This window comes from Gouania willdenowi, chromosome 14 (assembly GCF_900634775.1).
Source record: "Gouania willdenowi chromosome 14, fGouWil2.1, whole genome shotgun sequence".
Lineage (NCBI taxonomy): Eukaryota > Metazoa > Chordata > Actinopteri > Blenniiformes > Gobiesocidae > Gouania > Gouania willdenowi.
In genome coordinates this window covers 10,031,186-10,151,736 of record NC_041057.1, presented here as the reverse complement: position 1 = coordinate 10,151,736, position 120,551 = coordinate 10,031,186, and the positions used below count along the sequence as shown (strand labels likewise).

At 37.7% G+C, this 120,551-nt stretch overlaps 4 protein-coding genes across 5 annotated transcripts; 2 read left to right on the top strand and 2 right to left on the bottom strand.

Annotated features, from left to right (window-relative positions):
• The first annotated feature begins 6,825 nt into the window (after positions 1-6,825).
• On the top strand, positions 6,826-46,493 carry shroom1 (shroom family member 1). The gene is given in 15 exon segments (XM_028466808.1): positions 6,826-7,028; positions 20,152-20,216; positions 32,971-33,519; positions 33,521-33,652; positions 33,654-33,696; positions 33,699-34,160; positions 34,163-35,831; positions 35,955-36,072; positions 36,074-36,142; positions 36,242-36,294; positions 36,672-37,286; positions 37,365-37,949; positions 39,238-39,343; positions 39,578-39,850; positions 43,747-46,493. Coding segments are annotated over 13 exon segments (4,725 nt in total). The 5' UTR covers positions 6,826-7,028; positions 20,152-20,216; positions 32,971-33,174; the 3' UTR covers positions 44,002-46,493.
• A 4,237-nt stretch (positions 46,494-50,730) lies between these two features.
• sowahaa (sosondowah ankyrin repeat domain family member Aa) lies at positions 50,731-54,542 on the bottom strand. Its single transcript, XM_028466990.1, has 2 exons — positions 54,106-54,542; positions 50,731-53,101 (listed from the first exon to the last, which is right to left on the bottom strand). The coding sequence occupies exons 1-2, from the start codon at positions 54,386-54,388 to the stop codon at positions 52,128-52,130; spliced, it is 1,257 nt and encodes a 418-aa protein (XP_028322791.1). The 5' UTR covers positions 54,389-54,542; the 3' UTR covers positions 50,731-52,127.
• Positions 54,543-56,116: 1,574 nt separating this feature from the next.
• septin8a (septin 8a) lies at positions 56,117-97,610 on the top strand. 2 transcript variants are annotated; one of them, XM_028466032.1, is made up of 10 exons: positions 56,117-56,267; positions 69,927-70,041; positions 70,135-70,330; positions 73,734-73,920; positions 79,117-79,278; positions 80,942-81,038; positions 85,621-85,789; positions 85,878-86,010; positions 86,839-87,008; positions 96,994-97,610. In XM_028466032.1, exons 1-10 carry the CDS (start codon positions 56,238-56,240, stop codon positions 97,160-97,162), a joined length of 1,428 nt encoding a protein of 475 aa, XP_028321833.1. In that variant the 5' UTR covers positions 56,117-56,237; the 3' UTR covers positions 97,163-97,610. The 2 variants fall into 2 exon arrangements, with proteins under 2 accessions (XP_028321833.1, XP_028321834.1); XM_028466033.1 differs by lacking the exon at positions 96,994-97,610 and adding an exon at positions 89,324-90,464.
• A 4,288-nt stretch (positions 97,611-101,898) lies between these two features.
• On the bottom strand, positions 101,899-105,347 carry ccni2 (cyclin I family, member 2). The gene is made up of 5 exons (XM_028466034.1): positions 105,034-105,347; positions 103,243-103,399; positions 102,606-102,740; positions 102,437-102,511; positions 101,899-102,342 (listed from the first exon to the last, which is right to left on the bottom strand). Exons 2-5 carry the CDS (start codon positions 103,354-103,356, stop codon positions 102,193-102,195), a joined length of 474 nt encoding a protein of 157 aa, XP_028321835.1. The 5' UTR covers positions 103,357-103,399; positions 105,034-105,347; the 3' UTR covers positions 101,899-102,192.
• Positions 105,348-120,551: the final 15,204 nt, after the last annotated feature.

Sequence of the window (120,551 nt, the reverse complement as noted above, 5' to 3'; positions counted from 1 at the left end):
TAATGACCGATACAGATTTAATTTATATACCAAGCAGTTGTTTTTTTTGTTTTGTTTTGTTTTTTCTTCTTTGAAACAGGGTTACAACAAGGGGAAGTGTTTGTATATCTAATCATTTCTATTTAAATGAGTAATTCTTGTATTCCAAGAGAGTAGCTGGTTGGACAGGTAGAGTAGAGTAAGGCTGGAAGAACATTTTGTGAATTAGATTGACTTCCACGTGAACATTGCACCAAGATTTTAGTTTGCATTTAACACGATAAGCTCCTTTTTTTAAGATGAGATGTTTGAAGCCACTTCTAATGATGACATGCTGGAATCACCTAAGCCTGAGCCAAATAGTATTAAACATTTAACTGCTGCAAACTGAAGATAAATCAATACTTAGGTTCACTTTAAGTTTTTTTTTTTTAAATTTGATTTTAAAACTTCAAATTTGTGCAACTGAACATCCAACTCGTGACTATTTGGCCCAGGTTTCCCTTTCTGGCTCCCTGACCTTTCATGTAAGAGGGGAACACTGTTACTTTCTCTCACACTTGAAGCCAACGCGGTCAGAGGAGAACTTGTTTTAATCTATGCAGGACTTTTGCAGGAAAACTGATCCACGTCTCTGGATTTTTTTCGCCCCACTTTGTTTGTTTTGCACCTCAGTGAGAAACCTGTTCAACTCCAGTGTCCAATGCCTTTAGCTTTTTTTGCTAACTCTTGTGTACAGCTTTTGTATACACGTGTAAATAGATGGCCTTTGTTTGTTTGTTTGTTTTACAACCAAACATGATGGCTTTAAGTCCTTTTTTTTGGAACCTAAAGTCGACAGTCACTTTCCATAAACCAATTCCTCTGTGGATGTCTTCATACACTGGGACACTTTCTAAGTACAGGTTTCTCTCTTGTCTTCTCACTATGTTGTAGTCAAATTTAAGAAATTTAGCATTAGAGCAATTTTTAACGGTTTGTTACTCACACTTATTTATTTTTCTGTCCCTTTGCTTTATTTTTATTTTATTACCCTAAGTAGTAATTAATATTAATTCTAACTGAACGAATGCAGGGTAAGATGAGGTTTTTTTTTTTTTGGACATTCAGTAGGAAAATGTTAACAAGTGCATGTTTTTTTATTTAATTACAAATGTATAAATTGTAAATATAACATTTCTTTAAGGGTAGATTTCTACTACAAGTTGACATTTCTATTAAAATTAAAATGGCTGTATATAGACCTGTGAGATACTTTATGCACACTTCTCCACTGTAGGTTTTTTATTTTATTTTTTTTGGTGTCACTCTTCCAGATCGTTTGCAGATGACGCCAATTCATTTTTTTAGAAAAAAGAAAAACTGCACCCTCACTTTTTAATACTCTCTTTTGTTCCTTTGGTCAGAATCACGGTCGCCACATCTTCATTGTTTCCAGATCAAAGTGTGAACATTTGTTCCCTCTCTCCGTATTTGATATGGAGCTGTGCTCTGTGGATGGATGGATGGATGGATGGATGGCTACTACAGTCTGTTTATGTAAATCCAAAATGTGTTACTTCCTAACAGAGAGGCATAATTGCGATGTGTCCCTTTTGAACAATTGGTCAAACACATCTTTTGAAACAGAGGTATTTCTCTACACGCTGAAACAGTTGTAGCAGTTTATACAGTATGTTGTATAACATCCTTTTTTTTTCTAAAAGTCGTCTCGAGTGAGACCAGCAGCATACAGTATGTACAATAATCAGAATTGGATTAGTTTTAAGAGAACTGATGATAGAGATGATATATATGATGGATGCAATATGATTAAAGGTACTCAATGAGTTTGATCTTCAAACTTCGGTCATGTAATTTAAAAAGCATTCTTGTGAAGTGAGTATTAATTGTGACTAATGGGAGTCTGTCTTCGATATTCTTTGCATTTTGCCGTATTGAGAATAAAATATTATATATGGACTTGTTTAATGTGGTGTTTCATTTTAGAGCTGGTAAAGTAAAATGGTATATTGGTATGAATCTAATAAATTAGCCATTTTTTTTTTCTTTTGCACTTTTAAGGATGGATATACGTTATACAATTTTTTTTTTCCTTTTGTCCTATTAGAAGATAAGATAAAACTTTATTGATCTCCCAATGGGGGAAATTTAGATGTTGCAGCAGCTCCAAAAAACTGGGAAACAGGAAATATAACGGCATCAAACAAAACAATAAGTAAATAAAGGAAGAAAAAAGACAATAGAATTGAATAATAATACAATAAGTACCATTAACCCAGACTTTTTATTTTTTAAAGCTTGCCTGAGGGCTTGATTTAAAAATAATCATAACTAGGTGCCCTAAAAAGTGTATTCCATGTATGAAAGATGACAGGAAACTTGAGCATTTCATTAAAAAATTCTTACAATTATAATGATAACGTGTTTGTCAGGTCAACCAGCTCATTACATTCCTTCCTTTTGAATATACAATAAAGAACAAATAGTTTTAAATTGCCATAATGTATCTTTATCATTACTATGATTATTATTTACCTTTATATTACCAGGTAAGTCATCAAGAACAAGTTCTCATTTACAATGACGACCTAAAAGCAGTTATTAAGAGACTTGCTTAATGTTCCATAGTGGGACAATAATTATAAGATGGGACATTAATACCTGGTTATTAGTGACAGATTAATTAAAGTGACTCATTGTAGTGGAAAAATCTGTTTTAGCTCAAATAAATAAGCTCTCAAATGGTTTTATTGTCACACACGTGCTATCAACTGTCCTCAAAGAGCCTCAGTGTTCAGTGGTTCAATTGCCACCAAGTGGTCATGACGTGTTATTGTCATTGTGAGAGCAACAGTTCCAGCTTTGTTTACATGCCCTATGTCTATGGAGATGAATGGGAGGGGCTGTTTCAGTGTGTGGCCTACACATTGTTTTACAACAGATGACATCAGTGATATGAATAATCTAATCAAATGATTACTAATCATGATCAGAAAACATATATGACCCATGTAAGATGTTTTTAACCCTTGCTTTTCGATGTTTGGGTATAGTAGTGATGAAACATTTAGATTTCCGAGATCATTGGTTGAAAATAGAAAAACAATGAAAACCTAAGTATGCATTATAATAGGTAGATAAATCATCTATAATGGTAATGATAGCATTTTGGTTTGCATATTGTGCTACACATAACATTGTCTAGTACACGGGTGTCAAACTCATTTTTGTTCAAAGGCCACATATGACCCAGTTTGACCTCAAGTGGGACGGACCAGAATAATCTATGTTTTTGTGAAGGAAAAAAAAGCACAAATTGATACAAAATCCACAACGTTAAGCAATTGATCAAAAAAAAAAAAAATCCTTGACTTTGCTACTAATTTTCTCAAAATTTGCCAGAATTCTGTGGTATAATTTGTGAGAATTTTCTAGCTTTTCAAAAATAATATTATTGTAAATAATGTAGTATAGCATCCCCATATTTTATCTACAACTTATTTTACAAAAAGTCTTGTTTTTGCTGTCATTTCCAAACAAGACCCGCGGTCTTTGAGTTTGGCATATGTGGTCTCGTGCAGTGATTCTCAACTGGTGGGTCGGGACCCAAAAGTGGGTCGCGGACAGGTCAAAAAAAAAATTAATACTTAATGTTTCAAAACTTTTTTTGAGAGACATTAAGCATTCTGTGAAATGCATGTTGCGCTTGAAAATATATAGATTTATGTTTAAAAAAAAAAGATTCTGTGTGTGATTTCAACAGCTATTTTTGAAAAATTTAATTTTGTCTGAAGAATTCTAAAAAATAATAAAAAAAAGTGGGTCGCGAATTAATGACCGTGGCAAAATGTGGGTCCCAGGGTGAAACCAGTTGAGAACCCTTGGTCTAGTGCATTGTTGCATACAATTTAGGAATCAATGATATATACAGTATATACAGTGGACATAAAACATCTATACACCCCTGTTCAAATGCCAAGTTAAAAAAATGACACCAAGATACATAATTTCACAACTTTTTTCCAACTTTAATGTGACCTATAACCTGTACAATGCAATTAAAAAACAAACGTGAGGTGAAGTAAAAATATTATAATGAATTATATATATAAAAATATATATAATGAGGTTGCAAAAGTGTGCACACCCTCTTATAACTGGGGACGGGGCTGTGTTCGAATTTAACCAATCACATTCAAACTCATGTTAAATTGGAGTCAGCACACACCTGTCACCATTTAAAGTGTCTCTGATTAACCCCAAATAAAGTTCAGCTGTTCTCGGAGGCTTTTCCTCACATTTTTGTAGCCGCAGCTTCCAAAGCTTCAGAAGGATCTCATTGTTCAAAGATTTCAGTCAGGTGAAGGGTACAAAAGAATTTCCAAGGAATTAAATTTACCGTGGCACACAGTGAAGACTGTCATCATCAAGTGGAGAAAATATGGCACAATAGTGACTTTACCAAGAGAAGGGCGTCCGTCCAAAATTGATGACAAGACGAGAAGAAAACTGGTCAGGGAGGCTGCCAAGAGGCCGACAGCAACAGTGAAGGATCTGCAGGCGGAGCTTCTGGCAAGCACTGGCTGTGTAGGGTTGGTGTAGGGTGGCAAGACGGAAGCCTTATCTTACAAAGAAAAACATCCAAGCCCGGCTTCATTTTGCAAAAACACATTTGAAGTCTCTTAAACACGTGGGAAAATGTGTTATGGTCCATTGAAACCAAGGTTGAACTTTATAACCATAATTCCAAAAGGTATATTTGGCACAAAAACAACACTGCTCATCACCAAAAAAACATCATACCTACAGTGAAGCATGGTGGTGGAAGCATCATGGTTTGGGGTGGTTTTTCTTCAGCTGGAACTGGGGCCTTAGTCAGGGTGGAGGGAATTATGAACAGTTCCAAATACCAGGCAGTGTTGGCACAAAACCTTTGGACTTTTGTTAGAAAGCTGAAGATGAAGAGGAACTGTATCCTTCAACACAACAATGACCCTAAGCACAGCCACATCAACAAAAGAATGGCTTCATCAGAATAAGATCGAGGTTTTGGAATAACCCAGCCAGAGTCCAGACCTGAATCTGATTGAACATCTGTGGGGTGATCTGAAGAGGGCTGTGCACAGGAGACACCCTCGCAATCTGTCAGATTTGGAGCGGTTTTGTAAAGAAGAGTGGGCAAATATTGCCTCATCAAGATGTCCCACACCGATAGATTCTTCCCCAAAACGACTGAGTGCTGTAATAAAAGCCAAAGGTGCTGCAACAAAGTATTAGTTACAGGGTGTGCATATTTATGCCACCATCTTAAGTTTTTTATTTTTCCCATTTTAAAGGTTTCAGTTTGTTTTTCAATTGCATTGTGCAGGTTATAGGTCACATTAAAGGTAGAAAAAGTTGTGAAATTATTTATCTTGGTGTCATTTTTTTACATCATAACAACCTGACGTTTGAACAGGGGTGTGTAGACGTTTTATATCCACTGTCTTTGAACCTTTATACTGTAGTGGTAGTTCTCATCTGGTCCACTTTGGGAGCCACCATGTCATTAGTCTTTTGAAGGAGAAAATAATTACAAATCTGCAATGAAAATGGAGGAAAATGGTCTAATTCTCCAACATTTCAATGTAAAAATGATGTGGTTAAAACACAATAACTGTTTTCAGATTCTAGCTTTAAAACTAAAATTCAGACCTAAAACTGCTTCTCAGAATCCAAAGTGGGCCACTGTTTTAATTTGAATATTAGTATGTGAAAATAAAAGAAGAAGAAAAGAAATAAACAGAAAAAATGAAAGGAAAATCCAATTTCCAATTGGTTAATTTATCAGGAACTAAATCATGCAATTACACTTTGTACCAATATGTAGCCTCCTGTTGTTAGCTGGTAAACTACTTCAAAATAAAATATTCTAATAAATTATTCAAAGTGGGACTATTGATACGGAAACGGCGCCGCACTCAAGGATCCTTCCTTCTGCTAACGTGGGTTTGAATCCCACTTTTGTCATATATATTTTTTTAACATATTTAACACTGCAAATTCCTCCTTTAAAACTAAACATTTTAGCTTACTTCCTGGGTTAGGGTTAGGGTTAAAAATGCATATAGGAAAAAAAATAAACATTTTAGGCTATTTCCTGGGTTGGGGATATGATTATGGTTTGGGCTAAAAAAAAAGGGTTAGCGAGGTAGCTAAAAAAAAAAAAAAAAAGAGCTGAAATAAAACTGACGGAACTTTAGGTCACGTGGTGCACCTATCACGTGACCTAAACTGGCCAATGAGGGGCGCTCCGTATGAATAGCCACAGCCTAAATCATTTTGTTTACACATACCATATGGATTATTATGATCATTTTTATTTGTGGTGTATACTTTATGTAACCAAAAGTTTCAGAGTGTATAACTGTAAGTTATGCTTGGTTAATATTCGTGTGCATGAAACAAAGGAATCCAAAGCAGTTTATATAGCATTGCAGAGCCTCTTAAAAATGATAAGTCCTTTTCAATCTCCATTGTACCGCACAGAGAACATTAACCTCTTTATGCTGTCACAATGCTTGTGTATTACCTCTCTGCTTTGTTAGTTAGAGATTAAAAGTTGGCATCTTTTAGAGAAAATCATATTTTGGACATTCGAGACATAATTGTCAACCTTTTGTTTCCGCTTTTACATCATTATTCCAAGTGGAAAAATCATCAAAACAGCCCAGTGGGAAATCACGTTCTGAACCCATTGACCAATAGGATGTCGTGTAATCCAAAAGCACCCGCCTCCTCTTGCGTCTCATTGGTCAGCCGGGTCCTCAGTTACACTTCATCCGCTTCTCTCCGGGGAACAAGGTGAAGCAGCCAGTGGCGAAAAGGAAAAGCTCATTACAGGGCGCTGCGAAACAAGCAGTCAGATGACAAAAAAACACTGTCATTTGTTATTAGTTTTTATATATTGTGGGATCCCTGACTTTCATCGAAGAGGAGAGTGAAGAACGTTCAGGAAAGAAGACACAAAAAGCCGAGAAAACTACGAAATGAACGGGAGGCAGCAGGTACGTGAAGGCGACAACAGGTGCATCCAGTATCGCTGTGGCTGCCCAGTTTCGGTGGCTGTCGGCTATTAACCTGCTGCTTATCGCTTTTCTAAGGCAAAACTGTAGTGTTTGCTGCACTGAAATCGACTTTAACATATGTACAAAACTTGGTTTTACGGTCGTAGTTGGTTAAAGTTGTCCTACGTGTCAGTGGGAAATTGCACCGTCCTTGAAATATGCTGTGTAATGACATAACGGCCGGTTTTATTATGTATTTTCACAAATCTTTGCTGTATCTTTATCATTCACATTATGTGTATTGACACTTGAAAGGTACAATAAATGTTTTTTTTGTGCTTACTATTTCTATTATTTAAATATATAATTTTTCGACTTCTATATGCTTTTTTTTTTTTTTTTTTTTTTTCGTCTAATAGTTTAGTAAAAAATGTCAAGTTTGGAATTAAAGTTGTCAAATTATACAATTATGTGAAAATGTAAACGCATATTAGCCTACAAAATACAACATACTGGAAAATGAATGGTCTCAACAAACTTCAAGAACTAAGTTTAAAAAAAAAAAACAACTATGACATTTGGACCCAAAGTGCATTATATAGTCATAGGAATGGAGACTGACGTCACCTTTTACCCCTTTAATCTATGTAGTGCATTATATATGTATATGAGTATTTTTTGACTTTCAAAGGCAACAATGAAACCCCTTAAAATTCAGATCTTTAACTAAAAGATGGGGAGTATTTCAGTCTTAGAATTAGAATTACAATCTTTTTATTGTCGTTGTGCATATGCTTCAATACACACAACTAAATTGTGGTTGGAGGTCTCAACTTACAGCGAAAAGGAAAAAGGCATAAATGTGTCAAAAAATAAATAAAAAGAGAATACATACATAGTCATAAATAGTCGAAAAGAAACTCAGTATAAACAAAATATTATTCAACGCACAAGTGCAGACTCCAGATGAAACAGCTTGTGTTGGACGCTGCTTTTTGCATATAAATGGAAAAAAAAGGAAAGGGCTGAGGCGTTGATTTACATGAAACCTCAAACCTGCTGCACCATATATTTTACTGGTGGACAATTCTGCCTCATGGCAAACAGCCTGCACGAGGTTGGTTTTCTGTCCACAGTTTGCATGTTCTACATACATACTGTACATACTGTATGTCAGTTGTGTATTTCCTTACTTTGCTTCACATTGTAGTCCCATTGGGATTCTACGAGTTGCTGAGTTTTATCATTTGAATAATTTTTTAACAATTTTGATACCTCAACCTTTAAACTATTGCACATTAAAGTATTTTCACTTTTGCAGTTCCTGTGCGCATGCGTCTGCAGTAAACCGAATGGCGGTGTTGCGTACTGACTCTACCTCCGTACTGAGATTATAACCCTAACCCTAACATAATTCAATAAACAAATAAAACACGTGTCCGTTCACTTTGATAACAAAAATGAATCTTTTTTTTTGCTTTTTTTTAGCAAAAATGCATTTTCCGGTAGTGTGCATGCGCTCATGCATATATATGCGCATATACAATCTCTGTACATGACACCGGTAGTTCCGTCAATGCCAGACCCGTGTCCGTCTAGCTATAGTTCCGTCAGTTTTAATTTAGCTCTAACCCTAACCTTATCCCTAACTCTAACCTAGGAAATACCCTAAAATGTTTCTTTTTTTGTATAGGTATTTTTAAAAGTGGAATTTGCCGTGTTAAATATATTAAAATGAAAAAAAAAAAACGTCAGAAGTGGCATTCAAACCCACATCAGCGGAAGGAAAAATCCTTGAGTGAAGCGCCTTAGACCACTTGACCATCCTAACACGTCTGAGGTCCGGGATTGGAACTATAGACACTTCGTATTTATAATGGAACAGATTAGCTTTTTTATTTATTGTTGAGCTAACCTGTCCATAGCTGGGGTTCAGTACAGATTTTCGCAAAAAAAAAAACAATATTTCTACATGTCGACAAAGTATAATTGCGCTTTGAACGTGTTTCCATAGAAGGTTGTTTTAGGCAGGAGCCTCGTAACTTCCGTGAAATCTCATCTCGTGAGACTTTGCTGTAGGAAGACGGACGCTCCAAACCTCCTTATGAAACTTCGTATTGCTTTGTGGTTTCACGTCTAATGTGGCAGTAATCATTTTAAAGTATAATGCTAAGAAAATCCCGGTCTCCTCTTCTGTTTACATGTACCTCACCATGAGAAGTGGGCATGTGACCAGGTCCGTCACGCCATGTGACCAGGTGCGTCACCACGTTCTGTGACGTGTATTTGCGGAAAAACTGTTTCCATGGCACTTTTGCGACACATTTCAATATCAAAACTAGGGACGTCACGATGCAACTTTTTCAATTCTGATACTGTACCGATATTGCAGCCTTGAGTATTGGTCGATATCGATATTGATCCGATGCAATATCAGCACGACTCATACATACTTTTATTACTTATTTTGTAGTGTGGAATGTTATAAAAGGCTTGATCAAGTGATGTTACTCAAACCGAGAACAATAGTCAGCAACTGTAGTTATGAGAAAAACTGAGCCATTTATTATTAACCAATTGGTTACATACATTTTAACCTTCAACATTCAACTTAATATCTACAGTATTCTACAATTGAATAAATATAATATATATACAGTATATCGGAGATTTTAGATGCAGTCAGATAAAATCCGATATTTGTTTTCTGGCTGATATCAAACCGATATCAATATCGGATCGGGACACCCTTAATCGAAACGTTTGAAATTCCTCCTCATGAATGCGTAATACATATTTTGTGATATTTGAGTGTTTTTTTTTTTTTCAAAATTCATGTGTTTCCATTACCAATTTTTTTTGCGCTACTTAGATTTTGCACTTTCCCAAGGGTAATGGAAACACCGCTAATGATAGTGCATCGTTGCAGTGCACAAATGTTTATTGCAAATCTAGACTTTTTTTCCCCTGCAATTATGAGCAGCTCAGCTACTTTACAATAGTAATAAACTACTGTAGCTTAATCTATCAGACAGTATGACACTCATTTTCATGTGTCTGTGTCTCACAAAGATGCCACAGTTACTGTTTATGGGCAAACTCAGCTTTGCCTGAAAATGCTTGTGTGCCAAGAAGCACGTATGAGTCTTAGTCCAAGAGATCAGTTAATTATAAGCGAGCATCAACAAAACAATTCAGTTTGCTATTCTGTTTTCATGTAACATATTAGGCATTTTTTTGTTTGCCAGCCTCTTGGGAAATAAATCATTTCTTACACCTCAGTATCTTCTATAATGAACAGTTCTGCTGCAAAAACTACATGAAATTAATCACCGTACCAGAAGGTTATTAGTATACATTATGTGTACAGGACTATTTAAAGCAGACACACACACCTGTTATTATTTTGTGTCCAATTTACCCTACCATGCCCTTTCTTAACCTCAACTCCTTACCTAATTGATACCTGTGTCCTGAATTATGCACAGGAGGGCCTTCTAGCTAATGAGCACGATATGTTTTATTTAAAGTGGGAACAAAAGGTGCCCTCAGATGCAGAGTGATAGCTGTAGGGGGAGGTAACCAGACACTGGGGCTGAAACTGAAGCGCCAGTGCAGCACGTTGGTCAGATGGTGGGACGAGGAGGAGCACAGTGGCCTCTCTGTGTGCTAATGATAGAGGCCAGGCTGGTTCAACCTGCAGCCTACACACCCACACACACACAACACACACACACATATTACACACACAATTGTCAGTGCAGAATAGATGTTTCTGGAAGTGCAATGCATGTGCACGCTTATGGAAAGTAACGTGTTTGTTTTATGGATACTGATATGGAAATACCTACCCATGATAACACAGTGTGGTCGCGACACACGGCTTGGAGCTTAAGGGATCATGTGTATGAGGCAGAGGAGGCCACAAAAAATGTGATTTTCTGATCCGAGGGGCACAATATCAACATTAACGTCAGTATTTATAATAATGACCAATCTGAGCATTAACACAGGATGAGAGCAAAATGGTTTTTTGTTGTCTTTTTGTGTCTATTGTTGTTTTGTGTTTTTGGAGTCCTTTTGTATATTTGTGTTGACATTTTGTATAATTTATTATTTATTTGTGTAATTCTGTGTACTCTTGTTGTTTTTTATTCACGTCTTTTTCTTCATTTTGTGTATTTTTGGAGTCATCTTGTGTATCTTTTGTTGACATTTTGCATAATTTGTTTGTGTGTTGCTGTTCTCATTTTGTGTATTCTTGTTGTTTTGCATATTTTGATTATTTTAGTTGTCAATTTGTGTATTTTTCTGTAATTTTGTATGCTATTGGAGTCATTTTGTGTACTTCTTTGTTGACATTTTGTATAATTTATTCTTTATTTGTGTATCGCTGTTCTCATTTTGTGTATTCTTGTTGTTTTGCATATTCTTATCGTATTTTTGTAGACATCTTGTGTACCATGTGTCATTTTCATTATTATAGTGGTCATTTTGTGTATTTTTCTGGAATAAAATTTTGTATGTTTTCATAGTCATTTTGTATATTTTTGGGATCACTTTGTGCACTTTTTGTTTACATTTTGCACAAAATATTGTTTATTTGTGTATTTCTGTTCTTTTCTCATTCTTTGTATTCTTGTTGTTTTGCATAGCGTTATCTTAGTTTTGGTTATTTTTGTGGTCATTTTGATTATTTTATTTGTCATATTGTGTATTTTTCTGTAATTTTGTATGTGTTTTGTGCAATTTAGCACACATATAGTTTGTAGGCCACATGTGGCCCCTGGGCTGTCAGTTGCCCATGTCGCAGGAAGAAAAAAAAAAGAACAAATAAAGAGTTTTAATGCAGTAAACATTGTCTCTGTGTAGGAATAAAAGATGTCAAACAAGGGTTTAAAAGGAAAACAATTCATTAGTGTTCAGCTATTGAAATATTCAGCTTTAAACCTTGGATTTGAGTGAATGGGAATGCTTTTTTGGGCTTCTAGGCAGTGGAAAATGACTCATAATGGGGTTTTGAGTCGGATGTTTACATTCCTTCACTGACTTTTCACACAACCTGTCTGGGCAAGAATGAACAAACAGATATGGCAGTGAGGTTAAGGATGGTTTAAGAAGTTAAAAATGAAAAACACATTAAAACAAAAACAGTTTCCTATCGTATCATTTATACCTTTAGAAGGTAGAAGAAATCTAGCAACAAAAATAGCAAAACTCTAAAATCAAAATAAATAAAAAAAAACTTCCAAACCAGGTACTTTACCACTATTCTCTCATCTTTTAGATTTTTTCAGTTTCTATTGACATTTCCCTGTTTGCTCATGACTGGTTGTAAAACTTTCTCGGAAGTTTTTTGTTGGAAAAAAAAAAAAAAGCTTTTCAAAGTGACAAACTCATGCAAAGGTGATACATCATTTGTAAAATGATTGAATCCATCTGTGTTCTGGTATATATTATATCAATGGACCTTTTTATAAAATTTTATCCAAAACAATTTCAAATAAATTAGTTTTTTTCACCCAATGCTTGTTTTGTTAGATTACATCTTTCATAATATCCGGATTTTTGAGATGGATGTCTTTGTCATGACTCAGTAATTCGTAATAAATCAACATTACCTTCATTGTATGTTGCTTTAGAAATAGCCTTTGGAAGATCAATAAGATGACTAATGCTCGTGTTTCCCTGAATGACGAGATGTGCAGGTGTGCTCAGGTTATACACCATTGTTTCAGTAACTGCCAGTAACTTCAACTGATAAAGAAAGAGGGCAGATTTTTTTTTATATATCACAAACCAAATCACAGACCAAGTAGTGAAGAAGAAATAGACATTTTTTTTAAAATTTATATAAGGAAAGGAAAATCTCTCTTTATATCAATAGATTTCTTTGGAAATGTAGACAGCAGAAAGTAAGTGTGTGTGTGTGTGTGTGTGTGTGTGTGTGTGTGTGTGTGTGTGTGTGTGTGTGTGTGTGTGTGTGTGTGTGTGTGTGTGTGTGTGTGTGTGTGTGTGTGTGTGTGTGTGTGTGTGTGTGTGTGTGTGTCTTCCTTCTTTGCAGACATTCCAGACATAACAGGGGGTGAAAATCCAAAGCCAAAACTCTTAAATCATTCAGGAAAATTTAGACATCTAAATCTTTTTTTTCATCTTGTGTCTCGCCTTAGTATACTATTAATACTTCCAACTCTTTGTTGATTTGTGGATTGTTTTTGTTTTTTGTGACCTGGGTTGGACCATTCACTTGTCTGTGGTTGTGAATTATTGTCAGATCCCTTTCCTCTTGTCAAGCTTGCAGAAAGGAACCTTAAAAGTTCCCATATAACAGAGGAGAGGCTGGCTGCAATAGGTTATTATCACTGTTTAACATGAGACCTCCTGAGGATAGGCTGGAAACTATGTATGGTTATGTATGTCCGTCTGGACCACACCTAATCTATTGTATGTACTATAAGACCCCTATTGTGGAACAGCAGTGTCAAGTGTCACTGCACGTATCAGTGCACGCGTGGTGAAGTAACTGCCTCTCATCAGCAGACGTAACAATAAATGTTGCTCATTTTCCTTTATTTTCTGGAGGGTACATGTACAACAACAACAGCACACTGAGATAGTAATGCTGAAAGACTATTTTTATACCTATTCATTAAAGTTTCTTACAAAAAAATAGCTAGCATCACCTGCTAGGATTCACCTTTTGTACCATTCATTTAGGTATGCAAGTACATGTGTACATTTATTACATTTTGAGCTATATTTTGTAGAATTCTCTCAAATAGCAGCACACATTATTTGGCCGGTTCTTGTATTTATGCAACACTACTGTCCTATCATTCTGTTGTTAACAGAGTAAGACAAGCCACATTGATTTGTGTAGTGCACTTCATACACAACGCATTTCAATGTGCTTTACATGATTAAAAGTAAAGAAGTGAAAATTAGTGCTTTTTCTGCCAAAAGAGATAGTTAATGTATACACTATGTTACCCAACAGAAGTAAAAAGATACCAAATCAAAGTCAAATATTTACCCAAATTGACTTGATGGATGTATGAACAGGTAATACTGCCAAAAACAGTTGTTTATTTACACATTTATCAATGTTTGTAGTTGTCAGCATAAATAATAGAAAACCGCCATGGAATTATTAACTTCCTGGCATATCATTGTTGTTTCATGCAAATGCTAGCTTTATCTTACCCACTGTCCTCAGGTCCTGCTCATGAAATAAAACCAAGAGGGGTTATGAGGGGAACAGAGCAAGGTTTGAAAGCTACAAAATATTTTTTTCAAGTTTGGGAAATAAGCTCTGACATGCAAATATGCAAAAAAATTTAATTGTTTTCTATTTAAAAAAACAGAGATATTGTCATTGTTTTAAACTGTGATATTTTACAATATGTAAAAAAAAAAAAAAAAAACACTGATAGGCGATATGGACAGGATAATCTGAATTTAACTACTGTATATCCATAATTTTCAATGTTTTAACTATTATTGTGAATAATGTATACCTTTCTAAATAAAAAGAAAGGTCAGTAGAAGGCAAACTTCAGGTGGCAACACAATTTCTAGATAACAAGGTTACAAGCTAGAAAAGAAGAGTTTTGAAGAACTGAATGGATCAGAATCAGAAATGTACAGTTTTAAGGACAGTACAAGTACATTTGTCTTGGTAGTTGGTGCACAAAACAAACAACAACAAAAATAATAATAAAAAAACAAAGAACAACCCAGCAACAATAATACTAATAATAATGATAAATATAAAGGATGAGGGATAAATAAAGGATAGATAGAGAATAAAGGATAAATGGATGGAAGGATGGATGGATGGTGATTTCCGACTACATTACATCTGTTTGTTGCATGTTTTGTTCAGATAATTATTAGAGAACCAGAGGTGATCTCTTAGCTGAGTACGTCCATTATACAATGAGTCAGCAGGCCAGCTCCAGGGCTTTCTAACGTTTCTAACCTGATGAAAAGGTGCAGGTGAGGAGTTGTTACTGTCACTGTATCATAACTGGTCACAGACATATAAACATGTCTGTGATGTTGTCATGTTGACCCAAAAAAGAGGCTTTTACAGCTGTCTGGCTTGCCTCGAAATGATAAGCTTTTCTGTTGTTACGTTGCAGTCATACCTGTCTGGAAAGTAGTTGATAGATACGTTTTTTATGTTAGTGTGTAATCAGTGCATGATTTGAGTCAATGTGTCCAATGTTTAAATGTGACCCAATTCATTATATATATTTGGGAAAGTATTACTGACCCTACATATTCATTTTTTCTATGTTTGATCTTTAACAAAACAAGTATTTAAAAAATACATGATATTATGATTAATATGCTTTTGTAACTTCAGGCACATTTTTAACTTTTAGCCTGTCATTTTATTTTTCATTTCATTTTATTATTTATTTCATTAATTAAAAAAAAAAAAAATGCAACAACAGCATTTACACGAATGAAAAGGAGCAGAAAGAAGTAAAAACTTATAATGTCTGCCCCCTATCAACACAAAATTATTTACAGTTCCACTTCCTTTGAGCCGTCTCATGCAGCCGTCTCATCAATTACAAGACATCAGAGCACAAAATAAAGTTGATCTGCTACTCTGCAGTGTCACTAACAGTTTGATTTCCTCGCAGAGTCCTTTGTACCTTTAGAAAACATTAACCCACCAAATGACTAGAATGAGCCAACCCATGTAGTTAACAAATGTTACATAAATTCAGCAAAGCCTGCCTGCTCCCAATTTATTTATTTTTTGCTCTTTATAGTGAAGTAAAAGTTTAAATGTGACCCTGAACTTAACCACAAAGCAGCATTTGGCAAATTATTAGGGAAGTCAGTTTAAAATCTGCCTTTTTCCCTCACCTCTCCTCCTGTTGTTTTCCCACTTTTCATCTAAATATGGGGCACCACCCTTGTGGCGACCCACAGTTCTCCCACCCCTGTCCTCCCATGTTATTCAATTCAAGTTTATTTATATAGCGAAAATTACAACAAAGTCATCTCAAAGCGCTATCAAAATATAAAATTCATAATAAGAGGGAAATAACCCAACAAGATCCATGTGAACAAGCATTTAGCGACTGTGGGAAGAAACTAGTCCCTTTTAACAGGAAGAAATCTTCAGCAGAACCAGGTTCAGAGGTGGCAATCATATGTTTTGATTGGTTGGGGTTAGTGGACAGAAGGAAGAACAGAACAGGAGGGAGAGATAGAACATCAGTGTCCCAGACTAGTTGAGCCATGAATCACAGATCAGGAACTGTCAACTCCAGCTTCTAGACACCTGAAACAGAGAAAGGCGAGGAGAAGGCACTGACTGCAGAGAAACATGATGCAGGAATACAGTGGAATGAGAATGAATATGGGGTGGACATCAGTGTAACGGGTGTGTAAGCAGTGTGAGCCTGGTAGCTGAATGTACTGCCTCCTGTTCTACTTCTAGACACTTTAGGAACTTCCAGAAGAGCAGTCAACTGAGAACGAAGTGTTCTGCCTGGACGATAGGGCACTGACAGGTCTTTAAATTATACAGGTTCTTGATCATGTAGAGCTTTGTAGGCTAACAGGAGGATTTTCAACTCTTTTCTAGATTTTACAGGATGCCAATGAAGGGAAGCCAATATTGTAGAAATGTGCTCTTTCCTTAGTTAGTATTCTAGCTGCAGCATTCTGAATTAACTGGAGACTGTTTAGTGAGTTACTGGGACATCCTGACAGTAGAGAGTTACAATAATCTAATCTAGATGTAACAAATGCATGTATTACTTTTTCAGCATCACTCTGGGTCAAGATATTCCTGAATTTAGAAATGTAAAGAGTATTGGTCCTAAAACTAAACCTTGTGGAACTCCATGTTTAACTCTGGCATGAGCTGAGGAGAGATTATTAACATGAACAAGGTGGGTTCTGTCTGATAAGTAGCATTTAAACCAACCAGCGCTGTTTCTTTAATCCCAAAAACACTTTCCAGTCACTGCAACATTAAATGATGATCCACTGTATCAAAAGCTGCACTGAGCTCTAAGAGCACCAGAACTGAGAACAACCCTCTGTCTGAGGCTAAAAGGAAATCATTGGCAGTCTCTGTGCTGTGATTGTTTTTTTGGATGGGATGAAACCAAAATTAAATTTCTTTGCTCTGTTGCTCTGTCACATGTGCAATGACAAATAAAGCTGATTCTGATTCTGACCAGTTTTTTGACACTCCATTTTTTTTTCAAGTTTCAATGTCCACAGTGTGTTTTCTATTGAAGCTCAATCTTAAACCATTCCTTTCACCAACTCAGCCCTTCCTCCTTCTTCTCTGAACTGTTATGAAGTTGTCACTGCTACATGGTCGAATGTGCCCTTTAATCACCTCATCAAATTAAAAACAGTAACAAACCGGATTATGGGAAACACAGTGTACTGTACGCAGATCAAATGTGGTTTGATGCGTGAAGATCAGTGCTATTAGGTTCATGTAAAAGTTTCAAATGTTGTACAATTAAAAGTTAAGCTTCTGTGATTCATCTTGGGAGAGGCAGCCGCACAAAGGCCAATCATCATCTGCTGCCAAGGATGTGGGTGGGACTCCAATTATTGGCATATTAGACACATTTGCACTTTAAATGGAGATTTAACTCCTCTCCTGCCATCTTAGTTCATGAGATACAATATGATGTGAGATATTCTGCTTAAAAACTGAAAAAAAGTGCTGCAAAACTCTGTAGAAGATGAATGCAACTTTGTAACATAAAAATACAGACTCAGGATGCCTTCATTTTTTATCTATTCACGTCAACTTACACAAGGATTCTTTGTTGGACTTTATGTCGGCTAATAATAGATCAAAGGTATTAGTCAGGTTAAATGTGTTGTCATTGCTGTATGGGACTGTGTTTTTATATAGGCATGAATGAATCCTCTCATCGTCAGATTTATTTCATTATAACATGGTAATTGGTAATTTTATCTTTGAATGATGAGTGTGATTGATTTAATGTCAAACCAAGTCACATAGCTGGTTACTTACAAAATGTGTCGGCTGATTGCAAGGTCCATAAACCATCTCAACCTAATTTCAAAGATTAAATGGGAAAGAGGCCGGGCTTGTTGGCTTTGAACCAAGTGTGGAATGCTAACTGCTTATGAGCCAATTTAGGTAAGAAGCAAAGTTTTCCACTGATAGGTTTGCTGGATGGTAGTTTAGATCAAACTTGGGGGGTTTCACTTGGCCAATTTTTTTTATTACTTCAAAATCAATCAAAGAAAGCCAAATTTCACAGTTTTTGTTAATTCAGCCAATCACAAAATGTAAATCATATCTACCAGGAGAAAGGTTTTCTATTTTAACCTGAATGTTGGACATGAACATGGTCTCTGACCTTGTTCCTGGGGTAGCAGGGTGTTTATTTACCCTAGTTTTTGTTTAAAACTTTTTTTACAGTGATGTTTCCTAAGTAAATGCACAGTATGGCTGTGTTCAAAATAGCACGCTCCATATTATACACTACATACGCAATGAGTATATACTGTCTACTATATGCTATAAGTGTGATTAGGTTGAGGACCGATGACGACCATCCCACTGAAGTATACTGTGCTTCCAAGTTTCCCAAGATGCATTTCAAACCCACAATGACAGAAACGTGAAATACACTGAGGCTAAGTATCTCCATTGATTCGCAACTTTTGAAAGTTCTGAAAGCATTTAATCAAGAAAGTGACCAAGTAGAATATCAACATGTGGTCATTTAATCCATAAAACTCGCGTATACACAGTTCATATCGACATTTCAAAGATTTTCAGAGAACCGCCTCTCTGCTGCAGACAAAACTTCCGGTTAAATTCAAAACAAGAGTCCTATTTACAAAAGTATTCAAAAACTAATTAAAGACAAGAAGAGATACTTTTGTTAAAAAGGGAATGTTTGATTTTTGGCTTGAAGCCGGTCCCAGGATGATTTACATTCCGCTCGCAACGCAAGCGGTTGAGTATGACTAGTGTGCCCATCGTGCATATTTAAAAAAATGTCCTGATATACAGTAGTATACATCTGGGTATTTCTCGCGTACTCAATCTTTTCATACTATCTACTGTAAATGAACTACATAATCATTTTGACGTCAAACTTAGTAAGAGTAGTACGTCAGTAGGCCATTTCGAACACAGCCTGAGTGTCTCTTTTGCGTATTTATCTCTATTAGTGGCTAGAGCAGATGATTAAAAGTCATCCGTCCTGTCTTTTGATACAACACATCTGGGCCTAATGAGAAATTTGTCAGTACTCCTAATTTTTTACTGGATTAGTTTGTGTCTCTGGAATGAGTGGGAGATGATGAAGTCGAGGGCAAGCCTGTCTGAGCTCAAGGGCAGTTCGGAAGTGTAGGCCTGATGTAAGATCTAAACCAGTAACCTGCCTTTTCTCTGAATTTAACCTAAGGTTTAATGTAGTCCCCTTTCTTCCAACTGAAATACTGTCTAAAAATCATGAATGAGACATTCTGATCAGTTGTGGAGCTTCACAGTTAATGGTTTGCTAATCTTGCCTGATCGTTCAGGGTCGGTGCTTTTCATAATTGCTCGATAAATACAAAAATGTGCAGAATGTTGGTCTTTTTTAGTTTGCTTTAGTTCACTAGACATTCAAAGATTGTGTTTAGCTGATGAGCCAGATATCACAGCTGCTAAAAAGATCAAATATCCAAGTATACTTTCTGAAAAAACGTCTCCTGGTTCTGGCTTTACATTGTGCTATTAGTGTTATTAATATTATTGGTACTTTGTCGTTGTCAGGGTTGAGTTAACCTTTCATTCTTCACATCGTGCCTTTGTCTGCCTGGCAGGATCTTTTGCTATTCAAATGTGCTGAGCTAAACTAAGCTCGTTACCTGCTTATCCTGAAGCTGCCACGGCGTAGGGCAGCGTATTGTAAAAGTGGACTTTGCTTTTCAAGCCTCTTAAAGCATCCTGGCAGCTATGAATGGAGAGATTAAAAAGCATGACTCTCACTTTTCTCGCGGCGTGTTAAACAGTGGACAATGACCCAGTTTCTTCCACGTTTACCTTTTTATCCTCATGTTTCTCTTTGTTTCGTGGTCTCTCCTTCCTATGCAGACATGATGTCACTCACAGGCCCGGGTAACGAGAACTCCATGCCTGAGTGAATACTGCCGCTCCCAGTAAGCCTTTTTCGCTCTCTCTCTCTGACCTCACTTACTGTGCGTGTACGTGTGCATGTGTTGTATTCTGTGAAACCAATTTATAGGTTTGCTCTGTTTGTTGGATTTTGTTTTCATGACCAGACTGGGAATTTTACGACTATATAATGTTACAAAAGTATGTCTGCTAGAAAAACTTTATGATACTCGAGGTCAACAAAGTCAGGGAACCGATAAAAACTAAACGGCAAAGTAAAGAATCCTCCCAGACAAAGATAAATACCAGACCTTATAGGTTAGCCATCCTAAAAATTAGTAACATTTTTATATCTTGAATACTAACTAAGTTACAGGCTTTTAAACATAAAATGTTTAATTTTAAACAGTGTAGTGAATGTACTGTAGCAATCACCTTTGAAAATGGAATACAGCCTGAATACCAGGCAAAGTCTCAATGTAACACATGACACATGACCACCCGGCTTTATGAGGGCTTTATGAGAGTTTCCTTGGAATTAGAGGGGAAATAGTATTAAGTAAGGCAGCAAAACTAATTCTATTAGTGCCACTTGGGTTGTTTTCTAGTATGCAAGCTATGTATCTAAAAACCATATAAATTACACAGTAAACATATGTTTACTTTTGTACAACATTTTATTGTGGATTTTTACTTTATTTAATAAACTTTCAGTTTAGTTTTTGTTTACCTTACCTAGACATAGGCTGTGTTCAAAATTGCATACTAATGTGCTACTCGTACTAAGTTTGATGTCATAATTAGTATGTAGTGTGTTCACATTACATAGTATGGAAAGATTGAGTCCGCGAGAATACCTGGATGTATACTATATCGGGAGATTTTTTTAAGTGTGCACGTTGGGCACACTAGTCATACTCAAACCGCCCCATGATGCATTGCGAGAGGAACGTAAAATCGTCCTGGGACTGGCTTTATGATCAAAATCAAGCATCCTTTTTTCAAAACAAAAGCATCTCTTCTTGTCTTCCAATAGTCGTGGGGCAGTAGACAGTATATACTCATTGAGTTTGTAGTGTATAGTACGGAGTGTGCCATTTTGAACACAGCTGAGTGACATATTCATTAAGTTCAGGTGTGTCGGTTAGGATTTTCTAAATAGTCTGCTAATTGTGAAGACATTTTGTTCCAAGCTCTTGTTTGGAAGCCAAGTACGGTCGTCAAAATAATTCCTCTTTCTGTCATGTAGGGAAGTTTGTTTTTCAGAAGACAGCTTTGGTTTTGGACAAGTAGTATACATTTTTTTATGTATTTATATACATAAGTAATGATTTTGTTACTGTTGACTGAAGAAAATAATTAAGCCTACAGGTTTATTTACTAAATTTGTCTGAAACTGGCAACCCTGCTATGGATTTACCCGCATTGCACCCAGAGCATAGGTGGGATAAAGGTTTGACTTTAGATCACCTTCTCTTCTTGATTTTTCCCCACCTTTGGAATCAGTACAAACAAACACACATTAACAATTTCACTTCTTAGCTCCAAGCAGCATATGGTACTTTAAGCAGGTCAAACCAGAGAATTGTTTTTACTGGCAGCCTTTGGAATGTGGGTTTTCCCTCTCAACTAGTCCCTGTTTGGCTTGTATTACTTTCTGTTCACCAAAAGACTCTATTCACTGCCATACAATTGTCTCGTATTAGATGGGTTCACAGGAGCAGTAGCGCTGAAGTGAAGAATGCAGTTGTGTCGGAAATCCAAAGAATATTTGGTCCTGTAACCTGACTTTAGCCACCACAGGAGGTCAGACAATGGCGAGATGGGGGGAAAACACCCTCCTCTGATCACTGAGTTTGAGTTTCTCAAAGGGAACAGGATAGTTTGTTGACTGAGAGATTTAAATAGAGATGAAATGATGCATTTTCCCATGAAGTCTCAGTGTGTGTTCTGTTCAACAAACCCAGGAAAATTAGCCTCAGTAAAGCTGGCATATGCTGCAAAAATAAAGAAATGGATTTTTGAAAGGACTGGCCTACTTCACTTTCTAACATTGTTACACTATTAATTAGGCACATTTTCCCTTTCCTAACCCCATAACCCTGGGGTTGGATATTTAATGCCCAATGTAAAAGTAAAACAATTGTAAAATGTTTTTGTTTTGTTTGGGTTCATTTTTTTATGGATAAAAGTAGCTTTTCAAGAATTTGTCACATTTCCCGGCAGAAGGTAACCCCTGGTTTATTGTTCCTTGATCTTCCTGTGTGCTTTCTTTGTTCCACCAGGAAGTGTCCTGCAGAATGTCCTCTTATTGTTATATTCACTCACTTCTACACATGGCATTTTGCTGACTTGTTTTACAGCAACTGATTACGGTAATACAGTTTCTTAAAATTTTAAGTAGACATCCGATCAGGAAATAAAAAGCCATGGGATTGCTGTTTTTAATGACCCTGAGTGACCCAAAGTGTTGTTGTGCTTTTAATGAGTTGTGAAATCCTGACCATTCAGTTATGTTTTTTTTTTTTTACCAGACAAACTGAGGGTCTTGTTTTTTCATTTAAAACTTGTTTGCTGTACCTGCCCACTAAGTCTGCTTAAAAAGCACATTACATTGCATGTGGCTGTGCCAAGCACCCAAAGCATTAAAGCTGTCACTGATAAGAGTCCAGGTATCACTGTGTCACCATAAAGTGTCAGCTGTGTGTCCTTCTTATCTACATATCCTCAATCATCATTTCACAGAGGTTTAAACCCATGTGGGCTGACTTAGCATCATACAGTGTTCCCAATGGTTTAAAAGAATTGACTTCCCATTGTTCTCGCTCATGATGTATTAGCTGAACTGGTGATGAGTTTACTTGGTGACACGTCACGGCAGAAATGATGCACCTCTAACCATTTGACTGCATAACATTTCGTGCAAAAAGTGAGAGTAATTAAGCGGTTGGTTGTAATGAAAGGTTTTTTAATAACCTTTTAGGACAACGTGACGTAATCTGGCGTGATTTATTTCAGCATAACTATCCAGTTTTTGTAAATTTTATAAAGCATAAGAAATTGTAAATGAATAACTGTAATTGACTCTATTAACCCTATTTGGCATGTTTGGTACAATTTTGAAAAGTTGAATAGCCAATAAAGTCATCTAAACAGGGAAAGATGATGAAACAAAATGTAAACATTTTACATCTCTTGTTTTGTAAACTCAAAAGTAACAATTCAATGTAAGGTATCACTGAATTGTCCGCGTTTGTGCTACAAAAGCTACAATTAATGATTTCAGTAGATAACAAGGTATAGTTCATGTTCTTTGTAGACTTCTCTTTGTTTCTCACTCCTGTGCTCCTGGGGAAATCATGCATCGGTAGCTGCGCTGCTTCAGGGGCCACTGTAGGTGGAATCACCTCGGTGGTCTGTGATAAGCTGGTGACCCCACATGTCATTCTGTGATAGAGCAGAGCAGAGATGGTCTCTGCTAGAGCAGCATGACAGAGCTAAGAGGAAGAGGTCAGCTGTTAAAAACGCTGCACAAGGGATGAATCAAAAATTTAAAAAGGCCTTCTTTTAAGTAAAAAAAAAACAAGCTATTCTAACTGAAATAATTATGATGGCTCATCTTACCTTGGTAATTTGCAAACCTGTGTTTTCTGATTAAAATGTACATCTTAATTAAGCTGGATAACCTTCGAACACCACTTGAAGAAGTTTTCCCCGGAGGAGTTTTCACCAAATGGCTGAACATCCTCAATTGGCTCCTCTCGACTTGGAGGAGCGGAGGCTCTACTCTGAGCATCTCACTTTATTTCCTGAGCCCGTGCAGAGTAAACATATTTTAGCTGCTGATACTCACAATCTTATGCTTTTGGTTTATCCAGAGCTCATAAGTTAGCATAGGTGAGGATTAGATTATGTTTGCTTGTTGATCTCCTGCTCCGTCCTAAGGAGATCTCAAGATACTTGACCTCCTCCACTTGAGACCAGACCGCTGCCCTGATCTGGAACAACCAATTCACCCTTTTTCCTACTAAGAACCATGGCCTCAGAATTGGAGGTGCTGATCTTCTTCCCAATTGCTTTAATTATGACCAATCTGATTAATAATACAGGATTGAACTTAGAGAATTGTGTTTTTGATGTGTTTTTGTTGACGCTTTGTACATTTGTTGGTTATATTGTGTATATTTGTTGTCATTTTGTGTGTTTTTGTTGACCTTTTGTAAATGTTTGTTATTTTGTGTATATTTGTGGTCATTTTGTGTGTTTTTGTTGACCTTTTGTGTGTTTTTGTTGACCTTTTGTACATTTTTCTGTTATTTTGTGTATATTTGTTGTTCTTTTGTATAATTTTGTTGCTGTTTTGTGTATTTTTTGTTTATACTTGTCATTTAGTCAAATTCTTTTGTACTTTTGATGTCCTTTGCTGCATTTTTCTTTAAATTTGTATTTTTAATTGAGTCATTTTGTGTATTTTTGCTTTTTTGTTTATTTTTCCATGATTTTGTGCGTTTACTTGCTGCACAACTGATGATAGATTTTATGTAGATTATGTTTGGAACATCCTTAATGCAACACAGAGAGTGTTATCTGACCCAGTCTTGACAGCGATCCTCCAGGGACTTCAAAAAGATGAAGGCTGAGCTAAAGAAGCCCAGTTAGACCACAGAAGAACAATAGGCTTCTTTTCTGTCAGGACAGCGTGTTTCTGTAATGATGGCGTAATTGAGACTTTTCCCACCTTCAAACAGGAAGTGGGTCATCTGTTTTGTGTGTGTGTGTGTTTTGTTTTCTTCCTGTGATGTTTGTCAGTGTCTTCCTGTAGGGCTGGGACTTTTTGTTTCATTCATGTTACGTGTGAGCATATTGGTGCGTGTTTCTTTCATAAATATTTTAACTCTGGAGCACGAGAGGTTAAGTATGTTGTATGTTCGAGAACTGTCAATGACAAGGAAACATATTTACATCCTGTTCATTTGTTTTTCCCATTTTACTAGATGCTCTGTTTGTTACATAACATGTCTTTTTTATAACTGTTGGGTTTCTGAAATCCAAGCAAGACAGGTATGTTCTCAAACAAGATTTTACATAGAACACTATAATGAGCAAACTGCAGAAAATAATATACTTTTTGTTCCATTTTGTTTGAGACACCTAAGTAGAAATAAACTTCAATAGCCTGCAGCCATGGACTATTTCAGTACAGAGGAATTCCTACGATATCCGGTTTAAGTCCCCATGACTAGATCATATTGCATCCCTGAGGTGGTCTCTAATACAAAAGTAATTGTCTTTTCAGAGGCCAGCTAAGTGTACAAGATATTCAACATTGCTATAAACTTTTTTTTAGCCTCATGCTTTAAGGCACAAATCAGTTCCTGGTTAATAATAAGACCAGGAGGAAACATAGGAGCCATTTTATAGCAGGCAAACTTATTTATTGCTGCATGTTTATTTTGCCTTTGTATGAGAAGCTTGTTGAATTAGAGTTTGGTTTTAAAAAAAAGTTCAATTCCAGTCATATAAACCCCAAAAAACTCCAACTAGCTGAATGATTTTAATCTGTGTCTGTTTAAATCGTCATCATCATAATTATTATTTTCGACATAGGGCAGACAGATGATGAGACGGTCAAATTTTTAGGCAGGAATGCAGACCTTATTAGAGTGTAGCAGCTTGTGTTGGTCAAAGAGGGATTTGCAACGCTGATGTGAGCCCAACCTAGCAACACGCAGCCACAGTGTGTTTCTCCTGTGCACCCAATCAGTGAAATTTCTTTTTTTTTTCTGTCTGTCTGACACACACACACTTAACCAGAATGGCTCTGCAGGTGTGGGAGATTGCTCTCAATGGCGACACTACTTCTTACCTCTCCTTCCGTCTCCCTCCGTCTACTAGACATTTTGCTGCCGTCAGTGCCCAACATAGGACCACTTCCACCTTTTTAAAACCTTTTGACATCTATAAAGGTTTGTAATAAGGGTGAAAGAAAAAATTGATTTGGGGATATATTGTGATATTTCACATAGGGCTGGGCGATTTTGCCTGAAAAATAAATCTCCAATTTTTTTAAAGAAAAATTTGAGTTTTGATTTGATTTTCAATTTTTTTTTTCCAACGCACTTAAAAATGACTGCAGACGTCATATATTGTCAAAAGTGCAACTTTATTGCTGTGATTGTCCTCAAGAGTTAAAATGCATAGAACAATCCTAAAATAAAAAGTAAATGAGGTTCTGTTATTCAACAATTTCAAGCTTTAAACCAGGTTTAAGCAAAAGTGCAACATCAACTTCACAGTAGCTTCAATTATTTTTTTTTTTTTTATTCAGTTTATTTCCGACATGGTTACAGTCACTTTTTTTAAAAATTTTTTTGTACATGCCGAAAAAGGAGACGAGAGAAGCAGTTTGCTTATCTGGGTCCCGTCCCCTGTTTTACCATCGCAAATTTACATGGGATTTTTTTTTTATTCCTCCTCCTCTCTATCGTTGTTCGTGTTGGCCTTGTTCCCTGCCAGACGTTGTTAGCATTCCTCCAGTGCAAGAATAGTTCCTCTTTCGAAAGTGTTTGGAAGTTTTTTTCCCTTTTCATCCATAGTGTCACCACTCGGGAATGTCTCTTTTGGACACACAAGTTTGCAGCTTGTTTTGTCTCTACATCAAGGTTAATCCAGCTGTTGTTAGTTCTATTGGCAGTGTTGTATTTTCCACTGTTAGATTTAACTTGTATAAACACATTATTATATCTTAGTTCATAAGCAAGGTAGTAATTTCATTGTACAGGAAAACGTGTTTCTAACTGCACATATGACAATAAACACTTTGAATTTAAATTTAATGTAATCCTTAATCACCCCACCACCTAGCAATTGAAATGAATAAATGACAGACCTTTTTTACTCTTGGTTTCCACATTTAATTCAGTCTCCGTAAAATAATCACAGTCTGAGTTTTGTTTCCAGTGTTTATATAGATCTGGGTCCATATCCATGATTACCATCAGTAATGTTGTTTAGGTGGATCCTTCCTATTTTCCCAAGTCTTCCATCGTTTTGATGAGGATTGGTTTTCCGTTCTCTTCTCCCAGTGGTGTGATGTAAATCCTGCAGTTCCTTGTCCACGTCTTTAAAATCTTTCCTCCTTTTTTTATTTGGCGTGCCTTCCATGGGATGCTTGCATTTTTTTTGTCAGGCTTTCATTAATAAAAACCTTAATTTCCTTCAGCTTTCTTCCTTGCTTCAGTAGTTCTCCTTTGAATTTCATATTCGTGAAGGTTATTTTTACAGCTCTGTTATCATTTTTCTTTGGCAGGAGATGGCAGGAGTTGATGTTGTCAGGGTTCAGGACAATGTCCTTCGACTCCAGGTAGTCAATGACCTGTTGTTCAATCGATTTTGTTTCTTCGTCACTCGCGTAACTCCTGGGTTTTATCTTTAGGCCTGTGATGATGACATCTTTCTCTCTTTCCTTTTGTTCCAGCTGTTCAACCCTGGCGTTCAACAATTTTATCTCTTCAGCATTTCTTTCATTCTTTTCTTTCAGTACCTTTGCTTCGCTTTGTAGGTTTTCCAGTGAGTTTTCCAGCGTCTTTTCCAACGACTTTATCTCGGCAGATAGGTTTCGTAGACCCTCGCGTATCATCTCCTTGACCTCTTCCAAACCCGAATTGGGTTCTGAAGGGCCTCCCTGCGGTTTTTTCACCATTTTCCTTCAGTCTTGGGCCCAATTTTTCAGGCTGTTCAGCTGTAGCCAAGGTCGTGTTATTGGAGCGAATGAAAACATGTCTGCTCTCTCCAAAGACCAGAGATACTCATTACAATTTAAAAAAAAAATTTAACTCTTCCCTCAGCATCTCAACTAAAGAATTAAACAAAAACTTGTGGCACACATATAACCTACTCAAAGGCTAAACGCATGTAAACAAAGAGGGCTGTCTCGCATTGCGCTACAGTAACCCACAAGGACTGAACGTGAAAAAGTCTGAAAAAACTGTGGTGGAAAAACTCTATAATTTCCAAAACAAAAATCGTTTTTATCTACAAATCCGATAAATCGATTTTTTTTTTTGCCCAGCCCTAATTTCCCAGCACAATTATTGTATCGATCCAAAAAATGTTCAAATAATTTTTTTTAATCGTGTTTTTTTAACAAAAAACACACATTGGATTCCACTAACCTATGCATAGCACGTTATCGCCCAGTCACTCATTGTCAGTTAACCACATAAGACCTTGTTAAAATACCTCACTCCTGAATGTATTTCGTTAAGAACTTAACATGTTCAATACTTTTTCCCCACTCTGTTTTGTTTTGCATACGTCCTGCACAGGGCTGATTTAAAATCCCATTCATAAAATTCTTGTCTAAATAAGGTTTGTGCTTTAAAATGTGAGAAAGGTTCACACTCGAGCCCCAAAACCACATTTTAGATGAATTGTTTGTAATTGGGGACATTTTTCTTTAAAAACTATTATTGCTTACTAAACTGGAGCCGCCAGCAAAAAATGAGAGCTTGCTAATTTTCTTTCCTAACTCGCATTCATCATCCCTTCTTTTAAACTTCCACTATTTTAGTGCATCTCTTCACTCTTGCCCTCCCCATCTCTCTCTTATCTTAGCTTATGTTCACAAATCAAAGACTAAAATTGAAAGCAATTATTGCTCCCCTCCAGCCCTGGATTCCTCTTGTGTTCATTTGTTTTTCTTTCTAATGAGAGGGCCTGAATCGACCTAGTCCACAGACATGTTTTACTGCACACTCTCCATCCCCCCATGATGTAGTGCTTAACTCTGTCAGTGGGCGGAAAGTGATCATGGGCTTATCCTTGTTTACACATCACCTCAACACATTGGAGTTAAACTTCTTAGGAAGTTCACTTGTGATCACGTGTGGAAATTGTTCTGAGCTAAAAATCCTATTGGCTGCTCTACTCATGGATCAGCTATCGGCCTCTGGAATGGTTGAGAGCTTCACTCCTGCCCTCGAATCCTCTGTGTCTATGTTTTTAATTCCAATGTTTAATGAAGTGAGAAACTTTTTTTTTTTTTTTTAAATCTGACACTTATCTGAGGCATTAGAGCACTCAACTTTGTCAGTGCCAAATGTAGAACATCTTCACATGTGGAATGAATGTTAAATATTATTTTCTAAAGATTTTATTTCTTTTAGATTGAAGTTGTTTTTGTATATTTTAGTTTTTTTTTTCTTCTAATTATCTACATCAGGGGTGTCAAACTCATTTTAGTTCAGGGGCCAAATACAGACCAGTTTGATCTCAAGTGGGCCGCAGATTACAGGTGGGAATACAAGGAATTTCAACATTAATATGCCCTACTTTGCACTTCCGTCTTTAATAGACAAGTAAAGTATGTAAGGCACCGACAAAATCTGAGCAAGAGGTGACAGATACTGCATCAGTCCCTGCAGGATCGTCACCTAAATGTAATTGATTTTGCGATAAATTTTTATTTAATTTGGGGAAATCTTGTGGAATAATTTGAGTAAAATTGCAGCCATCATGTGATATAAAACATGGGAAAACCAATGAATTTATGTATTTTGAGGGACTGCAAAATTTACAGTCAAATTAGTTGGTAATTTTCACATTGATTCTGTTTTTAAACATTATTTTTATTTTCTTCTGCGGGCCGAATTGGCCCCCGGGCCTTGGGTTTGACACACGATCTACGTTCAAGGTTTTTGGGTTTTTTTTTTTTTTTACAATATATGACTCACATGGCAGACACTTGGGTTTACTTTGAGTGTTAAGGGACTCTCTCGGTAACAAACAAAGGTTCAGGTATAGTTTTAACTAAAAGTTTGCTTAAAGAAATTGGTAATATTTGTTGATTGAAAATGATAGCAAGTTATTGTGACAGTTTTTAGGGTAGACGGTGAGTCTCAGAAGTTCAGCCATAACATTCACCCACCCCTACCACCACTGTTGCCCCCTCCCTTCCTCCACCCTGCCTCCTGCCTTGGCTAGTCTCCATGTGCCGGACTCGGAGCCTTGGGAATGAATGGCGCCCGGGCTGTGCTCCGTCTTTGAAGCCAACCAGGAATGCGAGGCCTCTTTTTTTTTTTTTTTTTTTTTTTTCCTTTGCTTTCTCTGTTCAAGCGGCCGGCAGCACTAGCAGCTATCTGCAGCAGTGAAATATTCCCTCCACTGCGCTCATTGTGCACCAGAGAGCCGGACGTCATCCACCGTCCAATCAGTGGCTCCTGCTAGGCAGCCCAGGCTCTTTAGCAGGGGGGAGAGTGGGAACCAGCTAGAAGTCTTCCCTCTAATATCTGGCTCTCCTGGTTACTTGCTTGAGTCTTTCTGTAGTAAAAGAACAATGTTCTGAATGGAAAACCAGGACGGAGGACTTTTTCTTCTTTAAATGAGGAAGTTGTGTTTTTTAAAATGGACTTAAGGAAGTCTAACTTTTGGTGAGTTTGTTCATCCTACTCATTGTTGTCTACTAGTCCTTCAAAACACTGAGGTAGAAGTTGATTTCCATGCAGTTTTCACACCTGAGTTTCTGTTGTGACTGCTGAATAATGATTTTAAGTCATATTGAACTATTCCCACAGGTCCTCGTCCTGTTCTCTCGTCTGTTGTTGTGATTTGCGTGTGAGGGTATTTGTCTGGGCCGGTCACCCTCGCTCTGCCTTACCCTCCATCCCCCCTCTTTGCTCTCCCCTCTCTGTACATTCTGTCACTGCCTGTCCCCTCCATCACTTCCACTCCAACGCTCCCGTGTTTCGGAGCCCCACTCTTCCTCTCACTGTGTGTTTGCAGAGGAAAGAGAAAGCAACACACTGACGCACATACACTCACCTATGCATTGCAGATAAGATGGCCCTTTATACACACATAAACCCACTTTAGTACTGTTGTTAGAATGGCTCCTACAACCATCTAGAATCACCTTTGAAGATGCTCCCTTAAAACCGGGTGGCGCTGGGAAAAAATTGCATGCTAGATTTAGTTACAATATTTTAAGTAGCAACACTTAATGCACACTTGGGTGTAAACACACGTTGTATCAAAGTTCCCACTGTGAGGGAGTGATCCTACACTGCCATTGGTGATCGCATGGTTGGAATGTCTTTGTTTAATTAGCAACACTTGTCTTTGTATGTGCATGACAGGTATGCGGCTTCAAACTTGTTGACAAAGCCAAGTAAAGGCATGCAGGTCATGAGAGAGCCCTGTCATTAGAGTCCACTGTGAAGCTATCATTAACTCATGCACAACAGGTTTTTAAATAGTCAGCGATGAAGGAGGCTTGTGCTGATGACATTGAAAAAATCACATTTTCTTTATTATTTACCAAAAAAATTAAATATTGAGTTGAAAACATGCTATGAGCAAAAACTATTTTGTTGCAATTAATGATTAAATCTAGTGTAAATTTGGTTTAACAGAACCAAACATTGGAAATTACATTTAAATTCCAGTATTTACTATGCCCTTCTTTCCTGTTAACTCCTGAGCCATAAAGAGCCCCATTGAATAACTTGACAATCTTAACACATTGCAAATGGTGCATTATATTTATGGCGAATTGTTGGCTTTATTCCAGAGATTTATAGGCCTCTAAAGAGAAGTAAATAGATAACTAAGTAAGTAAATAACTTGGCAATCACAAACAATACATTACAATTATAGAGGTTATTTGGCTTTATTCCAGACATTTAGAGGCTAATAAAGTAAAAAAAAAATATATATATATATAAAGTGTGTCCAGGAAATTAACAGGTGTTGGTTGATTTGTTTTATCTTTACTAATGAAGTATTGAAACATTTTACGAGTCACAAGTCATTAAAAACTGCCGATTAAACTTACAAACTCGAAAGTCTCCCACAATAAAACCTTACCCATAAGTCCCACAAATGTTAAAGGTCGCCTATTATTTGCCAGGCCACACTGTTTTCTACATCCCTCACATGACTTACCCTCTGACATTGCTTACCTTCCACATGGGATTCCTGACATTTTTTCATTTGTGAGCTGCAACGTGCACTGCCAACCTCAGGGCCTTTAATTAGAGTACGTATTACTCCACAGCAGCAGGCAAAACTCCTTCAAACAGGTGGCTTACTGTACAAACCCAGTACTGAACAAGCTGTTGTGAAACAAAGAACAGTGAAAATCTTCCATATGGTCAATTTTTTCACTTTATGATGTTGGAGGATTCTTTAAACTAATCAGTCGAAGCTTGCGTACAGTACATTCTAGAGGTTTTGAATTCCTCATACACAGCATTAAATACCAACAATTATCTCATGTGCTCAGCTGGAACATCTTTCATTCCAAACTGTTGCGTGTTGGTAGGTATGAGTGAAAGTTATAGACCTGGATAAGGTCACTCTCTTGGCAAAGGATGAGTATAAATTGAGTGATGAGTGATATAAGCTTAGTAACTATTATCTTTATCTCTAATGATTTACAGACCTCTTACATGGAAGACTGTCGAGGCTTCACATTTTCAACCTTTGCTCAATTGTCTCTGGTGAAAAAAGAAAAAAAAAAAAAAAAATGAAACTTTGTCTTTTATACAAAGTCGTTTTTCATATTCATAACCTCAACCACCTCAATAGACTTATTAATGTTTTCAAGCATACACAGATGACTTAAATATAAAAATGTCATGATGTTTTCTGTTGATTTTTTTCTTTTTTATATTTGAGTATGTTTCATTATAGCCTGGGTTAATGCTCTATTAGTAGCATAAATGCTCATTTCAATATTTATTTTTACTGAGTCATTCAAGATTTATGCTGATAAACAGTCTGACTTTTCTTTTTTAGGATCAAACCAGCTCAAGAGGCTTTGAATAAACAAAAAGAAGGCAGAAAAATTGCTGAATCCTTAACCAACCTGAAAGACAACTTGTTGCTAACGTGCTAATGACCACCTCCTCATCTGCTCTCACAAAGAAGACACATGCATCAGCGCATCATCACTACACATGATTCCTATCCATCCCATTCTTCCCTTCGCTCAAGTCCTCCATGGATTCTTACAACTTCCACTTTGAGAGAATGAGCAACGTGGACTTGCAGCCTCTGAGCCTGCCTGTCAGCCGGCTTTCCCCAGCCAAGTCTAACAGCAGTATCGTCGAGCAACTTTCACACCACCAACACGGCAAAGGAGACTCTGCTTACAGCTCTTTTTCTGGGGGCTCCACTGCCCCGGACTATCCCTCTCCTTTCCCAGAAGACATGCAATCCAGCACCTTCTGCCACTATTCTGATAATAAATATGTAAAGTCCATTTACCAGCCCACCCAAGTTTTGCAGTCTGATTCAAAAACCATGGACCAACTCTATCGCTCTGTTGAGGCCATTTCACAACAAATATCGAAACAACACAAACTCAACTGTAAACCCTCCAAGGTATAATGATGATAATCTTTCTCAACCCAACAGCACCAATCTCCTTAAACCAGCAGTGCTTTTAGGGACTGCATCCCAAAGTGCTTACCCAGCTTATCCGTCCTCCTCCAGTTCCAGCTCGCCAAGACAGTTTCATAGCGACAAAAACTTGGAGAACAGCAGAGGCTTCCAATATAATACTGAGATTAATTCCCAACAACTACAGCCTCAGCAACAGACAGGATTTATCAACCGTGTCAATCCACAGCCTCATACTCTGAATGCTTCAAGAATAGAGACGGCGAACCCAACTAAAAGCAACCTGATCTTTAATTCAGACCCAGTGTACTCGGTTTGGAAAGGCCCTCAGCAACCTCAACAACAAACCCGTCAGCCATCGACTTACAAGCCCCACCTCAAGCCTCGAGATCAGAGCAGAGTATCGATGAACCCGGAATACCTTTCTATCGCGGATAACAAAGTGGCTGCTGAACAGCAGAAGTCAGCAAACACCCTAAGCCGGTCACCTCCCGAGGCACACAGCCAGACAGAGCACCTGACGAATAAACAGCTTTCAACTGGTAGTGAGTGCATTAGAGACAATTCAAAACAAACAAGTAACAGTAGCATTTTGAAAGTCAACGCAAAAGATCAAACTCAGTGAATGATTGGCTTGGATCAGAGCCAACGCGCTCTACCAGTCCCTGGAATGCAAGGCAGAGTTTTATCAATAGCAGCATTCAGCATAAGGGTCAGTTCTATTTTGTCACAGGAGTGTGTAAGCAACCTGATTCGAGTATGAGGACACACTCTCTGTCAGTATGTGGGTCCGAGTCTTGCGCAGAGATCTCCACACTGCTGGAGACGCATCGATTAAGTGAAAAAGAAAGATGTTACAGCACAATGGATGAGTTGTTTCAACCTCTCCAAGACAGTTCTCGCTCCTCCAGTTGTACAATTACCGATGAGAGAGAGAATTACACTTCTTTGTCCCTGGAAGACGACCTGATATCCAAGGATCAGGAGAATTACCAACCACCCCTCAGATTGACGCAGTCTTCTCCAAGCTTCAATACCTTTGAAGAAAGTGAAAATCGAGAGATTGGTCGCCACACGGCTAACAACCCGATCTTCTACTGTGGACCTGACAGAAACTCCTCAGCACATACACCAACTCAAATGATGGAAGTAACCTCCCTGATCAATAATGAACAGAACAATATTCACAAAAAAGAAGATTTCACAAAAAGAGGGAAACGACAACCTTTGGGAGATGTTGCATGTGACAGGATAAACAAAGAAACAACTCCTCTTTTGTACCACCTGACTGGAGCCAACAGGGCACCATTAAAGCCTAGGAAGGAACCGGGCCAAGAAAATGGCACAATAAATGATGCCAGAATGCCACCAGATGAAATGAAAAGGAACAATAGGGGAGAAGTAGCCTGTAACACACTTGATGACTCATTTAAGAAGTATTACAAAGAAAAACTGAAGGATGCCCAGTCAAAAGTCCTAAGGGAAACATCTTTTAAAAGAAGAGACCTGCAATTGTCCTGGCCACACCGTGTCAGACAAAATCCAGAGCCGAGGTACTCAGCCATTCACTCTGTCTTTTCATCACTGGACTCTGAGTTTTCCATAGATACACTCATACCTGCTGTGACCCCTGAGGAGACAGAGAGCCTAAAAGAGGATGTTAATGAGTATGAAGAAAAGACTTCGCACAAAATGGTGAAGGAAATGGGAAGATCTGCAAATGAGGCTCAGCCTCAGGTAGTACGCATCCGAGGGAGAAAAAGGCTAACTGCAGAGCAGAAAAAGATGTGTTACTCTGAACCAGAAAAGCTCAACCAGCTGGGGAGTGGCCCTGACCAACTAATGTGTCGTTCCTTCAGCAATGGAAGTGAAACCATGCTTGCAGGTGAATCTGAAGGAGATGAGCAGTTGCAGAATGAAGCCCAGGGACTCGTCGCAGCACGGAGGAAAGTGTTTGAGACACGAGGTCGAACACTGTCTGCATCCAATGTCTCAAAGACAAACCTAAAGCATTTGCAACATAAGGCCCTGGTCGAGTATATGGAGAGAAAAACGGGCCAGAAGGTGGCAGAGCCTCAGCAGCCAGCTCCACAGACTCCGCTTCCACCGAGACAGAGGCATTCTCTGGGGGAGAAACCATTTGACTGGGGTCCACGGCCATTGTCAGGGAATATGGAAAGTAAATTGATAAAGAAAAAGCTTCACAGACCCCACTCAGCAGGTCGAATACTGGATTCCTCTACCAGCTCTATGAGGTAAGAAAAAGTGCTAAAAGTGTGATTGGTTGAAGTTGATAGTTTTTCAAATACATAAATAAAAAACTTTTTTTTAATCTGCTTTTTTGTGCATAAACAATTTGTGTGCATTTGTTGTAACAGGTATGCCCAGTTCTTCTCAGCGCTGTCTTGTTCAGGCCAGTTTGCTGGCCAGCAGAATCAAACCAGACGAAGGGAGAGCCAGGGTCCAGCTCAGGTAAAATCCGCCTCAGCAGAGACCTCTACTTGACCAACCAGAACCACCCAGTTTCCTCAGGAACCGTTCCACATCCACCCCACATACATTTGAGGTAAATCACATTTACACCTGAAGAAGCATTTGTTTTATGTACTGTTGTTTTTACGTCAGCATCACATTGTATACTTTTCTCTCTCCTTTGGCTCTGCAGCCACATGCGTATAAAGAGGATCCATTACCGGTTAATGCTATGGAAACCCAGAGGTATGTGCTAGTGCCGCAGACAAATTGGGACACTTTCATTTGTTTTAGGTCAGTAGAGTTTTTAGGTCAGTGATGTGTGTGCTGCCTTTGGCACAGACTGTAAATCCCAACAGGAGTCATTATTGAAAGTCACCACCCACCTGCTTAAGCAAAGCAACATTGTTTCAAGAGATTTATTGGCTAGCCTTTATAAAGAAAAAGCTGCTGCGCTGTTTTTAAAGAAAGCAGGGTATTTTTCGAAATCTGGGTCTTAAATGTGTTCTATGAGTGTTACAATGAACTACTATTAACTGTTATTTGTAATTATCTAACATTTATTAAAGCAAAAGTACCTTTAAAGTTGGTTCAATACATTTTCTTTTTTTTTGAATTTTCAGCACCTCTAAGAGAACGACTGAGGAACCAGCAATAACATCAGTGCCTGAAGGCCAGCAGCCTGTCCGAGTGATTGGCCTGAGAGGGAAGTCTATGGAAGAACTCGGGACCTCAAAGGTTGCAAAAATTTCCGCCTTAAGTAGAAGCTCAGAGCAGCTGGATCAGCTGTGGAGATATTCAACAGAACCTGGACATACTGACAGAGAGAAGAAGAGAGATTTATTCTCTGATGAAGTGGGAGAAGCCAAGAAACTGGACAAGATCAGGAAGAACCAGTATGAAACCCATAGAATGGCAAAAGAAACAGAGATGGCTACTCAGAATAACCCTCAGGGACAGACACAAAACCAAACCCTGAAGAAGAGTTGTGAACCAGAGGCTGATACAACAGCAGAAAAGGCTAACTTAAGTCGATCCACCTCGCCGATCTCCAGCTCTTCTTCTCGAGTCCGAAGTCAGTCTGCACTTCCTGAATCAGATGACTTGAAGTCCAATAGACAGCCAAGTGGGACCTCTTCAAACCCGCCTTCTCCCCGAGTTCTGCAGGTCAGTGAAAGGGAAATCATGTCCTCTCTGATGCCAACAAAGCCCTCCTGTGAAAACAGGCCTAGCTCCAGGTATGTTGAATATTTTCTCGTGTAGATTAATAATTTCATTCAAAGGTAATTCTTATCGATGCCTTTTATTTCTATTAGAGTCCAAACGTATTCGGTGCCTGAATTAGGAAATGAGCAGTCGGTGGACGAACCAAGTGAAGACAACCAACCACCAGATTTAACCAATCAAGTGTCTTTGAGCTGCGGCATCACCACAGATCGCTCGCTCTGGATTCTCCCACCTAATGAAGAGCTCAAAGAGGAGGTCCAGTCTTCACCAGCGACAGTCTTTTTTGAGTCTACTAATTCTGTCTCTTCAAACCAGACGAGGGAAAACACTGCGTCCCCACGTCTGTCCACGTCTGACACAGACATTTCTCAGCATGTGGGAAACAGGAAATTGTCAGAAACAGAAAATGAGAAAGTGGGAGAAACCGTGGTGTTGGAGGAAAGGGGGACCCCAGAAGGAGAGACGGACAGTATGAGGACTCCTGTTGAGAGACCGTTGTGGGGGGAGCTTGTAAAAACAATTGTCAAAGCTGATCAGTCATTGGCCAGAGTGCTCTACCCTTTGGCGAATCGCAAGACAGCCCTGATGCTGATGGAGCAGCTTCTGTCAGAGGACACCCTGCTAATGGAGGAACACTACAAGAAGAAACAAGAGCAGAAGAGCAGTGCAGAGAGGTAGGAGTTATTGCCAACAAATATATTACTGTAGATCAGTTTCAACTAGAAGAGGATTGTCCAATTGTGGCCCTACATTCCCCCTACTTGGAAGAGGTCTGAGCTAAAATATTCTGAATTTAAAGGAAAATTAGCTTTATGTGGCTAGAACTTTCCACAATCTGGCCTTGGGGGCAGAGTTTGGTCATTCCTTCCTCAGTTTTAAGTCTCATACAATACAGAAACAATTTTATATGCTTTTATTTCTTCTCGTTTAGATTTGTAACAGCGTTTTTTTCCTGCATGAAACAAATTCCGTAAACCGATTGCAAATTGTCCAGAACTCAGCTGCCAGGCTTTTAATAAGAACCAAATAATGTGACCATATTATCCCTGTTTTAGTGTTTTTACACTAGCTTCCAGTGTTTGAGCATTGATTTTAAGATTTTATTGATTTCTTTTAAGGCCCTAAATAGCCTTGCCTCACAGAGCTTTTAGTACCTTATAGGCCAGCACTTCCTTAAGGTCCTCATGCAAAGTTCTGCTCTCTGTTCCAAGGGCCCGGGTAAAAACTAAAGGGGACGGAGCCTTTTCAGTCAGGTCTGCTGACTCTATTAAAATTTAAGTAACTTAAACTGTTTTAATCTGTAGCTAAGACTCTATTTAGTTTATAATGTATAGCTGCCTTTGGAAAGCACTTTGTAACATGTGCTTTGAATAAGTATATTATTATTATTAATATACTCCTTCATTTTTCTTTTACTAACTGCATTAAATTGACAATTATTAGCACATGTTTGGTAGAACTGGTTCGTCATCAACCGCAGTATAATCCCCACAAAATCCCTGACTTTGTTCAGTGTGTTTTTAAGAATTAATGTTATTTTGAAGGCAAAGGGTTGGTTACCACCCAATACTAAGGGGTTTATGAAAGTATTACAGCAGTTTAATGCCTACCTTAAAATGTTTACACAGGAAAGTGTACATTACTGTAAAGTTTAGATCTCAATATCAAACTATTTTTAGGAAACACCAGTGCAAAGTGGTTAGGGCATCTCGGTTTCTTTTCCATGAAACTTGACTATAGTCTCTATTGGCTGATCAACTGATCTTCACAAGAGTTGGGTTACCTTTTGTTACATCACACGTACAAACACACCTGGTTCTTGCATAATCACTCATCAGTTACACGCAGAATGTGCCACTCGATTTCAGAGTCCAACAAATTTTAAATAAACAAATGTAAAGGGGGGAAAATGTAACAGAATTTCATAAATCAAAAATCGAATTAATTGTTTTCTTTTTGTAGTTCTGAAGTGAATGAAGGCTCTGAGCCAATGCCACAATCTGCATCTGACAGCCTGAAATCTGAGGGCACAGACCTGCAAAGCAAAGCTGACATCACTGAGAAGAAGGTAATTATTAGTCGATGCAAACAAGTGGTTAGGTTTTGCTTTTCCTAGCTTTGAAATCAGGCTTTTTTTTTAGAGTAAAAGTAATCTCTTACTATCTTACTGTACTGATAGCACTGTCATTTTAGGTAATTTGTTTTCTGAATTGTGGCCAAAATGATGGCCTTTTCATACATTTCAAAGCCAGTTTACTTACTACACTTTCAAACAATTTACACCCCAATGCTTTATTCACAGCATCTGTTAGTGTCTTACATCAACGAGCGTCTGCATTCACTGGAAGAGACTCGCAGTGCCTTGCAGTTGGACATGGATGAGAATGCGGCCCGAGGGGATGCACTGGTGGTGCTGGTCCGTGAGCGCTGTCAGCCCGTAGAGCTGGAGAGGTACAACCTCTTCATAGGAGACCTGGACAGGGTGGTCAGCCTACTGCTGTGTCTCTCTGCTCGCCTGGCCAGAGTTCAAAACGCTCTCAGCACCGTGGACGAGGACACCGATGCAGAAGAGAAGGTAAGAAACCCACAATTTTGTTTCAAAAAAATAAGGCAAGTTTTACACAAATCGCCAGTTTGTGAGAAAAAGCTGAAAAAACGTCTTTTTCTGAAAAAACCTATTAGTGACTTTGAAGCAATTTTTTTTTTGCTTTAGTGACACCTCTACCCTACTATAAACTACCTAAACAACAGTGAGACCAGGCTTTTGATTGCAAAATTATTATTTTGCTATCTAGGTCAGAATTGAATGGATTTCTTACTGTATTTTGGCCTCCCTCCAAGTCTCTCCCCCCCGTCATTCTCCCCACACCCAACTTCCTCCTCCTCCCGGACATGCCATGTCACCCGTTTTTTGATCGTTTTCCCTCACCATCATGACACTCTCAATAGTCCACTTAGTTCCACACATGCTGGTCGAGTGTGAGCTGCTGTGAACTTCAGCATCAACTCTCGTAGCACCATTCTCTGTCTTGCAAACTCCTTTCCTTCCTCTGAGCTCTGCCCATCGCGGGTGATCTCTTATTCAATGGTGCGCTGCTGCCACCTACATGGCACCAGTTGGTCACTACAACATTGCACAAGCTCAATATTCGCAGGAGAGCTTCGTCACACTGTCTCCTAGCAACCCCAGCCAAAAACACAATTAAGGTCTTTAGACGTCTTTGGCAGTCAATGTTACTAAACCAAAAGACGTCTTTAGACGTCTTTGACAGTAAATGAGTTAAGACCTGTCCAGGTGTTGTCAAGTTTCAGTGCTGCTTTGACGGACAGATGATGTCTAGGGCTGGGCGATATGGACCAAAACTCATACCTCAATATTTTTTCTCAAAATGGCTGATACATGATATATATTGTAATATTTATAGTTCTAATAAATTCTTACCAGAAAGAAAAATTTGGGGTAAATTTGCTGATTTAAAATTCCACACAGGCACATTTATTAACAAACAGCTCCGCAATATTTTCCAATTTTAGCTTTTTCTCCTCCAAGGGACAGCACGTGTGAGTGAGTTCTGTAGTGTAGTATGGCTTGTTTAGGGCACGGTCTGGGTTAGGACGTTTTTCATGTTGTCCTGAGAAATAGAGAAGGCAACAACTCCCTAAAACTAATATTTGAATACTAAATGATGAATAAAATAAAAATATCTCGTTATAAGCGATATTGCAATTTTGTAAAAGAAAACTTGATATATCTGTAATCTGGATATAGTGCCCAGCCCTAGTGATGTCCACGTAATGTTTGTGAGCCAACTTTTCAAAATACATTGTATGATTGTTGACAAAACTCTTACCTGGCTCATAAAAGTTAAGGTCAAGAGTGGATAAAGAAAGTTGTCTTCTTTAAATGATTTGGTGATAAATTATATACATATTCAGAGTAGTGAAAACCAAACATTTATTTATGTTTTAAAATGAAGGTCTGGAAAAAGTGGAATTTTGAAACAATCTTTACCTGTACCTGACGTTCTCATAACATTATCTTAAGCATGACTCGCTTAAATCCACTCCACCCAGCTGTCTCATCTTTAAATCTCCTTTCTAGAATCATGTCATGCTAAGTTGCAGTCAAACACACGACAATCTGTGACTGCATAAAAACCATCTGATAAGAATTCTCTAATGCACTAGCGTGTGTTTGTGTAATGTGGCCTATTTACACTCTCTCTCTGATGCTGTTTACACACACACACACTGAGGCCTGAGCAGAAACGCACACAGTCAGCGAGCGCTAAAGGGCCAATGATCGGCCATGCAGACGTACACAGCTCATGATTTAACGCAGCTTATACGAAGCTGGAGGCCAAAGGACACGGTTAGTGTCAGAAGTGCTCCACGGCTCATATGCTCTGGCCTATATTCTCGCTCTGTTTGCTTTAGAACAGCAAACAAACCACCTGGGAAAAGCTGAAGGGTGACTATAATGCGGGTTTTTTTTTCTCCAGTGTGGAATTTAAAAAATGTTGTCAGTTTTATTTGCATTTTATGGTCAATTTGTAGCTTGTCTGCATTTAGGGTTTTCACCTGAGGCTGCATTTCAGTTTTTTGCAGTAGCTTACATCATTTGCAAATAATCAATACAGTTCTTATTTCATGTATAGATAGCTTCTTATTCTGGCCTGTATTATCAGCTGATGTTAAGTCATTAGATGAATCTACTCTCTGTCACTTTGTCCATCTGTAAATGCTGCTGATTGTGCTGCACACTGAGGGCTGCTTAAAGGCACATTTGCTTTCTTGCTGTTATCAGCAACATTGGTATTTACACTGACTCACCGAAACTCCAGCCCAGTTTCGATGACATTTGTATCTACCCTGCCCTCTGTTGACATAAGGAAACACTGCACCTGCTGTACAGTGGCTGCCACTCACACCATCGTGTCACTTTCACAAGTGTCCGTCAGCCACATGAATTATTGCACCTTTCATTTCAATACGAAACATGACACCCAGTGAAGAGTTTTCCATGTTGTCAGACCCCATGATTTAGTGTTTTTGCTTATCATTCAGGGTTGGAGTCAATTACAATTACATTTTCAATCATCCATGTTTAATTACAACTCAATTCTGATTACAGTAACAGGTATTTTTTCAATTACAAAAAATAGAATAATTATTTTTCCCCTGAAAGTCATTTATAATGATGTTCTCAATTATATTTTTGCTAACTTTTTAGTCATAATGCGTTGTGATGATTTGTATGTGTGTACCAGAGGTGTAAAGAGTACTGACATATCCTACTCAAGTAGAAGTACTGTTACTCGATTTGAAATTGTACTCAAGTACAAGTACAAGTAAGTCATACAATAAATACTCAACCACATGTAAAAAGTAGCTCAATTAAATAGTGATGAAAGTAAAAGTTACGAGTTACTTTCACCCCCACGTTTATTGTTGGTAATAAATCTTGCTACGTTTCCTTTGCATACAGTAAACATCTCATGTATGAACTTAAAAAGGGAGAGACCAAATCTACCACAATTGGAACCTAATTTATTTTTCACAAAGGCACAATGTGCAATTATTTTTCAAAATAAAATAACACCAATGAATTCCATTAAAAATAAACCAAATCTCAGGCTCTAGGTATTTCTACATTTATGAACTCTAAAACTGAGAAAATAACCTCTATTCAATGCTGTTTTGGCGTGATGCGTTACATTTAATCTGGTTGGTCGGCTATGATGTGATGTGATGCATTTGATTGTTGTCTGGTCATTTTTTTTTTGTAGTTTCACAATGTCCATTGATCATTTTAAAACAAAAAAAGAATTACTCAGTAATTGTTGGGTGTACAAATTTAACAAATTACTTTTTTTAAATGTACTCAAGTACAAGTAAAATAACTGATGTAGAAATATACTCGAAAAAGTACAAGTACCAATAAAAGCAACTCAATTACAGTAACGTGCATACTTTCACCTCTGGTGTGCTCTGTGTCGTTTTAGTATCTCCACATTTTAGTGTATTGATTATAATATTTTTATGTAAAAACTCAACTTTGGACAATAGTTGGAATTTAGCAACATCTATAAACTCTTTGTACAAAATATCAGTTGCATTCACCGTTTTGTTACTCTGTAAAATTGTATTGTCTCTATTTGAATAAAATTCTATTGTATCCTCACTCTAACCCTGCTAGTGGGAAAACTTGATATTTTAATAATTGCTAACTAAACATGTGTAAGCCATAGTAGTTTTTCAGTTTAATCAATCATAATTCACAATTTTTATAGAATTTTCATGCTAATTACAATTACAAAGTCATTCATCTTAACTCAGTTAAAATTCAAATACGATTACAACAGCAACAGATTTTTTCAATTATGACTGTGATTACACCATAATTGTAATTAATGATAGACCTGAATTATTAGTTGTGCTTTATCTCTTTTCTCACTCTTTCCTCTGCAGCAATCTCTGGACAGTCGCCACCGTTTGTTGTGCAAACAGCGGGAAGATGCCAAAGACCTGAAAGACAACTTGGACCGCAGAGAGAACTTGGTGTCCACCTTTCTGTCCCGGCAGCTGTCGGCGGAGCAGCTGCAGGACTACCGGCGCTTCGTGCAGACCAAGGCGTCGCTGCTCATCCAGCAGAAGGACCTGGAGGAGAAGCAGCGTCTGGCCGAGGAGCAGCTGGAGGCGCTCTCAAACAGTCTAAAACTGTGACCACTCTTTATTTTTTATTTATTCTTGTCTTTAAAACAAAACACACACAAAAATCAGCAGGGCCTCTTCTTCAGCGATCATAATTTTTGCGTGTGTTTCACACTCGATTGTGCCCGCCCACACAGAGACGGTACATGAACACAACTATAGCGTCATGACTCGAGACTCTTCCTGAAAACAGTGCCTTGATGCTATCATCACTGAGGATTATTATTATTATTATTTTTTTTTTTTTAATTAGAGCTGCTGTGTAGAAACCTCACTTCCCCGCTAACTGCTCCTACAGGGCTGTGTCTGCAGCTGTGGGAACCTTCTGTAAGCTTTAAGATTGGACCTGAGTTAAGTAAGAGGGCTGCATTGAAGGAGGATTGCCTGAATAAGTGAGATGTACATATTCTATGGGTAAAATGTACATTAGATATAGTAAATTTAAGTGTGTTGTTTTTTTTGTTTTTTAAATGTTCCCATTTCAAAATGTATTTGAAAATAAGGCACTAAAAACCAAAAAAGGTGAATGGAAAAAAAAAGCACTTTGTGAAGATATAAATGCACATTTCTTCAAACCCATCACAGACTAGGTTCAAGAAAAAGCCGTACTCCCTCCACGTGAGTCGTTTAACTTATTATATATATTTTAGGTTCACTAACACTCCTTTAGAAGATTGTAAATGGACCCCCATAGAATTTGGACCCCCGGGTCCATTTTCTGCTGCAGAATATGGACCTAGTCTAGAAAATATTGACACCCCTACACACAATATTTGCTTTGAAATGTTAATATTTCTCAGAACATAACAAATATTAATAATGAAAACAAAAATACAACAGGTAGGGACCTAAAATTATAATCATAGATATTAAAACTTAAACAATAACATCTACTTCAAAGTGTTCGCTCCTGTTCTTATAAAAACAAAACATTGCTATTGATCTTGGTACACTGTGAAAATGTCAGGTGCAGTTTGGGCATAATGGGTATAGTTTTTGTCAATTAAAAACAAATGTAAGAACTACAGTAGATGTGTAGAAAAAGTACATGCACAATAAAAAAAAATAGTACCTTCCTTAAAACTAATAACTAGAATGTGGTTATTGTGGTGGTTTAAATAATAACAACTCAATGAATTAAAAAAAAAAAATCCATATTCTATAGGGCATAGGAAAAGGACCCCCTATATAGAGTGTGTATTCTAGGTCAATTTCCTATGACATAGAAAGTGTACCCCCTATTTAAAGTGTATTGTAGTGTATGGGTCCATTTTCTATGGCATAGGATATAGAAGCCCCCCCCCCAGCAAAAAAGACAGGGTCTATATTCCGCAGCGTAAAATGGACCGGGAGGGGGGCCATATTCCATAGACGGAGTCCAAGTTTGAGTATGGACCCATATTAGGCCATTTACAATATAACGCCATCACTAGTACTTAAAGTGATGTGTAATTATAGAACTCTGTCCTGGTCAGACTGCCCTAAGCAGGCCAAATGACATCGTACACTGATAGCGCACACCAAGGCCTCTGCCTGAAGAGGCTCCGCTCTGTTATGATGACTACAGCTTTCAGCAACATACATAACACTGAGAGCACTGAACAGCGGCAGATTCACTAAAGACCTAATAAACCCCGTGTCCGCATCTGACCAGCAACCCTACAGCTTGACTCCGTCTTATTCATCAAAACCACAACAACATAAAGGACATGTGCATATTCATATAGAGCTCAGTCTTAGTGATTTCAGTCTTGTTTTGACACTCAAGCACCAGTAAGAGCACGGAGTATGTTCTCCTCTGTGACAGAAGTGATACTTGAAAACATTTATGAAAAAGAAAAGTCCACAATCTTGTCCTGATTGAGAAAGGCTAGCTTGACAACGCGATGGAAACACTGTTGATGCTCAGGAAATCCTTGATCTTGTGCTTTGTGTGGATCCAACTGCAGTTCTCCTCAGTTTCTTCATTGTTTCTCTAGAGCGCGACCACTTTCCCCTTTGCTTAACAAACGCTGTCCTGTTCTGGCCTTTGTGCACTAAGGCTATGAGAGGCTCTTCTGTAGTTTTCCACGCACTGCTGAAGGAATTCTCTAAGTATGCAAGAAGCTTAGGACAAGGCTCCTGAAAAGGAGAAAACACTGAGAAGTCTTAATTCCTTGCTGCTGCTGCTGTTGTATGAGCGCTCACGAACATTTGAGGACTTTTCGAGTCACCCCCCCCCCCCTCCTCAGTCCCAACCTTTGTTTTGTGGAGACTATGGAAGAGGTTTGGTTTCAAACTCCAGGGACGTTCATATGAAGAAGTTTTTGGTTCAAAGCTAAGAAGAAGAAGAAAGAAAGACATTTCGGTGAGATGTTTATGACAGCAGAGGCATTTCTGATTCACTTTTTTTTTTTTTCTGCTGTATTTCACATATTTCACATATCGTGGTTGTTTTTGTGCCTGATTGGAGTTTTATATTCCATCGTGTTTGTCATATTGTGAATAAATTAAGATCTCTCATCTTCCTTTTTCTCTTCTTTCCTTACCAAAAAACTGGTTTATACTGCAAAACTGGAGCATAACACACAGCAGACCAAACTACAGGAGGAATAATTCAGTCACAATCTCAAGGTCGTCAATCTGAAAAAAAAAAAAATGTCTTCTTTCATGATTTAATCATGAGAATTTATAAATTGTGCAGTCGAATCAATATGAGCTTATCTCTGCCCTCTGGAGGAAAATCAACACAGTGTAACAATCCAGCAATTTGGAGAGTTTTTATCTTCATTTCTGTAAAATATCTTTCACACTGAGATGTTACATTTGTGAGTGTCTAAAACTAAATAGGATAGAATGATATTCGTCAAGTGTGTGGTTGTAGAAAAGGAGATTCTTGCGAATGAATTACATGTTTAAACAATATGTTGATGTGATCAGACAGTGCAGGGGTGTCAAACTCATTTTAGTTCAGGGGACCAAATGCAGATAAGTTTGATTTCAAGTGGGCCAACAGAGGGGGAGGGGGAATCGAACTATTTCAACATTAGTGCTACTTTGCATTTCCATGTATAAATCATATAAAATAAAAGTACGTAGCATATAAGGCACCAACAATATTCAAGCAATAGGTGACATAGGTAGTGACTGTATTTACAAAATTTAGGAAAATTGTGTCAATTCAGTTGAGTATTGAGCAGGATTTTGGAAAAAAATAGTGTTCTTTCATCAATTTGAGAGTTAAATTGACTTAAATCGTGTCATTCAAACATGGGAAAACTGCGAACCCCTGCAAATATTGTAGTTTCATTGAATTTGTCACAAATTTTATGAAATTTGACTTGAATAATTGTAAGATCTACTTCCAAATAAATTTGTTTCAAATGTTATGGTTTTTTTTTTAAGTTTATTATTTTGCATGGATGCCATTTTTATATGATTCAGTGATTTAAAATGACTCCAATTTCTGCTTAAATTGAATAAATAATTCCCATGAAAAATTTCCTTTTGTTTTTTTTTTTATATTGCCAAAATTCCCAAGCTTAAGTTCGCGTTGAAATTTGCCAGGTATGTTATTCCCTTTTGCAGCCCTTCTGAGGTTCCCCCTGTGGGCCAATTTGGATGTTTTCAAGGGCCGGATTTGGCCCCCGGGCCTTGAGTTTGACACATGTGAGATATACAAAAGCATTTTCTTCGCCACACTCACACACACAGAAATACACACAGTGGATCAATCCAGTCTCTCTGTTTAGTCTGTGCCGGTGTGTGACTTCTGTTATCACGATACTGCAAACACTTTTATTTAAGTTTCACTCAAGTGACACAAATAAATAACGTGTAACCGCTCCTGGTTACGGTAGACCAGTGACTCTAGTTTCTGTCAGCTGAAGTTACCTGTTTTGTCATCACGGTTTGATATGAAATCATCCATTCAAAAGGAACGCTTCAAATACATCACGTGCCCCAAAAACTGATTTAATTTGTGTGGAAATGTATGAAATGTCTTCTTTTTATCAATCTATAGTGAAGAAGAAGCAGAGATTTGAAGAAGGGAGTGGGGGTGGGGGGTGGGGGGGTGAGATCTAGTTTGACAGTAATTGTGAGTAATTAGGTTTAGTGTCACTAATGATTGTGATGCTGACAACAAACAGGAAAAGAAGCTGTGTCCTCACTGTGTTTTAGTATTCACAGAGTAAAGGAGAACACATTCCAGCTGGAAATCTAAATTAGACTGAAAGACGAGATGAATAAATACAATGTTTGTGTAGTTTTAATGCTCCAAAACCTGCACAGCTTCAACAAGAAGCTACCTAAACGTACATTTTCCATTATTTCGCCATTTTTAATGTGCAACCCCTGTAGCTTTTAACTATGCTCTCATTCCAGGTAAAGTTAAGTGTGTGGTAAAGTGCACCGACTTTACACAATGAAACCAATTCCTATTGATGTTTCCTATAATAACATTAAGTCCACCGAGGTGTTTGTAAAGATGCTGATGCAGAGTTTAAAGAGTTGCATTTTTCCATCTTTTATCCATTTAATGTTTCTCCACAGTTTTCTTGGTCCCAAACCCAGCAATGAGTACATTTTTGTGTGTAAGTCTCCAATGCAGGAGTTCTCAACCCTTCCAGAAACTAGAAATAGTCTTTTAACAATTCGAGCCCATTTTTTTTCTGCAACGACACCAAACTTGTTATATGTAAATCTATTTTCATCACTTTTTCTTGCCATATTTTTGCTCCTTTAAATGCATTGTTGCTACACTACACCCATTTCTGCCACTTCTCCATCAAATTTGAATGCATTTTCTGCACATTTTTTCTACCTTAGACATTTTTGGCATTTATAAACCCTTTCCACCACTTTTCCCACCTAATGTTGTACATGTTGACCCATTATTGTCACTTTTAACCACTTTTGACCATATTTCAAGTTAACCACAGTCATGATTTGTCATGACTGTTAATTACTCTGCAAGTAATTGTTCCTACTTTTGAAAATACTGTGATGCCGGTGAATCCAGCCTTGGTGTTGTTCTGTGTTGCCATATCTGGGTTGCCACGTTGGGTGTTTCCGTGTGTGTTTGCCGCCCTGAATTAATGTATGTGATTGTGACGTTTCCTTTTGTTGTGTCCTCACTCTCGCGTTAGTTCGTGGTTGGCGATTAACAAGTGTGGGCAGGAGGAACAGGAGTGTGTTAGTTCACGTGCTGACAGTGTGGATGGTGTGTAAGAGCACTGTGTGCGATTGTCCTGCTCCCTTGTTCGGCAATAAAAGGCGAATTCTGACAAGACTTCAGTAACCCTTATTTCACGGCTCATCCACACTACAATACATTAACCCTCCCCCAATTTCTGCCACTTTGAACTAGGGATGTAACGATTAATCGTAAGGCAGTTAAAAAATCAATTCATAGGTATCAAGGTTCACATCGATGTGAAAATCTGCTAATACTTTCTTTCTGGCCGCCTTCTACTCTTAAACATATTCATAAATAATTCATTACCCCTTTAGCACCAAAAGAATATCTGTAATATTAAGTGAATATCTGTAAAAGTCACGTTTTTCTATTAGCTCGGTCTGCTAGCGTAGCATCTCTTCTTCACTGCAAGATATCTGCATGCCAACCGACCACTGGGTTACCAGCGCCCTCTGCTGGTCCAAACAAATATCTGACGCAAATATCAGACTGTTTTTTTTTTTTTTTTTTTTTTTTAAGGTCCAATTGTTAAGTCATAAAATACATTTTCAGTTGCACTTTTAAAAATAAAAAGAACTATTATGCAGTTTTGTATTGTTTACTATAGAACCAGAATTTAAATGAATAGGCTTCTTCATTTGTATTATTCCTTTATTTATTTCATTCAAGATTTATTTTTAGTTAAATTGCATTGTTTGAATAGTTTATCAAGGGATTCTTTTGACAATGAAAAATAAAAGGAAAATAGTATTGTACTTTCTAGTTTTTTTTTCCCCCAAAAAAATAAAGGAATATTTTTCAGTCATTTAAGTACATTCCCATTTTGTAAAATGAATCGTGAGAGAATCGTATCGTGAACCCAGTATCGTGAATCGTATCGGGAGTTGAGTGAATCGCTACATCCCTACTTTGAACCCTTTTTACCACTTTTTCTGTTTTTGGCGACTCTAATTTGCAATTTTTAACCCATTTCTGTGGTTTATAAAACCCCATTTCACTTCTTTCACCATCTTTTCTGGTCACTTTGCTTGAACCCATTTTATTTCTGATTAAAAGATTTACATCTTTAAGATGACTATAAAGCAAAATATGTGGATTATAGATTGACATATGTGAGAACCTAACTTAAAATTTTTTTTATTATGTGTGTTTTACAATTCACTGATGCAGGAAGTGATGCTTGTTGCAAAACCATCATTCACATTTCAGCAAAATATTAGATCTTAATAAAGGAAATCCCTATTTTTTTTTTTTTTTTTTACATACAATCTGCACTATTAGAGCTTTCATGACATGACCTTCTGTTTTCCACCTCCCTGCTCATTTTCCTGTCCTCACACAGGACTTTTAACTCCCTAGCAGCAGCAGCAGCAGTGGCGGAAAAGAACATTTGCTTAATAAAACCCAGAGGCCCAAGCATGAAACATTGTCCTGACAGAGAGCGAGACAGTGCACGCTGCTGGGAAAGTGACTTCATCAGAGGGGAAACAGAGAGAGGCGACTCAGGGATGACAGAAGCTAAAAAAAAGAGGCAGAGAAATCACACGTAACACGCTCATACCTGGCTTTTTAGAGCATTTAATCAGGAGAATAATCAGTAAAACAACAGTCATCTTTAGTAACAACATCAAATAGTTTAGTTTCTTTAGGAGATTCTCATAGATCTATAAGTATTCATTTACATCTTTAAGTAACACAATTGAAAGAGATGCAATTGTACAAACATTTGTAACAATTTTTCATCTAAATGCTAATTTTTACAGTCGGTGCTACAAGTGGGCTTGTTTTATTCATCTACTGTCAACACTTTGAAATGAAATGAGTAAAACAGGCAGTAAAAAGGGCAGCAAGTCAGTTACATTATTGCACCATTAACACACACACACACACAAACACTGTGCTTATCATCACATGCTGCAGACGCTGATGCATGCAGGAACGTTAATGACACACTCCTATACCTCACCATAACATCTTACATGTATTTCTCCATACTGTAGCTCACACTTGAAATGATAATGTTAGTCTTTAAAATGAATATAATGTGTATTTTCGTGCAGCTATAGAAGTCTGAAACAACACGCCTACTACTACACTCACTGCCCTTCAGTCACGTAGGAGAGAAATACGAGTTAATAATTGATGGAGTTTCTTCATTTTTCATGGATTTATCATCAGTCGTTGAATCAACAGCATAGAAAAATCACTTGAAGACGATAGTTTTCACATTTCTGAAGTGTTAAAAAGTCAAAGGTTTTCTATTTTTTCAGTAGTTTGTCATATAATAAATAGGCTTCCTTCCACATTTTACTGAGGTAAAAGGACATAAAGAGTGATTATAACTTTTAATAAGTAAATATTAAAAGAAAAAGAAAAAACAATAAGATTCAGTATGTTGATTGCAGTTATTAAAAAATATGATAAACACCATCTTCCAACTTAAACTTTTACAACAATAATTATGAACATAGGCTAAATTCTTGTGTATTCTTAAAACTTCTCTTTATGGTTAATAATGATATTTTAAAATGTTGCTAATATTTGTAATATGTTTCATATGGAATCCCCTTCCTGCCAGTAAAAAACAAAAAAACAAGAAAAAACTAGGAAAAGTAAAATAATCATTTAAAAAAATCCTAAGTCATAATTATGAGATAATATCACATAATAATAATTAATATTATACTGGCTTCCATAGTTTTAGCAGTTTACACTTAGCTCTAAAAAATATTTTGCAATACATTTTAAGTTACTTTTCTTTTGAAAGTAATTACAAAACAAAAATGACCTAAATTTCTTTGAATAACACGTTCTTTGAGTTATTCATGATTTGGAGAAATGTATTCTGATCTCTATTATGAATGAATGTCTACACAATATTGTATATTTTTACATGGCACCTAAAGGATATTTGTCTAATGTCACTTTTCCAACATCAAACTGAATTATTTTATCATCTTTACATAAAAACATCGGAGCCAGCTCTGTATCTGAAGCCGCTGTCGGCTCCTTCATCACTGGGTTGGTCGCCCATGGAGCGCAGCCCCGCCCTCTGCTTGTTCTTCTTCTTATATCCGCCCACGTTCGGCTGCAGGAGACGGCTGATTGTTGTGTGCAGTCCTTTGGACAGATCAGGAAACAGGTCTGGTTCTTCTTTGTTCTCCTGTAAGACTGTATCCTGAGGATGGTGGGGGGCTTTGGGCAGGCCCAGTATCGCCCTCACGCTCTCAGAGGTACCTTCACGGAGGTAGTGGTAGGCCTTCTTACCACAGTGGTCCCTGATTCTCGTATCGGCCCCGAACTCGTTCACCAGCATGACCAGGATGTACTGCTGGTCGTGCAGGGCGGCGATGTGCAGAGGCGTGTACCCACCGTGGGTTCTAACGTTGACGTTCACCTCCAGGCCTCCCCGCCTGGACAGATCGATGATCTTCACCAGCATGTCGGCGTTTCCACACTTGGCCGCCCAGTGCAGAGCAGTGAAGCCTGACATGAAGTCCTTCTTCTGAGCCAGCTGCTGGTCTCTGAGGAGCAGCCCGTAGACGTGACTCCAGTGACCCGCCGCACACTTCACCAACAACTCATGCTCCGACTGCTCCAGTGGAACCGTGGTGGTGACTCGGGCATCTTCAGACGACTTGGTGCTCCTGGAGGATTTCCTGATGTTCTCGATGGTCTCCACTAATGAGAACACTGGCTTCTGCCTCTGGTCTTCATCCAGATCCACCGTCACTTTCTGGATCTCTGGAGGTGGAGGAGTGCTCTTGATGATGGTTCTGGGTTCTCCGTCATTAGCACGACTCTTTGTCTGGACATTGAAAGTCAATGTCCTCTTCACGCTGCAGTTGTTGTACTTGCTCCTCTGCAGGGCCTGCTGAATAGGAGAGAGGCCCTCAGCTGGATCTCCATCGTCACAAGTTTTTAACTTTGAAACTTTAAATGAAACAGGATAAATAGTCAGTATAGAAAAATGCAATACATAAAACAATATATAATCACTGACTCCTCTTTATGCATCCCACCCCTTGTGTGCATATTGTACACACGGCTGGTTTAGGACCGCGGCCCACATATTGCACACTATAGTGGGAGAAATAATCAACGTAACATCATTCATACATAATCATCGATAAAAGTAAACCAATTCATACATTTCCAATAACAGTTTTTTTTTTAAATGTTAATTACACAAAGTACTGTAGAAGGATTTTGGAATGGATTCATTTATATTTTAAAAACATTATAGTATTTGTCTACACTGGCAGTTTACCGTGTATTTCTATTAGGGCTGGGCGGTATGGACCGAAATTCATATCTCAATATTTTTTCTCCAAATGGCGATATACGATACAAATCTTGATATTTTAAATTCAATAAATGTGTTGATCCAAATGCCACGCAGGTACATTTATTAACAAGCTGATGCACAATACAGTATGTGCCACGTTTGGCTTTTCCTCCTTTAAGGGACAGCATGTGTGAGTGAGTTCTGTAGTGTGGCTTGTTTAGGGGAAGGTCTGATTTAGGACGCACTAAGTAATCTGAGAAGTAGTGAAAGTAGGACTCCTAAAATGAGTATTTTAATTTAAAAAATTGCTACAAAAAAAAACAAAACAAAAAAAAACATAACATTATTATTGGTGATACTGACGTTTTCTATATTGCCAAAACAGAAATCTCGATATATCTTGACTTTCAATATATTGCCCATGCCTAATTTCTAACTGAACAGTTTACAAATGTCATCTGCTGGTTTAATAACAGGTAAAAAGCTAAAAGTATCTTCTGTGTCTGAAAACAATTTGTATGTTTTTAAAAACAGCATCGATTCATAATAACATCGCAGTCGCTATAATCGTAATCGAATCGAATCCCACCGCTACTTCACACCCTGGTTTAGATGTTTATTTTCTCCTCATGGGGGTGCTGTATCTCACCTGTCAAGGGGATTTCTTTATTTCCCACCGTTCTCTGCTCTTTTCCTCCACTTTGCAGCAAATGCCGAAAGGCTTTCCTCAGCAATACATATCGCACACCGTCGATATCTTTAACCACGGCCACATTGTTGACGAGCGTCTTGAAAAGTTCCCGGTTCCGCTCTTTAACCGCAGGGTCCAAACAATCCACCGCTCCTTGAAACTTCCTCACAAACTCAGACTTCTTCATCTTTCCTCCCCCAGAAAGCAGCGAAGACAGGACGGACTCCTGAGTCACAGCCATCGGTGAACCTGCACTCACACACCGGGACTTCTGAGCTCTGCTGCGGGACGATCACACCTGAAGTCCCGGCGGTGACGCCTCACCTGGAGGATCACAATCCGGAAGATTTCCGGGAACAGTGCGGACGTGGAGACGACTTCACTCACTCATGCATGAAAACACAAGGATCAAAGTGTAAAAATCAATGTCATTAAATTAAACAATTGTATAAGTAAAGTAAAATATTACATTTTTGACACAGTTATTGATACAATTGCAGACCAGTGTGTTTAACATTTTGGTTGCTTACTTTTCCTAAGAAACTTATACTTTCTAATAAATTATAAACATTTTCACACAATGACACTTTTGACATTGTTCATCCAATTATTAGTAGTTATAGTTATTTTATAATAGAGTAATAAAAACCATATAGAGCAGGGGTCTGCAACCTGCGGCTCTGGAGCCTCATGTGGCTCTTTGAGTCCTTTGCCATGGCTCCATATAGCTTTAAAAAAATACTGAAACAATATCAATATCAGATCTGGACACCTCTACTAACATGTAATGGTTATAGTATATGATTGGTTTAGCCCACATGTTTTCAACCTTGGGGTTATCCACATTCACGATTTGTAATACCCATTATTTGTTAGTTTAAATGAATTATTCCTACTTTTTAAAATCACCCCACCCCCGTCCCCCTATTTCTGTCACTTTTAAGCCAATATTCACACCTTGAACCCTTTTTTAAAACGATTTTTCTGTCTGTTTTTGGCCACTCTAATGTGCAACTTTTTTTGTTAAATACTGTATATATACTATATACCATGGCACAAATAATAATAAACTTCCTATAATTAGTTTCTAATCATGTTTGTTATTGTGTATGAGGTGTTCATTAGAAAAATAATAATAATTTCAAAAAAATTAAATACATCATTTTAATCAGTAATTTAAAAATGACCTAAAACTATAGGCATTTCAGTCGACCCCATTTTAATTCCAGGAAATCCGATATGAGGTCACAACGCCAAGGTTGAAAAACAATGCTTAAGACATAATCCAACAGATCACCAAACAATCAAATATATATACGCCAGTGAAAATGATTTTTCTCGTGTTTTTTTTATCTTTATCAAAATATTAAATGGTATTGATCAGGGTCGGGGTCAAATACAATTGTATCACATCAGAATTTAGGTTTGGAAAAAAAAACATGTGACAACTTTTTTAACTTTACACTTTGACCCAAACCCAAATCCCATCCGTTAACGTCGAGGAGGCGGGGTTTATGACCTATACTGCAGCCAGTCAGCAGGGGGAGCTCTAAAAAAAGCATCACTTGTCCCGTCTATTCGTGTATTAAATACTGTCTGTTTTATATATTAAATACTGTGTTCCTTTTATTGTCTGCTTATTCCTTTATAGTTGTATGTTCAATTATTGCAATGTGTTGTATTGTATTTAAAAGACTGTAAATAAAGTTTAAAAAAAAGTCTATTAAATATTGCGCATACATGTACCCTGTTCTAAAAAAAGAATAATACATAAATGAAAAATAAAAACAAAAAAGTCCTGAGCCGACATGACATGTACCCTGTTCTAAAAAAATAAATAAAAAAGTACTCTGTTCTACTCTCTCTGTCCGGCAGGTGGCGGTATGCCACTAAGAACGTGCTCTCTGGCACCCGTCTGGTACCGGTCAAACCGCGCGAAGAAGAAGAAGGGGCGTGTCCATCGTCGCAGGACCTGCTACGTCATTTGTCGTCAGTCGTGAGTCGTTGTCGTTCGGCTCCGCTCGGCAGCAGCAGCAGCAACAGCGGCACCCAAGTCACAGAGCTCCGTCTGCTCCTCCACTCCCCGCACCATGGCTGCCACGGACGTCGACATATTCATGGTAAGACACACATTTCCGCACAGAGACTTCATTGCTTTGCGTCGTGTAATATATAACCAGTTAAGCGGGTGAGTGGTTTGTTATTCCTGCCTGTGTGAGAGAGCAAACCTCCGCCTCCTAAAAGGAAAGCTGTTGTAACCGTGACTGCTGCTTTGTAATGCTTCTTCTGGCTGAACATAAGGGTGCTGCATGCAGTTTATAGCTCATGGAAAGTGTCCACTAAATAAATAAACACCAGGAGATACACTCAATAATTGCTTAGGTGGAGTAGTGTAAAAAAATACACATGAAAGTCCATTTAAGCCATTGCAATTGTGCTACACTGAGCTGGCTTAGTCAACCCCAACCATGGAATCTTTTGTACAAACACAATTTATAGTATATATTAGATATCATTTAATACATGCATGCTAAATGTGTTACAGTGTTTTTCAGTCGTGCAAGAAAACTAAATATTTATCTTTCACAGCTGGGTTTAACCTTTTTTAATTTGAATACCTTTATTTGACCCTTAATAAGATTTCCCACAGCTGTTTGTCCCACCCTGACCTCCTTGCAACCCCCCCAGTCTTTACTTTAGGAGTTGCACTGCATTTTAATTTATTATTATTGTCAGAGTTAGTTCTTTCCTTTAGGGTTTTTTTTTAATTTGTTTTTTGTTTAAAAGAAATAATGTAAAAGTGTACATCAAAATCTCACTATCTAGACCAGGGGTTCTCAACTAGATTCAACCTGGGACCCACATTTTGCCACGGTCATAAATTTACAACTCAATTCATCAGACCAAATTTAGTTTTTCAAAAACAGCTGTTAAACACACACAAATTTATGTTTTAAAAAGAATCACGTAAGTTTTCCTGTGAAACATGCATTTCACAGCATGCCTGTAAAAAAAAGGAGTTTCTGTCAAAATAAAAGACAAGTCCAACATGAGAGACATTGAGTATTTATTTATTTTTGACCAGCTGTCCGTGACCCACCCAGTGCAGGTCCGTGACCCACTTTTGGGTCCCGACCCACTGGTTAAGGACCAATGAGCGAGTCCAGCGATTCTCAACTGGTGGGTCGGGACCCAAAAGTGGGTCGCAGACAGCTGGTCAAAAATAAGTGCCTCTCAAATTGGACTTGTCTTTTATTTTGAAAGAAACTTTTCTTTTCACAGACTTGCTGTGAAATGCATGTTACACAAGAAAATATATAGATTTATGATTTAAAAAAAAGATTATCTGAGTGTTTTCAACAGCTATTTTTGAAAAACTAAATTTGGTTGCTTGATTTCTAAAAAAAAAAAAAAAAAAAATGACCGTGGCAAAATGTGGGTCCCAGGGTGAGACCAGTTGCGAACCCCTGATCTAGACCCCATGAATATCATCGTACTGCAATAATGAACCGTCACATGGTGTAGAAATAGGTTCCTAATGGCAGTAGTTTTTGTGACTTATTTTAAGTAACACTTTTAAGCAAGATTATGTATTGCGTAGCTAAAATATTTCTGCTTAATTATTATTTGCTTATTTCTTTACATAAAAAGGTGTAGTTTTACTTAAATGTGTTTAAAACCTGGGGTTCAATATCAAAAGACGCATCAAACGGCTTCAAAAGTTGTATGTTATCTGTCACAGGGTCAAATTTACGTCAAAGAAAGCAGCATCTAAAATCAAGAGCTTTCATTTTCAATTTTGAAGTCACACTGTTTATTACAGTTCATAAAAACAGAGTAATCTTCAGTTTAGTTTTTTTGTTTTTTGGTTTACTGTAGAGACAAAATAGTGTTGATTTGGAACCACACACTAGTTCACAAATGCCTTTATTCTGACATATAGCGAGATATCATATATTTATTTGTAGTAATGCAATTAGAAAGTAAGAAATGATTAAATTTATGGATTTAACAAATCCTTAAGTGAATTCCCAAAAGGCTCCAGTCTCCCTGATGAACTTCCCTCTTATCACCTCCCCATTGTCTATCACTTCCTGTATTATACATGGAGGGAAATGACAAAAAAAGGAAAGGAAAGAGAAAGTAATCCTAGAAAGGAACAAGTGGAAAGGGGGGATGGGTGAGATAATTGTTCAAGGCAGAGCTCATCTCTGCAACATTAGGATGTTTTTATATACTTTACAAAACTTCCCTCTGTTTAAAGAATGAGTGATGAAAGCAAATAGGACAGATGTTTTGAGAGCACATGTGGAGACGGAAGTGGCTCAGTGAGAACCCTGGGAGGGAAGAAGTTCAGATAAAGTAAAATAGTCAGATTTTCTGTCTTTGTAAGTTGAGCATCTTTACATAAATCTTATGACAAAACCAAAACTTTGCTTGCTGGTGTAGTTGTGAATAAATGTGACTTATTGCCATGTATAGGATGCATTTAAATTACCGTAGTCCATGATCATTCATCAGTTTAGTTGTGGACTAGCGGCTTTAGCAACTATGTGCTAATACCGGTACAAAAGTCAGTGACAGTAGTTATTGTTCTCCTTGTATTTTGCCCTAAAAACATTGTAATTAAAGTTGTATTCTGGATAATTTGGTTGTCAATGACATATTGGTCTTTTTCTTTGGTAGATTTTTTAGTACGGATGTTCGATATTAGCTTTTTACCAATATCCAATGCTGATTGTGTCCAACACTGAATGTCTTTACCAACCAACCTAATTTTAGGTCACATGATATCTTTTTCTATGGAAATAACAGGTTAAGCCTACTTTTAATAAACGTTACCTGTGCCAAATAAGTAAACTTATTCACCTAAATTGCCATTTTTTTTTACTTGTCTCAAACAACAGCACATAACATTTATTTAATAAAGGTGAGAAAACCGATGTCAACCAACTTCACATTTTATGGCAAACATCAGCCGATAACATCGGTGGGTCAATAATATCACTCATTTCTAATTTAAATGTTTTAGTCAGATATTTATTGATCAGATAATTTTTACATTTCTATTTAATTTAAATATATATATATATATTAGTTTAAATCTAAGAACCATAGCCAACCAAAGCTTTGTTCTTACTTTATTTTTAATTAACATTGTATTTGTTGTTTTTTCTCCAGTCATGTCTCATTTTAAAAGTACAAGTCTTACAGCCTTGAGTTTCATACTTTCCAGTGATTCCCATTCCCATACACGTTCAGAAGAAAATATGTACAATTTGCATTTATTTCTAATTTATTTTATTCATTTCAAAGCGAAACACTTTGAGTCACATGTTTTAGGAAGCAAGTATTTTGGGCGCAACATGGAGTTTTTCATAGAAGGATATCCAAGTCTGTTTCAAAGTGTGTTCTCTGCACCAGTGCAGCAGTAGGACAGTAGTTTGGGCTTACTATCATCAGTTTCAGTTAGGGAATTGCATCTTGCATTACTTTCATAGTGACAAGCCCTTTACTCAGTCAGGTGTGAACCTGCAGGGCGGTGCGATAACACACACACGGTATGTGATTTATTCAGCCTTGAGCCTTCCACTGTCACGGCATAACAAATGTGAGCATAAAGAGCGCTAGTGAATGGAGAATTCAAATAGCAGATGCTTGGTAGAGATCCTTAGATGGGGCAGTAAGCAGGACTGAGTTGGACGGATAAAGAGATTAAGGACACACTCAAGGCCACACCCACTTCTCAATGGTAAAACACCCCAGGAAAGAAATGAAACCAAAGTTAAAGCAACTTTTTTTTTTGCAAATCGTGGATGGTGTCCAGGTGTTAGTGGATATTTGCAGATGTGTGTGATTCCTAAAAGTCTAGTTTGAATTAAAAAATTGGGAGGACTGATCGTTGAGGGAAACATGCTGAGAATGCAGTGTAGCAGGCTGGTGCTAGCAGCAGACTTCCTGAATAAAGTGGGAGCTACTGAATAAACAGACAGGGCCGCCTGTTCCTGTGTGTGTGTGAAGGGAACAGTGTTAATTACCTGCAGCCATCGATGTGATCATGTGCTGGGTTGGATTGGTGGCCATTGTCGATGGCATTCAATGAAAACCGTAGTTGTGGCATCATTTCCCAGGCCGGATACACACGTGGTAATCAATGAAGCCAACTGATCCACAACTTAAATTATTTTCCCTCATTGATCATCTGGAGTGTGCAGTTCCACAGAGGGAAGTTCATTTCAATGATTATGTAATAAAAAAGCAACACATCATGGTTAACATTTATGAAGCCTATTGGCCTAGAATGGGGCTTGCATACATTATACACAACGAGCTTCATAAAGTGCATGCAAGAGAATTGTTTTACATAAAACATGTTTGCATGTTAAAGACAAAGCTTTGGTTTTAGTTTTATTTTTCAGAGTGCTAGCTTGTATTGACTCTAAACACATCCTCAGACGTGCAGTAACACGTTCCTCCCATGTTATTCAGGTCAGATTGTAGATCAGATATACAGACCCTTGCGTGTCATCTGTATGTTGGCAATACACACCAGAACCGCCTGGAGCTAAACTCATCAAACCAGGAACGTACACGAGTAACGACAGCGGGCTTCAGGCTCTGTGCTGATGAGTCAATATCCATGAATAGGATAGGTCAGACCCGCTCCCAACGTGGGATGTTTTCAAGTAAACAACAAGTCTAAATAACGTCAAACACCTCGTTAAAATAATATGATATAAACTGGATTGGTTTGTTGACAGAGAAGAAAGCCGAAATCCGAGGCATGGGTGGACCGACATATCAGAAAGGGTTTTATTTGCCAGGTACAGTTTAAAAAACACAGTACAAGGAATTTAACTTAGTAATTGGAGCACCGAGTGATTTACACTGACTGGGTATATACTATACATGAACTTAAATTCTTTTAATACCCAAAACACTTTATATTAGATTTTTCTGTCTTTTCTACCATGCACATACTGTATATATCTTAATTACTTTTTTAATTTATTAATATTATACATTTCTTTGTTTTAAATTTGTTTTGTTTTTCTTTGTGGCATGTAGTGTGGACAGCAAAGTAAGAATTTCATTGGACATGCAAATGTGTTTCCTTACTGTGCACACGACAAAAAACACTTTGAATCTGTAAAGCCACTAATAAATAAGAAAAGGCAAACTCATGCTGTAAACTATTTCTGGAATACAATAAAAAAAAAAAATATTCAAAAATAAAGTTGCTCAAATCTCAAACACTAAACATGGATTCATTAAAAGAAAAATGTATTACATCAGTTACAAATTATAGCCCAACTGACAAATCTACCGTTAATTCATCATGGCAAAAATTGGCCCAATTGGTTGGGCACACAAGTGTGTTTGCAAGTGCGCTCTCCATTACCGCTCGGTTACAAGTAAACAAAACAACCATCTTCAAAGACACAGCAGACTTTAACAGCAGCTAACAGTAGACGCACACTCCTTGGTCCTAAAACCCCCTCTCAGAGCCGCGTGGATCGATATACAGAAAGAGGTTAAGTTGAACTGGGCCCAGTGGCTCTGCTGTGGCCGAGCTATAATTAAGTTCATTTTCTTTTGACTTGCCATGTCGACCAACTTCGAGGTAATGATGGCTTACCATTCTCTAACTTTCACTCATCAATGGCAAGCAGGCCAGTGTTATGTTGATCCCTGGATTTATCTCGTATGTATGTTTATTATCTTAAAAATGTTTAGGTTGACAAATGTGGACTTGATTGTTTCGGATGAAGCAGATGTTAGGTAATATAACTGACAGTGGAAAAACAGACAACAAAAGGCAAAGAAACGAGTTGTAATATCTGCCAATATCAATAAAGAGAGGGAAAGAAAATCTTAAATACATTATTTTCTTAGTAAAAAAAATACATGTCTGTCAGCCATGTGACACTCAGCAGGGAGTTCCCCTGCAGGACGGAGCGTTTTCCACAGAAAAATGAGTAGCTGCCACAACTGCCAGTGTGTCTATGTTTTGCAGCATAATAATATATTTTCCTTTGTAAAACTTAGATTTTGGTTGTTTCCTAAAATGATCTTGTTCTAGAAAATCTCTCCACCAGGAATTTCACTCTGTTTGCGGTCTGTGATTAAATAAACATATTAGTGTTTTCTTAGACCTCAACTTTCAGTAGCATACACGTGTAGCTGACTTTTTTAACAACAATAAGTCCAACCCTTCTTTATAAGTATAACCACTGACTTGTGTACCGTGATTGAGGCAAGTCTGACCTCTTCCAAATAATATATTGTATATGAAAGCATCCAAATATCTTTCCTCCTTTCTTTGAGTTCAGTAAATGTTTGAAAGCTTTGTTTGTTCTATGTATAGATGAGTGTGTCATCACTGTCTCATAATATAGTTGTTACTTTTTTTCTCTGGCAGTTACAAGGCTAATAACAAAGTTTGTGTGTGTCAACCAAAGCAAATAAGTGAGATAGTAAAGGAAGATGCAATAGTTTTGAGTCACTAAATTGCATTGTTACTTTAGTTAATGAAAAGATGGTTACAAAAGTGCTTGTTTAGGCAACGTGTGCAAATGAGGTTGAAGTGAACTGTGTTGCAAAGACATGATCATATTTAATTCTCATTCACTGTTTTTATAAAGGCTTTGTAAAGGAAACACTGTGTACCGGTAATTACGGCCTTAGCAGCCTCCATGTTGCATGTGATGCAAATAACATCTGCATTTCCACTGTTACAACAAACTGTTTGGGGAAACATTTGATTCAGATACTGCTAAATACTTATTGGACATTAGACCAAACCAAAAATGAACAGTTTTACTTTCATTTTAGCTCATTTTACACACTGTAAACTTCACACTAAGTGGCTCCATACTAGATAATGGCATGACGAGTTTATCATGTAGTGAAAAGTTACGATACGATATTTTTGCGATTTATCGCAATATTCTACCCAGTTAATATCAAAATTAAATGTAGTGATGAAAAATTAAGTTGCTGTATATGTTCATCAGAAGATATTGATCATTCAGCGTAGGGCTGGGCGATATATCGAATATACTCGATATATCGCAGCTTGTAGTCTGTGCGGTGTTGAAAATGACCATACCGTTAAACTCGCGGACTTTTTTTTTTTTTTTTTTTTTTTTTTTTTAAAAATATTGTAGTGGCATTATGTACAAAAAGTGCACTTTAATTTTTTTGTTTTGAAATGCCATGTGAGTTGCATCCTGCACTAATGTCTTGTTTTGAAATGTCTCTGTGACAATTTTGCACAGAACGTGCACTTTCTGTTGACAATTTTATGTTTGAGCCACTCACTGTTTAATAAATACAGTTATGTCAACTTTGACTTAGTTGTGATATCCCCTTTTTTGCATGAAAGTTTAAAATTGGCATATATTAATGCAGTATGATCAAGAATGTTTTAATGTAGACATATAGAATCATCATACTGGTGTGATTTTGTGCATCAAAGTGTTAATTCAAGGGTAATGCAAAATATCGAGATATATATCGTGTATCGTGACATGGCCTAAAAATATCGCGGTATTTATAAAAGGCCATATCGCCCAGCCCTAATTCAGAGGACAAATTGAGTCAAAACTATTTACTTCAAAACATCCTGTGTATTATTTATTATTAGTGTTTTTGCACATTTTTATTGAAAAAAGATAATGCAGTGTTACACACTGTCATCATAAAATGAAGTGCAACAAGTTTCTTTTCACTGAAACTACTGTGTAGAAGTCTCAAAGTAACCATTACAACATACTGACGGCATTGTAACGACTGTAAGTGAGACATTAAGGATTAATCATCCTGAGTTACTGACAATGCTGGCATTACACACTGCCATCATAAAATTAAGTGCATCAAATAACCATTGCAACACATTGAAAGCATTGTAACCACCACTGAAATATTGCACAAAAATATTGATTAAATATATATATATATATATATATATACAAAAATATTGATTAAATATATATATATATATATATATTTAATCAATATTTTTGTGCAATATTTCAGTGGTGGTTACAATGCTTTCAATGTGTTGCAATGGTTATTTGATGCACTTAATTTTATGATATATATATATATATATATATATATATATAAAAAACAATTAAAAAAATAAATAAAAAATCGATTTAAAATTGGCACCGATTTTTTGGGTGCCAATTTTAAATCGATTTTTTTATTTATTTTTTTAATTGTTTTTTATATATATATATATATATTTTCACACCCCTACTAACGACACAATTACATGCTTTGTTATTTGGAAATTTATTCTATAAGCATGTAACCGGTTATGTTACATTTTATAAAGAGACGTACGTACACCAGAAGAGTAAAGAATATCCCACAACTTGATGGTGAAATACTTTTCTTTTTTTCCTTAATGGAAAGGGAAGTTGTATAAGGGAAGTAATACACAAAGTGCCGTGCAAGATATATATTAATATTTGAAGCCTTATTTCCTGCTGGACTGTCAGTGTGGTGTCTGTCTGTCAGGTTTGGGCTCAGTGAAGCAGACACAGGCTGAAAAAACAAGTGATGTGCAGGTCAGGTAGAGATGTAGCCTCGGACGTGAGAAGTCATTCAAAGGACAGACAAAAAGATGATGTGGGGAAAAATAAAATGACTGACGTGATGTCTTGGGGCTGCGCTGATTATAGATGTGCCTCTGTGTAACAAACCTCAGGGTTGGTTTCACTTTGTGTCGGGTTGGATCATCGTCACTGATTTATTAACGTCACAGCTTGTGCCAAAGCCTCCTTTGCTGCTGCAATTCATAGTTGTGATGTTTGACGTTCTTGATTTATAGTTTGGGGGTTTACTGTGACATAAACTATGTCACAAAATATTTGTAAATTATTTAAAAGTTGACTGCTTTTCAATTTTTTGTTTTCATTTGGTCATTTTTGCCCAAGTGCGTCATCTACATTTAGTCAGTTTCACTTTCAATAAAGTCTCTGAAAGGGACATTAACATTTAAAGCATTTTGATAATTCATTCACAGAAAACCATTTCACAATATTTTTTTAGATTTACGATTAAAAGCGCAGAGTAAATTGCATGAATGCTAGCTAGTGCAATTTAGATGCACGGCACTTGAAACAAAACTTAAAATTGTCATTTACAGTCCAATTTCTCAGATTGTTGTTGACTAGATAGTTCATGACCAAGTTATTATTATTATTATTATTCATTATTCAACTCTTTGCATGCTTTTTATTTATTTATTTATATTATTATAAGCTGAACATTTTGAGCCAGACTTATCATAGATAGTAAAATAAAAATTAGCGATGTCCCGATACAACTTTTTCACTTTTTCAAATTTTATCGGAGAGCTTATATCGGTGATTTTAGATGCAGTCCGATAAAATCCGATATTTGTTTTCTGGCTGATATCGGACCGATATCAATATCGGATCGGGGCACCTCTAATAAAAACTATTAAATTAGATGCAGTATCTTAAAACTAAGTCTTGCGTTAATTGACTTTTAAACGCTAAAGATACATTATTGATACACATGGTATCAATAAAGCATTTATACTGTACATGTTTTGCTGTAAACAACTTTTTTGGTGCTGAATTTCTTGGTTTTCTTTGTGAAAATGTTATAAGTGTCAGCCTCTATTAAATAAAAGGCACCATGTAAAGTTTAAAAAAATTCAATCAATCTAGAAATCTACAATTCTATTAAAAAAAAAGCCTAAATAAAGTTGTTGCTTTTGCTATTAATATTCTAGTGTTGTGTGTAGTATGTGTACAGTTGTGTTACTGCTGACACTCAGTAGGAAAAGCTCTTTGCAGTTCAGCGAGCTGTGAGCGTTGTTGCTAGCCTGCATTGTTAGTGCCTCATTTCATTTGAGGCCACCTGGGGCCCCTCTGCACGGCCATTTCCTGTCGGCCTGGTGATACGGTGGCCTGGGAACCTCGTCACTCCAGGACAGTTAACAGAAGCTTCTCATTCCTGTCATAGTTTGCGCTGCTGCTTTTGTGACTCTCCAAACTGGCTCTGGTTAGCGGACAAACTGGTGCTTCATAGTTGTCCTCGTCAGTGTATACAACCTGCATGGGCTGATGGGCGTAGCAAGCAGCAAGCAATGCATTAAATGTATCAGGAAGTGATAAGAGCAGAATTGTTTTAAGCTTTGTCAATGGCATGCAGTTGGGGGCTGAGCAGAGTTTCATAAAATGGAAAATGATGTAGAGAAAGTGAGAGCCTTCACTGGAAGTAAAAAGGAGAATGTGAGTGAAAATGGAAATCAGTGTCAGCCATCTTGTTTCCCAGTCATCTAGACTTTAACAACTGGGTTTCTTCCTATTTGTTCTGTACTTTTTTGTTAACTTGTTTGCATCAAATCAGCTCAAATGAACTCTTTCAAGGACACCCAAATCTTCCAAATGTAAAATCAAACAGGATATGAGTGCTTGATAATGCAGCTAAAGAATGTACGATAGTTACTCTTTTTTTTTTTCTTTAAGCGCACACCGACTCATACACATGAATGTCAATGAGCATCATTCAGCTAGCTATATACCACAGACTGGAAGGAATTGTTGTTTAACAAGCTCTGACTTCACAGCATGCAACAAGCAGTGAAGCCTCCCACCTCCTTTAGTCCTCGCCCCAGTAGACTTACTACTGCATGTCACAAACATTAAGTTAAAACTACAATGCCTTTTATTCAAAATGATTTAAGGTAAGTAGATTTTGCCTCCTACTGCAAGTGATCAAACCACTGAACACAGATTGGAGGTGGAACCAAATTCCTTAAGCAGTGGAACATTTAGAAACTGCTGCTGCCATATTTGGATTGGTTTGATACATATTCTTCATGTCCAATTTGCTGTTTTCTATTTTTTAGAACTCTTTTTTTTATTTTCAAAGTAGACAACTGGTACATTTTTCTAACTTATTACATTTTACAAAATTCTTACAGCTGTATCCACATTGTGTTGTGATTGACAGATAGCAACGATCATATTTTAATAATAGCAGATCTAAATGTATTTCAGACACAAATACATTACATTAGTAAAGTGCTGTTATTCATAAAGGCAACCAGGTGAAGATGAATCATAGAAAAAAGTAAGACTTCATGCCTCGAGATCAGTTATCACCGAAGCAATGGCCACAGTTGCATGTTTTTTAATTCTGAATTAGTTATTCCGAATTAAATCATTCGGAATTAAAGTGTTCTGCTTCTTGTTTACATGGAAATAGTAATTCCCAAATTGAGGTTTACATGGAAAATTGGGTTATTTGGCTTTAGTTAATTCTGCTTTAGTTCTGGGGCTTGGGAAGGCTCTGATTAGACAGGGGGCAAACATGACGTATCACATCTATTGGGAAAAACACACAACAAACATCTTATTGTTGACTGTAACACAGAAGACCACACATGAGAACTGTTTTCACTTTTATTTTGATTGTAGTTTTGAAGCAAAAGCTCGACAATAACACACTTTGGTCCACGGAGCGAAAAGGAGATAGGAACTAATCACCAATAAATAAAGTCCAGTAAAACTCCAGAAAACAATAACCAGGAATAAATAGTTCCTCCCTGGTAAAGATCGTAGCTCTAACAGCTGTTACAATGATAAACTTGGTGATATTACAGTCTGTGCAGCAGTACGGGGACGCATTTACTCTGGTTCTTAGTATCACCCGTCCGATGAAGTCTATTCAGTTTGCTGACCTCCATGTGTGCGATGAGTCAGTGTCCGTGTTAATGTCTGCATGTTTATGCCTCTGTCATCCCCTTTTTTCATTATATCCATGTCTTTTAAGGCTCTTATTAAATAGTGTCGGCTCTATTCCGGGCCGCCATGTTGGATTATGTCATCACCCAGCATGTCATTGCCGCAAGTTGCGCATGCGCAAAACAACCGGAATTGCCTTAAAGCGGAATTAAGTGTTAACTGTTTACAAGAAAGAGGAATTATTTAATTCGGAATTCAAAACGGAATAAACCAGCCACCTAATTCGGAATTAAACTTAATTCCGAATTAGGTGGCTGGTTTAATTAGCATTAGGAATTAAGTGTTTACAAGGTCAGGTTAAAGAGGAATCAAAGCTCCCATGTAAACGTGGCCATTGTGTCACAAACATGTCGGATCAAGTCAAAGGTGATACAAGGCGATGAAATGGATACTAAAAATGGAACTGCTCCCTGGGTTCTATACTGTTGCTGCCCACTGCTCCTCGGGGAGGGGTTAAATGCGTGTATGTAGTTTTACATATATGACAATAAAAGGTATATTCTATATTAAACCGCAGTTTTTGTTTTAGCTGTGAGGTAGTTTTATAGGGTAGGAGGAGCCAGGATTGTCAGGAGGAGTTTCCGCTAGGTGACGTCAAGTAGCGGGGAAAATCCAACTCGCCTGTTTGGAGCTGACTTTTTACAAAATGTGGAATAGCAAGGGATGGAGGAAACTGAACTTTTTCAACTTTGGCCCTCTGAATGAGGCTAAAGGCATGTATATTACTGTAGCAACACCAATATAAAGTGATTATTTATTTATTTTTTTTCAGAATACCGCCCCTTTAAAGCATATGTGATTTTTTTTTTTTCCTTGTGGTGTATTTCTCTGTTTCTCAGTCCACATATTGGGGGGTTTGGTTTTAGCCAATTAATTATAATGCATTTAATTGCTGCTGTTGTCATTATTTGTAAGATAATTTGCTGTTTTTTGAGTTAATGTGTGCTTTAATACTATAATGATTATTGCACAGTTGTATTTGTTCCAGCTCTGTGTTGCTTAGCTCAGCGCTAAAGTCGGATTACTCCAGCTGTGCTGCTTGACACATTAAGCCCTATGTCTTCTTTACACACACACACACACACACACACTCACATACACACACAAACACACACAGGCACTAATATCCCACACTGCTGCTCATCCTTTATTGTGCAGTCCTGTCAACTTGACTTTGCATTCAGCTCTGTGGCTCCCGCCCACATCCTCTGAGTTCACTACAGTCTGACCAGGTTGTGCTGAGCTCGGGCTCGCTCCCAGACTGTCTATGCACGGTGACATCAGCCTCCAAGTATGCAGCCCTTCATAGCCAAAGGAGATCAAGTGGCTCATTCATCTGTCTATTCCTGTCCTTTGCTGTTGCTCAGATGGGTTGAATCAAGGAAAACCATCAGTGTAGAAGCCAAAAAAACCCAATAATATATTCTGAGGGGCTTTAATCTGGACACATTGTCTATGTCTTTGTGCTTTTAGCTTTAGGGTGCTTTATCTTATAGGTTTTGCAGTAAAAGTACACGGAAGCAATAGCCTCATTTGGGAGTATACTGGTACATAGTTTTAATTCATCTATATAAACACTATTAATATATTAATATATAATAAAGTGCTGACTTTTTCAGAATTTGTATTCATGGTCATATTTTAGTTTTTGGTAAATTCAGTAAATGGCAGCGTTTCCTTGGAAGTCTCAATTCAAGAACTTTCTCACTGGGAGGAAATATCTTAAGTTCCTTATGCCTCTGGAGGATTATTCTTGAAGCTTCTCCTCTCTGCATGTCCTGATTAACATCCTCACGGACTAGTTGATGGTTTTTTCATCTGCTCAATGACTATGAAGTTATTTGATGTTCACCTCGCAAAGGAATGTGATATTTTCCAGTATCTGTGCCATTCAGGTCATCCTACCTCTGAATAATGTCTTAACCATGTGTTTTCCTTTACATCAGAAGTAAAATCAAACGTGTTTGTTTTGCCATCTTTCAGAATGAAGAGAAGCGTAACCTCAGTTTGGGCGGCCATGTTGGATTTGACAGCCTTCCAGACCAACTGGTCAGCAAATCAGTCACACAGGGCTTTTGTTTTAACATTCTTTGTGTAGGTGAGTGCAAATAAAAAAAACCCCAAAAAAATCATCCTCATGTTGTGTAATAAGGATTTCACAATGTTAACTAATGTAACTGTCCTATCACAGGTGAAACCGGCATTGGAAAGTCCACCTTAATGAACACGCTCTTTAACACTATGTTTGAAAATGAAGAGGCGAGCCATTACCAGAACGGTGTTTACCTGAGACCACGAACGTACGACCTGCTAGAAAGCAACGTCCATCTAAAGCTCACCATCGTCGACACCGTCGGTTTCGGAGATCAAATCAACAAGGACGAAAGGTGAGTGTAAGGCAGTGTGGCCCGCTCCCCTAGTGGAGAATGGAGATATGACAGGTGGGGACCGAACAATAAACGGGAATACATTTTCAATTTCATGCCAATCTTCTTAAAAACTTTTCTTCATTGACAATAAAGATCATTAGCATTATTAGACTGCATTAGATATGAACCGGGAACAAAATGTAACGTGGAACTAAAGTGCAAAAATAATGATTTACGTCGGCATGTACGGTACTTTATGTTGATTGAAACAATAAACAAACTGTCAATAGCTGACTTAAATAATGAATTTCCTTTTTACTTAAGCTTTTCAGCACATATATATATATATATATATATATATATATATATATATATATATATAACGTGAAAACGTGTTATTTGTCAAGATTATTTGTAGGCTTTACACAATCGGGATCTGATCATATGAAGTTGGGTTTTTTATTTATTTTTATTTTTTTTTGTTTTTAGGTAACAACCAAATTCCTTTGATACTACCTGATACAGTTTCACGGAAAATCAAACGGTACCATGTTTCGGGATTTAAATTTAAAAATGTGATGCAAACCGAGCACTTGCAGGTGTAAATGTGGGCTAAACCATTTAATTTAGTGCCCTGAACAGCAGCTGTGTTGACTACACGAGAGTTGGCGATTAAGTTGTGGAAGCAGACCACACTGGAACTACATGAAGCCTTAATCCGCATTAGTGGAGCAAAGACATATTTCCTGACTGTGGCATCGCAAAACCTACTGTTTCTTATAGTCTATATTCACACACACTCAAACTCACACTCTCACACACAAACGTGCGCTTCTGTGTCAACCACCGCCCTAAAATGGGCAGAAGGGTCCGGTATGAGAGCAAAAAAAAAAGGTCCTGCATCGCTCCACTAGAGGACTCTCCCTTTTAACATGCTGAATGACCAAAACAAGCTTGCACACATATACAACCACACACGCAGACATTGACAGCAGATGCTGCCCCTGCTTTCAGAGCCGGTAGGCTGGGGAAGAAGTCCGGCGCTCAGCCACTTAGCTCCAACCGAGAGACATTTTTACCATTGGTGCATACAGTGGGTTTTCACCTTTGTGCACAAATTCGAGTGAAATAAAGCCATGTCACTTAAAGCAAACAACTCTTCGGTGTAAATGAGACAAATGCAATGGGAGTATCTATAGAAAGTTTCCTCACAACAATGATGTCATTGATCGGATCGGTAAACTAAGACATTACAGCCAATCACAATATCGGCTGATCCGATACAGTTGATCAGATTGGTATGAAGCCTATTTATTTGGGGAGCACGGGCTGCAGGTGGGGCTTGGAAGTTCACCTTCAATCAAAGTGTGAAATAACCAAAAAAGCTTGAGAACCACTGATGTAAGGAGAGTATAATTATTGTATTTTTTTCATTTGTATGGTATTTTCCAAAGCTCAATCTAGATTCCAAAGGCTCCCCTGGGCATTAGTGAATAATAAATATACTAATTTTTCCAATGGCAGCTCTAAAGTTTTACCCTGAGGTTGCTTTTGGCCAACCATTAAGAATAGAGACTTACAGTAAGTGTTTGCCCAGACTCTTTCACATTCTTCTTTGCTCTGTTGAATCAAAGTTGGACATTGTAGAGGGAGAAATAACTGGCTTTATTTTTCTTTTCTTTTTGCACATCCCTCTGAGAAAAGAAGTGTTGGTTCATTGGGCTAGCTGAGCAGCACTCTCACGCCCTTTGATAGCAGCTTTCTCCATCGGCCCTATAAACAACATCCTAAAGGCCGGGGCCTGTTGTGGACTGTAAATGTGAGCTGAGAAGGAGCCTTCAAAGGTCAAAGTTGGCGCATTCCTCAAAGAAAGTCGAGGGTAGATGTGAAAAGAGAGGACAGGCAACTGTAAACACGATGCTGGCCCAAGGGACGAAGGGGAATTTCTGACTTATGGCTCACTGAGCTGCACATTGTCAGCAATGAGGGCCACCAAGGAGTAGAAAAATAGAAATTAGTGTGTGATATTTGCCCAAGGGATGCCTAATCAGTAAGAAAAATGAGCTTTAAGTTTATTAAATACAACTTTAAAAGTTTCACGTACATTATCAGTGAGCCTTCTGTATACTGTACGTGCAGAGAGATGGATAAAAACGACATAAATGACAAATATAATACGTTGTCTGTTGTTACAGTTGAGGAAAAATGCACCTTAAATGGTTAATATAAAGTCCAGGTCATTGACTCACCAGTAAAAGCTGAAGGAAACACAAAGACAGAGATGACATCAACTCGGACCAAATAAGGCTGAGGTGGTCCTGCCATGCCCAAATACAGCAACAAAGCAAACAATCCATCCAGCAAGAAAACGTGATTGAAATCTGACACTAGTGCCATATGTACACGTGTAATCAGCTAATGCATGTGGTGGTGTAGTGAGATCTAAATTATGATGGTGGTCCTACTTTCTGTGCATGATGCACAGCCCACAGGGCAGGAACATGAAAGAAACTTCAATTTCATTCTGCTTTTTTCAAATATATGGGTGTCTTAGTTTGGTTGTAATTTTACAAATGAATCTAACATAGTCAATGTAGAAGACAAAGCTACACCTGGCAGCTTATGGATAGACAGTTATTTGTGGGATTTATTTAATCACTGTCGGATATTTACTGTTGGATAACATTTGTATTTTTTTAAATTTAACGTATTTAAAACATTTCAAGCTGTATAATGTGTGTGGTAATCTTATATTACAAATTTTGGAGTAAAAGTTTACTATGAATTACACCAAAATCAATATCCCTATTTAATAACTATTTTATAAATTAATTAAAAAAACGGAAGTGACGTACATTTTTTTCAAAGGCGTTAATTTGCCTACTCATGCAAAAAACTTAATTTCCAATAAAATAGTTTTATACCTTATGTTTCATAATTTCTGTCAACCAGATTTGCTAAATTACACTAAAATCAATATCCCTGTTTAATATTTCAATTTAATAAATTGATTAAAAAAATTAAAATGAAGCGACGTTTAATTTTTTCAAAGGTTTAAATTGTATATCTATACATTGAATTTGACGACACATGGAAAATACTTAATTTTATCTTATTCTAATGGAAATTAAGTTTCATAACAAATGTTTCTTTTTATTTATTTATTTTAAATTTGGTTTGCTGCAGTTATTTCTCAAGGCAGCCATGATGCTGTAAAAGAACCACTGCTGTAATTTCTGTCAACCAGATTTGCTAAACTTTACAACTGAGCGCAGAAACTGAACTGTTTTGCTTTATTTTCCCAATAGATTTGGCTGTATTTTCTTCTTGATTTATAATTTAAACATGAGGAAATCCTGTCCTTGTTTCATCCATGGATATTAATCTCTTCTTTTTTCCCCTGCTTTGGTTTTCTCAACAGTTACAGGCCCATCGTTGACTACATCGACACCCAGTTTGAAAATTATCTCCAGGAAGAGCTGAAGATCAAGCGCTCGCTCTTCAACTACCATGACACCAGGATCCACATCTGCCTTTATTTCATCGCGCCGACAGGACACTCCCTCAAGTCCTTGGACCTGGTCACCATGAAAAAACTGGACAGCAAGGTAGACCACAGTAACACACATGCATTCATTCATTCATACATTTATTCCTTCATACAAATGCTGGGATTTCCCCCCTTTTGTAAAAGGCCCACACCCATGTTACTCCAGGTTACTACTTTGGTTACAGGGCTATCTGTTTGCTGCAATCTGAACTCCTTTTCACTGGGGTGGGGATCTCTGATCTTTGTTTTGGGGTTTAGATCCTTTGGTTAGTGACGGGAACAGTTTTTTTTTAGCAAATCTCCATTTAGTGAGAGAGTTTAAAGGGGATTCTAGACAAATTATGTCTCTTAAGAAGCAGGCTGTTTATGAGCAGTTTGAAGCTTAAACATTAATGTATGAGTTTTAAGAATGTAATAAGTTTTAAGAAAAAAATAGACTTTTGTTCATTCTAATAAAAGGTGTTTAAATGTTTTAACCTGAAAGCCCATATTTAATATTGCTATTGTTTTAAAGGGGACATATCATGCTAAATCCACTTTTTTAGCCTTTAAATGCATTTTGTTGTATATTTAGAGTGCTTAGAAGTACAGAAAAAATCAAATTAGTCTCTTCAGGTGCTCCGTAGATATCTTTATATTCTGTTTTGCTCATATTTTTCAATCTGTTTCGATTTTTCTATTCTCTATTACGTTTTTTGAACTATTACATCACAGTATTTGCAGTGGAACTGCCAAATTAGTACATCAACTCCAGGTCCAACACTTCAAGCAATCCGCCATTTTTATTTCTCGCTTTTATTTTGTAGTCCAAGCTCAAGGATGCCGAAGTTACGAGAGGATAAATCAAAATGTTCGGTTGTTGGATGTAGTAACCCACACGCTTCATTACACCGTCTCCCAGCATCAGAACCTTTTCAAAGTGCCTGGTTGAGTTTTATTTTTCACAGAAATGTACCCACATCTGTGGGTAACGTCATTTTTGTGTGCGCGAAGCACTTCAAGGATGACTGCTTCAGCAACCTCTGCCAGTATAAAGAAGGATTTGATGAAAGACTTTGTCTGATTGAGGGTTCAATTCCTTCTATCTTTGGAGACGACAAACAGAGCACTTCGGTAAGCTGTAAATAACGCTAAAAAGTGTGATGATAAGACGTCCCTGTCATTGTTTTGTTAGCATTAGCAGTTGCACCGTCTTCAGACTTCATATGTTAGCACTGTGTGCTCGTTTTAGATCCTTGATGATATGGCCTACGTGATTTAATTTAAGTCTAAAGTTTTCATTAGTCATTTCATTTTGCCGTTTTTGTCTTTGAAAAGACTGTATTAAAATGCATTTCGTGACATTAGCTTGGCGCTAGCGTTAGCTCGGTGCTTGTGTTAGCTCACTTGTTAGGGTTCTGCAGGTTCATCATCTTCATTTTCATCTCGCTCCGCTGGGTCAGACTCTGGCTCAAACATGTAAGGCTGGATGGACAAGTCTTCCGTTGTTGACATTTTGTAAATAACCTCTGAATAAAAAGTTTATGCGCCGCTACATAGCCGTATCTCTTCTATCAAACTCCAAAAATGGCCGAGCAGGGTGGAGTTGAACCGAGTGTCACCTGAAGAGGGGGCGGGGTATGGAGTGTCTCATTTGCATTTAAAGAGACCGCACCAAAACGAGTTGCTCTCAGAAGCACATCAGAAAAGGGGTAGAAAAGGGGTCTGTGGAGCTATAATAATGAGGAATTCAGACCCAAGCATTGCAGTTCCGCTTTATATAGACCACAACTGTATGATTTATATGTAAAAAGGAAGGATTTAAAACCATGATATGTCCCCTTTAAGTTGAATAGAGTTGCAGTTCTGTTGTTGTAGGTCAGCACAGCTGTAGTAAGGCAGCCATTAGAAATAAATATTGATCTGTGCCATATCTATTGCGGTGACTGCGGGCTATTTGTTTGTGTTTTGCCTTTTGAACACATGGTGCAACTTATTGCAATCGCTGTCATTGACTCAGACCACGCTCATCACAACAGCATCTGGAGCATGAACAAAAGGGAGGCGTTACTCAGTACAGTGAGTTCAGACAGTGCGAGGCAACACCAGTTGTTTCGTCATCGCAGCTCAGTTACTGGGTTTACCTAAATGTTTCTGTTGAGTGGCGTTGAATCATGTTATTTTAATCTAATCCAGGGAAGCATTTAGGTTTAAACATGTAGCTGCGTGTTAGCTGCTGTACTTTTAAGCATTGCTGGTTTTCATCTTGAAGATCAAAAAGACTTGGATAGTAATTAATTAAAGGTGAAACATAAATGGCAGAAACACCATTTTACAAATGGTTTATTATTTAAAAAAAACAATATATATATAGTATTAAAATCTCAGTCGTGCATAGGAGATAAAGCAGCAGCTTTGTCCCAGTTTGTCTCCATTGATGCATTGATAATGACTCCAGTAAAAAGCAGATGGTCAGCTAGTGATGGACACTTTCAGGGTTATCACTGCCAATTATTATCTCAGGCTGCCAAATGTCTTCTGGTACTGTTCAGAGTAATGACCCAACACAACAGCCAATCACCATGCATTAAAGCCCATGGATTTAAATATCTATCTTATCTATGATTGACTTTCTGTTTATCAATCTGATATTTAGAATTGAACACACATCCTTATTATGGTCAATACATATTTTATAAAGTCATAAATTATTTATTGAATCGTTTATCTTGAAGCTTTGGTTTGAGAATAAACTGAGCCAAATGTTCTTGCTTTGAAATGCTTTATTTACCCATCATACCTCTACACGTTCTTTACCACACAAGCCAAACCTTGAACAGAATATGGACGTTTGCCAGCTGTCACCTGTTTTAATCAAAATCATTATATTCACAACCAACGCTTTGTCACCATAGGCTGCAAATATAGCCATTTTAATGGTCATCATATAACATTATGAGCTGCGTTATTTTAGAGTGCTTTTCCATCTGGGTTGTTAAATTTGTCCTGTGATAGTTGGCAGCAACTAATATAAAAATGCTATGGTCAATGAAAAGCATGAGGCATTATGGAAAATTAATAAAAATTCCAACATGGATTACATGAGTCGCTTCATAAGTTTAGAGATTCAACAGCAATTACGTAATCTAAAGCTGTTGTGCCACAATGTGTTTAAATGTAATGGATTGATTCTGACTGTTCATTCTGTGGCTGAAATGTTCAGAAAGTGTTTTATTTGCGTAGTAAAAGCAGTGTTTGCAGACTATTGGTTATCTGCAACAGCATGAGTGAGGACATTTCTGGGTTTAGTGACTTGGTCAATGATTTTACAATGTGCAACAGGACTGTTAGAGTTAAAATCAGGTCAGTGGAGGTGATGTGGTCTTGTTATTCAGGGCTAATTGGGTTTTATAGTTTTTCTCTTCTAGCATTGGTGGTAGTTGTAGTTTTAGGAATTCTAGATCTCTGCAAGGGGACTAAAGAAGCTTCCGTTTTCCATAATTGGGTTAAGAAAAAAAAGTCCAACCAAATGACGGAGATTGAGTCTTCATTTGACAATTACCTACAGAGAAATATGTTGTATATTCCCTCTGAAATCTCACTTGTTCTGATTAAACAAACTGCCCTGATAAGGTGAGTGATGCCAAAATGACGCCTTTGGATTTAGTTTTCCTCCTGAAACCACATGGTTAGCACATTGTGACATTTCAGATTTTGATAGACACTGACATATCAGGAGGTTGTGTAAAAATCATGTCTCCTCTGGAAACTAGACAGAAACAAGTCTGTCTTGTCATTACTGAAGAAAAGAAACCAGGAAGCAGATCAGTAACATTTCTCTCCGTTTGTAGGTTTTACTGTCAGAGGTAGACAATGGTGTTTTTCTTGGCTGATGAGAGTCAAAGAGCGGCTGTTTATTTGTGTGGATGAAAGCAGGAAAAGATAAGCCTTTTATCAGTTCCTTCAGATGTAAGCAATGTTTGTTTAATGGCATGTAATCAGTTGCCTGTAGTTGGTTTGAAAGGAGCTGCAAAAAACACTTAAAAGTGCATTTTTTTTGGGTCAGTGCCCTAAAAATCATGGGCAGCATTTCAGTACAGAGCAGAGTATAAGACAGAGCAGTGAAAATGTATTCAAAACATGATGTTGCTTGAGTTTGTGGTGCTTTAAAGACTTGTGTGTACTATATTAACTGTAGATTGCAGAGAGAATGGAATCACTTTGAAGAACCCAAACTTTGTCTCAGTCCTTGTTGCAGGGAAGCTCACACTTTCCACTGTCTGAAACAATTAAGCAATCAAATATTATTACACACCCTTGTGTAACATACCAGTACTACCATTCAAAGATTCATGTGCATTTATGGCCTTGATGCTCACAGGAGATTTCCTTCTTGCCTGCTCACCTATACACGTGCACATCACAAATATTCACACAGACAAACTTGCTACATGAAAAAATGCATTAATGGCGGAAAACCTGCAGTGAGACGCACCAAGAACCACATTTGTTTATTTTCTTTTGAAACTTTCTTTCTTTTATTTGTTTTTGTACAATTATTACATTAGAAGAAAAAAACAAAAGAGATCAATAAAAAAAAAGGGGAAAAGGGTTTCAACATGTCTCCTCTCAGTTCAGTGTTGTTGTTCTTATTCCTGTATAACGTCCATTTCTCCCTTTTCCATTTAGGATTGCAATCATGCTTGTAACAAAAAATTCATTAGTTAATCTTACTTATCTTGCACTAAATAATTTACATTATGAATTAAAGGTCAGTGTGTAGCTGTTGCTTGTGCTCCTGGTTGTATAGAATAAATATCTAGAGCTACAGTAAGTGAGAGCTGGGATTGTGCAGCTGTGGGAATCAACCTCCCTTTTCCTAAAATTCCCATCTGCTTCACCATTTATAAAAGGGAGTAAAAGAGGATTTGAGTCACCCCGCTGACACGTAGTAATTGAATAATGATGGTAAAGCTACGCTTTGACTCCTAACAAGATTCAGATTTAATGTAAAAATGATGATGGAAGCTGCTGGAGCCCAGCCTGTCCTGCTTGTTGGTGGTTTGCAGTCTGTTTTTGTTTTTTTCTTGCACATCTGCTACTGCTACTGCTGCTTTTAGATGGGCTTCAGTTTGTTGTATGTAATTAATCACTGACATTGCCTGTTTTAGCTTGACTGTGGCTGAATCCTTTCAATTCATAAATAGTTTATAAATATCTGAGTACATTATGTATAACCTTGCGTTCCTCATTTTCCCCCTCACCCTCTTCTCAGGTCAACATTATCCCCATCATCGCCAAAGCAGACACCATTTCCAAGAGTGAACTTCATAAATTCAAAATAAAGATAATGAGCGAGCTGGTCAGCAACGGCGTGCAGATCTATCAGTTTCCGACAGATGATGAAACCGTCAGCGAGATCAACGCCTCTATGAATGTAAGTCTTGCCTTTTGCATCACATGTGTAGCACATCTGGTAACAGCAGCATGTGTTGACACTGTTTTATATGCTTTTAACACGTTTTGGAAGCTAACCTGTCTTTGTAACACCCTCATGTGGCTTCAGACAGAAAATTGGTGCAAATATTTGCAGATGGTGGCCAAACTAAGCTTGTCCTTGAATAGAGCGGACACAGAGCAGTTGAAGTGTGACGACACTGGCCAAATATTATACTTTTTTTTTTTTTTTTTGCAAGTCACCCTGCCCAGTTAAACCATGGAGTCCATTAGACAACTAGTTTGTGCTGTGGTACCAAGATTAGGTGAGGGCTCCGTGTATCAGACACATTAACAAGATATCCTAAACTTTTCTTTTTTTCCTCTTCAAACTATTGCTCAACCCTTTTGCCTGACATTGCCAAGCCTCTGCTTGATCCTTTTATTTTTAGGTGCCATACCTAACAAACAGACTTAAAATTAGGGGTGCACCGATTGCACTTTACTGGCCGATCACCGATCTTTAGCTCATTCATTGCCAGCCATTTTCAGAGCAGCCAACCCCTCAGTGCCAGGCGGTTTAGATAATTTTCACTGATCTTTCAAGACCCACAGAATATTTTGTACTATGACAATCTGACATCTGAAACCAGATTCTGAAAGATTAGACTCTCTACTTTCATTAGATTTTTTTTGTTTCTAGCTTGTTTCGTTCTTCCGTAATCAGCAGTTGAATAGAGGCAAGTTTCACACAAATTGCCAGTTTGTGGCAAAAAGCTGAGATAAAAGCCTTTTCCTGAAAAAAACTGTCAGTGACATTGAAGCTAATTTTTTTTTGCTTTTGTGACACCTCGACATTGGCTTCCTTGTATAAAACTACAAAAACAACACTGAAACCAGGCTTTTGATGGCAAAATCATTATTATTTTGCTATCTGTGTCAGTTGTATGGTTTGCTTACTGTATTTTGGCCTTTCTCCAAGTCTCTCCCCCACTCAATGAGTTAAAAAAGCCTGACCTGCTGATTCCGATTTTTTTATTTATTTTTTTTACAACTGACAGCATAGACCTTGGATGTTCCAATCTTATTTTATTGTAAAACATTGAACAATACCTGTGAAACAATACAAACTTTTGTTTTATACTGCACATGAGGTAGTTATCTCAAATATAAATGAAAAGTTAAGAACATTGCTGTCCAAAATACAAAAAACAAACAAAACTTGTGCAAAAGGTTACACTGCAGACCTGTTTTGAGCTCTTTGCCAAAAATAAAGTGCACAGCAGTATTTTGGTTTTACAAATAAAGATAATCACAAGGTTTGAGGCAGATGATAAAATAATAATCTATAGGACAAACCAACAAAACATCTTAAACCTTGAACAAGGTTTTTGCTTTTCCTTCTAAAGCAAAAATGTCAAAATGCAGCAACTTTGTGGATATATAAGTGTAAAAATATCAATATAAAAATAACTAGCAACAGCATAAAGGACAAAAGTTGCAAGTTATTGAAAGGAAGCTTGTTTGTCTAATTTTCAATGCCTCAGTCTGCTCCTAAAAATATTTGCATTCAATACTTTAAGTGTAGTTTTATCAGAGAAGGAAAAAGTGCATGAAAAAAAAATCCTGTGAACCTTCTTAATTGACCTTTGTTCCTCATGCAGGCCCATCTGCCCTTTGCTGTTGTTGGGAGTGTGGAGGAGGTCAAAGTTGGAAACAAAACAGTGAGAGCCCGACAGTACCCTTGGGGGGTGGTGCAAGGTGAGTACAGGTCACAGGAAAGATCACTACAGCCTGTGTAATTGTGTTTAAACAACAGATTTCAGTTTTTTTTTTAGGTTTTTCTTTAGATATTTTGTGTTACACTCATTAATTATCACTTGATCATGTCCTTCATCTTTCAATACACAACTATGTGTTCTGTTGTTTCTCTCAAAGCACGGGGTCAGTATCAATATCAATCAGCATGTTTACTGTTAGAGTCAAAGGGACAATTGTAATTTTTGGTAATCTCATTGCATATTATCTCTCTGCATTTTTATTTTTACACTTAGCTTGCATTCACTGTTTTTTTTTTTATTATTATTATTTCTGTTCTCATGCTCCCTATGACATATCCCATGCATCCAACCACTTGAATTCATTTAAATCCCGTTTGTTAACGCAGCATCCCATTTTCAGCCGAGAACGTGATCTCGTACTGTGTGAGACTCCAATGAAGGGTAAAGATTGTTATGGCGAGTGTGACCCTGAGTGCACTTCTAAACTGTAAAATATCTTTGTGTTTCTTTTCTGCATGTGTGTGTGTGTGTGTGTGTGTGTGTTTTTGTTCCTGCGTGAGTCTTATAAATTCATGCCTGGCTGCATCCTTTTAACAGACGTCCTCCCTGAAGGCATCGCTTGTCGCGTCAGCCCTTGTGGGACGTTTGTGTTTGTCAACGAATGGTTAATAGTTTAATTTAATAATGTCACACCGGTATGAGCTGTGAGAATAATATTGCTCACATGGGGGAAGATGCTCCTGCATCCTCCATTTTCTTCTCTTCTTTCTCTGTCATTCCTCATCAATGGTCCGCTTCCATTTGGAACCCTCGGAGGACACTGGTTATTAATAAAACCAGCTGTGTGGCCTCCTGTCAGACATGGGAAGCCTGTGGTCTATTTTTCCGTGGCAGTGTTTCTCAGTCACTTTATCATCTTTATTAGTGTTTGTTTCAATATTTCTCAGGCTTTCTGCTCAGTAAATGCTTCTGGGAAATAATCGTTAGGCTTTGTAATGGATATGGAACAAAGGAAACAGGTTGTAAATAATGTTTTGGGACATCATACAGGCAGCTGGAGATCACCCTGGGCAGTGGTTCTCATACTTTTTTGGCTCAAGTACCCCCAAGTACCCCATTTTTCTTATTTCTGAATCCAAGTACCCCCTTTGTCTAGCTACAACATTTTGCTTAGAAAACTATTTAAAAACAACTATAAAGCATAAAGATGGTATGAACGAGTGATATGCACATTTTAAAGAATCTCATTTGGTAAATAAGTGGAAAGAAGCATTATTTAATGTAGTGGTTCTCAACCTTTTTTGGATTGTGACCCCATTTTGATATCAAAAATTTCCTGCGACCCCAATGACATTTTTTTTTTCTTCAATCATGTTTGAGCTCAGATATTTTGATTTTTTTTTACTGCATTTTAGTTGAACTAGATTTATATTTCACAAAGGGAAAGTAAAGAAATACAGGTGTTTAAGATTGTTTTAATTAAAAAAAAAAGAATAATAATAATAATTTAAAAAAATAAATATTTTGATTTACAGAAATTCCTGGCAACCCCAATTAAACTCCAGGTGACCCCACATGGGGTCCTGATCCTAAGTTTGAAAAACACTGATTTAGTGGCTCCTGAATAGATTCAGTTCTATAGCTTTTATCATTTCTGGTCATTTCACGTCCGGAGTGGGACCAAGGCTGTCTCTCTCTCTCTCTCTCTCTCTCTCTCTCTCTCTCTCTCTCTCTCTCTCTCTCTCTCTCTCTCTCTCTCTCTCTCTCTCTCTCTCTCTCTCTCTCTCTCTCTCTCTCTCTCTCTCTCTCTCTCTCTCTCTCTCTCTCTCTCTCTCTCTCTCTCGTGCCCCTTGTAAGTGTCATTGTGTATTCTTAGGGATACACATACCCCCATTTGAGAAACACCGACCTTGGGTAACTTCCTCCAATTACTGAAACACCATTGTGAAATAAAGTTAAGTTAGTTCAAAGAGGAAGTCCATTCCTTCTGTACAGTACATTTTATTGACTCTCATTATCTTGTCAGCGTCATTCATCACATAAATGTGGGCTGTAAAGGATGTAAAACAAGGAAGCCACGCCTCTTCCTAGTTTCCACACTGATGGTTCAATAACCACACGCTGCCATCAGGAGGAGGACAGAAGTGTCTGTGTTTCACAGAAAGCCGCCTCTGTCTGTTGGAACAGTTTGCAGATTTGATGAAGTTGGGTTATGCTAACCTTTTGGAAGAGTCTTGAGAAATGTTCTTTGACCTTTGAACTGAAAGAAGGAACAGAGGAAGGAGTGTTTACGGACACAGAGCAGCTAATGGGAGTCGAGGGTTGTCAGGATCTCATTGTGTGTGGACTGTTATCTTTGAACTCCAGACTTCTGTGACACATAGCAGGACCCTGGTGGTTTTTGTTTTTGCATGAGGTTGTTTGTTTGTTCTGCTGTGCACCCTATTGTAGTAGGTGTTGGGGACACATAGTGCCCACCCAAAAGTACTGCTAAGTTGTAGGAGAACGACTTACAAGCTTTGGTCTTTTGTTTTTTTCTTCAACAATGCCATTTTCACACTTTTTTTTCTTTTTGGTTTGATTTCTTCACCATTATAAATAAACAAGTTATTGCTGACTTATTAAGCATAATATATGGACCTGAATACAAACAGTATTGAAAGTTTTGGGGAAAAAATGTTACTTGTTCTACTGCCTACGTTACATAATGTAAACTAAGGTGAGTGGAAGATAAGACACACCAGAGGCAACAATGCAGATGATCTGAAGGCTTCTATCAAAGCAACCTGAGCTGCTATTACACCTGGTGCAGTCATTCATGCAAAACAATGGGTTTAGTGCATAGAAATGAACATACTAGAAGTCTGACATTTGTGTTTAAAATATCTTTTTTTTTTAATTGATCTTATGTAATATTCTAATATTCTGAGACACTGTTTATTGATTAAATGGGTTTCACTTTCTGAAATAATGACAAAATATTGAACTTTTTTTTAGTCTAATTATGAAAGATTATGATAACAGATCCCTGTTTTGTTAACGTGATCATTTAGCCTCACACAAATTGTTACTTTTTAAATGCATATTTTAACAATGACTTAAAATTAATTCATTTGCATTATTGCAGTTTACATATTTATTTTTCTCTAAATCAAAAAGCCTTGGTGCCATTCTGTGTCCTTTAGTCGGAGTGCATCAGCTCAGCCATGTGTTTAAATGACTTGAGGGTTGAGCTCTGCAGTCAGGAGGAGGAATGGCCTTCATTCAACCCTCAGTGGGAGGGGGCTGCAAAGCAGGCCTGTTAGATGCCAAATTAACAAGTCACGAGCCTGAATGTAGCCTTAAATAGGTCTTCTTTTTTAGGGGAGCAAGGCAGTGATAGCCTGTGGTTAGATGATGTTTTTCAATGGAGTACATCTGAAATAATTTAATAGTTGCATCTCTGTTTAAATCCAATAAATCTACAGTGTTTTCTTTTGATACACAGAATATTTTTAGCTTTTAAAAACAAATATTGGTAAACTAGGTTTAATTATCACACACTGCAGGCTGCTCTTCAAGTCCTGACCTAATTGCTTCTCCTAAATGTCAGTTTTCCTGTATTTCCATCCTCAAAGCTCACAGCTTGTGGTGGTATTTAAAACCAACATAAATCTTTTTTTTTTTTTTTTTCCCAGCACAGCTCCTGCCACGTGCCTTCAGTGTCCATGTGGCTGCTGTGAACACGAGAATGCCCTGATCGCTGCTAAATTTGCTGTTTGAATTTTTGGGACATTTTTGGATTAGTGCTCCCATTCGTTTCATAGGCTTTGCATATTTATTTTTAATTTGTTTACACCAATGTTATTTATTTTAGCATCATTAAAGGATATGCGTTGCATGTAAGAGTAAATAGTCTTAAATAATGTCAAATTTAATCTCTTGGTGCATGCTTTGACCACATTTGTTTTATACATTTTGTCTCTACTTCTCTGTAGAAAGGGAGTTGTTGTATCTTTTCTCTGTAAATGAATTTCCACAGCAGTGAATTATGATAAATGTTGTATCCTTTCAGCAGAATCATGGTTATGATGCTTTGAGCATTCCTCACGTAACCCTTCAGTATATCAGGCAGTACACACATTCTGGCCTTTCCATTTAACTGTGGCACTTGTTCACATGTGAAATAAAGTGGATTTGTTAAAACAGTCTGAGTAGAGAGGGAAGCACGATGCAGAATTATACTCAGTTTTTGTGAGGAGTATTTATAAAAGTGTAGTTATGTGTAGCAGAGGAGGCCAGAGGTACATTCAACATGTTAACGTTCTGCATATTTTGCAGACTGCGCTGCATTCCTGCCTGTGGTGTGATTTCCTGCCTGTTTGAAAAAAAATAAAAGGGAAGGCAGCAGACTGACAGATGGGGTGTCAGAATAAAACGACATCCAGACACTGATGGAAAAGTAGACTTGTAGAAAATATCCAAAGTCTTGTTTCCAGGCGTGACTGCACGTCCATGCTGTCCATCATGGAGAAAAAAATGAGCCGTACACTAGTGCTAACTGTTTTTTTTTTCCCCGTCAGTGGAGAACGAGAGCCACTGTGACTTCGTCAAGCTGCGAGAGATGCTGATCCGAGTCAACATGGAGGATCTGAGGGAGCAGACGCACGCCCGACATTACGAACTCTACCGCCGCTGCAAGCTGGAGGAGATGGGCTTCAAGGATACAGACCCCGACAGCCAGCCTTTTAGGTACAGAACCAGAACCAGAACTAGGGCAGGAAAGAGTGCACGCTCAGTCATACCAAGGAGATCTCATGTGGTTTTGTCTTCTCTGCAGCCTTCAGGAGACGTACGAAGCCAAGAGGAAAGAGTTCCTGGGTGACCTGCAGCGCAAAGAGGAGGAGATGAGACAGATGTTTGTTAACAAAGTAAAAGAGACAGAAGCAGAGCTGAAAGAGAAGGAGAGAGAGGTGAGCGCGGGAAAAACATGTGTAGCTGAACAAAGGCTCATGTTTACAGCTTTAGCTGGTTTAGCTTGTACTCATGCAGCCTGCTGTGTGCTGATTATAGTCAGTAATGCTCTTTACTGTCTCTGCTCAGCAATGTACACACACACACACACACACTTTTACATGATCCCAGTCAGTGGGAGGTAAAGGTTTGAGACTTTACACATCTTTGTCTCATTGTGAGGTCTGTCTCAGCAGCCAGACGCCCAGTGTGCAGCTCCCAGCTGAGCCATGTGGTGTTGCTATGGATGGTTGAATAGATCTGCTAAACTAGACGATGTGTTGACCACCGCTCTGGTTTCTAAATTTACCGTTAGCTATTGTTCTGTCAGCGCCTGAACCAATAAATGTAGGTTTTTAATATGTTTCAGAAATAAGTGAATACATATGAATATAGATAAAGAATATTAATAAATTGATGAGTAGGAAGAAAATATGTGAAAAGGTCAATTTTATGAATATAATGAAAAAGAAATGTAATTTTTAAAAAATATAATAAAATAACTCCAATTTGCATATTATATTTGTTATATGAATATATTCATGTATTTAAGGTATTGTAAGCATTAAATATATATTTGCTTAAAGAAACCTCAATTCAGAGCTAATAAATGAAAAGAAAATCACATTTTTGAAATTTTCTATTGCAATTTTCTTCTTTTTTCTTTTCTTTTATCTTTCTGATTTCTTCTTGTTCTCTTCTCTTCCTTTCTCTTTCTTTTTTCTTTTTTCTTTTTCTTTCTTTCACTCATGCTAATGTGTTTTCCTTTTCGTGTTTGCTCCCTTCAGCTTCACGACAAGTTTGAGCAGCTGAAGCGGATGCACCAGGATGAGAAGAGGAAGGTGGAGGAAAAGAGGAGAGACCTGGAGGAGGAGATGAACGCATTCAACAGGAAGAAGGTAGCAGCAGAGACGCTGTCCTTATCTCAGCCGCTCAAAAAAGAAAAAGACAAGAAAAAGTAAGTCTGCCTCTTCTTTCCACACACACACACACACACACACACACACACACACACACACACACACACACACACACACACACACACACACACTCTCTCCTCTTCTCTGTGTGTGTGTGTGTGTTTGCTTCTTTCATCACTCTCTCTCTGCTAAATAATCCTGTGGCAAGTTTTCAAGCAGCAACTTTTTGAGTCCTGAGGCAAAGCATCTCCTTTAAAGTTCTGCTCCTATCTTTGCTTCACAAGGATTCCTCTAATAATCAAGGCTCTGCATGTGTTGAGGAAACTTCTTCCCCTTCCTCTTATTTAAGCCTGGCTCAGAATATTTTAGAAAGTCTATGAAAAGCTCGTGATCTTTTCTGTGGACATGTTATTTTCAATCATCAGTTCCTTTTCTTTTTTTAATGTTTCCACATGACACACAGGCACCCAAAACAAGTTATAAAAGATGTATTCAGCAGGAATTATATCTGACCTTCCCTTTCACTCTATCAATTAGTCACCAAGTGTTGGCCAAACATTTAAAACATCTGAGATAAAAGTCACCAGAAAATAGAAATCCTTAAGAAACGCAGAATGATTGAACTCATACAGTGTTGTGGTTTCCCTGCTTAAAACGATTTATAAACATGCAGATATCACATCATGATTGTAGGACAGTTACTACTGGACATTTGCCTGTCCATAAATAAAAATATATGGAACAAGAGCTCTCCACCAGGTGCCAAATCTCCTCTTTTATCCAGATATTAGCAGTTATCTGGATCAATGATCCTGATCGAGGTATGATGATCATTCACACAAGCTGCATTTCCTTTACCCTTGGAAATGTGCAAAAATCTAAATAGCACAATAAAAACTGGTAATGGAAACGCCCACATTTCTAAAAAAAAACACTCTTTCATGAGGAGGAATTTCAGACGTTTCGATATTGGAATGGATCACAAAAGCGCTATGGAAACACTTTTTCCACAAATACACTTCACAGGACGTGACGTACCTGGTCACATGACCACTTCTCTCCGAGTAAATATGACGCGGTACGTGTAAACAGAGGAGTAGACCGGGACATTTCTCAGCATTATACTTTTTAAATAATTACTGCCACATTAGACGTGAAACAACAAAGGAATACGGCGTGTTATATGGAGGTTTGGAGTGTCCGTCTTCCTGCGCCAAAGTCTCGCTGGGTGAGATTTGCGAAGCTCCACCCTAAAATTGTTTTCAATGGAAACACAATCATACTTTGTCGACATTTAGAAATATGGCTTTAATAAGCACGTTGTTCTGGGAGATGATGTTCAAAGCTTTGAGTATTTCTATTTTTTTTTTATATTTACAACTTGATCCTGATTTAATCTTTGCCACATCTTAATCCCTGACCTGTCTGATGTGTTCAGCTCTACTTGTATTAAGACTGATTGTACACAGGTCTACTTTATTTATTAATTAATCGACATCTGAAGGTATTAGAATAAAAAGGACTTCATATCTCTAGATGCCTACTTTTCAGGTTTTTTTTCAAAAATTTCAGCACTGTTTTATGTGTATTTTACTTTACAGTTGTGTTGTTGTCTACATGTCAGTCATAAAATCCATTTACATTTGAGGTTGTAATATACCAAAACGTTAAAAAGTCTAAGGGCTATGATTTAGCAAGGCACTGAACGCTTGAGAGGTGAATGGTAACTGGTTTCAAACCAGCAACACACATGCCTGTAAAATAGTGACATTTGTATTTATATATTTATTTCAAGCAATTAAAAAACAAAAACAAAATAACAACCCAATGCATAATATTCCATAAATAAAAGGTGCAGAAACAAACAGAAAGCTCAGAGTATATTGTAATTGCTAATCAATAATAAACACAATAACAACAAAACTAATAAATAACCTACAACAGGGCATTGAAATAATGTTTAAAATGACAAAACATACAAATTGAGTAATAATAAATGAGACCCTTCTTTATTAAAATGATTAAAATCTTTCCTGTTTTCTAGGCTTAGTTGCAACATTAAGGCTGAAATGCTGACATTTGGCTCCATCTTGTGGTCATTCATGTACATTGCAGTTAATGCAGTTTTGAATGAGGCTTTTGCTATATTCTATTTCCTGTTTTTTGGCCGTATAATTTGCTGATGTCATCTTCACCCTTTTTAGAAACGTTCTAACAGCAGCTCTGATCCTCACACTGATCTGTCTTTGCTTCACTGTGATTTCCTCAACTTTTCTGCCTTTGATTTCTCTTTTCAGTTGTTATTCATTCATTTGATTTTTATTATTGTTTGTTTTTTGTCACTGTTTTTCAGTTGATTTTTTGGGCGCTACTCCCCCTCCCCCCTCATCTCACCATGGATTGCTCCTCCATCAACAAAGCAACAGCCACATCTGTTCATTTGGTTTGTTTGTCTCTTCTGTTTGTTTATTTTGACATTACGTCTTCACTTTCTGCTCATGGACCAAAGACACTAAGGAGGAGGATGATGCTGATGATGATGATGATGATGATGGTGGTGGTGGTGGTGATGATGGCTGTGTAAGCATGAGTGCAAGTTATTGAGAGATGAGGAAATGTATTCACCGCCCCCTAGTGGCCATCTCATTTATTCAGGACCTCAGTTTATTAGGGACACAATTTATTTATGTATCTGCATTTTATGATTTAGTCTTTTTTTGTTTTGTTTTTTGTAAACGTGTGTGTGTGTGTGTGCGTGCGTGCATGAATTTTTTTCCACCATCAGTTATTGACACAGAAAGCTGACTTTTCATAAATCTTTCGGTACATTAACGTATCACAGAGTGAGACATTTCCTACCGTTGGATTAAAACTTTACTTTGAAGTCACACATAAAAGAAAAACTCTGTCCTGGATGTGTTTTGATGAACATATAAATACTGCAACATGGCTTTTAATCAATCATAAGGACTAATTTCATGACATTTGATCATTTTGGTCATTACAGTAAAATGTTTTTTAGTTTTTGTTCTCCAGTTGTTCAGTGTGAGGCATCTTTTAACCTTTTTTTATTTGTCCTTGAGCCTCGGTGCATTTCACATTGATCCCTGTATGGAATGAGCCCGTTGATTACACATCTAATATCACTCATTGATCACCAATCGTACATTCCCACACAGGTACGGACCACCTGATCCAGTCTTAATCTGAAACCTATGCAACAATCTGGTGCTCTGTCAGAGGAACTCAGTAAATGTATGTGAATAATTTGTCGGTGTGATATGCAAAGCTACTAGTTTTTCTATATATTGTTGTTACTATACAAAGAAAGATGAATGGTGCACTCTGTCCAATAGTAACTTACCTTTATGTAAACCACCATGATGCCAGTATGTAAACACAGGAACTGCAGACGTTTACATGCAGAGATAGAAATGGAAGCAGCTGTGTTTACTGACCATCTTTGGAAATAAATGCAACCCTGTTTTCCTGGTTTTAGCGTCTCTGCCGTGAGTTGTTTGTCAGCGTTTTTAGCTTGTGTATTCATGCTTACACAACAGGAACATTAGTGATTCATTAAAACATGCTGTTTTTTTTAAAAAAGAATCTGTCCAAAAATGTAAAATCTTAAACATACAGTCAACAGGCCAGTACTAGGGATGTAACGATTAATCGTAAGGCAGTTAAAAAGCGATTCATAGGTATCACGGTTGATATCGATTTTCTGAAAATTGAATCGCAGTACTTTTTTTTAACCAGCAGAGGGCGGCGTGTACAAGTGTAGGCGGCGGGCGGAGTCTGCTAATAGTTTCTTTCTGGATGCCTTCTACTGTTAAATATGTTAATAAATGATTCATTTCCCCTTAAGCACCGAAAGAATATCTGCAATATTACTTGAATATCTGTAAAAGTCACGTTTTTCTATTAGCTCTGTCTGCTAGCGCATGGCATCTCTTCTTCACTGCTAGAATAGCTGCATGTCAACCGACCAGTGTTACCAGCGCCCTCTGCTGTTCCAAACAAATATCTGACGTAAATCAGTGTAATCACGGTTTTTTTTTTTTTTTTAAAGTCCAATTGTTAAGGCACAAAATACATTTTCAGTTGCACTTTTAAAAGAAAAAGAACTATTATGCAGTTTTGCATTGTTTATTATAGAACCAGAATTTAAATTAATAGGCTTCATTTTCATTTGTATTATTCCTTTATTTATTTCATTCAAGATTTATTTTTAGTTAAATTGCATTGTTTTGAATTGTTTATCAAGGAATTCTTTTGACAATAAAAATAAAAGGAAAATAGTACAGTATTTTCTAGTTTTTTTCCCAAAAAAAAAATTTGTCTACAGTCCCATTTTGTAAAATAAATCGTGAGAGAATCGTATCGTGAACCGAGTATCGTATCGGGAGTTGAGTGAATCGTTACATCCCTAGCCAGTACCTTTTATTTTATTTTTTATATAACTCAAGGGATTAAATTTAACACTGTGTGCGACTAGTCTTTCCAGTGACTTTTACAGAATAAAATAAAGTTATTAAATATGTTATTGTAAAACAGTACTTAAGTGTTAATTTACACTAGTAACTTTATTCACTGTTATGTCTTTAGCTTCTATTTTTATTCAAACCTTTAGGTTCTCTGTGACCAATAAAAAAAAAAAAGCTAATACAAGTTTACTCCATTGTGTTTCGTTGCATTCAAGTGGTTTGTGATGCATTGAAAACAAGCAAAGGCAGTCAAATCATCTTCTTTGTTTTCCTTGTTTACCATGTAGCTCTATTATTATTCTGTCCACCACCTGCCGAGCTCACAGGCTCTCGTCCAACAGTACAATCTGCTCAGTGTGTCCTCATCTCCAGCCTTAGTTTAATACAGCCTGAGTCCAATTAATCATTGATTTGAGGCAAACACTAACATTTTAATCTAATAATTAATAAATGTGTAGCAGCTTTTACAAATAAATGAATTTACTTGTAACACTAACATAAAAAAAATAATGATGTCATCCCGATACAACTTTTTCACTTCCGATACACCGTTATTGCAGCCTTGCGTATCGGCCGATTCTGATATTGAGCCGATATCGGCACAAATCATACATACTTTTATTTCTTATTTTGTAGTGTTAGAAAAGGCTTGATCAAGTGATGTTACTCAAACAGAACAATAGTCAGCAACAGTAGGTACTTTGTTGGAGTGTGAACCACAGTCACCTATGGATAGAAGTGCTGGAGCGGAACATTTTATCAGAGAGCTTATATCGGTGATTTTAGATACAGTCCGATAAAATCAGATATTCGTTGTCCAGCTGATATCGGCCGATATCGATATTGGATTGGGACATGTCTAAAAAAAAAAAAACAGCAAAACAGTTGATGCTTTTTAAGTTGTAGCTTTATTTCTGTGGTGGACAAACAATGAGAGTAGCTGCCTTCATATGTGAACATGTTAGTCACTGTGCGCTTTGGTCCAGACAGACATTTTTATACAAAGTGATGAACACAACCAAGCCTTTGGAGCTGAAACCTGTGGGAAGGCTTTAGCTTTTTGGCAGTGAAAATAAAGCTGCTCTGGTGCTCATCATCGTAAAAATAACTATTGATCTGAAATGTCGTAGGAACCGATAAAAAAAAAAAAAAAAAAAACAGGAACTTAAGGGAGCGTTAGTCAAGCAGAAAAATAAATTCGTAAAGAAAACGTAAAGTAATGGCAGAAGATTCTCATATAGGTGGACAGCTCACAGAGGCACCGATGTGGGTTCAATTCTAACGTATTATTTCACCAATTTCTCAAAACGATACAATAAATAACTAGTCTTTTTGAAAACCCAAAGTGTGGCTCTGACACGATTGGTCTCAGTAACCATTAATCAACAGTCTGCTTTAGTGTTGGCCTAACCGCCAACAAGTGCTCTTTCATATGTAACAGTTATATTTAGCAACTTGACACAAACTAACATGTACAATAAAATAAAATATTTGCATCAGTAAAAAAAAAAAGAATAGTAACCGTTACTGTTTTTTTAGCTGGGTTGGCTTGTGTAAATGAAGGCTGAACGCACACTACAGACAAAGGTTTATCACAAATGTTAGATTAATAAAAAAAAGTGTAAAAATAAAAAGATGCATTAAAAAAATAAAAAAAAAGTACAGCGTAGCTCTGCCAGGAACCCAAGCACCAATACTTGATGTCAGCCCATAATGCTGACTCATCATTTAAAAAAAAAAAAAAAAAACCCCAACAAGAACAACTTACAATTTGCAGCGTAAATTAAAGGGAGGATTAAAGTAACAATGACAGCGTCTCACTTTCACAGTCTCTAAAATGAGTAACATGGATATCAGGACCAAACTTTCCCATCATGCACTGCTGTAGGACTAGAGTCTAGTTGACAGCAGGGTGCAGAGGTGGACATGGAGACGTACTTTTCGGCTTCGCCTCAAACAAAACGTGTTCGTTTGGCGTCATCTCGTACAAACACTTGAAGCCGTCGTAGAACTCGTCCGAGTGGCCCTCCTCTCTGCGGCCACGCCCCCTGCGGCCCAGGCTGTGCTGCATCATGGTGGTGCTCTGAGCTCCGTCGCCGCCCTCCTGGATCTGAGAGCCGTCAAAGATGTAGACGGCGTTGGTAGGGAGAGAGAACTCCAGGCAGTGGAGGAACTCATCCACACTCTCTTTGCAGTGGATGAACTCAGCGCTGTCCACCTGAGAGGAGAGACAAACAGTTAGAAAAGTTAAAATACAAGCAAACAAATCTCTGTTTCTTGCACTATTGGGTGTAATTTGATTCCCTTTACAATTCACTTCACTCAAACAGAGGTTTTGTTGTCACTGGGATTAGGTTGTGGAATTCATTGGATGACAATTTAAAAACTTGTCATACTATTGTTCAAATTAAACATATTTATAAAATGTTATTGATTGAAAACTACAGACATCTGTAAATCAAACATACGTTAAACTATTGACATCTGTAACAAACAATAGTTTTTGTTTTTTTGGTAACAAACAACTGATTTGGTAATGTTGTGCCTTTTATAATGTAAAAATCTCACAGAATTGATCGGCGACCGTCTTCTTGGACATTCTTTTATTGAACAAAAAGGAGCGTGTATAATAAGACATGCTCCTATTCTGACATGTGAAAAGTAATGACTGTCAATTACAATGCAGATATTATAAACAGGATTACATGGAAGAATACATTTGATTGATTGATAATTATCACATGTGCCACTGCACTGAGACAAAAACTCAGCCCTGGCATTTTCTGTCCATTCCAGCCCACTACATTAGAGACACCATGTATGAGCAAATATTAAGGCATGTGGCACTTTGTCTTAATTCAATTATTTTCCCCCAAGAAAACCTCAAAAGGGGGAAACTTTTTAACCATTTTTGCAACTTTTTTGTCCCATTTTTGCCCTTTTCAAAAAGTTATTTTTCCTTTTTTCCCCCCAAGTTTTTTTAGTTTATTTTTTGTACACTTTGATACAATTTTTTTCCCCTTTCTTTAATTTTTTTTGGCCACTTTTCATCCAAACTTTCGCACAATAAATACCACTTTTCATTTTTCTATAAATTTTGCCTCTTTCTTCCACATGTTTCACTATTGTTTGCCACATTTTGCCCATTTAAGCCACCCTTTGCCATTACATACCACCTGGTGCCACTGTTGACTGCTTTTGGCCCATTTTAGTCTCTTTTCATGCCTTTTTTGGCCACTTGTTACCTTGTCTGCCTCCACCCGCTCATTAAAAAAAAAAAAAAAAAAATGTAGACCGGATGGGCCGCTTTGAGTCGACAGCCCACCAGGATGATGCCCAGTATGTCAGATGGCCAGTCCACCCCTGGGCACAGGCCTCCGATAGTGGGCGTGTGCAGGGTTGGGATTTTTCAATTACATTTACGTCTTCAATCACCCCTTTTCGATTGCAACATTACGACTGCGGTGACCATAATTTCTTCCAATAATTATTTTCCACCTGAAACTTAATATGAATTACAATCTCAGTTACTAAAGTTCAATTACAATCAATCACACTTAGTGAGCCTTTAATAATTCCATAAAAAGTAACCTTCCTCTTTTGTTTGCTTTCTGTTAGAATCTGTTATGACAACGGGTCAGTTTTGACCCATATTAAGAAAAACAGGTTTTTTTCTGGTCTCTACATTGATAAACTGGTCCTCACTGAGCCTGCCAACTCCCAGAATGAGGAAACCAGTGATTCCTGCATGGTCTCTGCAGCCCACCCACTGGTAAAACGGTGCTCCTACAGGCTGTTCAGATTCAGCTCCTGTGGTGACATCACCAAAGGAGTCAATTTCATAGGTCGACCTCCTCTGAGCGCTGGTAGGAGTCTTTGTGACACAATGCGACGCAGCGATTGGACAAAACAGCGGACTATCACCTTGAATGGAATATTCCAGTAATCACTAGAGGAGATGATGACATGAAAGCGACTTAGCAGCTTTGGTAAGCGTTTGAAGTGTTTGAACTCCTGCTTTTGCAGCTGCTGCTGCTTTGGCTCTGCAGACATATACTGCTGACACACAATCACAATAGCCGCTTAAATAGCCATGTGTTTTACTGTAATGTGCATTTTTTTGGTTGAAAACAAAAAGAGTGTCAACAGTCGGCGTCTATAGACACGCCCACTCAAACAGCCCGATTTTAGAATTGGTCAGAAAGTGACTTTCCAGAGGCTAAAACTCCAGAAAACAGGCGAGTTTGGGAAAATAAACAAATACTTTGTTGTTGGTTCGTTGAACAAATGGAGATGTATGAAAAATAGCATAATATTGGACCTTTAAATCAGCTGTAAAATACACTAATACACTTGTTTCTCATCTTTTGGTTAGGGTTTTTTCATGAAAATATTTGTATTAATATTTTTGGTGTGGGTGTCTGAGCCTTTTTTCTGTCAATATACACCTAGATTTATATTTTAAAATGACAGAACAGGAAGTGAGAAAACTTGATATGAAACAGAGATGTAACGATTCACTCAACTCCCGATACGATTCTCTCACGATTTATTTTATAAAATGGGACTGTACACAAATGACTGAAAAATATTCCTTTATTTTTTTTTGCGAAAATACTGTACTATTTTCCTTTAATTTTTCATTGTCAAAAGAATCCCTCGATAAACTATTCAAAACAATGCAATTTAACTAAAAATAAATCTTGAATGAAATAAATAAAGGAATAATACAAATGAAGAAGAAGCCTTTTAGTTTAAATTCTAATTCTATAGTAAACAATGCAAAACTGCATAATAGTTCTTTTTCTTTTTAAAAGTGCAACTGAAAATGTATTTTGTGCCTTAACAATTGGACTTTTTTTTTTTTTTACATTTCATTTTACTGTATTTACATCATATTTGTTTGGACCAGCAGAGGGCGCTGGTAACCCAGTGGTCAGTTGACATGCAGCTATTCTAGCAGTGAAAAAGAGATGCTATGCGCTAGCAGACAGAGCTAATAGAAAAACGTGACTTTTACAGATATTCACGTAATATTACAGATATTCTTTCGGTGCTAAAGGGGTAGCAGATTCTGCCCGCCGCCAACACTTCTGGACAAGCGAAGGACATATGTATATATATATATATATATATATATATATATATATATATATATATATATATATATATATATGCTGTTTAAAAAAGTACTGTGATTCAATTTTCACAGTATCGATGTGAACCGTGATACCTATGAATCGATTTTTAACTGCCTTACGATTAATCGTTACATCCCTAGTGAAACATCATTGTTAACTACGTATGTGTAAGCCATAGAACTCCAGTTTTGCAGTTAATTAAAATTTAAGAGATTTAAGATAATTTTCATGTCAATTATCTGAACTAAATTCCAATTCAATTACGATTACAACAGCAACAATCTTTAAAATTACAATTATAATTACATCATAATTGGAATGAATTAACAACTACAGATCTAAATGACCCCAACCCTGGGTGTGTGCTTTGGTCTTACCTGTGCTTTCTTCATCAGGTTGGTGAAAACTGAGAACCAATCAGGTGTGAGCGCCTCCAGCTCCAAAGTGATGATGGCCAAAGCCAACGTGGAGCCCTTGAACTGCCAGAGCTGGTGGGAGGCCATACAGTGCTGCACCTGCCTGGTCCACAACGCCACCTGGAAGAAGCCCGGGGGCCTCTTCTGATACCTCGGCGCCACACAGGGAAGCACAGTGGGGTCTGTGGGCGGGTCGGCACCAGCGGACGGAATGAGGTTTGGGTGATCCGATACGAGGAGGGCGTGGAACTGAGGCCAGAGAGGAAAAAAAAGCAGGGATTAAAACACAATAGAGACCAAAACGTTAGCATTAAGGATGTTATTTCATCGTCTGCTCCTCCATCTTTCAGATCTCTTTCTGCATCCATACATTATTTATCCCCCCTGGCTCCGTCAGCTAAAACAGGGGTTCTCAACCTTGGGGCCAGGACCCTATTTGAGGTCGCGAGATGCCCTCAAGGAACTGTAAATGGTATCTAAAAAGTAGAGCCTATTTTTTCTTTTTTTACCCTTTTTCTGCAACTACACCAAACTTGCCATATTTTAACCTATTTTCATCACTTTTTCTTGTCATATTTTAACCTATTTTCATTAACCTCATTTCTTTTAATGAATTTCTGCCACTTCATCAAATTTAAATGCCTCTTCTGCACATTTTTTTTTTTTTTACTTTCAAGAAATTTTTGACACATAAAACCATTTCCACCACTTTTCCAACCTAATGTTGCATATGTTGACCCAATATTGTCACTTCCAACCCCTTTTCACCACATTTTATGTTGGCCAATTTAACCACATTCACGATTTGTAATGCCAATTATTTGCCAGTTTAAACTAATTTTCCCTACATTTTTTAATTCCATGACCCACGATTTGCAACTTATAACCAATTTTTGTGGTTTTTCAAACCCGATTTTCCACTTTTTCCACCATCTTTGGTCACTTTTAACCTATTTTATTTCTGATTAAAACAAGGATTTACATCTTTAAGATGACTAAACACTAGGGTGTAAATAATACTAAACTTCCTAGAGAACAATGGATATTATTCAGATAATTAAATGTGATTGTCACAGGTGATCATAGAACAATGGACCATCATTTTCCTGACTTTATGGATGGGCCCCAAAAAGCTCTCCCCTTTATTCCCCCTTATAGATGTCTGTCTCCACATGACTCTCTAGCACCTTTATTTTAAGGTTGTGGGCTGAAAAGGTTGAGAACCACTGTTGAATTTTAATCAGTATCAAACTCTGAAGGTTTTACAAATGAAGTTCCCTCCATGTTGCCCGAGTGCTAATTGTGACCCTGTTCGTGTCATATTGTGAGTGCAGTGCTTTCGTGTTCCCGTTCGTGAGCAGAAACTATGAAATCTAACCTGCGTTGGGCTCAGTGCAGACAAAAAAGCACCAAAAGGTTCAAAGGAAACAGAGCGAGGGACATGGAATTAAGATAATAAAATCGGTGCTTTTACTTTTTATTTTTCCAGAATTCTGAGATCATGTTCAGTCAAAATTTATGACTTTAATCTCAGAATTCTGAGGAAAACATAAACCTACAGAAACCTGTTAATGCTACATCAACTGGATGCACATTACTGGGAATCAAGCTGCAAAGGGAAATTATTTTTCCTAAAAATTCTTACATTTTCCTCCCGACTTAAATCAGACCCCCCTACCCTTTCCTTCTTTATTTAAATAATCCCTTTCTTCACAGAGCAGATAAACGCTTGCCAGCTAGCTCCAGTAAAACCAGTTGGAACAGGAATGCTCCTTTGGTTTTATTTTAAAACTTGACATAGCCAAGTGGTTGAAAAAGAAAGGAATAATTTGCTACATTGCTCTATTCTTCAGTTGATTTGTGTTGCTCTCATTCACTTTTCTCTTAGTTTTTAGATTTCAAGTTGAGCGCAAAACAGAACAGGATATTAGCTGTACCTTTGTGAGGGATGTTTATGTGCTGTGTGTATATCAACGTGTCATGGTGGAAAGTCTGTGACAGAATATTCCTAGAAATTCTAAATTGCTGTTTTGTAGAAATGAAAAATCAACACTTAATAATATCAAAAGGGAATACAAAGTTACTGTATGTCTTCAGGGCAGGGGGAATGTAATTGTGAGATATAGTATTTATTTGAAAAATAATATTTATTTGCACAAAGAAAATGTCTTTATTTTATTATCGTTTTTATGATCAAATTATGTCACTAGTTTATTTTACGAACTTGTAGCTTTTGTACCATCATCGACAAATAGTGAAGATCTATTAAATTTGGTTGAGCTGTTACATGGTTATTATCAGTGAGATGCTCATGAACTGTGATAGTGAAAAGCAAAGTGCCATTTATTTTGGTTCGGGACTCAAAAAAAAAATTTAAAAAAATAAAAATCAGCCCAAATCAGTTCTAATGTGCCAAGCTGCTCTTTGGTGACGCTGTTTAGTCGGTTGCTGATTTTAAATAAATCGATTGCTGACATTTGTTAAATATTTTTAAAAGCTCTCAGAATGCATGAAAACTTCACAAATCCAAGCAGATTTCCATAAAATTCCTGTTAGATGTAGTTTGATCATTCTCAGTTAAGGAAAGCGTATCCGCCTTATTCCTGGAGGTGCGACTTTACATAATATTAGACGCACAACATCATGTGCCTGTGGTGGGTCCATGACAAATTAGTATGTGGTAATATTGTTTGTTTATTCCCAAAATAAAGGTAAGATATTTTTATAAAGGCATTACATCAAAAAAATGTTTTTTTTTTTTCTTCTTTCAAACTGTTGATTACAAACGTATCGCCTATATCCAGGACTTTTAATGTGAAAGGCTTTAAATGGAAGCACATTTGTCTGCATGTCAATCAGCTGATTGTAAGGAGGGGGAAGAAAATGTAGTTTAGCTCGTAATTTCACCATGGTCACATCACCCATAAAGAGGAAGTAGCGACCCCAGGAATATGGTGGATGAATGGAGTGGGGAGAAAACGCAGATCAACTCTGTTTTTTTTTTCCAAAGTGTGGAATATATGGTACAAATTAAATTTCAATTCAGTCATTTAAAGGCAATATTATTTTATTCTTTACCTAATTACACTGAACAAAAATATAAATGCGACACTTGTTTTTACTCCCTTTTTTCATGAGCTGAACTCGAGGGTTTTAAACATTTTCTATATACACGAAAGACCTATTTCTGTCAAATATTGTTCACAAATATGTCTAAATCTGTGTTAGTTAGCACTTCTCCTTTATAAATAATCCATCCCACCTCACAGGTGGGGGTGGGGTGTGTGTGTGTGTCAGAAAACCAGTCAGTATCTGGTGTGACCACCATTCGCCTCAAGCAGTGCATCACATCTCCTTGTCATAGAGTTGATCAGTTGTTGATTGTGGCCTGTGGAATGTTGGTCCACTCCTCTTCAATGACTGTATGAAGTTGCTGGATATTGACTGGAACACACTGTCGTATACGCCGATCCAGAACATCCCAAACATGCTCAATGGGTGACATGTCCGGTGAGTATGATGCCCATTCAACAACTGGGATGTTTTCAGCTTCCAGGAGTTGTGTACAGATCCTTACAACATGGGGCCATGCATTATCACGCTGCAACATGAGGTGATGGTCGCTGCCGTCAAATGTAAGCATTTTCCCACTCAAGTCGGTTACGATGACAAACTGCAGTCAGGTCAAGACCCTGATGAGGACGACGAGAATGCAGATGAACTTCCCTGAGACGGTTTATGACAGTTTGTGCAGAAATTCTTTGCTTATGCAAAGCGATTGCTGTGGCAGCTGTCCGGGTGGCTGGTCTCAGACCATCATGGAGGTGAACATGCTGGATGTGGAGGTCCTGGGCTGGTGTGGTTACACGTGGTCTGCGGTTGTGAGGCTGGTGGGATGTACAGCCAAATTATCGCTGCTTATGGTAGACAAATGAACATTCAATTCACGGGCAACAGCTCTGGTGAACATTCCTGCCAAGTGCACGCTCCTTCAGAACTTGCGACATCTGTGGCATTGTGCTGTGTGATTAAACTGAACATTTTTAGAGTGGCCTTTTATTGTGGCCAGCCTAAGGCACACCTGTGCAATAATCAAGCTGTCTAATCAGCATCTGGATATGCCACACCTGTGAGGTGGGATGGATTATCTCTGCAAAGGAGAAGGGTTCACTAACACATTTAGACACATTTGAGAACAATAGTTGTGAGAAAAAGGAAGAAATTTTGTTCAATGTACATTTATCACAGCATTGCGCTCGATGAACCTAATATACGTTGTTATATTCTGGCCTCTCAAAAACAATTATGAATATAGCATAAAGTTATATTACATGAGAAGATTTGAATACTGTGTGAGTGTTTGTTGACAGTCTTTGGTTCTGATTAATTCAATGTGGCAGAAACGGGTCAATCAGGCTGTGAAACATGGAGTTTTATAACAGGTGAGAAATTGTGTTTATGTGAATGTGTTTTCTCCCCCCTCCTCTCTGCTTGTGACAGGGTGAGGCTGCAGGTAAATGTCAGTCAGAAGTGCCTTGGCCTGATATGCAACAAGCATGTTATTTTACTGGCAGACGCAGTCGTTTGCTGAAATCTTACTATTTCCTCTTTGTTTACATTATCTGAACCAGCCTGGGTTTAAACTGTTGCTCAAACAAGGATTTCTGTGGGAAAGATGATGGAGAACTCCAGTTAAACCAGTATTTTTTTTTTTTTGCAGTGATTTTTACCAAATAAATCACGACTTTAGCACGTTGGTTTAACGCTGACGTACTGTGTTATAGTACAAGACGAATAAAACAACTGTTTTTGATGAATTAATCTTATTTCTCTAATATGCTGGATTTATTGTCTTTAGAAGAAATCTCCCCACAATCAGAGCTAAACCATTACCAGAGACACCAATTATAATTAATGCACAATCTTTATCTGGACCAATTGTTTACGAAGTGGCAGAACGAAAGAAGGGGATTTGTAAACTGTCTGCATGATGGGTTTGTGTGTGCTATTGTAACGCTTGTGTATTTGATGCCCGAACAGGCCAATCAGAGCATTTCAACACCCTGCCAACTCTCTCTGTCTGAGATGCTCTCGCTCCAGGAAACAAACAAAACAAAAAAAAAAAAAAAAAAAAAAGTCTTTAAACAGAAAGTGTTGTGCTTGCCTGCCTGCTGAAGTCTAACTTACTATGTGAATGAAGTCGACTGGTGTTGCAGTGTACAAGTCCCAGTGCAGCTTGTCTAAAATGATCCTCTCCATGCGAAGAATCTCTGCTGTTGAAAAGCTGCATCCGCTCAGCACAACCAGTTGTTTGACAGAACCTATCACCTGTTACGGCAGACACCAAACAAAAGGGAAATAAACCTATTTTGAAACCTTAAGTGTACCATTATTTACTTGACTTCTTTATTAAATATCTTACCTCATCTTCTTCATTGATTTTGGCAGCCAAGACCAGAGAGGTAAAAGCGATACACTTAAGGTATTTTGGTTGAGCCTAAAAAGGAGAAACGTAATTAGCATTATTTAAATGTAAACTAAACTAAAATAAAGAAGCATCCTAATAATCTGAATGAGTTGTATAAGCTTACCTTGACGGAGGACAGGAGTCTGTTTAGGACGCCCACTCCCAGTGCAAACGTCTCTGGCAGGAATTGAAAGAGTTGGCTCATTTCTCGGAGCCAGAGGATCATTTCTTGATGTTGGAATGAAGAGATGTCGGCACCCTAAGGGGCCGAAGGATGGATTACTTCAGAAATATTTCTTAGGAACAGCACATTTTTAGTTTATACCATGTGAAAAGGCTGATCAATAAGGGACTGACAAACATTAAGACTTCATCACCAAAGCAACCAGTTAAAAAAGAATCAGTACTTGGTATTCCGCATGGAATTTTGTTGAAAAGTAGAGGACGAGTAACAGTTAACTTTTACCTTATGGCACTTGTAAATACAGGTATTGTATGTTAAATTCTAACTGCACATATGACAATAAACACTTTGAATATTATATAGCAGCGGTGTCCAAACGAGGTCCTCGAGGACTGGTAGTCCACCAAGTTTTCAATGTGTCCCTGCTCCAACACTTCTGAAGCAGCTTTGCAGAAAGTCTGCCTCTCAGCTGTGTTTGAGCTGGGACACATTGGAAAGCTGGTGGACTACCAGCCCTTGAGGACCGCGTACGGACATCCATGCTATATAGTCAATCGTTGACTCATCATTGGCTTACCTGGATGCTTCCATTCTTGAAGACTGGCACCTTCCAGAGACGAGCCTCTCTGGCCAGTGCTGCCTCCAGTAATCCATCCAGCCGACGGCTCGCCCCCACTTCTGGGTTCTTCATCACCTCTTTAGCACCAGCCAGGCTGCACCCAGGGCACACACACCTGGAAGGGAAGAAACAATCATACTGGATCACAGTAGTTACTCTAATGCCTAAGTTCCCAAAGTGGAGTACGGGTACCCCCGGGTAAATGTCGTAGGGGGTACGTGAATGAAAATTTTAAAAAAGTGCCAGTTTATGCATACGCAGCGCCCCTCATTGGCCAGTTTAGGTGACATGATAAGCGCACCACGTGACTTAAAGTTCCATCAGTTTTATTTTAGCTACCCTACTAACCCTTTTATTTTAGCCTTAACCCAGGAAATACCCTAAAATGTTGATTTTTTTTTTGTATATGTATTTTTAAAGGTTTAATTTGCCGTGTTAAATATGTTAAAATACATATATGTCAAAAAGTGGGATTCGAACCCACGGCAGTAGAAGGAAGAATCCTTCAGTCAGGCACCTTAGACCACTCGGCCATCCTGACGCGGTGAAAACACAGACATTACGTTTATGTAGAAAAGGTCCGGAAAACGTACCCACAGTCCTGGTGTCTGGTACAGAGTGTGCGTCGTACTGAGATTATATATGCGCACACAACTGAGAAATGAATTTTTGCACAAAAAAAAAAAAAAATTCATTTTTGTTTTCACAGTAAACGGACACGTGTATTAATTGTTTATTGGATTAGGTCGGGGTTAAAATCTCACTACGGCGGTAAATTCAGTACGTGACACCGGGGGCTACTGATACTTCTCCGTATCAATAGACACGGACATAAAAAAAGCAGCATGACAACATTGGAAACTAGAATATAAATAGAGCAGCAGTCAGGAGCCTCCATGCATTGCCACACCCTCTAGTGGTGACTGAGAAACAATGTTATCCAAAACATTCTGGTATGGGGGAAGCATTGGCAGTTTATTTCACTAAATTAAAACCAAGTCTTCTCATTAATTAAATAAATTAAATGTAGAATATCTCATTTATTCAGGAGTGTAATGCTCCTGATGTAAGGGATCAGATGGGCCTTTTTAGTGCAAAACGAGGTTCAATGAAATGATGGTGAATTGTGTAGTAACAAGGCCATTTATTGCATAAAATAAAAATAAAAAAAAAACATCAGTACACATGCTAAACTTCACTTAGCTCATAAAAAGCAACCGTATTCATTCCCAGAAGCTACACCATAATTAGACACTTGATTTTTTACACCTGTGTCCATAGCATTGATTAAACAGCTGAGTTCCATTATTTGGAAGCATGGACTCCCAGTAAAGGTGAGCAAACATATTGTGACCTTTATCTAGGCTTTTATTGTCACTTTAGGTGGTTGTAGTGTGAATAAAAGAATAAAAGGTAATGGAATTGAACACGGAGATGTTGAGGCCTCTCTGGTACATCCTGACCTTTCTCTTCATAAACTATCATTGACCACTGGTCCACTGGTCCAACACTGGATCAATCTACAGCTCAAACAGGCCTCAGGAAACAAAGATTCACCCGAAGTTTGTTAAAATAACTTAGATATTTCCACGGTTTCCCAAACAGGCAGAAATATGAAAGTGAATCCAACACAACGAACTCAGGCGGGATAATGGCAGCTGTAGCTTCACTACACGTAAGTACTGCGCACACACACACTAAAAAAAACCCCACTTTACTTCATGTTTTTCAATGTCAAAGCGGTCTTACCTCTTCACTTTCTAAACCAGAGTTCCTCTTGGACGGAAGGTGCATTTATACGGATTTTAAATCAGTCCATTTTTGGGCAAAAGTGAACAACAGAGGGATGCTATTTGTGAAAACAATAAGCGAACAGAAAGATCTACTGAGGGCATTTACTGGAAATAACCGCATTGTTTTTAGAATGAACTGCGATTAAAAAAATGTCACAAGCTGAAAAGTAGAGAAAGGAAATTAGAGCAGTGGCTAAAATAAGCGCAAAAAGAAGACAGGAAGCCAACAATCCGGGAGGATTGAGACGAGCAGGCAGTGTTTTGAACGCTCGCGACTCCGCCCCCCCGTGACGTCACACTAGTCCAATAAACAGATATGTGTTAGCGGGTCAAACATCCGGGTCTCTGCACACAAAATGGTCGGGGCTTCACAGGAAATGGAAGATTCCTACTCTACAAAAAATGTGGACAGCTTTAGTACTGATTTATGATGAATGTTAACTTCTGATTGAGTGTTTGTATGAAGTAATGCATTTTCAGTTCCTATCTAAAATGCAGCCACTCTTCACTTCCTATACATTAAATGCGCCATTGTTGCAGTTGTGACTCAAGACAAGTGTTATGTTGAGTTACTGTTTGGTTTATTGCAATTGCATCATTTTATTTTATTGTATTCTGTTTCATTCAGAATGAGCGATAACAAGGAAAGCACAATCACACGCTGTTGCATTAAACACACTGGGTGGTATAATAGAGCAGGGATTCTCAACTGGTGGGTCGCGGACCAGTACTGGGTGGGTTGCGGACAGCTGGTCAAAAATAAAGAAATACTTAATGTCTTCCATGTTGGACTTGTCTTTTATTTTGAAAGAAACTTTTTTTTTGACAGGCATGCTGGGAAATGCATGTTACACGCAAAAATATATTTGTTTTAAAAAAAGATTATTTATGTGTGTTTTCAACAGCTACTTTTGAAAAACTAAACTTGGTCTGAAGAATTCTAAAAAAAAAAAAAAATTATTGACCGTGGCAAAATGTGGGTCCCAGGGTGAAACCAGTTGAGAACCCCTGTAATAGAGGACCTTTATTGTAACAGAACTAGGGGTGTGTATTGCCTGGCATCTCACGATACGATTTGTGTCCCGATACAATACGATATATCCCGATATGAGACGATTATTGCAATATTATATATATATATATATATGACTTAAGAAACAATTAATCTGTAAATGTGTACACCTTCATGAGAACATTATGTATGAATATATATTTTATTGGCATAGTTTACCCTCAAAACATTGGCTTTAACGTGCCATGTGCCAACAACTCAAAATAACATAAAATCTGCCTATGGCTTTTAAACCAACTTTGACTTTCGTGCAACTTAACTGAGGGATTGCCTAGAACAACAAATAAATGGAGAAAATTAGTACTTTTTTTTTTATTTTTTAGATTTTATTGAAAAAACACACGCTGGTCAACATGCCCAGGTTTCAGAGCACTTCTTTGTGCAGTTACAATGTCTCCTGCAGTAAAAAAGACTTTCCTGGTTAAATAAAGGTAAACATTTTTTTTAATTAAATTTAAAAAATCAATATGGATGCATTTTGAATTGATCTGAGAATCGCAATATATTGCCGAATCAATTTTTTCCAACGCCCCTGAACAGAACTATTTGGGTCTGTACAACAAAGCTGGATGATTATATCCAGGATATCTCTCCGTTAGCAGTATAGAGTAAGGTTTAGTCTTAGTCACGTGACCTAAACTGGCCAAATAGGGGCGCTGTGTACGGATAGAATGTCAGTATATTTATACGGCAACTGTACGGATGGCCACTGCCATTAATTTATCAGAGAATAATTGGACACTTTGGTCACTTTCCCTTTATCACAGCACAGATATGTTTCTTTTCACGTATCTGCCTCATTTTGTGTGCAGTCTGTGGCTCTGATGCTGCGTTCAGCTCAGCTTACACCACAAGGTGAACAACATTTCTATTGTATACAGCTTGTACGTATCTGACAGGACTGAGGCTCTCAGCTTCGCCAACAATGTAAATGAAAGAATGCACCTCCTAAGTTCTTCAGATGCTTCGCTGAATTTTCTAACATGGGCCGTGTGTGTGATGACCAGGTGTTGTAATTGATAAAGGATAATGGCCTTTTGTGGCGCAATATGTGATCTGAATGGGTGGATGTTAATTTACGCACACATTCTTACATTACACTTCCAATCACAAGTGTTTTTGTGGTTTCTTTACAAAATAGAAAGGCATTTCATGTAGATGGCATCCCTGGTTTTAAAAAAAAAACAATATGGTGTTATTCCAAAGGTTTAAATGTTACATTGTGTATTTCATTTTTCATTTTCTGCCACTGAAGAGCTGTTTGTTTTGACTTATTGAAGAGTCTGTTATGCAAATTAAATAAAACTGGCATGGGTTCCCATATATATTACAGTGGGACTACAGATGGAAATTAGCATTTAGCTAAATCTGATGTATTTACAACTTCGGCTGTACATTAATACACACTGTCCCACTGAAATAAACAAAATATCGTCAGTAATGTCAGCCGGTGCACATTTTACATCCAGGGTGTCCTTGTTCTGTCCTGGAGAGCTCGTGTCCACATTCAGGTGTGTTAGACTAGCATCTAAACATCTCAAACATGCAGTATAGGAGTTTCTTTGGACCTGTTATGACTCAGACACGCCTGTTTTACATCAACAGGAAAATAACTGAGTGACATAGTTTCAGTAGGGTGAACTCCATGAAAACATTAGTGTTGATGCAACACAGGAAGATGTTGCAATTCTTTCTCAGTCTTACACATGAGGACCTGCTTCTCAAAATCTACAACATTATACACCCAAATAACTTCTGGTTTTAACTTGTTACAATTTATTTGATTATCTTTCACATTTTATTTTATTTTAAGTTATTTCTAAGCACTACAGATGATTGCATTTTCATAAACAGACATAAGGTTTTAATTTCTCCTCTGCTTGAAATCTGTCTATTATTTACTGTTCCTTGCTTGTGGCCTGCATGCTTTTAATTAATCTAATCTGATAAGAGGGTAAATTACTCTGGTTAACACTAACTGTATGTTCTTTTTCAAGAAAGATTTGACAGAAAAGCTTCAGTGATAAGATTATTGGAACATCTTCATTTGTACTGTAGTAGAAGTATAGTAGCAATAAGAATTTTGGGAGTTAAAGGCAACATCAATTCATACTACACTGGTTTAAATAGCAGTTATACTTGTTTACATTATTTTTATTATAATATTTTTTATAGGCTTAACACTGATTTTAGTGTTGTGTGTGCAACTGTATGTGTAACAGTTACAGTTAGTTTTGAAAATATATTTTTAAAGGATGTTTCATACAAGAAGTTGCACCCATGTTAATCCAAATGTAGTGAACTCCAGGAATAAAGTGTAATTTGTAATGTTTTTTTTTCTTTCCATAGATAGGTATGATTTTTATCCCATGATCCTTTTGAATACAAGAGTATTATAATAATGACCATTTATGCAATTACTGTCAGTCATTCATAACATCTTATAATGATGACACTTCAGGTGCAGATTCCTCAGTTCAGTAAAAGTAAGACAAAAATGGATCTCCTTTTTACCAAGACCCCAAAAACCAAACACACAAAATTCCAGAGTAGGGGAGCACATTTGCATTTCATAATATCCTGTACTACATTTTTATTTCTGACAGGAAGTGATTTTAAGCACAGCTGAATCCCGTGAACGTCCGCCGTAGGCAGAAAGCGTTTCCCTTCTGCTCTCATGCAGCTGACAGATTAAAAAAACAAAGTTGGCCCGAGAATTTGAGCCGAGGTCAGGACAGGAATGTTGATAAGAAACGAAGATCGCAGCGGGCTACGTATCTGAGTGTTGACAGAGTGTAACCAGCAGTGGGAACACAGTGGCTACGTGCTGCAGTGAGTCAGGTCATGTTTGACGTAGCCATCAGATTTGTTCTTTGCATGAGATGAAGATGTGGATTTCTGGAGGAGATTCACTCAGATATTGTGCACAGTCTTTCTATCTCTGTGTCTCCTTTCCAGCCTGTTGTCCCTGCACACTGCAGTCTGGGATGATGCAGACGCTGGTGTTGACTCACTGCTTTGAGGACAGAGTTGAATGTTTACATTACTCGGCTCTTCAATCACTGATGAGAATCTGTCCAATGAGAACCTGTTGGTATTTTAGGTTTAGAGCATAAAGCTGTTCATTCACTGCTGTTGCTGAGTAACAATACAAAGATGCGTAGGTCGACTGGTAACTTGTTTCACCCTACACACTTACAGTAACAACTTGAACTTAGGCTTTTTTGATAGACCACATGAACAGAACGTTTTGTTCTTGTTCTTAAGAGCAAGTTTAAAGTTCTTTGTAGTCTGACGGTACTTTCTCAGACATGGGAAGTCGGGTGTTAACCACCTTACATCAGCTGAGACACACACACCCACTATCTGAGCTTTATGAGTCAGAGAAAGTAACAGTAGGCAGTTTTTTAGTTAGTGGAGGAATGCAAATTGTCGTTTTGATACTAGCCAGTTGTTTGGACAACTGTATGTATAGTGGTGTAAAAATGTTTGCCCCCTTCCTGATTTCTTACTTTTTTGCATATTTTCCACACTTTAATGTTTAAATTTGTTTGAGGATCTGAAACATTTGTCAAAGATAACACAAATGAACACAAAGTGCAGTTTTTAAATGAAGGGTTTTATTAATCCAAAGCTACATGGCCCTGTGTGAAACAGTTTGCCCCCAGCTCCTGTTAAAACATTACTGTGGTTGATCACACCTGAGTTCAATTTCTGTAGCCACACCCAGGCCTGATTACTGCACACTTGTTCTCAATCTAGAAATCACTTATAGGACCTACCTGACAAAGTGAAGTAGACCAAAAGATCCTCAAAAGCTATAGACATCATGCCAAGAGCCAAAGACATTCAGGAACAAATGCGAATTTTTTTTTTAAAAAATCTATCAGAAAAAGGTTATAAAGCCATTTCTAAAGCTTTGGGACTCCAGCGAACCACAGTGAGAGCCATTTTCCACAAATGGCAAAAACACGGAACAGTGGTGAACTTACCCAGGAGCGTAGCGACGACTCATTCAAGAGGTGACAAAAGACCCTATAACAACATCTAAAGGGCTCCAGGCATCACTTGCCTCAGTTAAGGTCAGTGTTCATAACTCCACCATAAGAAAGAGACTGGGGAAAAATGGCCTGCATGGCAGAGTTCAAGATGGAAACCACTGCTAAGCATAAAGAACATTAAGGCTCGTCTCGTTTTTGCCAGAAAACATCTTGATGATCCACAAGAGTTTTGGGGAAATATTCTTTGGACTGATGAGACAAAAGTTGAACTTTTTTGGAAGGTATGTGTCCCATTACATCTGGCATAAAAAGTAACACCTTTCTTTCAGAAAAAGAACATCATACCAACAGTAAAATATGGTGGTGGCAGTGTGATGGTCTGGGGCTGTTTTGCTGCTTCAGGACCTGGAAGACTTGCTGTGATAAATGCAGAGCTAAATTTGCACCTCCCAGATTTTGACCGCCACTTCTTGCCCTGAAGATGTCTGTGTGTAAGTGTTGTTGTTGTTGTTGTTATGCTGTTCTGCTTGTTGTTTTTATATGAGACCAAAGATAAATCTCCACACTGTGGACAATAAATGAATTAACTAACTAACTAACTTATTTGATTGGCTCTAGTGCCTCATGGGAGAGAGTGGAAAGTCAAGCCACGCCCCCACGCTAAGTCTAAGGGGGATTTTGCGCAAAAATAGTTTCTGTCAATTCCGAAGACGGTATAAAATGGCTAGAAACCCAATCAGTGACGCTAAGCCTGAGGTAAAGGTTGTTTCTTTGGAAATCACGGAGGAGAGCAGCAGCAGTTAGCTTAGCGACTAGCAGCACCTGTAGTGATGATGCTAATGCAGGAGAACCTGCCTCTAACAGGCACGATATGGGAAAACTATCCAGTGGACATGAGGAGGACTCAGGGTCGACTCAAAATGAGCTGCTACTCTTGGCTTATGAAAGACAAGGCAGGCCTCGGCTGTTAAATATGTTAAAAAGTTGCGAGAATACAAAGTTCTTCATGGCTGTTTTTTTTTTTGGCTGTTTTGACAAAATGTAAACATGCATTTGATTTCCATTTTGATGAGTTGTGGTGTGGCCTTATATTATGGGTGTAAAAGTCTGTAAATATTTGTGGGTTTTTGTGTTCTGAAAGTTTAGTGACCTTTGTGGCTAAATTAGAGTTGATTTTGCACTGTCCTTGTTGCTGAAACATGGCAGATTTTGACAGCTGTCTCTCAGAGAGTGAGAGACAGATGCTCTGTAACGGGCGATTGTCCGTGCTTCTTTAATGCCGATTGGTTGTTTGTGTTCACGTGATATCATTGGCCCATTTAGTTAGCAAAAGGCGCTTTAAAAATGTAATCCGTGACATTTTTGTCTCTTAGAGCCGGAACAACACCCGGGACCTGATGATTTACAAATTAAGCACTGGATAAATGGAAGCATGAATTCTGCTGTCTACCTGAAGGAGAATGTCCGGCCATCTGTTTGTGACCTAAAGCTGAAGCAAACTTGGGTTCTACAGCAGGACAATGATCCAAAACACACCAGCAAGTCCACCTCTAAATGGCTGAAGAAAAACAAAACGAAGACTTTGGAGTGGCCTAGTCAAAGTCCTGCCCTCAATTCTATTGAGATGCTGTGTCATGATCTTAAAAAGGAGGTTCATGCTTGAAAACCCTCCATTGTGGCTAGATTACAACAGTTCTGCCATGATGAGTGGGCCACAATTGCTCCACAGCGTTGCAAATGACTCATTGCTAGTTATTGCAAATTCTTGATTGCAGTAGTTGCTGCTAAGGGTGGCCCAACCAGTTATTCGGTTTAGGGGGAAAACCCTTTTTCACACAGGGCCATGTAGCTTTGGATTTTTTTCTTCCTCATTAATAAAACCCTACATTTAAAAACATCATTTTGTGTTATCTTTGTCTAATTCTTAAATTTGTTGGTGATCTGAAACCTTTTAGTGTGGAAAACATGCAAAAAAGTAAGAAATCGGGAAGGGGGAAAACACTTTTTCACACCACTGTACGTCAGATTGCACTATTTATTCAGTACACACACACCACACACAGTAAACCAATTGACCCAGATGCAGAATAATAACACAAACACAAAAAAATGTTTTACACTACAGTTCTTGCAGACTCCTGTAAAATAAAGTCAACAACAAGAGGAGACATATTGCAATGTAAGAGAATAAAGTAGATTTATCATCCTCTCCTTTCCAGGGATAAGAAAGTTATGGTTAGAGAGCGGTGCAAAAAGTAATTTTGTTGATTCAGGCTTTAAATAAATGAAATACAAATAAGTAATGCAAAGAAGGAAAACATGCAATCATGTAGGACTGCTTGTACAAGAGATGAAAATACTCACTCAGAGCCTTTGGGTTACAGTAGCTACCACTTCTTTTATCCTGACTCTCTCTATACTCTACATGTCCAGCTTGATGTTTTAATGACGGCAGGACGTGCACTATATTCCCCTCCACCTGTGTGTCCTGTGTCCTCCCTATCCCTGTAGCCAAAGAATGCCCCGCATACTAGTCAATGTCAACCATGAGCCCACTTTGTGCTGTCAGGAAGGCTTCGTGCACTTGGCCGAGCACATTATGCTGCTACAGGCACATCTGATCTCTGACTTTGATCACTGATTGTTGGCTCAGACTCAGATGGTTTTTCTTATGAGGCCCCTCTCCAAAGATGTCACCCTGCTTTATGGGCTACAGAGGGCAGATGGGACTGTCTGAACATACTGTACTACATGCTATATGGTGGAGTGTTCTACATTTCAGCGATGGGCGGTTTCTTCATAAGGGCGATGAGACACACACAGATTAACTGATGATGTTGGTTTTTAATAGTTCTTTTTATACAATTGTTGCAATATGTTTACTTTTGCAAATCTATACAATTGGCCAGATATTACATTTGTATTTATAGTTCACTGTTGAATGCTTGCACTTTCATTTGCACCTAAAGTTAGTTAAGCTGCACCTAATCTTGAAAATGTTGTTACCAATAGGGCAATCTGTACATATACTGTATTTACAGTTTGTTTCTGCAAATTCAGTATTGTTTGTGCAATGTTGAGTAATTTGAATGCACTGTCCCTTTATTTTGACTTATATAAAGTATTTGTAATAAAAAAACTATAAATAAATACTTTTAATGATTTGTCAAGATCCACCACTGGTTTTGGCATCATTTCATACATATTAATACATTCTCTGTCAATGAACCAAGGTGCTAGTAGCCTATTGGGAGGAAGTCAGTGTTGAATATCTTTCAGTTTCACTTCATTCCAAACAGTTGCATTTTTTCCCCAGTCAGAATAACCAACAACAATAAAAGCACAATATAACACTTTATTCCACATTGCTTGACCTCAGCATGGCTTTCGATATGGTCAATTACTGCTGGGCTATATACAGTATCGATATTCACGATAGACTGAGTTAGTTATCGATATATGTATTTTTATTTTGTATCAAAATAATTGTTTTTGGAGTTGCTGCTTTCACCACTTCTTAGAACAGCATGAAAAGCAGTTAGATTAATTTCTCAGTGTGTCCTAACCCAGACCTCCTGCTCCCAGAACTCACTCAGACGTGCTGTCCAAAAGTGACTGTGTAATAAAAAAAAATGTGCCTGTGTGGCATTTTGCATCAGCAATTTTAACCCGGAATGGTCTTTCTTGTCAGACTTAATTTGAATTTAAATTATCGAGATTTGTATTGTATATCGCCATGTATAAAAAAAAATATTGATATGAGTACTGGTCCATATCGCCCAGCCCTACGGACAATACGTTCATCTTTTCCTTTATGGCCACACCTTCTCCCCCTCTCCAGTCACACAGGGGGTCCCCCAGGGCTCTGTGTTCTGTCCCCTGCTTTTTATCCATTACCTGTTCTCTTTTGGTTACGTCATCCACTACTTTAACCTGGACTTCCACTGCTATGGAGACAAGTCAAATTTATCCCAGCGCCAAATTCATCCAGAAGAACTTCAATTGAAATCTGCATCTCTGCAACAAAACTTTTGCTTGCTCACAACTTCATCAACTTACTGCTTATTGGCACCAAATTCAGCCTTCACAAATCCGGATCAATCTCACTCACTTTTGATGATTCTACTATCACTCCCTCCACCCTGATCCACAACCTTGGTATCATCCCGGACTCTAGCCACCTCTTTTGATCCACACTTCAAGTCAATCATCAAAACCTCTGTAATATTGCCGATATCATCCTCTGCCTGTGACCACATCACTGCTGTCTTCCACTCCTTCCAATGGCTTCCTGTCTAGGAACGCAACATTAAAAATATTCTGTTACACGCCAAAATCGGCCCAATTAATCGGTTAAGCGCTAGTATATAGTTGTTCTTGAGTTATCTTCAGCTAGGTGGTAACTGTAAGGCCGGTTTCATTGCCAGCGTAATGTAACAAATTTTTTGATTTTTTTTTTTTTTTTTTTTTTTTTTTAAAAGATTTTTTCTTTAAACCTTAATGATGTAAATGCAAGAGTGTGAATAATGTATTAAAACATGAACATTTCTCGGAGGATTGTGAACTATTTGCATTCACAACCATGTTCATATATTTGAAGTTGTAATGTTTTGTATATTGTATTGTATTTCAGATTTAAAAAAAATTCCCAGCCCATTTTTAAACATTACATTTTTTTCATTTAGTACAAATCACTGTACAACTACAATTTATTAAAAAAAAAGTCCCAGTAGAAGAACAGTTACTATCGTTATCTTGCATCAATCAGATATAAGTCAGATGCTAGTACATACATTGGAAGCTATCCGCCAAGGTGTTGATTCATTAGTCCCATCTGTTCACTTCTTGTCATCTTTGTGGTATTGTAGGTATTTGTACCACTGGAGGGAGCCAAAGACTGTATTTTAGATGTCATGACACGTGACCACAGGTGTTTTAACCCATGTTTAGCCATTAATCCAATGATACTGAAGATAAAATGTTGAACTTCATACTAAGCCTCTCTGCTCTTGTAAGAAGTGTATTTTAGTTTTCCTTTGTCCACTAACACTTCTTGCTGTCTCAGCATCTAGAGGTCAGCTTTAACCACTGTCTGCTTTGAATAGCCTTCTGCACAGTTTCCAAAGGGAAAGCCTTCATAAGGAGTGAGAGCGCAGAGCCTCATAAGTCAGTCTGAATAAGTCAAAAACATTGTATTCTTTCTCCTAACCTTGATTCCCCTCAGAAGATGAAAAACATCAAGATAATAACATTGAGGCCCCCTCATAAATTTCATGGTCTAAAGGAGAGATGGCAGATTGTTACATTACTTTGTGCACAGAGTGTGTCTGATGTGACATAAAATGAAGATAAAACAGTAATGGCTATGTTGGTCCTCCCAGTCTTCTGAAATTTTGGTCAATTGGGGTTTGAATCAATGAGACATAAAATTAACATCATGACACTTATAACGTTCTTTCCAGATGGTGATCACAAACTTTTACTCTAGCCTTCCAAAGTATGAGAAAACAAAACTACTAGATATTAGATATTTAGTGACATATTCATGTTGGGCCTAAAATGACCCATACATGTATTTAAATGCAAATAGATGGCGTGTAACAGAAATTCACCCATTTCCAATTCTTGTTACATCTTATCATGGCTGCACAGTTAATAAGACCAGTGGATCTTAACCTTTTCAGCCCGCGACCCCCAAAATAAAGGTACCAGAGACCGGGGACCCCCACTGTACCTGAAGATGGTTGAACACAGACGGGAACATTCAAGAATAGTCATGTGGAGACAGGACCATCTACAAGGGGGAATAAAGGGAAGAGCTTTTTGGGGCTCATCCATAAAGTCAGCAAAATTGTTGTCCGTTATTAAATATATCTGTGATAAATACACTTATTAATTTATCTGATTAATATCCACTGTAATCCAGGAAGATTATAATTTCTCCCACAGTATAGTCATCTTAAATATGCAAATCTTTGTTTTAATCATGAGTAAAAAGGGTTAAAAGTGACCAAAAAATGTAGTTTTAAAAACCACAGAAACTTGTTAAAAGTTGCAAATTAGAGTGGATAAAACAGACAAAAGTGGTAAAAATGGGTTCAGTGTCAATATTGGTTTGAAAGTTGCAGAAATTAGGAGGGGGTGTGGGGGGTAATGTAGTTTTAAAAGTGACAATGTGTTAGCATATGCCACATTAGGTGAGAAAAGTGGTGGAAAAGTGCTGAAAATGTGCAAAAAGGCATTGAAATTTGACGAAGTGGCAGAAATAGGAGTAATGTAGCAAAAATGCATTAAAAGGAAGAAAAATAGGACAAGAAAAATGTGGCAAGTTTGATGTAGTTGCAGAAAAAGGGTAAAAATAAGTAAAAATGGGCTCAAATTGTTCAGAAAATATTCTTAGTTCCTTGAAGGCATCTGGTGACCCTCTGCCAGTGTCTTACGACCCCAAATGAGGTCCTGACCCCAAGGATGAGAACCCATGCATTAGACCATCACAGGGTTGAGGAGAATAGACACACAAATGTATCCATGCAGTCAATTTTGAGACAATCTTAAAGTGTAAAAACACTTGTGAATACCTCGCCAGGAGGAGTTGTATAAATCTTATCTTTACGTTAAGTTCATTATATTTTAATATTATGATTCTAATGAGGTCCCATTCCTTTCTAGAATTACATTGTGAAATGGTAAAGTCAGTGTGAGTGTAAAAATTGCTGTTGCCTTTGAGCCATAGAGGGCAGTGTGGTTCCACAGCAGCTCCAGCACTCCTTCCAATAAGACATTGTTGTGTTGAACCAAAGCTCTCTTGCGTTCAGAGAAAAATAATGAATATTAAAGTCATCCTGGAGCTTAGGAAATTTCTATAAACTGAATATCGTTCACTGTCTGCGTCTGAGTATCACCGAGTGATTCTTGTGTTGTCTTTTACCTTTCAAGCTCAAATTAAAACTACAGAATATTGATACAACGGGAACCCTTTCCTTCCTCAGGAGCCTGGGATTTTATTGGCTGGCTGTCTTTTGCTGTGTGGGATTTTATAATTGGGACACAGACCTTGGAGTTAGCTCGCGGTTCTGCTCTGAAGTGGATTCATGTCGCTGAATTTTAAGTAGTTTTTTTTGCACTTTATTCTGTGAAAGCAATTCATTTAGATGGAATTTGATCACAAACATTGACGATAAAGCTTCTGATTCCTGAATAACTCATTCTCTTTGTGGCATTTTTCCTCGTCTGTGTCGAGTGCGCTCAACTAAAAGAACAGTTTTTGAATCACCTCTCTGTGGTAAAGCCCCTTAATTAAATTAGGTCAAATTAATTGAGTGGTTTACTTGGGGCCTCGAAATGAATTATAATTTATAGCAGAAAAATTGCTTTGCACTTAATGCACCAGCTAATTATCCGACACGTATAACAGCAGCAATCCTTCTTACTTGTGAATATCTGATTGAGTTTAGGGAGGGAAAGTTCAGCTCATATAATTATCTGTAGATTAATAATTTAGTCAGAACAATGAAACTGTGCACCTGAAATTGCATGTTGTTAAAATTCATTAGCTTGTGAATGATGTATTATATATGCATCATTTTTTTTTGAAATATTGCAGAACTTTCTAAAGTAATTCCTCAGAAGTGAATGGGAGAAATGTTTCATGCTGCTGTCTCATCGGCTCGCCTTGCTATGCAGATGACTTAACTCATTTACAGCCATGGAGATTGGACACGGGGCTTTCACAGAGGCTGCATCTCATGAATCTTTAGTCATACAAGGCGTTTTCCGCTCAGTATTCTGAACTTTACAAAGAAAGAAAGGGGAAGTCATCAAGGAAAAACAAAAGCTGTGAACTCGGGATGAATAGTTTGACGTACCATGTCACACCTACTGAAAGCCATTTGCTTTTAATGTGCAACTTGTTTTGATTCAATTTAGTATAGTTTTGTCTGCAGTGCAGCCATCCATTTATTGTGTTCACAATATAGAATACACACTGGACAGGTTGTCAGTACATTACACGGTTCTCACACACGGACAGACAGACAATCACAGGCACACAACACTCCATTAAGAGACTAAAATAACCTGACATGTTGGATTGATGGAGAAAAAAAGCACATACATTCAGAGAAAGCATGCAAACTCAAAAGCATGAGTCAAAGTCCACTGGAACCAGATAGAACTGGAAGAGATAACTGGTCAGTTTTATAGCAATTTACAAAAAAAGTGATTTAATGTCATTTCACAGGCTTTAGAAATAAACTACCATATATGCTTTCAGCAAGAAAATGGACCATTACACATTCTCACTGCACAATTTATACATAATAAATGCAGATATTTATGAGACATAACCATCCAGCAAACAACTTGGTTGTTAGACATAGCAAAAGTGCTTCAGACTTTTCTTTCACATTCCATTCACTAATTGGTCGAGTCTCCACAAACTGGTGAAAAAACCCCCATCAGCCACTTTAGTTGATAAACTTGGACAGTGGAATATGATCCAATATAACAATTATGCAATAAAGACTACATTACACAACAACAAGTGTCAGCTTTACTGAAAAAACAGATTTTTATTTTTAACTGCATGATTCTTAATGAGTATAGTGGGTTGTTGTGGTACACTGGCTTATCCGCCACATTTAAACCTGCAAGCTGAAATAAGCGGGATTTATTTTCTTTAACTTGTGTATGCAAACATGATTTTTCTTTTATACATTCTGATTTCTAAACTGGGCTTTGATTTTCTCCTTGTGCATGAGTCATGGTTTTTCCTCATCTACCATCAGCAAAAAAGACAGAGTGGGTGGAAATCTTTTGAAAATAAAATTCACTCTTGGCACTGGATTTCTTCTTGGGGCTATGTAATGAACCCACTCTTGTTTATTTTTTTACACATGACCGTACTCGCATCAACTCCTCAAGTGCCCTCAAGGTGTATTTTCAATTAAACAGTAGATCTAATTTAGCTGGAGTGAGTGATTGAGTGAATTTGGGAGTAACTGTCTTTGTTATTGTTTTATTGTTAGAATAAAATGATGTTAAATATAAGCACATGAACAGGTTTTTTCATTAAGGTTGAAGAATAAAACTTTTTGGTGTTTGTTCTGAAATTAGAAATTGTATTTTCCGCTCAGCCTAAAATTAAGAGATTGCTTCAAGAACTGCTGCAATGACGTTTTTAAGCTGCAGGTATTATTGAACTTATCTATGCAGTCAATCAAGTACTGCGCATAGGGCTTATATAACAGTTTAATATTCGTTAAATGGCATTAAGCTGTGCAAAAACATTTGATTAAGTAACTTAATGGGAGTATATGGAAAAAGAACAAGATCAGCCCCAATACTGAGCCGTGGGGCACTCCACGCTACAGCTTTGTTATGTTAAATATAATAGTATGTAGCATTTGGACGAACTGGATTTAATAAAGATCTGTTACCTCTGCAGTAATCTTTTCACAGGCGTTTATTTGTTTGTCTGTTTGTAGGATTACCTGATTTTGACAAAATTTTAACCAAAAATAGAACTTACGCCATGGAAGATTCCATACATTTTTGCTGTAGGGGATTTGGATCCATTTGAAAAATCTAAAAAACCCTGTCTGTCATCATTGGCAAAGTTTCAAAAATTCATATCTGTCAACAATTTATTTCACAATGATAATGTTGTGTAATAAATATTGTACTCATTAACACTATGGAACAGTAGGACCATTGAAAAAAGAAAATTGTCAACCATTAATGAAAATTGTGATTGCTTTTTTATATCTATTTTTTTAATCATCCTTATAAACTTCTAAATGACTATTTTCTGCCATATAAAACCATTACTACCTCTAGGTAATGCTGTTATTTCTTTGGTGATGAGTTTGGACATTTTCACAATGAGGCAGCTGCTTTGTGGATGACCAAATACATTTAAAACATCAAAATCAATGGACATATGGACTCTTCTAATGACTTACATGAGGCCATGAGCAAACATGTGAACAGCTGGGTTGACTTTGAGCTACAACCCCCAATTCTCCAATGTGTGGAATGTGGAGCACCAGCACCTTGTTACTGTAACCTGCCTGGAAGGAGCCCGTTAATGAGGTGATAGACATGCATGCATGCAAACAAACGCACCCTTACATAATCGCTCAAATATGAATATATGTATTTCAAATCTGAAAAGGAATGTTTAAGCAGCTCTGTTTAATTTAGTAATCAAGGCATTAGCAAACAGCAACCTAATGAAACTGCTGTCAGCTTTATGTATCAGTATGAATCCAGTTTTATTGAGGCTTTTGATCCCAGGTTTAAAACAGTAATGTTAGCTCAGTGTCGAGTTGCTCTTCCATCTTCCTGCTCCCCTGAGCTTTTCTATTACCACCTCCAACCAGCCAGTGAGCAAGTCACTGT

Excerpts from the sequence above, each read along its gene's own strand:
- septin8a (XM_028466032.1), top strand. The coding sequence starts at position 56,238 with ATGGCTGCCACGGACGTCGACATATTCATG. Across the intron at positions 85,790-85,877 it reads CCCGACAGCCAGCCTTTTAG|CCTTCAGGAGACGTACGAAG; the intron begins GTACAGAACCAG and ends TCTTCTCTGCAG. Across the intron at positions 87,009-96,993 it reads AAAGAAAAAGACAAGAAAAA|GTTGGTGAAAACTGAGAACC; the intron begins GTAAGTCTGCCT and ends TTTCTTCATCAG.
- ccni2 (XM_028466034.1), bottom strand. The coding sequence starts at position 103,356 with ATGAAGAACCCAGAAGTGGGGGCGAGCCGTCGGCTGGATGGATTACTG. Across the intron at positions 102,741-103,242 it reads TCAAGAATGGAAGCATCCAG|GGTGCCGACATCTCTTCATT; the intron begins GTAAGCCAATGA and ends TCGGCCCCTTAG. Across the intron at positions 102,343-102,436 it reads AAATCAATGAAGAAGATGAG|GTGATAGGTTCTGTCAAACA; the intron begins GTAAGATATTTA and ends CTGCCGTAACAG.
- sowahaa (XM_028466990.1), bottom strand. The coding sequence starts at position 54,388 with ATGGCTGTGACTCAGGAGTCCGTCCTGTCTTCGCTGCTTTCTGGGGGA. Across the intron at positions 53,102-54,105 it reads TAAAGAAATCCCCTTGACAG|TTTCAAAGTTAAAAACTTGT; the intron begins GTGAGATACAGC and ends TTTCATTTAAAG.